Raw genomic sequence first — 144,179 nt, forward strand, 5'->3', positions numbered from 1 at the left:
GTTTGTGCACACACACGCGCCCTCTCTCCTCTCTCTCAGTCCCCGTGTTGTTGCTCTCTCCCAGCAGAGAAAGAGGAAACTCTCTCTCTCTCTCTCTGGCTCACACACAGACAAGCTCATGTTCGAGCTGCAGCACGATTGCCATTCTCGCATGAGCGGTCGAGCTGGTGCTCGAGCTCAAGACACGGACACCGACAACACAGACAACTCGAGAACGGTGCCGGGCACGCAAGAGTGCTCAAAAGACCAATGACTAAAATAAAAAACAATATTGTGCTCATGTGAGTACACGGGCTCGACTCTCTCTCAGTCCCCGTGTTGTTGCTCTCTCCCAGCAGAGAAAGAGGAAACTCTCTCTCTCTCTCTCTCTGTCTCGCACACAGACAAGCTTGTGTTCGAGCTGCAGCAGGATTGCTGTTCTCGCATGAGCGGTCGAGCTGGTGCTCGAGCTCAAGACACGGACACCGACAACACAGACAACTCGCGAATGGTGCCGGGCACGCAAGAGTGCTCGAAACCAATGACAAAAATAAAAAACAATATTGTACAACAATGATCAGAGTATGCTGTGTGAGCTGGTGCCGTTCTCGCACAACCGGTCGAGTTCGTGCGCAACATTCCTCTAGTGATGTCTACATCTGTGTGTAAGTGAGTTCATTCTACCTGTGATGAATAACAATAATAAACTAACATTGACAAAGTCAAAGTTGTGTTTTACTCTTTATTGCAAAATATATCAAAAGCACAATACAGCCGACCGGAGACAGCGAGCTCGGTGATACTGACAAACTCCTGTGCGCCTCAGTCCTCGAACACCACCCCAGGACCTCTCCCGAGATTGAGTTGGGTTTGTGCACACACACGCGCCCTCTCTCCTCTCTCTCAGTCCCCGTGTTGTTGCTCTCTCCCACCAGAGAAAGAGGACACTCTCTCTCTCTCTGTCTCGCACACAGACAAGCTCGTGTTCGAGCTGCAGCAGGATTGCTGTTCTCGCATGAGCGGTCGAGCTGGTGCTCGAGCTCAAGACACGGACACCGACAACACAGACAACTCGCGAATGGTGCCGGGCACGCAAGAGTGCTCGAAAGACCAATGACAAAAATAAAAAACAATATTGTACAAGAATGATCAGAGTATGCTGTGTGAGCTGGTGCCGTTCTCGCACAACCGGTCAAGTTCGTGCTCGAGCTGTGCGGTGGAGCCGCCGAGTTCGTCATCGAGATCTCATGCTCGAGCAGCTCGAGCACGAACACGACCGGTCGTGCGAGAACGGCACCAGCTCACACAGCATTCTCTGATCATTCTTGTACAATATTGTTTTTTAAATTTGTCATTGGTCTCTCGATCACTCTTGCGTGCCCGGCACCGTTCGCGATGTGTCGGTGTTGTCGGTGTCCGTGTCTCGAGCTCGAGCACCAGCTCGACCGCTCATGCGAGAACGACACTCGTGCTGCCGACCGGAGACAGCGAGCTCGGTGATACTGACAAACTCCTGTGCGCCTCAGTTCTCGAACACCACACCAGGACCACTCCCGAGCCCGAGATTGAGTTGGGTTTGTGCACACACACGCGCCCTCTCTCCTCTCTCTCAGTCCCCGTGTTGTTGCTCTCTCCCAGCAGAGAAAGAGGAAACTCTCTCTCTCTCTCTCTGGCTCACACACAGACAAGCTCATGTTCGAGCTGCAGCACGATTGCCATTCTCGCATGAGCGCTCGAGCTGGTGCTCGAGCTCAAGACACGGACACCGACAACACAGACAACTCGAGAACGGTGCCGGGCACGCAAGAGTGCTCAAAAGACCAATGACAAAAATAAAAAACAATATTGTACAAGAATGATCAGAGTATGCTGTGTGAGCTGGTGCCGTTCTCGCACGGCAAGCACGGTCGAGTTCGTGCTCTAGCTGTGCGGTGGAGCCGGCGGGTTCGTCGTCGAGTTCTCATGCTCGAGCAGCTCGAGCACGAACACGACCGGTCGTGCGAGAACGGCACCAGCTCACACAGCATTCTCTGATCATTCTTGTACAATATTGTTTTTTAATTTTGTCATTGGTCTCTCGAGCACTCTTGCGTGCCCGGCACCGTTCGCGATGTGTCTGTGTTGTTGGTGTCGGTGTCTCGAGCTCGAGCACCAGCTCGACCGCTCGTGCGAGAACGACACTCGTGCTGCCGACCGGAGACAGCGAGCTCGGTGATACTGACAAACTCCTGTGCGCCTCAGTCCTCGAACACCACCACAGGACCACTCCCGAGCCCGAGCTTGAGTTGGGTTTGTGCACACACACGCGCCCTCTCTCCTCTCTCTCAGTCCCCGTGTTGTTGCTCTCTCCCAGCAGAGAAAGAGGAAACCCTCTCTCTCTCTCTCTGTCTCGCACACAGACACGCTTGTGTTCGAGCTGCAGCACGATTGCCATTCTCGCATGAGCGGTCGAGCTGGTGCTCGAGCTCAAGACATGGACACCGACAACACAGACAACTCGAGAACGGTGCCGGGCACGCAAGAGTGCTCAAAAGACCAATGACAAAAATAAAAAATAATATTGTACAAGAATGATCAGAGTATGCTGTGTGAGCTGGTGCCGTTCTCGCACGGCAAGCACGGTCGAGTTCGTGCTTGAGCTGGGCGGTGGAGCCGCCAAGTTCGTCGTCGACTTCTCATGCTCGAGCAGCTCGAGCACGAACACGACCGGTCGTGCGACCGGTCGTGTGTGTTGTCGGTGTCTGTGTCTCGAGCTCGAGCACCAGCTCGACCGCTCATGTGAGAATGACACTCGTGCTGCAGCTCCAGCACGAGCTCGACGGCTCGGGCGAGAACACGAGCTCGACAGCTCATGCGAGAACAGCTCGAGGACGATCTCGACGGGTCGTGCGAGAACGGCATTGGCGCTGCAGCTCGAGCATGCGCTCGACTGCTCATGTGAGTACACATGCTCGACTCTCTCTCAGTCCCCGTGTTGTTGCTCTCTCTCAGCAGAGAAAGAGGAACCTCTCTCTCTCTCTCTGTCTCGCACACAGACAAGCTCGTGTTCGAGCTGCAGCAGGATTGCTGTTCTCGCATGAGCGGTCGAGCTGGTGCTCGAGCTCGAGCCATGGACACCGACAACACAGACAACTCGCGAATGGTGCTGGGCACGCAAGAGTGCTCGAAAGACCAATGACAAAAATAAAAAACAATATTGTACAAGAATGATCAGAGTATGCTGTGTGAGCTGGTGCCGTTCTCGCACGGCAAGCACGGTCGAGTTCGTGCGTGAGCTGGGCGGTGGAGCCGCCGAGTTCGTCGTCGACTTCTCATGCTCGAGCAGCTCGAGCACGAACACGACCGGTCGTGCGAGAACGGCACCAGCTCACACAGCATTCTCTGATCATTCTTGTACAATATTGTTTTTTAAATTTGTCATTGGTCTCTCGAGCACTCTTGCGTGCCCGGCACCGTTCGCGATGTGTCAGTGTTGTTGGTGTCGGTGTCTCGAGCTCGAGCACCAGCTCGACCACTCATGTGGGAATGCCACTCGTGCTGCAGCTCGAGCACCACCCCAGGACCACTCCCGAGCCCGAGATTGAGTTGGGTTTGTGCACACACACGCGCCCTCTCTCCTCTCTCTCAGTCCCCGTGTTGTTGCTCTCTCCCAGCAGAGAAAGAGGAAACTCTCTCTCTCTCTCTCTGGCTCACACACAGACAAGCTCATGTTCGAGCTGCAGCACGATTGCCATTCTCGCATGAGCGGTCGAGCTGGTGCTCGAGCTCAAGACACGGACACCGACAACACAGACAACTCGAGAACGGTGCCGGGCACGCAAGAGTGCTCAAAAGACCAATGACTAAAATAAAAAACAATATTGTGCTCATGTGAGTACACGGGCTCGACTCTCTCTCAGTCCCCGTGTTGTTGCTCTCTCCCAGCAGAGAAAGAGGAAACTCTCTCTCTCTCTCTCTCTGTCTCGCACACAGACAAGCTTGTGTTCGAGCTGCAGCAGGATTGCTGTTCTCGCATGAGCGGTCGAGCTGGTGCTCGAGCTCAAGACACGGACACCGACAACACAGACAACTCGCGAATGGTGCCGGGCACGCAAGAGTGCTCGAAACCAATGACAAAAATAAAAAACAATATTGTACAACAATGATCAGAGTATGCTGTGTGAGCTGGTGCCGTTCTCGCACAACCGGTCGAGTTTGTGCGCAACATTCCTCTAGTGATGTCTACATCTGTGTGTAAGTGAGTTCATTCTACCTGTGATGAATAACAATAATAAACTAACATTGACAAAGTCAAAGTTGTGTTTTACTCTTTATTGCAAAATATATCAAAAGCACAATACAGCCGACCGGAGACAGCGAGCTCGGTGATACTGACAAACTCCTGTGCGCCTCAGTCCTCGAACACCACCCCAGGACCTCTCCCGAGATTGAGTTGGGTTTGTGCACACACACGCGCCCTCTCTCCTCTCTCTCAGTCCCCGTGTTGTTGCTCTCTCCCACCAGAGAAAGAGGACACTCTCTCTCTCTCTGTCTCGCACACAGACAAGCTCGTGTTCGAGCTGCAGCAGGATTGCTGTTCTCGCATGAGCGGTCGAGCTGGTGCTCGAGCTCAAGACACGGACACCGACAACACAGACAACTCGCGAATGGTGCCGGGCACGCAAGAGTGCTCGAAAGACCAATGACAAAAATAAAAAACAATATTGTACAAGAATGATCAGAGTATGCTGTGTGAGCTGGTGCCGTTCTCGCACAACCGGTCAAGTTCGTGCTCGAGCTGTGCGGTGGAGCCGCCGAGTTCGTCATCGAGATCTCATGCTCGAGCAGCTCGAGCACGAACACGACCGGTCGTGCGAGAACGGCACCAGCTCACACAGCATTCTCTGATCATTCTTGTACAATATTGTTTTTTAAATTTGTCATTGGTCTCTCGATCACTCTTGCGTGCCCGGCACCGTTCGCGATGTGTCGGTGTTGTCGGTGTCCGTGTCTCGAGCTCGAGCACCAGCTCGACCGCTCATGCGAGAACGACACTCGTGCTGCCGACCGGAGACAGCGAGCTCGGTGATACTGACAAACTCCTGTGCGCCTCAGTTCTCGAACACCACACCAGGACCACTCCCGAGCCCGAGATTGAGTTGGGTTTGTGCACACACACGCGCCCTCTCTCCTCTCTCTCAGTCCCCGTGTTGTTGCTCTCTCCCAGCAGAGAAAGAGGAAACTCTCTCTCTCTCTCTCTGGCTCACACACAGACAAGCTCATGTTCGAGCTGCAGCACGATTGCCATTCTCGCATGAGCGCTCGAGCTGGTGCTCGAGCTCAAGACACGGACACCGACAACACAGACAACTCGAGAACGGTGCCGGGCACGCAAGAGTGCTCAAAAGACCAATGACAAAAATAAAAAACAATATTGTACAAGAATGATCAGAGTATGCTGTGTGAGCTGGTGCCGTTCTCGCACGGCAAGCACGGTCGAGTTCGTGCTCTAGCTGTGCGGTGGAGCCGGCGGGTTCGTCGTCGAGTTCTCATGCTCGAGCAGCTCGAGCACGAACACGACCGGTCGTGCGAGAACGGCACCAGCTCACACAGCATTCTCTGATCATTCTTGTACAATATTGTTTTTTAATTTTGTCATTGGTCTCTCGAGCACTCTTGCGTGCCCGGCACCGTTCGCGATGTGTCTGTGTTGTTGGTGTCGGTGTCTCGAGCTCGAGCACCAGCTCGACCGCTCGTGCGAGAACGACACTCGTGCTGCCGACCGGAGACAGCGAGCTCGGTGATACTGACAAACTCCTGTGCGCCTCAGTCCTCGAACACCACCACAGGACCACTCCCGAGCCCGAGCTTGAGTTGGGTTTGTGCACACACACGCGCCCTCTCTCCTCTCTCTCAGTCCCCGTGTTGTTGCTCTCTCCCAGCAGAGAAAGAGGAAACCCTCTCTCTCTCTCTCTGTCTCGCACACAGACACGCTTGTGTTCGAGCTGCAGCACGATTGCCATTCTCGCATGAGCGGTCGAGCTGGTGCTCGAGCTCAAGACATGGACACCGACAACACAGACAACTCGAGAACGGTGCCGGGCACGCAAGAGTGCTCAAAAGACCAATGACAAAAATAAAAAATAATATTGTACAAGAATGATCAGAGTATGCTGTGTGAGCTGGTGCCGTTCTCGCACGGCAAGCACGGTCGAGTTCGTGCTTGAGCTGGGCGGTGGAGCCGCCAAGTTCGTCGTCGACTTCTCATGCTCGAGCAGCTCGAGCACGAACACGACCGGTCGTGCGACCGGTCGTGTGTGTTGTCGGTGTCTGTGTCTCGAGCTCGAGCACCAGCTCGACCGCTCATGTGAGAATGACACTCGTGCTGCAGCTCCAGCACGAGCTCGACGGCTCGGGCGAGAACACGAGCTCGACAGCTCATGCGAGAACAGCTCGAGGACGATCTCGACGGGTCGTGCGAGAACGGCATTGGCGCTGCAGCTCGAGCATGCGCTCGACTGCTCATGTGAGTACACATGCTCGACTCTCTCTCAGTCCCCGTGTTGTTGCTCTCTCTCAGCAGAGAAAGAGGAACCTCTCTCTCTCTCTCTGTCTCGCACACAGACAAGCTCGTGTTCGAGCTGCAGCAGGATTGCTGTTCTCGCATGAGCGGTCGAGCTGGTGCTCGAGCTCGAGCCATGGACACCGACAACACAGACAACTCGCGAATGGTGCTGGGCACGCAAGAGTGCTCGAAAGACCAATGACAAAAATAAAAAACAATATTGTACAAGAATGATCAGAGTATGCTGTGTGAGCTGGTGCCGTTCTCGCACGGCAAGCACGGTCGAGTTCGTGCGTGAGCTGGGCGGTGGAGCCGCCGAGTTCGTCGTCGACTTCTCATGCTCGAGCAGCTCGAGCACGAACACGACCGGTCGTGCGAGAACGGCACCAGCTCACACAGCATTCTCTGATCATTCTTGTACAATATTGTTTTTTAAATTTGTCATTGGTCTCTCGAGCACTCTTGCGTGCCCGGCACCGTTCGCGATGTGTCAGTGTTGTTGGTGTCGGTGTCTCGAGCTCGAGCACCAGCTCGACCACTCATGTGGGAATGCCACTCGTGCTGCAGCTCGAGCACCACCCCAGGACCACTCCCGAGCCCGAGATTGAGTTGGGTTTGTGCACACACACGCGCCCTCTCTCCTCTCTCTCAGTCCCCGTGTTGTTGCTCTCTCCCAGCAGAGAAAGAGGAAACTCTCTCTCTCTCTCTCTGGCTCACACACAGACAAGCTCATGTTCGAGCTGCAGCACGATTGCCATTCTCGCATGAGCGGTCGAGCTGGTGCTCGAGCTCAAGACACGGACACCGACAACACAGACAACTCGAGAACGGTGCCGGGCACGCAAGAGTGCTCAAAAGACCAATGACTAAAATAAAAAACAATATTGTGCTCATGTGAGTACACGGGCTCGACTCTCTCTCAGTCCCCGTGTTGTTGCTCTCTCCCAGCAGAGAAAGAGGAAACTCTCTCTCTCTCTCTCTCTGTCTCGCACACAGACAAGCTTGTGTTCGAGCTGCAGCAGGATTGCTGTTCTCGCATGAGCGGTCGAGCTGGTGCTCGAGCTCAAGACACGGACACCGACAACACAGACAACTCGCGAATGGTGCCGGGCACGCAAGAGTGCTCGAAACCAATGACAAAAATAAAAAACAATATTGTACAACAATGATCAGAGTATGCTGTGTGAGCTGGTGCCGTTCTCGCACAACCGGTCGAGTTCGTGCGCAACATTCCTCTAGTGATGTCTACATCTGTGTGTAAGTGAGTTCATTCTACCTGTGATGAATAACAATAATAAACTAACATTGACAAAGTCAAAGTTGTGTTTTACTCTTTATTGCAAAATATATCAAAAGCACAATACAGCCGACCGGAGACAGCGAGCTCGGTGATACTGACAAACTCCTGTGCGCCTCAGTCCTCGAACACCACCCCAGGACCTCTCCCGAGATTGAGTTGGGTTTGTGCACACACACGCGCCCTCTCTCCTCTCTCTCAGTCCCCGTGTTGTTGCTCTCTCCCACCAGAGAAAGAGGACACTCTCTCTCTCTCTGTCTCGCACACAGACAAGCTCGTGTTCGAGCTGCAGCAGGATTGCTGTTCTCGCATGAGCGGTCGAGCTGGTGCTCGAGCTCAAGACACGGACACCGACAACACAGACAACTCGCGAATGGTGCCGGGCACGCAAGAGTGCTCGAAAGACCAATGACAAAAATAAAAAACAATATTGTACAAGAATGATCAGAGTATGCTGTGTGAGCTGGTGCCGTTCTCGCACAACCGGTCAAGTTCGTGCTCGAGCTGTGCGGTGGAGCCGCCGAGTTCGTCATCGAGATCTCATGCTCGAGCAGCTCGAGCACGAACACGACCGGTCGTGCGAGAACGGCACCAGCTCACACAGCATTCTCTGATCATTCTTGTACAATATTGTTTTTTAAATTTGTCATTGGTCTCTCGATCACTCTTGCGTGCCCGGCACCGTTCGCGATGTGTCGGTGTTGTCGGTGTCCGTGTCTCGAGCTCGAGCACCAGCTCGACCGCTCATGCGAGAACGACACTCGTGCTGCCGACCGGAGACAGCGAGCTCGGTGATACTGACAAACTCCTGTGCGCCTCAGTTCTCGAACACCACACCAGGACCACTCCCGAGCCCGAGATTGAGTTGGGTTTGTGCACACACACGCGCCCTCTCTCCTCTCTCTCAGTCCCCGTGTTGTTGCTCTCTCCCAGCAGAGAAAGAGGAAACTCTCTCTCTCTCTCTCTGGCTCACACACAGACAAGCTCATGTTCGAGCTGCAGCACGATTGCCATTCTCGCATGAGCGCTCGAGCTGGTGCTCGAGCTCAAGACACGGACACCGACAACACAGACAACTCGAGAACGGTGCCGGGCACGCAAGAGTGCTCAAAAGACCAATGACAAAAATAAAAAACAATATTGTACAAGAATGATCAGAGTATGCTGTGTGAGCTGGTGCCGTTCTCGCACGGCAAGCACGGTCGAGTTCGTGCTCTAGCTGTGCGGTGGAGCCGGCGGGTTCGTCGTCGAGTTCTCATGCTCGAGCAGCTCGAGCACGAACACGACCGGTCGTGCGAGAACGGCACCAGCTCACACAGCATTCTCTGATCATTCTTGTACAATATTGTTTTTTAATTTTGTCATTGGTCTCTCGAGCACTCTTGCGTGCCCGGCACCGTTCGCGATGTGTCTGTGTTGTTGGTGTCGGTGTCTCGAGCTCGAGCACCAGCTCGACCGCTCGTGCGAGAACGACACTCGTGCTGCCGACCGGAGACAGCGAGCTCGGTGATACTGACAAACTCCTGTGCGCCTCAGTCCTCGAACACCACCACAGGACCACTCCCGAGCCCGAGCTTGAGTTGGGTTTGTGCACACACACGCGCCCTCTCTCCTCTCTCTCAGTCCCCGTGTTGTTGCTCTCTCCCAGCAGAGAAAGAGGAAACCCTCTCTCTCTCTCTCTGTCTCGCACACAGACACGCTTGTGTTCGAGCTGCAGCACGATTGCCATTCTCGCATGAGCGGTCGAGCTGGTGCTCGAGCTCAAGACATGGACACCGACAACACAGACAACTCGAGAACGGTGCCGGGCACGCAAGAGTGCTCAAAAGACCAATGACAAAAATAAAAAATAATATTGTACAAGAATGATCAGAGTATGCTGTGTGAGCTGGTGCCGTTCTCGCACGGCAAGCACGGTCGAGTTCGTGCTTGAGCTGGGCGGTGGAGCCGCCAAGTTCGTCGTCGACTTCTCATGCTCGAGCAGCTCGAGCACGAACACGACCGGTCGTGCGACCGGTCGTGTGTGTTGTCGGTGTCTGTGTCTCGAGCTCGAGCACCAGCTCGACCGCTCATGTGAGAATGACACTCGTGCTGCAGCTCCAGCACGAGCTCGACGGCTCGGGCGAGAACACGAGCTCGACAGCTCATGCGAGAACAGCTCGAGGACGATCTCGACGGGTCGTGCGAGAACGGCATTGGCGCTGCAGCTCGAGCATGCGCTCGACTGCTCATGTGAGTACACATGCTCGACTCTCTCTCAGTCCCCGTGTTGTTGCTCTCTCTCAGCAGAGAAAGAGGAACCTCTCTCTCTCTCTCTGTCTCGCACACAGACAAGCTCGTGTTCGAGCTGCAGCAGGATTGCTGTTCTCGCATGAGCGGTCGAGCTGGTGCTCGAGCTCGAGCCATGGACACCGACAACACAGACAACTCGCGAATGGTGCTGGGCACGCAAGAGTGCTCGAAAGACCAATGACAAAAATAAAAAACAATATTGTACAAGAATGATCAGAGTATGCTGTGTGAGCTGGTGCCGTTCTCGCACGGCAAGCACGGTCGAGTTCGTGCGTGAGCTGGGCGGTGGAGCCGCCGAGTTCGTCGTCGACTTCTCATGCTCGAGCAGCTCGAGCACGAACACGACCGGTCGTGCGAGAACGGCACCAGCTCACACAGCATTCTCTGATCATTCTTGTACAATATTGTTTTTTAAATTTGTCATTGGTCTCTCGAGCACTCTTGCGTGCCCGGCACCGTTCGCGATGTGTCAGTGTTGTTGGTGTCGGTGTCTCGAGCTCGAGCACCAGCTCGACCACTCATGTGGGAATGCCACTCGTGCTGCAGCTCGAGCACCACCCCAGGACCACTCCCGAGCCCGAGATTGAGTTGGGTTTGTGCACACACACGCGCCCTCTCTCCTCTCTCTCAGTCCCCGTGTTGTTGCTCTCTCCCAGCAGAGAAAGAGGAAACTCTCTCTCTCTCTCTCTGGCTCACACACAGACAAGCTCATGTTCGAGCTGCAGCACGATTGCCATTCTCGCATGAGCGGTCGAGCTGGTGCTCGAGCTCAAGACACGGACACCGACAACACAGACAACTCGAGAACGGTGCCGGGCACGCAAGAGTGCTCAAAAGACCAATGACTAAAATAAAAAACAATATTGTGCTCATGTGAGTACACGGGCTCGACTCTCTCTCAGTCCCCGTGTTGTTGCTCTCTCCCAGCAGAGAAAGAGGAAACTCTCTCTCTCTCTCTCTCTGTCTCGCACACAGACAAGCTTGTGTTCGAGCTGCAGCAGGATTGCTGTTCTCGCATGAGCGGTCGAGCTGGTGCTCGAGCTCAAGACACGGACACCGACAACACAGACAACTCGCGAATGGTGCCGGGCACGCAAGAGTGCTCGAAACCAATGACAAAAATAAAAAACAATATTGTACAACAATGATCAGAGTATGCTGTGTGAGCTGGTGCCGTTCTCGCACAACCGGTCGAGTTTGTGCGCAACATTCCTCTAGTGATGTCTACATCTGTGTGTAAGTGAGTTCATTCTACCTGTGATGAATAACAATAATAAACTAACATTGACAAAGTCAAAGTTGTGTTTTACTCTTTATTGCAAAATATATCAAAAGCACAATACAGCCGACCGGAGACAGCGAGCTCGGTGATACTGACAAACTCCTGTGCGCCTCAGTCCTCGAACACCACCCCAGGACCTCTCCCGAGATTGAGTTGGGTTTGTGCACACACACGCGCCCTCTCTCCTCTCTCTCAGTCCCCGTGTTGTTGCTCTCTCCCACCAGAGAAAGAGGACACTCTCTCTCTCTCTGTCTCGCACACAGACAAGCTCGTGTTCGAGCTGCAGCAGGATTGCTGTTCTCGCATGAGCGGTCGAGCTGGTGCTCGAGCTCAAGACACGGACACCGACAACACAGACAACTCGCGAATGGTGCCGGGCACGCAAGAGTGCTCGAAAGACCAATGACAAAAATAAAAAACAATATTGTACAAGAATGATCAGAGTATGCTGTGTGAGCTGGTGCCGTTCTCGCACAACCGGTCAAGTTCGTGCTCGAGCTGTGCGGTGGAGCCGCCGAGTTCGTCATCGAGATCTCATGCTCGAGCAGCTCGAGCACGAACACGACCGGTCGTGCGAGAACGGCACCAGCTCACACAGCATTCTCTGATCATTCTTGTACAATATTGTTTTTTAAATTTGTCATTGGTCTCTCGATCACTCTTGCGTGCCCGGCACCGTTCGCGATGTGTCGGTGTTGTCGGTGTCCGTGTCTCGAGCTCGAGCACCAGCTCGACCGCTCATGCGAGAACGACACTCGTGCTGCCGACCGGAGACAGCGAGCTCGGTGATACTGACAAACTCCTGTGCGCCTCAGTTCTCGAACACCACACCAGGACCACTCCCGAGCCCGAGATTGAGTTGGGTTTGTGCACACACACGCGCCCTCTCTCCTCTCTCTCAGTCCCCGTGTTGTTGCTCTCTCCCAGCAGAGAAAGAGGAAACTCTCTCTCTCTCTCTCTGGCTCACACACAGACAAGCTCATGTTCGAGCTGCAGCACGATTGCCATTCTCGCATGAGCGCTCGAGCTGGTGCTCGAGCTCAAGACACGGACACCGACAACACAGACAACTCGAGAACGGTGCCGGGCACGCAAGAGTGCTCAAAAGACCAATGACAAAAATAAAAAACAATATTGTACAAGAATGATCAGAGTATGCTGTGTGAGCTGGTGCCGTTCTCGCACGGCAAGCACGGTCGAGTTCGTGCTCTAGCTGTGCGGTGGAGCCGGCGGGTTCGTCGTCGAGTTCTCATGCTCGAGCAGCTCGAGCACGAACACGACCGGTCGTGCGAGAACGGCACCAGCTCACACAGCATTCTCTGATCATTCTTGTACAATATTGTTTTTTAATTTTGTCATTGGTCTCTCGAGCACTCTTGCGTGCTCGGCACCGTTCGCGATGTGTCTGTGTTGTTGGTGTCGGTGTCTCGAGCTCGAGCACCAGCTCGACCGCTCGTGCGAGAACGACACTCGTGCTGCCGACCGGAGACAGCGAGCTCGGTGATACTGACAAACTCCTGTGCGCCTCAGTCCTCGAACACCACCACAGGACCACTCCCGAGCCCGAGCTTGAGTTGGGTTTGTGCACACACACGCGCCCTCTCTCCTCTCTCTCAGTCCCCGTGTTGTTGCTCTCTCCCAGCAGAGAAAGAGGAAACCCTCTCTCTCTCTCTCTGTCTCGCACACAGACACGCTTGTGTTCGAGCTGCAGCACGATTGCCATTCTCGCATGAGCGGTCGAGCTGGTGCTCGAGCTCAAGACATGGACACCGACAACACAGACAACTCGAGAACGGTGCCGGGCACGCAAGAGTGCTCAAAAGACCAATGACAAAAATAAAAAATAATATTGTACAAGAATGATCAGAGTATGCTGTGTGAGCTGGTGCCGTTCTCGCACGGCAAGCACGGTCGAGTTCGTGCTTGAGCTGGGCGGTGGAGCCGCCAAGTTCGTCGTCGACTTCTCATGCTCGAGCAGCTCGAGCACGAACACGACCGGTCGTGCGACCGGTCGTGTGTGTTGTCGGTGTCTGTGTCTCGAGCTCGAGCACCAGCTCGACCGCTCATGTGAGAATGACACTCGTGCTGCAGCTCCAGCACGAGCTCGACGGCTCGGGCGAGAACACGAGCTCGACAGCTCATGCGAGAACAGCTCGAGGACGATCTCGACGGGTCGTGCGAGAACGGCATTGGCGCTGCAGCTCGAGCATGCGCTCGACTGCTCATGTGAGTACACATGCTCGACTCTCTCTCAGTCCCCGTGTTGTTGCTCTCTCTCAGCAGAGAAAGAGGAACCTCTCTCTCTCTCTCTGTCTCGCACACAGACAAGCTCGTGTTCGAGCTGCAGCAGGATTGCTGTTCTCGCATGAGCGGTCGAGCTGGTGCTCGAGCTCGAGCCATGGACACCGACAACACAGACAACTCGCGAATGGTGCTGGGCACGCAAGAGTGCTCGAAAGACCAATGACAAAAATAAAAAACAATATTGTACAAGAATGATCAGAGTATGCTGTGTGAGCTGGTGCCGTTCTCGCACGGCAAGCACGGTCGAGTTCGTGCGTGAGCTGGGCGGTGGAGCCGCCGAGTTCGTCGTCGACTTCTCATGCTCGAGCAGCTCGAGCACGAACACGACCGGTCGTGCGAGAACGGCACCAGCTCACACAGCATTCTCTGATCATTCTTGTACAATATTGTTTTTTAAATTTGTCATTGGTCTCTCGAGCACTCTTGCGTGCCCGGCACCGTTCGCGATGTGTCAGTGTTGTTGGTGTCGGTGTCTCGAGCTCGAGCACCAGCTCGACCACTCATGTGGGAATGCCACTCGTGCTGCAGCTCGAGCACCACCCCAGGACCACTCCCGAGCCCGAGATTGAGTTGGGTTTGTGCACACACACGCGCCCTCTCTCCTCTCTCTCAGTCCCCGTGTTGTTGCTCTCTCCCAGCAGAGAAAGAGGAAACTCTCTCTCTCTCTCTCTGGCTCACACACAGACAAGCTCATGTTCGAGCTGCAGCACGATTGCCATTCTCGCATGAGCGGTCGAGCTGGTGCTCGAGCTCAAGACACGGACACCGACAACACAGACAACTCGAGAACGGTGCCGGGCACGCAAGAGTGCTCAAAAGACCAATGACTAAAATAAAAAACAATATTGTGCTCATGTGAGTACACGGGCTCGACTCTCTCTCAGTCCCCGTGTTGTTGCTCTCTCCCAGCAGAGAAAGAGGAAACTCTCTCTCTCTCTCTCTCTGTCTCGCACACAGACAAGCTTGTGTTCGAGCTGCAGCAGGATTGCTGTTCTCGCATGAGCGGTCGAGCTGGTGCTCGAGCTCAAGACACGGACACCGACAACACAGACAACTCGCGAATGGTGCCGGGCACGCAAGAGTGCTCGAAACCAATGACAAAAATAAAAAACAATATTGTACAACAATGATCAGAGTATGCTGTGTGAGCTGGTGCCGTTCTCGCACAACCGGTCGAGTTCGTGCGCAACATTCCTCTAGTGATGTCTACATCTGTGTGTAAGTGAGTTCATTCTACCTGTGATGAATAACAATAATAAACTAACATTGACAAAGTCAAAGTTGTGTTTTACTCTTTATTGCAAAATATATCAAAAGCACAATACAGCCGACCGGAGACAGCGAGCTCGGTGATACTGACAAACTCCTGTGCGCCTCAGTCCTCGAACACCACCCCAGGACCTCTCCCGAGATTGAGTTGGGTTTGTGCACACACACGCGCCCTCTCTCCTCTCTCTCAGTCCCCGTGTTGTTGCTCTCTCCCACCAGAGAAAGAGGACACTCTCTCTCTCTCTGTCTCGCACACAGACAAGCTCGTGTTCGAGCTGCAGCAGGATTGCTGTTCTCGCATGAGCGGTCGAGCTGGTGCTCGAGCTCAAGACACGGACACCGACAACACAGACAACTCGCGAATGGTGCCGGGCACGCAAGAGTGCTCGAAACCAATGACAAAAATAAAAAACAATATTGTACAACAATGATCAGAGTATGCTGTGTGAGCTGGTGCCGTTCTCGCACGGCAAGCACGGTCGAGTTCGTGCTCGAGCTGTGCGGTGGAGCCGTCGAGTTCGTCGTTGAGTTCTCATGCTCGAGCAGCTCGAGCACGAACACGACCGGTCGTGCGAGAACGGCACCAGCTCACACAGCATTCTCTGATCATTCTTGTACAATATTGTTTTTTAAATTTGTCATTGGTCTCTTGAGCACTCTTGCGTGCCCGGCACCGTTCGCGATGTGTCGGTGTTGTCGGTGTCCGTGTCTCGAGCTCGAGCACCAGCTCGACCGCTCATGTGAGAACGACACTCGTGCTGCAGCTCGAGCACGAGCTCAAAGGCTCGGGCGAGAACACGAGCTCGACAGCTCATGCGAGAACAGCTCGAGGACGATCTCGACGGGTCGTGCGAGAACGGTTGAGTTGGGTTTGTGCACACACACGCGCCCTCTCTCCTCTCTCTCAGTCCCCGTGTTGTTGCTCTCTCCCAGCAGAGAAAGAGGAAACTATCTCTCTCTCTCTGCCTCGCACACAGACAAGCTCGTGTTCGAGCTGCAGCACGATTGCCGTTCTCGCATGAGCGGTCGAGCTGGTGCTCGAGCTCAAGACACGGACACGGACACCACAGACAACTCGCGAATGGTGCCGGGCACGCAAGAGTGCTCGAAAGACCAATGACAAAAATAAAAAACAACATTGTACAAGAATGATCAGAGTATGCTGTGTGAGCTGGTGCCGTTCTCGCACAACCGGTCAAGTTCGTGCTCGAGCTGTGCGGTGGAGCCGTCAAGTTCGTCATCGAGTTCTCATGCGAGAGCAGCTCGAGCACGAACTTGACCGGTCGTGCGAGAACGGCACCAGCTCACACAGCATTCTCTGATCATTCTTGTACAATATTGTTTTTTATTTTTGTCATTGGTCTCTCAAGCACTCTTGCGTGCCCGGCACCGTTCGCGAGGTGTCGTGTTGTCCGTGTCCGTGTCTCGAGCTCGAGCACCAGCTCGACGGCTCGTGCGAGAACGACACTCGTGCTGCCGACCGGAGACAGCGAGCTCGGTGATACTGACAAACTCCTGTGCGCCGCAGTCCTCGAACACCACCCCAGGACCACTCCCGAGCCCGAGATTGAGTTGGGTGAGGTGTCGTGTTGTCCGTGTCCGTGTCTCGAGCTCGAGCACCAGCTCGACGGCTCGTGCGAGAACGACACTCGTGCTGCCGACCGGAGACAGCGAGCTCGGTGATACTGACAAACTCCTGTGCGCCGCAGTCCTCGAACACCACCCCAGGACCACTCCCGAGCCCGAGATTGAGTTGGGTTTGTGCACACACACGCGCCCTCTCTCCTCTCTCTCAGTCCCCGTGTTGTTGCTCTCTCCCAGCAGAGAAAGAGGAAACTCTCTCTCTCTCTCTCTCTCTGGCTCGCACACAGACAAGCTCATGTTCGAGCTGCAGCACGATTGCCATTCTCGCATGAGCGGTCGAGCTGGTGCTCGAGCTCAAGACGCAGACACCGACAACACAGACAACTCGAGAACGGTGCCGGACACGCAAGTGTGCTCAAAAGACCAATGACAAAAATAAAAAACAATATTGTACAAGAATGATCAGAGTATGCTGTGTGAGCTGGTGCCGTTCTCGCACGGCAAGCATGGTCTAGTTCGTGCTCGAGCTGTGCGGTGGAGCCGTCGAGTTTGTCGTCGAGATCTCATGCTCGAGCAGCTCGAGCACGAACACGACCGGCCGTGCGAGAATGGCACAAGCTCACACAGCATTCTCTGATCATTCTTGTACAATATTGTTTTTTAAATTTGTCATTGGTCTCTCGAGCACTCTTGCGTGCCCGGCACCGTTCGCGATGTGTCAGTGTTGTTGGTGTCCGTGTCTCGAGCTCAAGCACCAGCTCGACCGCTCATGTGAGTACGACACTCGTGCTGCAGCTTGAGCACCAGCTCGACGGCTCGGGCGAGAACACGAGCTCGACAGCTCATGCGAGAACAGCTCGAGGACGATCTCGACGGGTCGTGCGAGAACGGCATTGGCGCTGCAGCTCGAGCATGTGCTCGACTGCTCATGTGAGTACACGGGCTCGACTCTCTCTCAGTCCCCGTGTTGTTGCTATCTCCCAGCAGAGAAAGAGGAAACTCTCTCTCTCTCTCTCTGTCTCGCACACAGACAAGCTCATGTTCGAGCTGCAGCACGATTGCCTGCAACACGCACCCTCTCTCCTCTCTCTCAGTCCCCGTGTTGTTGCTCTCTCCCAGCAGAGAAAGAGGAAACTATCTCTCTCTCTCTCTGGCTCGCACACAGACAAGCTAATGTTCGAGCTGCAGCACGATTGCCTATTCTCGCATGAGCGGTCGAGCTGGTGCTCGAACTCAAGACACGGACACCGACAACACAGACAACTCGAGAACGGTGCCGGGCACGCAAGAGTGCTCAAAAGACCAATGACAAAAATAAAAAACAATATTGTACAAGAATGATCAGAGTATGCTGTGTGAGCTGGTGCCGTTCTCGCACGGCAAGCACGGTCGAGTTCGTGCTCGAGCTGTGCGGTGGAGCCGTCAAGTTTGTCGTCGAGTTCTCATGCTCGAGCAGCTCGAGCACGAACACGAGCGGTCGTGCGAGAACGGCACCAGCTCATACAGCATTCTCTGATCATTCTTGTACAATATTGTTTTTTAAATTTGTCATTGGTCTCTCGAGCACTCTTGCGTGCCTGGCACCGTTCGCGATGTGTCGGTGTTGTCCGTGTCCGTGTCTCGAGCTCGAGCACCAGCTCGACCACTCATGTGAGCACGACACTCGTGCTGCAGCTCGAGCACGAGCTTGACGGCTCGGGCGAGAACACAAGCTCGACAGCTCATGCGAGAACAGCTCGAGGACGATCTCGACGGGTCGTGCGAGAACGGCATTGGCGCTGCAGCTCGAGCATGCGCTCGACTGCTCATGTGAGTACACGGGCTCGACTCTCTCTCAGTCCCCGTGTTGTTGCTCTCTCCCACCAGAGAAAGAGGAAACTCTCTCTCTCTCTCTCTTTCTCGCACACAGACAAGCTCGTGTTCGAGCTGCAGCACGATTGCCGTTCTCGCATGAGCGGTCGAACTGGTGCTCGAGCTCAAAACACGGACACCGACAACACAGACAACTCGAGAACGGTGCCAGGCACGCAAGAGTGCTCAAAAGACCAATGACAAAAATAAAAAACAATATTGTACAAGAATGATCAGAGTATGCTGTGTGAGCTGGTGCCGTTCTCGCACGGCAAGCACGGTCGAGTTCGTGCTCGAGCTGTGCGGTGGAGCCGTCGAATTTGTCGTTGAGATCTCATGCTCCAGCAGCTCGAGCACGAACACGACCGGTCGTGCGAGAACGGCACCAGCTCACACAGCATTCTCTGATCATTCTTGTACAATATTGTTTTTTAAATTTGTCATTGGTCTCTCGAGCACTCTTGCGTGCCCGGCACCATTCGCGATGTGTCGGTGTTGTCGGTGTCCGTGTCTCGAGCTCGAGCACCAGCTCGAGCGCTCATGTGAGAACGACACTCGTGTGTCAACTGCTCATGTGAGTACACAGGCTCGACTCTCTCTCAGTCCCCGTGTTGTTGCTCTGTTCCAGCAGAGAAAGAGGAAACTCTCTCTCCCTCTCTCTGTCTCGCACACAGACAAGCTCGTGTTCGAGCTGCAGCGCGATTGCTGTTCTCGCATGAGCGGTCGAGCTGGTGCTCGAGCTCAAGACACGGACACCGACAACACAGACAACTCGCGAATGGTGCCGGGCACGCAAGAGTGCTCGAAAGACCAATGACAAAAATAAAAAACAATATTGTACAAGAATGATCAGAGTGTGCTGTGTGAGCTAGTGCCGTTCTCGCACAACCGGTCGAGTTTGTGCGCAAGATTCCTCTAGTGATCTCTACATCTGTGTGTAAGTGAGTTAATTCCACCTGTGATGAATAACAATAATAAACTAACATCGACAAAGTCAAAGTTGTGTTTTCGTCTTTATTGAAAAATATATCAAAAGCACAATACAGCGGACCGGAGACAGCGAGCTCGGTGATACTGACAAAGTCCTGTGCGCCTCAGTCCTCGAACACCACCCCAGGACCACTCCCGAGGCCGAGATTGAGTTGGGTTTGTGCACACACACGCGCCCTCTCTCCTCTGTCTCAGTCCCCGTGTTGTTGCTCTCTCCCAGCAGAGAAAGAGGAAACTCTCTCTCTCTCTCTCTGTCTCGCACACAGACAAGCTTGTGTTCGAGCTGCAGCAGGATTGCTGTTCTCGCATGAGCGGTCGAGCTGGTGCTCGAGCTCAAGACACGGACACCGACAACACAGACAACTTGCGAATGGTGCCGGGCACGCAAGAGTGCTCGAAAGACAAATGACAAAAATAAAAAACTATATTGTACAAGAATGATCAGAGTATGCTGTGTGAGCTGGTGCCGTTCTCGCACAACCGGTCGAGTTCGTGCTTGAGCTGTGCGGTGGAGCCGTCGAGTTCGTCGTCGAGTTCTCATGTGAGAGCAGCTCAAACAGGAACTCGACCGGTCGTGCGAGAACTGCACCAGCTCACACAGCATTATCTGATCATTCTTGTACAATATTGTTTTTTATTTTTGTCATTGGTCTGTCAAGCACTCTTGCGTGCCCGGCACCGTTCGCGAGGTGTCGGTGTTGTCGGTGTCCGTGTCTCGAGCTCGAGCACCAGCTCGACCGCTCATGCGAGAACGACACTCGTGCTGCCGACCGGAGACAGCGAGCTCGGTGATACTGACAAACTCCTGTGGGCCTCAGTCCTCGAACACCACCCCAGGACCACTCCCGAGCCCGAGATTGAGTTGGGTTTGTGCACACACACGTGCCCTTTCTCCTCTCTCTCAGTCCCCGTGTTGTTGCTCTCTCCCAGCAGAGAAAGAGGAAACTCTCTCTCTCTCTCTCTGGCTCGCACACAGACAAGCTCGTGTTCAAGCTGCAGCACGATTACCATTCTCGCATGAGCGGTCGAGCTGGTGCTCGAGCTCAAGACACGGAGACCGACAACACAGACAACTTGAGAACGGTGCCGGGCACGCAAGAGTGCTCAAAAGACCAATGACAAAAATAAAAAACAATATTGTACAAGAATGATCAGAATATGCTGTGTGAGCTGGTGCCGTTCTCGCACGGCAAGCACGGTCGAGTTTGTGCTCCAGCTGTGCGGTGGAGCCGTCGAGTTCGTCGTCGAGATCTCATGCTCGAGCAGCTCGAGCACGAACACGACCGGTCGTGCGAGAACGGCACCAGCTCACACAGCATTCTCTGATCATTCTTGTACAATACTGTTTTTTAAATTTGTCATTGGTCTCTCGAGCACTCTTGCGTGCCCGGCACCGTTCGCGATGTGTCGGTGTTGTCGGTGTCCGTGTCTCGAGCTCGAGCACCAGCTCGACCGCTCATGTGAGAACGACACTCGTGCTGCAGCTCGAGCACTAGCTCGACGGCTCGGGCGAGAACACGAGCTCGACAGCTCATGCGAGAACAGCTCGAGGACGATCTTGACGGGTCGTGCGACAACGTCATTGGCGCTGCAGCTCGAGCATGCGCTCGACTGCTCATGTGAGTACACAGGCTCGACTCTCTCTCAGTCCCCGTGTTGTTGCTCTCTTCCAGCAGAGAAAGAGGAAACTCTCTCTCTCTCTCTCTGTCTCACACACAGACAAGCTCGTGTTCGAGCTGCAGCGAGAATGGCACTCGAGCATGAGCTCCACCGCACATGCGAGAACAGCTCGAGCATGAACTCGACCGGTCGTGCGAGAACGGCACCAGCTCACACAGCATACTCTGATCATTCTTGTACAATACTGTTTTTTATTTTTGTCATTGGTCTCTCGAGCACTCTTGCCTGCCCGGCACCGTTCGCGAGTTGTCGGTGTTGTCGGTGTCGCGCCACACCTCCACGTACTGGATGTAAAGCATGATGTACGCCCGTACGACATAACCCAGGGCCTCGGAGTCGGAAAATTGAGAACTCAGAGCCTCTGCCACGGAGAGCATTGCCTCATCCTTGGCGGAGCCAGCACCGCATGCCCTGCCGGCTCGTCTCCGGGCCGCAATGGCCGCGATGTCACCGACGTAGTCGTTGCGGCCGAGCATCCCTGCTTCGAAGTGTGCCATAGTGGCTTCCGAGATCGCCATAGACACGGCCTGCCGAGGGGCTAATTGGGTACTCTGCGGCAGGGCTTTGCCTGCAAAGGGCCTGGCCCAATTACTGAAGCGGACGGGGACAGATTTTAACGACCTGGCCACCGTTCGAGAGCTGTTTTCCCACCAGTGCCCGGTCTGCAACATTGTCAACGTTGAGATACGAGAACGCCTGATGGACTTGACTTCCGACAGTTGCTTGATGTGTCAAGGACTGGCAAAGTAATGTGTGTACAGGACTCTGTGTGGGTCGAGATCAATTCAACACGACTTGTATATCAGATCAGTTGTACAGATGAATAAAAATAATAAACTACAATCGACAAAGTCAAAGTTGTGTTTTCCTCTTTATTGCATATATATATATATATATATATATATATATATATATATATATATATATATATATTGTCGCTGGCTATGATCTCCACCGCAGCCGCCAGCGCGTCGGGCTGGATGCGCCCGCGCATATTTCATATTGCCGATCTCGCAGACTACGGCATTGATCTCCTTGTCGTACTTGGTGAGTCCTGGCACGACGGGACACCTCGCACTGCTTGTCGAGCGCCGCTATGGACTTAGAGCCCATGCTCGTCGAGCGTGAGGCTGCCAACACAGTAGACAGCGTCTAGACAGCGTCTAGACAGCGTCTAGACAGCTAAAGCCGCCCCGAATCCTATCTCTTTGTTTCAGAATAAAGTATCCGATGACGGCCAACAGGACGTCATGCGGATCCTTCATTAGGTTGTCGCAGGCACCGTTGCCGAATCTAGCGGCCACCGGGTATGGCACGCCGTGCACGTGCCACGAAGTGAGTCTCTCATCTATCGTGTAGCCGCCAACAGAGTAGACAGCGTCATTTAGGAAAGCGGCAGCGCTGGAACATTGCTCAGGCCATGTTTTGGCCAACCAGGGCATCAAACAAAACCTCGTGTCGACTCCATCATGACCAGGTGGTCTCGGTCGACACGGCCTGCGAGACTGAAACGGCCCTCACGCTCCGAGTTACCAACTCCGGAGCCCGAATCCCGACACCGTCGTCGACCTAGTGTGCTACTACCTCATCCTCTGGCTGGCACGCACGCACGTGGCATGCTGCGAGGACGATGAGCTGGACCTGGTCAATTTCAGCAAGCTGGTGATCAGGAGAGCCTGGTCCCTCCTGCTCATGGCACAGCTGCACATGGGGGTCAGCCGCATCCCTGCTTCGAAGTGTGCCATAGTGGCTTCCGAGATCGCCATAGACACGGCCTGCCGAGGGGCTAATTGGGTACTCTTCGGCAGGGCTTTGCCTGCAAAGGGCCTGGCCGAATTACTGTGCATTTGCTTTGAAAAACTTTACATACATTACACTGCTAATAAGTCATTCCTCAGGAGTTTGAGTGTGTGTGTGTACTACGTGTATGTGTGCCGTGTGTGTGTGTGTGTGTGTGTGTACTGTCTGCTCTGTGTGTGTGTGTACTTTGACGTGTGTTGTGCATCTGAGAAAGGCAGAGAGAGAGACCATTGCTTTAATTGACTTCAGAATGTGTTCAGATATGAACACTCATCTATCATGTTACAGTAAGGTAGGTGTGTGTGTGTGTGTGTGTGTGTGTGTGTGTGTGTGTGTGTGTATGTGTGTGTGTGTGTGTGTGTGTGAGTGAAAGAGAGAGAGAGAGAGAGCACAGTTGAAATAATCTGCCCCCCCCCACCCCCCAGGATTAGACTCTCCATGACTCTCTCTCTCTCTCTCTCTCTCTCTCTCTCTGGGATTTACACTCAGATTGGTGAATGGATTTGTGAGCTGCTGCACGGACCTTTTCTGCCACCATGCGTATTTGGAGACACTGTGCATTATAATTAGGGCTGGGCAATATATCAATATTATAGCATATCGATATCGTGAGACTAGACATCGTCTTTGATTTTGGATATGGTGATACAGTATGGCACAAGTGTTGTCTTTTCCTCGTTTTAAAGGCTGCCTTACAGTAAAGTGATGTCATTTTCAGCCCTAACTCTTCGAGCTGTTCCATTATTTGCCCTTACCCACTTATATCCACATTACTGATGATTATGTATCTAAATCTAAATATTTTGTGAATACACCAACCAATAGTCATGCCTGCAATATTGTCACAATATCTAGGTATTTGGTCCAAATATTGTGATGCTTGAGCGCTACATCACATGTGGCTTTACAACTGAACATTTAGCCCACACTTTGTAGAAAATACAGAGATATCGTGTATCACCATTCAGCCTAAAAATACAGAGATATGATTTTTGGTCCATATCGCCCAGCCCTAAACCTAAAAGAATACAAAGAACATAGTGTCTGTTTTTCACTTAATTATTTTATTTTTTATTGTGGACGACATTTCACAGCCTTGTGTTAGTCAGCCTCGGAGTCACACTGGCAGTCAGATCCGGCACTGCTCGTTGACACATGCGCCGATCTGTCTCCTGGTCGAGTTTTTGTACACAAAGTTCTCCAGCTGCGAAGCCGTCACGCGCTGCCTGTGCAGCACCTGGAAGAATTCCGAGCAGCCAGTGCAGTGGTAGTCGGGGAGGAAGGGGGCTGGCTTCTTTGCTGCAGGCCTCTTACGGCCCGACGCATCCTCCCGAGGTCGACGCTCCTGCTCCTTCAGTCATCCCTTTTGTACGAACGCTCCGACCCACTCGGGGACGTCCTCTTTAGAGTAAGGCATGATGCGCAGGACCTCGCTGGGAAGGGCTATAGCGGGCCGTGGGAAGCTGTCTGGGTCGCACAACTGCTTTGTCAGGACGGCCTGGTACAGGGTGCCTGCCAGGTCGAGTAGCTCGCCCTCTTCAGACTTGCCTCCGTGCACCGATATCCAGGTGCCGGGCACGTCGATGCCTGCATCGTCCAGCAGCGGCCTTGGCACGCTCACCGACACGCATGCGTTTTTGGCGTGCTTGTCGTCAGTGAGCGTGACTGTGCGCTCACGGAGGGCCTTGGACAGTGAGCCCCCGAAGGCTCTGATTGCGCTGCGGTACACCTGTGCCGGGTTGAGTCCCATGTCGGTGACGATCGCTCTGGCTGCCAGGGCCCGATTCTGAGCGGACAGCTGCCACATGGCGATCCTGCGCGCGTCGATGGCCTCAAGCTCCTCGCGCCCACAGCTCGGCATCACGTGGAGAGGGCAGTTGTTCATCACGATCAGGAACGTGTCGTTCCCCAGTTTGAGTCTCTCCAAAACTACCTCAAACCTGTCGGCCAAGTGCTTGCGGCACACGGCCAGGCTCTCTTTGGCGGGTGTCGCGCTGTACATGCAGCGGGGCAGGCAGTAGTCCACCACGCAGTGTGCGATCATCTTGGTGTGGTGGTTGATCAGCGTGTAGTCAGCCTCGTGGGCCACCAGCACCCTGGAGCCCTTGTAGCACTTGCAGTTGGGCTGGTACGGGTGATGTATCAGCATCCTATCAGCCACCAGCTCGCGTCCCTCGCACCCCTGTGGGGTGGCCTCCCGACAGAGGCCTCCCTTGCACCCGTTCTCGTAGTTGACTAAATCCCAGTGTCCGTCTTCTTCTCCATCGTCGGAGATGATGAGGAGAGAGGACCGCCTGGGTCTCTTGCTGTCCCGAGGGTCCTCGGCGTCGACATTGGTCCCGACTCGGCGGGCCGCAGAGTTGGATAAGCGGGGCAGCGAGCAGGCCCCAAACATGGAAACGAGGCAGCCCTTCTTGGCATTGAGGTTGAGAGGGTACCTGTACAAAGCTGCCTCGCATGGCTTCACCTTGTTGTCGCCGGGCCTCATGGAGACCCTGGTAGACAGGCCCGTGATACGATTCAGACAGGTGTTCACCGTCTCGACGTACGTCGTCTTGACGCTCAAGCTCTCGACCCCGAGCCTGCTGAGCACCTCCGGCTTCATGTTGGTGTTCTTGGCAAACTTAAGCAGCTTGCTCCATGGGAAGAAGCCGACAGCCATCTGAGACGACACCAGCTCTGCAGCGCTGCATGCGATCAGGTCCCTGCGCACTGCCTCAGCTGAAGAAAAGAGGTGGTTCAGGCAGTACTTCTTGTCTTTGTACAGCGTTGTCACCTCTGTGCGCTTGGTCGAGTCATCATCGCTGAGCGTGACTGACACGCCCGAGAAACCCAGGTCAAAGTCCACTGCCTTGACCCGCTCGACAGTGTGGCAGCCGAGCGCTGTCTCGGCGTCGGCCAACCCCCGCCACAGGCCCGTGGCATGGTCTATCTCGACCTTGCGCCGATTGAACAAAATGCGGTCGCCGATGCTTAACTGGTGCCAGGGCAGGGTGGCGAAGCATCTGACGCTGTGGGGCTCGAGCTTGAGGCAGTCGCCTCGCATCACGCACGCCATAAAGACGTCGGCCATCGCCGTGTCACATGCGGAGCGCACACTCTTGACCGCGGAGAGGCCACGCACCTGCACTTCGACCTGGGTGAGCTCGCCCGTGTCCCGGTCGACCGCGTGACTCAGACTGACGTACGTCTTCATGGCCATGTGGCAAACGACCGACGAGCTGTGCTCGTACTCGAGCTTGATCCTAAGGTTATCGACGAAGGGGCGCGTGATATCAAGCTCAGCTCCGTCGGCCATCCGGACCAGGTACGTGGGATAGCCCAGCGTCTCGCCACCCTTGGGGTCCCTGAAGGCCTGCTGCGGCGAGTTGCCGGGCCCTATCAGGTACATCCGGCCGAGCACGTCATCGATTAGCCTCCTGTGCACAAACTCGAGGAAGGCGGGCACCTGCGCCTCGGCTCCAAACTTGCTCGCAATGGCCTTGCGGGCCCGCTCAACGAACGTCGCCCGCCTCTCGTCCTCGGCGCCCGGCCGAGCATTGTCCACCCTGTCTTCCAACTCGGGCTCGGGCTCGTCTTCGGGCCCGTAGCCGAACGACACCATTACGCTGTCGATGTCGCCGTAAACGATGGGGCACCTGGAGTCGAAGAATTGCGACACGCAGAGGTTGACCAGCAAGCTCTGCTGCCTGCCTGCGGCTGAGATGAGAGGTCCGCACGCACCGGCCGTGCCGTAGAACGAATTCATCAGGATCTTACACTCGAGCACCTGGAGCTCTGAGTAGGCGCGCTGCTTGTCACTGAGCACGGACGCCTTCAGCCGCTGCTTGCACTCGGCGCGCCGCTTGTAGTAGCGCTCCATGGACGAGTTCATGATGCCGTCGTCGCGGACGAAGCGGCGCGTCTCATCATCGTGCTTCATGATCAGCGAAGCGCATTTGAAGCCCTCGACCTCCCAGCTGTAACACAGCCAGCCCGACAGATTGTAATCGGACTCTGTTGGGGGCCAGGGGACAGTAGACTCGGATGAGATGTTGAGCGCGCTCATGATCGACGGGTACATGCTGGCGAAGTCAAAGGACAGCTCCAGGCCCATGCCCGGCCCCGAATAGTGAAGGCCTGTCAGGGGCGTGCACACAGAACCGCCCTTCCACGCTTCCTCCAACGTCGTTGAGCTTCATGCCGGGGCAGTCTAATGTGTTAGATCGGGTCTCTGCCATCCTGAACAGATCGATCACATTGGCACCGCAGCTGTTCATCTTGAAGTGGCCCAGCTTCATCTTGCCCTTGTTGAAACGGTTGATAGCCTCCCTGGTGAGCTTTTCACAGGTCTCGGTGCCCCGCGTGATCAGATCGCTCAGCTCCTTCAGCAGCGCGTCGTACAAGTTGATCAGGCTAGGCGTCTCAAACTGGAAGACGGGTTGCAGCCGGCTCTGCTAAGGCTGTGGAAGTCCCCATGCTCGTCGAGCGTGAGGCCGCCAACACAGTACCGTCTAGACAGCGTCTAGACAGCTAAAGCCGCCCCGAATCCTATCTCTTTGTTTCAGAATAAAGTCTCCGATGACGGCCAACAGGACGTCATGCGGATCCTTCATTAGGTTGTCGCAGGCACCGTTGCCGAATCTAACGGCCACCGGGTCTGGCACGCCGTGCACGTGCCACGAAGTGAGTCTCTCATCTATCGTGTAGCCGCCAACACAGTAGACAGCGTCATTTAGGAAAGCCGCAGCGCTGGAACATTGCTCAGGCCCAAGTTCACTATTTGAGAAATCAAACCAGAGGTCGGCACGGGGATCATATACACGAATCCCATCTCCTGTCGACAGCACTGTGGCCTGGTTCATGGACACACTCGTCAATTTGGGCAAAGGTTATAGCCGCAAGAGAACATTCAAGCTAAGCTTGTCAACTTCATGGACAGGAACTACCATTTTGTCAAGGCCGCCATAGAGTTGATCCTGAGCCGGCAGAACGAGATGTTCATCGCCGTCAAGGTTGCCTCGCTGCCCATGGCATTCAAGGACTACACCGGCATGCCGGTCCCTATGGAGAAATGTAATGAATTGATACAGTCGGCTATGTTTTGGCCAACCAGGGCATCGAACAAAACCTCGTGTCGACTCCATCATGACCAGGTGGTCTCGGTCGACACGGCCTGCGAGACTGAAACGGCCCTCACGCTCTGAGTTACCAACTCCGGAGCCCGAATCCCGACACCATCGTCGACCTAGTGTGCTACTACCTCATCCTCTGGCTGGCACGCACGCACGTGGCATGCTGCGAGGACGATGAGCTGGACCTGGTCAATTTCAGCAAGCTGGTGATCAGGAGAGCCTGGTCCCTCCTGCTCACGGCACAGCTGCACGTCAGCCGCATCCCTGCTTCGAAGTGTGCCATAGTGGCTTCCGAGATCGCCATAGACACGGCCTGCCGAGGGGCTAATTGGGTACTCTGCGGCAGGGCTTTGCCTGCAAAGGGCCTGGCCGAATTACTGAAGCGGACGGGGACAGATTTTAACGACCTGGCCACCGTGCGAGTGCTGTTTTCCCGCCAGTGCCCGGTCTGCAACATTGTCAACGTTGAGATACGAGAACGCCTGATGGACTTGACTTCCGACAGTTGCTTGATGTGTCAAGGACTGGCAAAGTAATGTGTGTACAGGACTCTGTGTGGGTCGAGATCAATTCAACACGACTTGTATATCAGATCAGTTGTACAGATGAATAAAAATAATAAACTACAATCGACAAAGTCAAAGTTGTGTTTTCCTCTTTATTGCATATATATATATATATATATATATATATATATATATATTGTCACTGGCTATGATCTCCACCGCAGCCGCCAGCGCGTCGGGCTGGATGCGCCCGTGCATATTTCATATTGCCGATCTCGCAGACTACGGCATCAATCTCCTTGTCGTACTTGGTGAGTCCTGGCACGACGGGACACCTCGCACTGCTTGTCGAGCGCCGCTATGGACTTAGAGGTCATGGAGATGGCGATGTCGAGCTCGGCTTTGCTCTTCTTCTCGTAGCGCAGTAGGGACTCGCGCGTACGGCGGTGGATAAATATGCTGGCGAAAAAGTTGGCGCTGCAGAACATGGCGAGAAACGCAAGCTCGGCCAGGCCCCGGGAGATCTTCTCGCCGGGTCCTTGGCGGCGCCAGCCGTGCATCTCAGTGGCAGTCTGACACCCAAGTGGGCACGCTCGCTGCTCATGCTGGCAATCTCCGTCCACCGGTCGGCGTCTGGGTCGTAGCACTCGGCCGTGTACAGGTAGTCTGTCTGTAGGCGACCATGCCCATGCTGGCGATATACTACACCACCGCAGATGTACACTTTGTTGTTCAGTACTGTGGCGTCGGCGCCCGTCCTCTTCCCGTTCATAGGTTGGAGCAGAGTCCACTTGTCGGTCTGAGGATCATAGCGTTCGACACTGTCGTGCGTGAAGCGTCTGTCGTACCCGTAGCCTCCCATGGCATAGATACTGCCATTCAGTACTGCCACACTGTGCCCATCGCGAGGATGATGCATGGCTGCCGCATCGTGCCAAGTAAGCGTACCACACTGCGCACAGAATGAACTGCAAGGTGGACCCTTATATGACACCCAGTAGCAAAAACACAGACAAACAAGGAGTCGGAACTGATTGGGTTGAGGTGTTCATTTTTATTTATTTTCTTTTTTGCAAACATAACCAATACAAAACAACACATGTTTTACACAAACACACTAAAACCACCAAGTATCGATCGATCAAATATTTTATTTATGTTACAGGTACATTTTAACTCATTGAGTGCCAATGACGTCGATCGGCGTCAAAGTAAATACTAACGTTGAGTGCCAATGACGTGGATCGGCGTCAAATGCGTTTTTTGACGGTGGGACGTGGATCAAAGCCTCATGCATCTCCTGTACAAATATTGTAGCTATTGAAGGTGTATAACCTATTTTACGGACCCATTAGGTGGCGACAGTGCTCTCCAGATTAGAGAAAGGTCAGGAAAACAGCAGGAAAAAGCCGTGATGAAAGCCGTGATGAAAGAGAAACCAATACTAACGTTAGCTGCGAACAGCAGTCAATCCGCTCCCACAACTCAGCCCCTCTGTCTCTGCTGCATAGTTTCTCCACACGATTAGCCGCCAGAAAAGCAGCACCCGACGCCGAAGGGCCAAACCATTCTCAGCAGTCCGGTTTGGCTTTTCGGTGTCGCGCTGGGAGCCGGCGCACAAAAACGGAGCACTCCGAAAATAGACGCTGGGTGCGTGAGGCTGTGTGTATGTGGGGAGGAGTTTGCAGCTGAGGAGGGGGAGAGGGGGGTGGGGCACGCAGGGCACCACACAACTACACCACGTCACTACATCAGAAAATATTAGATTCAGAGTCAGTGAATGTGCTTGAAATGCTTCATTTCACAAAAGGCTGAATATCTCAGCTTCTAATTTGAAACGCCTGTTTTTGCTGAAAACAACCTATCTTCTCCGGCTCATAACTAAAGAACGGAAAATGGTATCAATAAACTTTTTTTTGCTCATGATACAATAGAGTCTCCTCGTTCTTTGTGCGTGTTCGGTGTTTACATAGTAATATCACACAATATTCTGTGGGCCTCGAGAAATCACTGAAAACGCTCTGAAACTCTGGGACTGGGAGCGTCCGTTCTCCAAAAGTGGCTGGCACTCAATGAGTTAAGATGCTCTGGTACAATGGGTTAAAAACACAAAACATTGAATTCAAATTGTCAAATTTCAATTGATTGATGATAACACTTTTTTTTTTAATAATAGTCTTATAAAAACAGCATAAGTATAAAAAAAAATGATACACTTTAATGTCATGTTGATACAAACACACTTGTTTTTTTTATTGTACAAAGCACCAAGTACAGTCACCAATATTGGGACCTGCGTCCAATATCATAGAATTTCTGACTATAACAGTGGTAGACAGTAATAGAGTAATTGATGCTCTAATCAGACGAACTGTACTTGGGCAGTGTTTACGTTGCACAAGGCAGGTCCGAAGCAATCGTTCACCATCAAAGTGTCTGCTGGTTGGCGGCGGATTAGTTATTGGTTGAGATCGATGTCGCTCGCAGCCGCCTGAGTAGGACGTTTAAAAAGCGTTTCGATGTAGTGCTTCTTGGTAACATTAAATGCAGACCGATATGCAGGATACAAGGGTGGCATTTGTGCGCCCTCCGGCAGCTCAAGAAGCTGGCAAATCTTGACTAGGAAGCCCACCAAGCTGCTCTGTTCGACAGCTTTGCAGCCTAAGACAACCTCAACGTTTCTACTGTACTGGGACTTGAGCCACAGGTTCAAAGCGTAGGTCATGTTGTTGAAGTTGGCCAGGTTGTATTCAGCTTGATCTAGCCCCAGGATCCGGTCGTTCTGCGTGAACCACATCGCCAAAATCACTGCTGTCTCCAGCACAAAGGCACACCAGTGAAATGCCAGCCCCGCGGGTAGGGACACATGGAAGAGTCGGGGGAGGTTGTCGTCTTTAGCCACCATCTGGGCCGGTGAGGGCCTGTTTAGGCCGACTGCGACGTGGTTCCAGAAATCCGGCAGGTGGGGGATGCACGTGTAGCGCAAGCTCAAATCCAGCGGCACTTTCTCCAGGCACTTGAAACTCATACTGTCCCTGGCGTCCAGCAGCTTACTGTAGGCTGGCAATAGAGAAGAGAGGAGAAAATCAGTTACGTTTACACAGACACACAGACACACAAACTATGAAACTGACTCAAATTCGAAAGGGACACTTACCTGTAAGCAACACCTGCCCGGTGATATCCGGCTGGTTCTCTATCATGCTGTGGACATAACGTTCCTGAGCTTCGAGGGTTTTGAACTCATCAGCGGGCACCAGGGTAATGTTCCATTTGTGCTTGTGCACAAACAGAGCTTTCAGGACTATCATGTCTATAGCTGGGCACGACGAGATGGCATTCTTCGATTTAAGATGGTGCTCTTTGCATCCCCCGTTCGTCTTGTAGCACTTGAAGCAGCAGATGCACTGGCAGGCCATCCTCACGGCCCTGTTGAGTTGGATGTAGTAGCTGTCGGCGTACAGCTGTGTGTTGAACACAACCTGGCAGAGGCCGCAGGTCGTCATTTCGAGAAGCTGCATAATACAGTCCAGCATGTATGCCTTACTGTTATAGCAGGACAGGCTGAGGTGATCGCTGGTCTGGATCCTGTTCCTCAATGCCCCCTGCAATCTTTCAAACTTTCTTTTTGGGCCCTCGGGCTGCACTCTTCTCTCTGCCTGCAAACCGGCTGTGTTCCTCTGATTCAGGGAGATCTGGGCAGGTCGCTTCCTGGGAGCGTTGGAGGGATTCTGAGGACGAGAAGAAGAGGCCGACGCCTGGGCGGGGTTCCTCTGATTCAGGGAGATCTGGGCAGGTCGCTTCCTGGGAGCGTTGGAGGAATTCTGAGGACGGCAAGAAGAGACCGACGCCTGGGCGGGGTTCCTCTGATTCAGGGAGATCTGGGCAGGTTGCTTCCTGGGAGCGTTGGAGGAATTCTGAGGACGGGAAGAAGAGACCGACGCCTGGGCGGGGTTCTGGACTGGCTGTGCCCCTAGCATTTGGGTCAGATTCTCTATCTCTGCTGTAATATCCATGAGCGAGGGCGTCTCTGAGTTGTCGAAGAATGTTTCCTCCAGCTCCTCAAAGTCCCTGAGTGCGTCAGAGTGCTGTGTTGTTACAAACAAGGCGTCAGAGCAAGCGTTATTGATCACGTCCAGCTCGTCGTCGACGGGCATTAGCGCCGAGCCGTCACCATCGCCGTCGCCGTCGCCGCCGCCGTCATCGCTGCTGCTTCCCCTGCTGCTGCTGCTGCTGCTGCTGCTGCTGCTGCTGTCGTCGCTGTCTTGTTCACTGTTGTTCTCGGTCCAAGGTTTTCTGTTCCTTAGGTTGCGTGCAGCAGCAGACTCCTGAGAAACAGACACAAATGTGCTAGGATTATACATTCTGTCACGCCATGGCCAAAAATTGTCATTATAGCGCTGTTTGCTGATAGACTGCCAAACTCCTTACATTTCCATGCTGGGGCTGCTGGTGCTCCGATTCCTCCTCCATCTCTTCAGTCTCGATCTGTTGCGTGTTCAGAGTCGCCACGTCTGTGCTAGCCGGGGTGATAGAGGCGACAGCTCTCTCTAAGGCCTCCATGCGGGATGTCTCTTCCTCAGAGAGTAGATCACCGTCGACCTCCAGGACGCGCTCACGTTGGCCTCCAAAGCCTTTCGAAGCTGGCTGTCTTTGTGCGGATTCGCACGAGGCGCCCTCATGGAGGGGGCTCGCGGAGCTCCCGGCATTTCTCTCTCTCTGGCTCCCCTCAGATTCGCTCTGCTTCAAACTCCTCTTGCTGTGGACGGTGTTCACGGAGCTCCCGGCATTTCTCTCTCTCTGACTCCCCCCAGGTTTGCTCTGCTTCGAACTCCTCTTGCTGTTAAAGTCGAAAATCGTGCTGGGGTCCACGTAGCGGTGGCTGCGTCTTCTGTCTGTCAGCGGTGACATGCTGCCCCTTCCAGGCGGTCTGCTCTCCCTACCCTCCGATGACCTGCTGAGTTTATAGGGTGTTGGAGCTCTGTCCTCCGAGCTGTGCCGTTTGCCCCCCATCCATGGCCTGGCTTCATCCCATCCAGGCATCCCATCTGTAGGCCGCCTGTGAGGTGCGTGCCACAGGCGATCATTCAGATTAGGTCCCTCCAGCCTGTTAGAGCCCGAAGACGAGTGCGGCGAGTCTCCACACCTATGGTCAAACTGCTCTCGCTGCCTAGGCGGAATAGAAACCTGACTCTTAAGTCTGCTGTTCAGCTTGTATAGCATCCTATACTGGAGCTCTCTCTCTGGAGAGTTCTCTCTCTGCTTCGAGTTACACTCATATATACGAAAAAGAAAACAACGTCCCTGGATAGGAGGTCCATCCTCCAGTTACAGAGAACACCTTCTCTCACAAATACGTCAAATGCCCCTCCTACAAAGACGAACTTGACGACGAACTCGTCGACAAACTCGACGACAAACTCGACGACGAACTCGACGACGAACTCGACGACGAACACGACGACGAACTCGACGACGAACTCGACGACGAACTCGACGATGAACTCGACGGCTGCACCGCACATGCGAGAACAGCAGTCAAGCTCCATTCGTGCTCGAGCTGTGCGGTGGAGCCGTCGAGTCCATCGTTGGCACCAGAGAAAGAGGAAACTCTCTCTCTCTCTCTCTGGCTCGCACACAGACATCACAGCATTCTCTGATTATTCTTGTACAATATTGTTTTTTATTTTTGTCATTGGTCTCTCAAGCACTCTTGCGTTCCCGGCACCGTTCGCGAGTTGTCGGTGTTGTCGGTGTCCGTGTCTCGAGCTCGCGCACCAGCTCGACCGCTCATGCGAGAACGACACTTGTGCTGCCGACCGGAGACAGCGAGCTCGGTGATACTGACAAACTCCTGTGCGCCTCAGTTCTCGAACACCACCCCAGGACCACTCCCGAGCCCGAGATTGAGTTGGGTTTGTGCACACACACGCGCCCTCTCTCCTCTCTCTCAGTCCCCTTGTTGTTGCTCTCTCCCAGCAGAGAAAGAGGAAACTCTCTCTCTCTCTCTCTCTGTCTCGCACACAGACAAGCTCGTGTTCGAGCTGCAGCACGATTGCTGTTCTCGCATGAGCGGTCGAGCTGGTGCTCGAGCTCAAGACACGGACACCGACAACACAGACAACTCGAGAACGGTGCCGGGCACGCAAGAGTGCTCAAAAGACCAATGACAAATATAAAAAACAATATTGTACAAGAATGATTAGAGTATGCTGTGTGAGCTGGTGCCGTTCTCGCACAGCAAGCACGGACGAGTTCGTGCTCGAGCTGTGCGGTGAAGCTGTCAAGTTCGTCGTCGAGTTCTCATGGTCGAGCAGCTCGAGCACGAACACGACCGGTCGTGCGAGAACGGCACCAGCTCACATAGCATTCTCTGATCATTCTTGTACAATATTGTTTTTTAAATTTGTCATTGGTCTCTCGAGCACTCTTGCGTGCCCGGCACCGTTCGCGATGTGTCGGTGTTGTCGGTGTCCGTGTCTCGAGCTCGAGCACAAGCTCGACCGCTCATGTGAGAACGACACTCGTGCTGCAGCTCGAGCACGAGCTCGACCGATCGGGCGAGAACACGAGCTCGACAGCTCATGCGAGAACAGCTCGAGGACGATCTCGACGGGTCGTGCGATAACGGCATTGGCGCTGCAGCTCGAGCATGCGCTCGACTGCTCATGTGAGTACATGGGCTCGACTGTCTCTCAGTCCCCGTGTTGTTGCTCTCTCCCAGCAGAGAAAGAGGAAACTCTCTCTCTCTCTCTCTCTCTGTCTCGCACACAGACAAGCTCGTGTTCGAGCTGCAGCACGATTGCCGTTCTCGCATGAGCGGTCGAGCTGGTGCTCGAGCTCAAGACACGGCACCAGCTCACACAGCATTCTCTGATCATTCTTGTACAATATTGTTTTTTAAATTTGTCATTGGTCTCTCGAGCACTCTTGCGTGCCCGGCACCGTTCGCGATGTGTCGGTGTTGTCGGTGTCCGTGTCTCGAGCTCGAGCACCAGCTAGACCGCACATGCGAGAACGACACTCGTTCTGCCGACCGGAGACAGCGAGCTCGGTGATACTGACAAACTCCTGTGCGCCTCAGTCCTCGAACACCACCCCAGGACCACTCCTGAGCCCGAGATTGAGTTGGGTTTGTGCACACACACGCGCCCTCTCTCCTCTCTCTCAGTCCCCGTGTTGTTGCTCTCTCCCAGCAGAGAAAGAGGAAACTCTCTCTCTCTCTCTCTGGCTCTCACACAGACAAGCTCATGTTCGAGCTGCAGCACGATTGCCATTCTCGCATGAGCGGTCGAGCTGGTGCTCGAGCTCAAGACACGGACACCGACAACACAGACAACTCGAGAACGGTGCTGGGCACGCAAGACCAATGACTAAAATAAAAAACAATATTGTACAAGAATGATCAGAGTATGCTGTGTGAGCTGTGCGGTGCGGTGCGGTGGAGCCGCCGAGTTCGTCGTCGAGATCTCATGCTCGAGCAGCTCGAGCACGAACACGACCGGACGTGCGAGAACGGCACCAGCTCACACAGCATTCTCTGATCATTCTTGCACAATATTGTTTTTTAAATTTGTCATTGGTCTCTCGAGCACTCTTGCGTGCTCCCGGCACTGTTCGCGATGTGTCGGTGTTGTCGGTGTCCGTGTCTCGAGCTCGAGCACAAGCTCGACCGCTCATGTGAGAACGACACTCGTGCTGCAGCTCGAGCACCAGCTCGACGGCTCTGGCGAGAACAGCTCGAGGACGATCTCGACGGGTCGTGCGAGAACGGTATTGGCGCTGCAGCTCGAGCATGCGCTCGACTGCTCATGTGAGTACACGGGCTCGACTCTCTCTCAGTCCCCGTGTTGTTGCTCTCTCCCAGCAGAGAAAGAGGAAACTCTCTCTCTCTCTCTCTCTGTCTCGCACACAGACAAGCTTGTGTTCGAGCTGCAGCAGAATTGCTGTTCTCGCACGAGCGGTCGAGCTGGTGCTCGAGCTCAAGACACGGACACCGACAACACAGACAACTCGCGAATGGTGCCGGGCACGCAAGAGTGCTCGAAACCAATGACAAAAATAAAAAACAATATTGTACAACAATGATCAGAGTATGCTGTGTGAGCTGGTGCCGTTCTCGCACAACCGGTCGAGTTCGTGCGCAACATTCCTCTAGTGATGTCTACATCTGTGTGTAAGTGAGTTCATTCTACCTGTGATGAATAACAATAATAAACTAACATCGACAAAGTCAAAGTTGTGTTTTACTCTTTATTGCAAAATATATCAAAAGCACAATACAGCCGACCGGAGACAGTCGTACAGTATGCTGTGTGAGCTGGTGCCGTTCTCGCACGGCAAGCACGGTCGAGTTCGTGCTCGAGCTGTGCGGTGGAGCCGTCGAGTTCGTCGTTGAGTTCTCATGCTCGAGCAGCTCGACCGCTCATGTGAGAACGACACTCGTGCTGCAGCTCGAGCACGAGCTCAAAGGCTCGGGCGAGAACACGAGCTCGACAGCTCATGCGAGAGCAGCTCGAGGACGATCTCGACGGGTCGTGCGAGAACGGTTGAGTTGGGTTTGTGGACACACACGCGCCCTCTCTCCTCTCTCTCAGTCCCCGTGTTGTTGCTCTCTCCCAGCAGAGAAAGAGGAAACTATCTCTCTCTCTCTGCCTCGCACACAGACAAGCTCGTGTTCGAGCTGCAGCACGATTGCCGTTCTCGCATGAGCGGTCGAGCTAGTGCTCGAGCTCAAGACACGGACACCGACAACACAGACAACTTGCGAATGGTGCCGGGCACGCAAGAGTGCTCGAAAGACCAATGACAAAAATAAAAAACAACATTGTACAAGAATGATCAGAGTATGCCGTGTGAGCTGGTGCCGTTCTCGCACGGCAAGCACAGTCTAGTTCGTGCTCGAGCTGTGCAGTGGAGCCGTCGAGTTTGTCGTCGAGATCTCATGCTCGAGCAGCTCGAGCACGAACACGACCGGTCGTGCGAGAACGGCACAAGCTCACACAGCATTCTCTGATCATTCTTGTACAATATTGTTTTTTAAATTTGTCATTGGTCTCTCGAGCACTCTTGCGTGCCCGGCACCGTTCGCGATGTGTCAGTGTTGTCGGTGTCCGTGTCTCGAGCTCGAGCACCAGCTCGACGGCTCGGGCGAGAACACGAGCTCGACAGCTCATGCGAGAACAGCTCGAGGACGATCTCGACGGGTTGTGCGAGAACGGCATTGGCGCTGCAGCTCGAGCATGTGCTCGACTGCTCATGTGAGTACACGGGCTCGACTCTCTCTCGGTCCCCGTGTTGTTGCTCTCTCCCAGCAGAGAAAGAGGAAACTCTCTCTCTCTCTCTCTGTCTCGCACACAGACAAGCTCATGTTCGAGCTGCAGCACGATTGCCTGCAACATGCACCCTCTCTCCTCTCTCTCAGTCCCTGTGTTGTTGCTCTCTCCCAGCAGAGAAAGAGGAAACTATCTCTCTCTCTCTGGCTCGCACACAGACAAGCTCATGTTCGAGCTGCAGCACGATTGCCTATTCTCGCATGAGCGGTCGAGCTGGTGCTCGAACTCAAGACACGGACACCGACAACACAGACAACTCGAGAACGGTGCCGGGCACGCAAGAGTGCTCAAAAGACCAATGACAAAACTAAAAAACAATATTGTACAAGACTGATCAGAGTATGCTGTGTGAGCTGGTGCCGTTCTCACACGGCAAGCACGGTCGAGTTCGTGCTCGAGCTGTGCGGTGGAGCCGTCGAGTTCGTCGTCGAGTTCTCATGCTCGAGCAGCTCGAGCACGAACACGACCGGTCGTGCGAGAACGGCACCAGCTCACACAGCATTCTCTGATCATTCTTGTACAATACTGTTTTTTAAATTTGTCATTGGTCTCTCGAGCACTCTTGCGTGCCCGGCACCGTTCGCGATGTGTCGGTGTTGTCGGTGTCCGTGTCTCGAGCTCGAGCACTAGCTCGACCGCTGATTTGAGAACGACAATCGTGCTGCAGCTCGAGCACCAGCTCGATGGCTCGGGCGAGAACACGAGCTCGACAGCTCATGCGAGAACAGCTCGAGGACGATCTCGACGGGTTGTGCGAGAACGGCATTGGCGCTGCAGCTCGAGCATGCGCTCGACTGCTCATGTGAGTACACGGGCTCGACTCTCTCTCAGTCCCTGTGTTGTTGCTCTCTTCCAGCAGAGAAAGAGGAAACTCTCTCTCTCTCTCTCTGTCTCGCACACAGACAAGCTTGTGTTCGAGCTGCAGCAGGATTGCTGTTCTCGCATGAGCGGTCGAGCTGGTGCTCGAGCTCAGGACACGGACACCGACAACACAGACAACTCGCGAACGGTGCCGGGCACGCAAGAGTGCTCGAAAGACCAATGACAAAAATAAAAAACAATATTGTACAAGAATGACCAGAGTATGCTGTGTGAGCTGGTGCCGTTCTCGGCAAAACCGGTCGAGTTCGTGAGCCACACAAGAAACCACGCAATAAACATATTCTCATGTCTTATTATTTTATTGTGATGTGTTCCCTTTCTCAGTAATGTTGACAACATTCAAACGAATACATTCAAGATTTTTAGAGCTCGTCGACCAGCTGAACTTCTCCTCCTTTCTCATCGGTGCCAGGCGCCGTTCTCGCATGCGACAAACACATGTGGGACTCGAGTGCTGTTGTCGCATGAGCAGTGGAGCTCGACTGGGGCTAGACTGCTCGAGTGCTGTTCTGGCATGAGCGGCCTCCCAAACTGCCCTTGGCTGCTATGCTTGAGTTGAGTTTGTGCAAACACGCGCGCTCTCCCCACTTTCTCAGTCCCCGTGTTGTCTCGCACACAGACGGCTGCTATGCTTGAGTTGAGTTATTGCACACGCGCCCTATCTCCTCTCTCCCAGTCCCCGTGGTCTTGCTCTCTCCCAGCAGAGAAAGAGGAAACTCTTGTTGCTCTCTCCCAGCAGAGAAAGAGGAAACTCTCTCTCTCTCTCTCTGTCTCACACACAGACAAAACTATGTGGGACTCGAGTGCTGTTGTCGCATGACCAGTGGAGCTCGACTGGGGCTAGACTGCTCGAGTGCTCTTCTCGCATCAGCGGTTTGCCAAACTGCCCTTGGCTGCTATGAACTCGACCGCTCATGCGAGAATGGCACTCGAGCACGAGCTCGACCGCACATGCGAGAACAGCTCGAGCATGAACTCGACCGGTCGTGCGAGAATGGCACCAGCTCACACAGCATACTCTGATCATTCTTGTACAATACTGTTTTTTATTTTTGTCATTGGTCTCTCGAGCACTCTTGCCTGCCCGGCACCGTTCGCGAGTTGTCGGTGTTGTCGGTGTCTGTCTCTCGAGCTCGAGCACCAGCTCGACCGCTCATGCGAGAACGGGACCTGCACTCGAGCACAAGCTCCACCGCTCGTGAGCGGTCAAGTTTGTGGTCGAGCTTCAGCTCTAGTGCTGTTCTCGCACGAGCGGTCGAGTTGAGGTCGAGGTGATCGAGCTGCAGCTCGACTGCCGTTCTCGCATGAGCGGTCGAGTTCGTGCTGCAGCTCGAGTGCCGTACTCGCATGAGCGGTCGAGCTTGTGTTCTCGCCCGAGCCGTCGAGCTCGTGTTCTCACATGAGCGGTCGAGTTCGTGCTCGAGCGCTGTTCTTGCATGAGCCGTCGAGCTGGTGCTGGAGCTGGAACTCGAGTGCCAGTCTCGCATGAGCATGAGCCACACAAGAAACCATGCAATAAACATATTCTCATGTCTTATTATTTTATTGTGATGTGTTCCCTTTCTCAGTAATGTTGACAACATTCAAACGAATACATTCAAGATTTTAGAGCACGTCGACCAGCTGAACTTCTCCTCCTTTCTCATCGGTGCCGGGCACGCAAGAGTGTGCTGGTGCCGTCCGAGTTCGTGCACCTGGCCAGTTGGCTGCTCGGTAACCCCAGCGAGCTGCACCACCAGCTCATACTCGACCACGAGGCATACTTGCGGGCGGAGAGCAAGCTCCAGGCCAGGACCGAGCTTATCATCAACGTTTGGCATCATGTCGAGCAGCACGGCGTCCAACCCCCCGACGGCTTCCCCTCCGTGTCTTCTATACGTTTCCAAGATCTCGGATATAGCGAACAGGCACTACGGGAATATGTTGGCTGTGGCGGGTCTCTCGTCGACTAGTGTCAAGGCTCGCGCCGCCAGGCACGCTCACCGTATAGGCCTCAGGGACCTGGTGACAATGAGTGAGAAGATGCTGCTAGAGGTGGAGGAATGCGTCCAGGCGCTCGAGAGCATGAACCTGACTGAGGGCTCACGCGGCGCGGCGGAGGCATCTGCCTCGGAGCTGGACGGCGAGGGGACGTTCCTCTACCTGGAGACGGGGCCTCTATTTGGCTACATGCATCTGCCGGCGACGGGAGATGACGGGGCCACAGCGACCTTCGGTCTCCCGAGGATCGTCCTGCCGGAGGCCAGGTCGATCCTCCGCAAGGCCGACTCCGATCGAAGGCCGCCCGTGGGGCTCCTCAGTGAAGCAAAATGCCCGGCGTGCGGCAAGTCGTTCTGTCTCCAGGACTTTTGGTTTCACGCGCTCAACGAGATCGTCTGCCGCGGTGTCCGTGTGCCGGCTCACAGGACGGCCGTATCGGACGGCTCCCACAAATGGGTCCTGCCGAGCTCTTCGGGGCTGGACCGTTCCTATTTACAAAGGCCGGTGCCTCAATCGCACCGAGGAGCTCGCGGGCTCTTTGCGCTTGCTCCACGTCGATGACCACATAGAGACGCACCAGCGCTTCTGCGACCATCTCGACGAACTGTGCCTAACGCTGAGAAGGATAATTGACAACTACCTATGGCTCAGCGTCACACGCAACAGCAGCAACGACCTCAGCCACCTCAGGAGTTGACAACCCAGCAGCGGCTGGGCAACAGCCCCGTCACGTTCCAGCACCTAGTAGGTGTGGTGGTGAATGACGAGAATGCAGAGTTTGTGAGATACGCCGCCTCGCCGGATCACAAGAAGTTCTTTGCCAACAATATGGACCCGATCGAGCGGATCAACAACTTTCTGATCACCCTGGCTCGGGAGCACCTCTCGTTCGAGCTAGCGCTACACCTCCTGGCGCCCTTTCAGACACTCTCGGTGTGGCTCAGGGTGTCGCTCTACCAAGTGAGCGAGCTCAGCCTGGAGCCCCTCTGGAGCCTGCCGGGCCGTGCGACTTTGGAGCCAAAAGGATTCCTGGCTCTGATGTTCGACAACGTCTCCATGTCCGACGTGACAATCGACGGCAATCGACTGCTGAGCCGCTGCCACCCCGACGTCGACCCGATGAGCCGCTACGCAGCCCTGGCCGTTGACGCCTTGGGCCTGGGGCGACCTCCGGAAGCTGAGCCTGAGACCGAGAAACTTGAGCTAGCTTCCCCTAAAGTGAAAAAAATACACAGAGCACACAGGGCACGTGGGTTTGCCAACAACAGCTTTACTCGAGCTTCAGGACAGACCAACAACACTAGGCTAGGGTCAAAGACAGTTGGAATAATCTATCGACCCCCTGACTCAAATCTGGTCGATTTCAGGGATAAACTAGAAGAAACATTATACTCTATAAATAAGAAAAATAATAACTGCATTTTTATTGGAGATTTTAACATCGATATCTCCAAGGAAGATGCAATTAAAAATGATTTCATAAATACATTACATTCTTTTTCGTTTTTTCCAACGATAAACACCTATACAAGAGTAACATCTTCGTCCAAGTCCATCATAGATAATATTGTCACTAACATTCGTAACACCACATTGGAATCTGGAGTGGTTCTGACAGACATAACTGATCACTTTCCTATTGTACTGTTTCTTAATCTCACTTGTGTACTAGCTCCCCCTCTCTATAAGAAACCAACAAAAGTGTTAAATAACAGAACTCTGAGCCAGCTTTGTGACAACCTGAAGACAAAGTCATGGAATAATGTTTTCATTGCTCCTGATCCAGACACTGCTTATGACAGCCTGATCAGCGAATTATCTGATTCTATTTGTAACTCAATCCCTGAAAAGACTGTCGTATGCAGAGCTGAAGATCAAAACCCTTGGCTCTCTAAGGGGATATTAACCTCCATAAAACAGAAAAACAAACTTTATAAACGGTATATAAAAAATCCGAGCCTTATTAATAAAAATAAATATAATGTCTTCAGGAATAAGCTCACCCATATAATAAGGAAAAGCAAATGTGTCCATTTTGCTGAACAGCTAAGGACAGCACAGGGTGACACCAAGAGGACATGGTCTGTCCTGAATAAGGTCCTGAATAGGGACAAAAAACCACCAGTTCTCCCAGGTCATGTCAACTTGTCCGAACTTTCCAATCAATTTAACTCTTATTTTGTCTCTGTAGGCGAAGACCTGGCCAATAAAATCTCTCCTGTTCAAGGTATCTCTTACAACCAGTATCTTACAGGAGACTATCCTAACTCATTTTTTATGGAACCTACTGACTGCGATGAAGTATATGAAGCCATCATGAATCTGAACAACTCTCGTACAGCTGGTGTGGACGGAATCTGCAGTAAAATCTTGATTGCCGTAGCTGCTATTATAGCAAAACCACTTGCATACTGCATAAATTTATCTTTACTTTCTGGTGTTGTGCCTAGGATGACCAAAATTGCAAGAGTAATACCAATTTTCAAATCTGGGGATAAAAATAGTATTAGCAATTATCGCCCAATATCAGTCTTGCCTGTTATTTCTAAAATTTATGAGAGAGTTGTGTTTAAAAGACTGAGCAAATATTTTGATAAGCTTAATATTCTTACATCCTCTCAGTATGGTTTCAGGAAAAAGAATACAACTTGTATGGCAATATTAGACCTTATAGAAAAAATAAATGATGCTGTTGATCGGGGGAACTGTGGGGTGGGTGTATTTCTGGACCTCTCAAAGGCTTTCGACACCATTGATTTTGACATTTTGTTGGGGAAGTTGCACCATTATGGGATTAGAGGACTGACTCTTGAATGGTTTCGTGATTATTTGCATTGTAGATACCAGTATGTTGACATACATGATTTCCATTCTCAAAAAATGAATGTTAAATATGGGGTCCCCCAAGGTTCACTTTTGGGGCCTTTGCTCTTTATTCTTTACATCAATGATTTTGTCAACTCCTCTAAATTATTGCATAAAGTGATATTTGCTGATGACACAAACTTATTCCTGTCCCATCATGATTCACATGAGCTTCAAGATCTACTCAATGTTGAACTCAAACAAGTGGATACTTGGTTCAAATGTAATAAATTGTCGTTGAATATCAGCAAAACCAATTTCATTATATTCCACTCTAACAAAAAATCAGTGGATCATATCCACCTCAATATAGATGGAAGGGAGTTGACAAGAGTAGGATCAACAAAATTCTTGGGGGTCCTCATTGACGAGTCAATCAACTTCAAATGTCATATTGATCATCTGTTAACAAAACTGTCTAAATATGTTGGTCTATTTTTCAAACTCCGTCATTTTCTTCCTTTATCTACTCTCCTGATCTTGTACAAAACCCTGTTTGAGCCACACATTAATTACTGTAACATCATATGGTGTAACACATTCCCCAGCTATCTGAAGAAACTAGAAAGCTTACAAAAGAAAATAATACGTGCCGTATCCTGGTCAGATTTCAACGCACCCACATGTTCCCTCTTCCATAGCTATAATCTTTTGAGGCTTGCTGAGTTTAATATTCACCAAAACGCAATCATAATGTACCAAGTTGTCCATAACCTAAATCCAAGACTCTCCAAGCTCATCCCAGTCAACCGCCCCGCTCATTCCTTTAACACCAGAAATACACATCTTATTTATGGTAAGAAAAGACGACTGAAATGCACCAGTTTAAGTATAACCAATAGAGGGCCGCGAATCTGGAATGGGCTTGATGAGAGCTTGAAAACAACTCCATCCATCTCTGTTTTCAAGAAAAAAATGAAAGAACAACTGCTTGTATGTATAGTAATATAGTATATTATAATACATAGTATATATAATATATAATGTATATGATATATAGCATGGTATATGGTATTGATATGTATTATAAGTATACTTATACTTATCCATTGATCTGGGATTGTTTTGTTTTGTTTGTTTTGTTTGTTACCTGTCCTGCTGTGTAATTGTTGTTTTGTTATACTGTACGCAGTAACTTGTATTTAAGTTGTGCTTTAAGTCATTGCTCAGGCTCCTGCCATAAGCTTTAAGTAGCTTCTTTGGAGACCTGGCACTCCACACATTTGTATCTTGATGTTTATCTACATGTCAATTGTTTGTGTGTGTGGGGGGCGAAATAAATCTGAATCTGAATCTGAATCTGAAAAGAGCCTGCAAGGCAGCAAGAGTCTACAGAGTCTTCGTAGGAAACCCTCCTCCTCGGCTCCCGGCCGGCAGTTCAGCCGTCGGCTACCCTTGGCCATCTCAGCGACACAGGCTACCTCTCCCGCACCGGCCCCAGTCGTCGAATCTCAGCAGAGTTCTGCGCGGTGTATCCCAGCCCTCGGAAGCCGGCTGTCTCGCGCGAGGGCGCGCCCCTCGACTCCTCCGTGTCTTGCTGGAGGTCCCGACCGAGAACCTTGTACCGTCGCCGGTGGCAACCCCCCAGCCCATCCCGAGGCCCCTGCCGTTGCCAGCGACGTGGCCGGTATGCACAGGGCTCCCCATATCCCCGACGTTGCAGCGCTCGATCCCCGTCTATCTCCTCCTGCCGCAGCCGGCCTGTGCCAGCCCGCCCATCCTCGGAGATCGACATGTGCGCTAATGTGACGACAGGGTGCTCATCGTCATCGTCGCCGCTGTCGTATGGGTTCCTGTGCTTTATGTCAGACAGGCTGAGCCCCAGCTTGTTGGCTAGCAGCAAGCCGTAAGCCGAGGGGCTCAGGCTGTCACGGGCCAGCATGATCTCGTTGACGGGCAGAGAGCCGTCGGGTCTCCTGCCCGCCAGGCTGTCGGCAAAGCTGCGTCCCGAGGTGTTGAGCAGCTCGACAAGGACATTGTGGAACACGTGGCTGGGCGATCCCGAGTACAGCTCACGGGCCTGGTTCCTGCTGGTGTACTGGATGGCGTTGTGCCTTCGGTTGAACTGGCTGAAGCCCGACAGCGTGCTCCGCCAGAAGTTGGTCCACATGCTGAGGATCTCCTCGAGCTGGGCGATGTTCACCGCCGACGGGTAGTGGCACAGCAGTCTGACGTCGGGGCCCAGGTCCGTGACGGGCTCCCGGACAGACTCGACGGCATCTGCGGCTGTCATCCGCTTCACGGCCGCCTCGGCAGCACCTATCAGCCTGCCATCCTTGAAGGTGTCACAATGAGCCTTAAGCCCACGCAGCGCCCGGTCAGGGTCGTGGGACACGACCCTCAGGAACTCCTTGAGCACGACCGAGTCTTTGCTGTCCTCGACCATGGAGCTAAGCATGGCGCTGAGGTTGTGCGACAGGGAAGCCGACCTGTGCGCCGAGGGGTCGGCCCCGGGCCTGAAGAGCACATTGTGCAGCGTCTCTGACATCAGGCCGAATGGGTCGGACCTGTTGTCGTTGAGCAGGAGGTGTGTTACTGCGTCGACGGGCGCCCTGGCCGAGTGCCCGCCGGTGCCGTCGCGCCTCGCCGACAGCACAACGTCGGCGAGCCGGCCGACGGCCGAAGACTGCAACGCTGGCACCGAAGACGTGTAGATGCGCCTGCTGGAAGACGTGCGCAAGCCCCGGGCGGTGTCTTCAAAGAGCGTCGACCAGCCCTTGACCGTGGCGTACGCCCCCCTGGCCAGGGTGAACAGCGGCCCGCCGGACGCGTCGCCCCGCCACACCGACGCGTGCACGTACATGGCCCCGTCCACTGAAGCCGTGACCTGTTCCGTCACCGGGTCGTAGAAAGCCAGACATCCCGAAGGCCTGCACTCAGGCACCACGGGGCACCGGCCGTGCTCCAGCGTCTTTATCACCTCCCACAGGGACACGACGGAGATCTTGATGGCGGTGTCAGTCGTGAAGTTGTTGCGCTCCCAGTCCTCCCGAATCCAATCGCAGATGAGCTAACACACCACAGCCGTGAGATCGCTGGGCAAGCTGCGCGCCATCAACTTCTTCAGCTGATCTGTCACCATGCCGACGGGCACGTCGAGCAGCAGCCCGAGCACAGTCCTGTGAGCCTCTTGCTCCTGAGCGGCCTCGGCCGCCGCGTCCCTCGGGCTCACCCCCGCCGAGGCCATGCCTCCCACGCCTGAGCCCAAGCCTCTCCCGGAGCACCGGATGACATTGACGAGGGCCGTCCTGCCGTACAGGCCCATGCGCAGGTTTCGGACCTGCCTCCAGGGCACGAAGGAGCAGGGCACAAAGCCCTGAAGGACGATCCAGCGCACCAGGTTCCTCAGAGTATCCCTGATGTGGTCACACACCTGGTTGGACGAGTAGTGCGTGACCAGGAAGCGCACCAGGGCCGACGCGCTCTCGCAGTTGCTGCCCAGCACATTGTACAGCAGCAGTTCCAGTGACAGGTGCGGGCTGAACGAGTTGATGATCTCGTCGATGACAATGTTGAGTTGCGGATCGTCGCCCACCCGGGCCTGCTCTTCGGCGTTCCTGTGCGGCGCCCTGTGCACCGCGATCAGCTCCGGCTGCTGTGCTCCACGCCGCCCTCCCGACCTCCCCCAGCTTCCTCGAAAGGGCTCTTGCTGCCGGTTGGCTAGGGCTATCGCCGCCAGTTTAGCCTCTTCCTTGTCCATAAGCTCACTCTCTCGTTACACCTGTGTCTGTCAGTTATTTTTTTCGAAAGTTTTTTTATTTTGTCGAAAGTGCTGTCTCAGTATGTTGTGTCTGATTTTATTGTGTTTGATAGTCTCGTGCAGGGCTAACCCGAGGTGGGTTAATTAACATTACTAACAGCTATCAGCGGGGCCGGTATGACGATCCATGACGTCCTAGCCCACGAGCATGCCGTGTTTCTTGGTCAGACTCTTATGCTGCCTGTACAGCTCGAGCAGCTACCTCCAGGGAGGCCTGGACGAAGAAGACGATGAGGATGAGGACGAAAGCGATCGAGAACTCCTGGGACGCGCCGACAAGGCTCGTAAAGACAGGGAGACTGAGAAGTTGCACGGAGCCGTGGCGAAGACCATAACCTCGGTCTATTTTTCCAGGCGGGCCCGCGAGTCTCCGTTTGATCAAAGCTTACTAACAAAGGCAGAGCGAGCCGAGAAGACAATGGCCGCATCTTTGACTGCCATCGAGGATAGAGTCTGTGGTCTGTTGCCCGTAAAGCGTGTCAAGAAGCGCCCCGCTACCCCCCCCAGACTCTCAAACGTCGCCCTTAGGATTGTCTGACGCAGGGAGCGACGCCCGAGCCTTGAGCACAACCTCCCCCCTCCCTCCGCCGAGATGAGCACTACAGTACAGGCTAACTCATTCGGCTTTAGGCCCGCCGTCGCCATCAGAGAGGCGCCGGTGGTCCCGGCAATCCTCGAGTCAGCAGCGTTCGCCGAGGCTATGATCAAGCACATGTTCGGGCCCGGGGCGGGGAACTCAACACGGATCACGTTGCCAAGGTTGGCGCATCGGCCATGGGAGCGTCGTTGTTCAAGCACCAGGAGGAGATGTTAGTCCAGCTCGCCGGCCTGGTCTTCAAGACGGTGGTGCCCATGTGCCCCAGGCGACCGCGTTCGTCAGAAAGTTCCTCGTGACAGACCAGCGCGAAGCCCAGGAGGGTGCCTATGACTCCACCGGAAACGGCGCTCAGACCAGGGAGTACAAGCAGGTGTTTACCATGATCACCCGTTTCGTGACGCTCACGTTCGGCAATAAGCTGATGATGATCAACCGCAAAGAGGCCGTGGAAAAATTCCAGCTCCAGTTCACCACGGCCAAAACGTCGTGGGAGCTCATGACGATGATGGCCGTGCTGCGATGCTGCTCGGCGCAGCCAACGCTGGTCGAGATGCTGCTGCGCCGCAACAAGCTGCAAAGTCGCACCGACCGGCTGTACTGGGTCCTCGTGCTCACCGAGCTCATGTGCGGCATAGTCAACATCTGCCCCAGCGCCGCCAACGGCGTTTTCGAGAACGTCCGCCGGATCCTCAACAGTGACAGGGACGAAGTGCTGGTCATGGGCGACAGTATGTACCGGGCTATCCGCAAGACGCTGGAAAAGAACCTCACCCCCGAGTACATGTCGTACAACCTGACACAGGAGACGCTGACCGCGGACCGCAGCTGCAAGGCAGTCCTGCCCCCCCCCGATGTCGGGCAGCGCCGCGCCAGATGACCTGGCCTTCATGGACACCTCGGCGCAGCAGCGGGAGTCCAGAGTCACCATGCCGGTCATGTCGATCGGCGGCGGCAGGTCGTCCAACGTGCCCATCATCCGCCACGACCCAGTTGGAACAGGGCTCCGCCGAGGACACGTCGATGGAGAACAAAGCCTTCTCCAACGCCGAGGGGCACAAGTGGGAGTACTGCACAGTGGGCTGCCTGGCGCCGGCCGTGACCAGGATTAGGCCCGGCCAGATCCTCGGCGAGACGACGAGTACCGGCGAGATCAACTCCAGCCTGGTCGCGTGTCGATAGCCCAATGTCTCCTACGTCACGCAGTACGACGGCAAGATCGTCGAAGTCTCGCTTAGAGATATCCACGAACAGGCGAACCCGCCCGAGCTGTTTAGCGCCGAGCGCGTCCAGTCCCTGCAGCGGGCTATCGTCACCACCTTCGGCGGCCAGCCCGGTGTGCGGGTGGCCCAGCTGGCTCGCCTGGGCCACGAAGACACCTGGGTGACGAAGACAGCCAACGCCGCCTGCGTGCTGGAGTTCTGCCCGCGGTACATGTCGATGCCCGTGAACAACGCAGGCGCCGTCGCAGAGCCCACGCACTGGGCCATCAGGCCACGCATGGCCCTGTACAACTCGTCACTGATGAACAACGTCCATGGCGAGTTTGTACAGATCGGTAGCGAGCTTGTCAGCATGCTGGGCAAGTCGCCCGAGGCCCTTGGCATCAAATCTTACCTCAAGTTCATCCGGGAGGGCCTGAACCACTCAGGCGGCGCCAAAGCGGTGATAGACATCAAGCGGAAAGCCTACGATGATACCTGCTTTGACGAGGAAACCTTAGAGAGGTTGTTGGTGGCCGGCGCCGGTCGCCAGCTGTCCGCCGTCCTTGCCGACTCCATCGCTGCAGTGGCCATGGCTCACTTTTTGAACAGACCTGGGGCCACAGTCACCGGGGCAATAGTGCTGCAGAAGTTCGACGACTTCCAGCGCTCAATCCTCAAGCTCTTCGAGCGCGTGGTCGGCAACCGCCGCAAGAACACTGTGGTGGCTTCACTGCCTTTGTTCTGCCAACCGCCTGTCGGAGCCCCACCCAGCGCATACGACGTATACGGCTACCCGGCTTACTTCACCCTGGACGACGTCGACTACTGCAACTTCATGTACTGGGTCGTCCTGTCCGTCCTCGGCGCCAGGCCCCACACTTACACCGAAGACGGGTCCGCTTTGCAGGGCCCAACCCAGCACCGGCTGGTGTACCGCGACGCCGACGCCGACCTAGGCAATGAGCTCGGCACACAGCAGGGCCTGCAGCTCACGGTCGGCCGACTGGAGGGCTTCGATCAAATCTTCGCCGAGGTGCAGCCCAAGGGCTGCGTGGACCGCTCTGGACACTTCGAGCCGACGGCCACCGAGCCGAAACAATTCAGCGACCTGGGCCTCAGCAGCACCTCGGTCATCGCCTACCCCTGAGCGTTGAGGGTAAAGATGTTGCGCGACCTGCCGCTGGACCTGCCCAAAGTGCTGCTGGCCGCGCACTACACCACCCTGCTGACCCGGCGCGTGATCTTGGAGCACTTCGACCGGCGCTACTACTCGGGTCTGTCCTACCTACTGTTCCGGGGCGTCCGCTTCACAGGCGTAGGCGCCACGCTCATCGAGCAGAAGTCGCTGCACTTCACCCTGGGAACCAAGATCATGTGCCAACCGACAGATTGCAACAACCACCGGGAGACCACCATCACGCAGTCGTGCGAGTCGCTGGTGAAAAAGCTCGACTCGCCCGGCATCCATGTGCCCAACATGTACATGAAGGAGATAGTCGGCGGTGACGTGAGCCTCTCCAAGTCTGACCCATATGCCATGGTGGTGGCGGACGCCTACAATGGCTTCTGCCCCGAGTCTGACGGCTCTGCCGGTTACCGCAGGCCATACCTGTTCATCCGCGGTCGCTCCGAGGACCTGAACGAAGAGCTCCGGGTCGACCCCCTGGCCGGCACACATTCGTACAGCTGCATGCCTACGCTGTTATGGCCCTTCAGCTCCGTGTATCGCGTCTATGCCATGGGCGGCAAGACGCATAGATCTGGAACACTGCGCAGCGCGGAGGCCTACGACCCGCTAACCGACGCGTGGAGCGCCATGCCCAAGATGCGGGATTCACGCAGCGGCTTTGGCATAGGGGTGGTGGACGACCAGTTGTTCATATGCGGAGGAGAATGCCCCAACAGCTCCAAGGTGGAGCGCTACGACGGGAGCACCAAACAGTGGCACCAAGCCTGCGGGATGGGGGCCATAAGCATAGATATCAGCTTCTGTCTGTGTCCGGAGCATGCTCTAAGAAATGGACCCTTGTCTAAAGCTTCTCTCTCATACCAGCGCCGCTGCATTCCTAAATGGCGCGGTCTACTCTGTTGGCGGCTACACGATAGATGAGACAGGTTTGTCCCGCACTCTCAGCAGCGTGTGGAAGTTTGACCTTCTTTACACGTTCTTGGCACGATGCGGCAGCCATGCATCATCCTCGCGATGGGCACAGCGTGGCAGTACTGAATGGCAAAATCTATGCCATGGGAGGCTACTCACACAAAGAAATGAATCACGACAGTTTGGAATGCTATGATCCTCAGACCGACAAGTGGACTCTGCTCTCACCTATGAACGGGAACAGGTCGGACGCCAGCGCCACAGTACTGAACAACAAAGTGTACATCTGCGGTGGTGTAGGTTGGATACCTCCACTACATAATAGTACGCCGAAGCCTGAGCACCTGGCCACAGCCGAGTGCTACGACCCAGACACCGACCAGTGGACGAAGATCGCCAGCATGAGCAGCGAGTGTGCCGAATTGGGCATCATTGCCTACAGACAGCGCGTCTACGCCATGGGCGGCAAGACGCGCAGATCTGGGACACTGCGCAGCACCGTGGCCTACGACCCGTTAACCGACGCGTGGAGCGCCGTGCCCAAGATGCGGGATTCACGCAGCGGCTTCGGCATAGGGGTGGTGGACGACCAGTTGTTCGTAGATATCAGCTGCTGTGTGTGTCTGGAGCATGCTCTACGAATGGACCCTTGTCTAAAGCTTCTCTCTCATAACCATAGATTGTTATAGTCCATAGGTCCCGCACAGAATCGTGGAGTAACGAGGAAGAATGAAATAAAAACGCATACTTTCATCATTCTTATAGAACATTGTTTTTTCAATACTTTGAGGAGAAATATATATATATATCTAGATCTACATCTACACATATCCTTACAGTGCTATCTATCCCTTGCCCTCTGGTGCCCCCCGGTGGCCGGGATGCGTATACTCCCCCCCCCCCCCACCCCACCCACACACAGCCTTACATAACAGCCGGAATTCCCCTCCCTCTGCCGCCCCAGTATGAGGATCTAATGGTGTAGATTGTTATATGATGATATGTTATATATAATATCGCCACCGGGGGCGCCAGAGAGAGGAGGATGGATGGATAGATACATAGTACTATAAGGATCTTATGGTGTATATATATAATAGTGCAATTTGCAGGCAAAGCCCTGCCGCAGATTGTATATATATATATATATATATATATATATATATATATATATATATATATATATATATATATGGTATATAGTCCCTATGAGTATTTTTAAAACCAGGGTAAAAATATGGAGGAAGCTGAAATCCAGGTCTGCAAATGTTTTGATTTATAATGAACCCTGTTGTGTATTTTCTTACGTTTTAGATGTTTTTGTTTGTATTGGTTATGTTAAAATGTCTGCTTTCTTGGCCAGGTCTCTCTTGAAAAAGAGATTTTCAATCTCAATGAGACTAACCTGGTTAAATAAAGGTCAAATAAATAAAAATAAATAAACAAAAAAATATATATATATTCATCTGATGAACACGATTCATCTGAATGTGTGTGGGTCTGTGGGACAGTTGGAGCCCGGTTTGGTGAGATGGTTGATTGTGTGTTTTTTTTTACTTTTTTGGAATAAAGACAATACTCTCAGAATGAACTGCAAGGTGGACCCTTATATGACACCCAGTAGCAAAAACACAAACAAACAAGGAGTCGGAACTGATTGGGTTGAGGTGTTCATTTTTATTTATTTTCTTTTTTGCAAACATAACCAATACAAAACAACACATGTTTTACACAAACACCCTAAAACCACCAAGTATCGATCGATCGAATATTTTATTTATGTTTCAGAGATATATCAGTACAACAGGTACATTTTAAGATGCTCTGGTACAATGGGTTAAAAACACAAAACATTGAATTGTAGAGTTTTCAAATTGTCAAACTTCAATTGATTGATGATAACACTTTTTTTTAATAATAGTCTTATAAAAACAGCATAACGCTGCTGTCGTTCCAGGACCTTGTATCTCCAAAACAGACACTTTTCAGGAAGTAAAAAAAACCTGTTTGCTCTTAAACTACTGGACCAAATGTCGTCCAAGTTGGCACATGTCTTAATTATAGTTAGTTTCCCGCTGAATGTGTCATTACTTTATAAATATCTTACCTGGATAAGCTCAAATGATGTTGTTTATATTATCAGTCCGACTTGGAAGTGCTTTCTCACGGCCAGTCAAGCGGGAGGCAGCCGCATCCTCATGCACGAGCCCCCAAGCTCCAGGCCGCGGGGGCGCGCGTAGCAGCAGCAGCAGCCCTCCTCGCTCTCATGGCCGAATGGGGGCTTTCGCATGGGGTGAGAAATAGTCTGACATAACGTAACGTTAATGTTACTTTATTCTCATCAGAAAGCACTCCGATTTGCATGTTAAAACAAGTTTGCAGCCTAGGAATAACTGGAAAACATTTGATTGATATATTAACGTCAGAGGAAGCCAGGATTAGTCAAAACGATATGAGAAATACACAGCGCGTCTGCTGTGTGTCTTTTCCGGGTTTAGTGTCCTGCGTGGGGGGGTACACACGGAGGTAGGGGGGGAATTTCGAGGTTTGACTGACAGATTGAGGGCGAATGGCGTTACGAGATTTACTCCCAAGCTCGTTTTAATGCTTTTCCATTGGTTGCATTTGTTAAAAACCACACAGAGACGTGAAGGGTGACCAATGGCATTGATTCATGACAAAAAGTAAGAAAGTGAAAAAAGTGACATTCGAGGTCCTGGCCCGACACCGACGATAAGTATAAAAAAAATGATACACTTTAATGTCATGTTGATACAAACACACTTGTTTTTTTCATTGTACAAAGCACCAAGTACAGTCACCAATATCGAAAACTGCGTCCAATATCATAGAATTTCTGACTATAACAGTGGTAGACAGTAATAGAGTAATTGATGCTCTAATCAGATGAACTGTACTTGGGCAGTGTTTACATTGCACAAGGCAGGTCCGAAGCAATCGTTCACCATCAAAGTGTCTGCTGGTTGGCGGCGGATTAGTTCTTGGTTGAGATCGATGTCGCTCGCAGCCGCCTGAGTAGGACGTTTAAAAAGCGTTTCGATGTAGTCCTTCTTGGTAACATTAAACGCAGACTGATATGCAGGATACAAGGGTGGCGTTTGTGCGCCCTCCGGCAGCTCAAGAAGCTGGCAAATCTTGCCTAGGAAGCCCACCAAGCTGCTCTGTTCGACAGCTTTGCAGCCTAAGACAACCTCAACGTTTCTACTGTACTGGGACTTGAGCCACAGGTTCAAAGCGTAGGTCATGTTGTTGAAGTTGGCCAGGTTGTATTCAGCTTGATCTAGCCCCAGGATCCGGTCGTTCTGCGTGAACCACATCGCCAAAATCACTGCTGTGTCCAGCACAAAGGCACACCAGTGAAATGCCAGCCCCGCGGGTAGGGACACATGGAAGAGTCGGGGGAGGTTGTCGTCTTTAGCCACCATCTGGGCCGGTGAGGGCCTGTTTAGGCCGACTGCGATGTGGTTCCAGAAATCCGGCAGGTGGGGGATGCATGTGTAGCGCAAGCTCAAATCCAGCGGCACTTTCTCCAGGCACTTGAAACTCATACTGTCCCTGGCGTCCAGCAGCTTACTGTAGGCTGGCAATAGAGAAGAGAGGAGAAAATCAGTTACGTTTACACAGACACACAGACACACAAACTATGAAACTGACTCAAATTCGAAAGGGACACTTACCTGTAAGCAACACCTGCCCGGTGATATCCGGCTGGTTCTCTATCATGCTGTGGACATAACGTTCCTGAGCTTCAAGGGTTTTGAACTCATCAGCGGGCACCAGGGTAATGTTCCATTTGTGCTTGTGCACAAACAGAGCTTTCAGGACTATCATGTCTATAGCTGGGCACGACGAGATGGCATTGTTCGATTTAAGATGGTGCTCTTTGCATCCCCCGTTCGTCTTGTAGCACTTGAAGCAGCAGATGCACTGGCAGGCCATCCTCACGGCCCTGTTGAGTTGGATGTAGTAGCTGTCGGCGTACAGCTGTGTGTTGAACACAACCTGGCAGAGGCCGCAGGTCGTCATTTCGAGAAGCTGCATAATACAGTCCAGCATGTATGCCTTACTGTTATAGCAGGACAGGCTGAGGTGATCGCTGGTCTGGATCCTGTTCCTCAATGCCCCCTGCAATCTTTCAAACTTTCTTTTTGGACCCTCGGGCTGCACTCTTCTCTCTGCCTGCAAACCGGCTGTGTTCCTCTGATTCAGGGAGATCTGGGCAGGTCGCTTCCTGGGAGCGTTGGACGAATTCTGAGGACGGGAAGAAGAGACCGACGCCTTGGCGGGGTTCCTCTGATTCAGGGAGATCTGGGCAGGTCGCTTCCTGGGAGCGTTGGAGGGATTCTGAGGACGGGAAGAATAGGCCGACGCCTGGGTGTGGTTCCTCTGATTCAGGGAGATCTGGGCAGGTCGCTTCCTGGGAGCGTTGGAGGAATTCTGAGGACGGGAAGAAGAGGCCGAAACCTGGGCGGAGTTCCTCTGATTCAGGGAGATCTGGGCAGGTCGCTTCCTGGGAGCGTTGGAGGAATTCTGAGGACGGCAAGAAGAGACCGACGCCTGGGCGGGGTTCCGGACTGGCTGTGCCCCTAGCATTTGGGTCCGATTCTCTATCTCTGCTGTAATATCCATGTCGAAGAATGTTTCCATCCAGCTCCCCAAATCCCTGAGTGGGTCAGAGTGCTGTGTTGCTCCAACCAGAGCAAGCGTTATTGATCACGGCCAGCTCGTCGTCGACTGAAGGATAGAGAAGGTTCAGGTCGACCCTCTCTAACCTCACAACGGGCATTAGCACCGGCCCAAGCTCGCTTCTGCAGATTCCTCCTCCTCTCAAGCAACTTTCGATCAATCCTATGTGCGGCCTCTTGATGTAAGGCTCAGTCTCCTCTTCTCGCTGCAGTGGTGAGCCGAGAAGATGCACAGAGTCCAAATAACTACATCAGCCATAATGGGGAAGTGTCCAGTCTCCCGATAGCTCTGCCCGTGGATTGTGAAGCAGTCCTCTGCGCTTCTCCCGGTGTAAGGGCTTACCAGTCCAGCCCGATGCTGGGGTCCAGAGTGAGGTCCTCTTCTGTGTGGGATCCTCTTCGTTGTAGACTGGCCCAGATGTATTTAAGACAATCTCTTTTATAATGTTTGTGTGAGTCGATCCTCCCACCCAAAGTGGCCTGTTCAGAACGTGGGCCATTCAACATCGTCTCATTCCATATTTGGTTATCATGATGTCACAATGTCGCAATTAATGGAAATACCCATTTCCATTGTTCTCGCATGACCGGACAAGCTCGTGCTCGAGCTGTTCTCGCATGAGTGGTCGAGTTTGTGCTCGAGCTGCAGCTCTAGTGCCGTTCTCGCGTGAGCGGTCGAGTTCGTGATCGAGCTGCAGCTCGACTGCGTTCTCGCATGAGCGGTCGAGTTCGCGGCAAGCACGGTCGAGTTCGTGCTCGAGCTGTGCGGTGGAGCCGTCAAGTTCGTCGTCGAGATCCCATGCTCGAGCAGCTCGAGCACGAACACGACCGGTCGTGCAAGAACGGCACCATCCCACACAGCATTCTCTGATCATTCTTGTACAATATTGTTTTTTAAATTTGTCATTGGTCTCTCGAGCACACTTGCGTGCCCGGCACCGTTCGCAATGTGTCATGTTGTCGGTGTCCATGTCTCGAGCTCGAGCACCAGCTCGACCGCTCATGTGAGAATGACACTCGTGCTGCAGCTCGAGCACCAGCTCGACGGCTCGGGCGAGAACACGAGCTTGACAGCTCATGCGAGAACAGCTCGAGGACGATCTCGACGGGTCGTGCGAGAACGGCATTGGCGCTGCAGCTCGAGCATGCGCTCGATTACTCATGTGAGTACACGGGCTCGACTCTCTCTCAGTCCCCGTGTTGTTGCTCTCTCCCAGCAAAGAAAGAGGAAACTCTCTCTCTCTCTCTGTCTCGCACACAGACAAGCTCGTGTTCGAGCTGCAGCACGATTGCCGTTCTCGCATGAGCGGTAGAGCTGGTGCTCGAGCTCAAGACACGGACACGACAACACAGACAACTCGCGAATGGTGCCGGGCACGCAAGAGTGCTCGAAGGACCAATGACAAAAATAAAAAACAATATTGTACTAGAATGATCAGAGTATGCTGTGTGAGCTGGTGCCGTTCTCGCATGACCGGTCATGTTCATGCTCGAGCTGCTCGAGCATGAGAACTCGATGACGAACTCGACGGCTCCACCGCACAGCTCAAGCACGAACTCGACCGTGCAAGAACGGCACAAGCTCACACAGCATATTCTGATCATTCTTTCTTGTACAATATTGTTTTTTATTTTTGTCATTGGTCTTTTGAGCACTCTTGCGTGCCCGGCACCGTTCTCGAGTTGTCTGTGTTGTCGGTGTCCGTGTCTTGAGCTCGATCAACAGCTCGACCGCTCATGCGAGGACGGCAATCGTGCTGCAGCTCGAACACGAGCTTGTCTGTGTGCGAGACAAAGAGAGAGAGAGAGAGTTTCCTCTTTCTCTGCTGGGAGAGAGCAACAACACGGGGACTGAGAGAGAGGAGAGAGGGTGCGTGTGTGTGCACAAACCCAACTCAAGCTCGGGCTCGGGAGTGGTCCTGTGGTGGTGTTCGAGGACTGAGGCGCACAGGAGTTTGTCAGTATCACTAAGCTCGCTGTCTCCGGTCGGCAGCACGAGTGTCGTTCTCGCACGAGCGGTCGAGCTGGTGCTCGAGCTCGAGACACGGTCACCGACAACACGGACACCTCGCGGGACTGAGAGAGAGTCGAGCACGTGTACTCACATGAGCAGTCGAGCGCATGCTCGAGCTGCAGCGCCAATGCCGTTCTCGCACGACCCGTCGAGATCGTCCTAGAGCTGTTCTCGCATGAGCTGTCGAGCTCGTGTTCTCGCCCGAGCCGTCGAGCTCGTGCTGGAGCTGCAGCACGAGTGTCATTCTCACATGAGCGGTCAAGCTGGTGTTCGAGCTCGAGACACAGACACCGACAACACCGACACATTGCGAACGTTGCCGGGCACGCAAGAGTGCTCGAGAGACCAATGACAAATTTGAAAAACAATATTGTACAAGAATGATCAGAGAATGCTGTGTGAGCTGGTGCCGTTCTCGCACGACCGATGAACTCGGCGGCTCCACCGCACAGCTCGAGCATGAACTCGACCGTGCTTGCCGTGCGAGAACGGCACCAGCTCACACAGCATACTCTGATCATTCTTGTACAATATTTTTTTTTTTTTTTGTCATTGGTCTTTTGAGCCATTGGTCTTTTGCGTGCCCGGCACCGTTCTCGAGTTCATGCGAGAACAGCAATCCTGCTGCAGCTTGAACACAAGCTTGTCTGTGTGCGAGACAGAGAGAGAGAGAGAGAGTTTCCTCTTTATCTGCTCGGGAGAGAGCAACAACACGGGGACTGAGAGAGAGTGGAGCCCGTGTACTCACATGAGCAGTCGAGCGCATGCTCGAGCTGCAGCGCCAATGCCGTTCTCGCACGACCCGTCGAGATCGTCCTCGAGCTGTTCTCGCATGAGCTGTCGAGCTCGTGTTCTCGCCCGAGCCGTCGAGCTCGTGCTTGAGCTGCAGCACGAGTGTCATTCCCACATGAGCAGTCGAGCTGGTGCTCGAGCTCGAGACACCGACACCAACAACACAGACACATCGCGAACGGTGCCGGGCACGCAAGAGTGCTCGAGAGACCAATGACAAATTTAAAAAACAATATTGTACAAGAATGATCAGAGAATGCTGTGTGAGCTGGTGCCGTTCTCGCACGACCGGTCGTGTTCGTGCTCGAGCTGCTCGAGCATGATAACTCGACGACGAACTCGGCGGCTCCACCGCACAGCTCGAGCACGAACTTGACTGTGCTTGCCGTGCGAGAACGGCACCAGCTCACACAGCATACTCTGATCATTCTTGGACAATATTGTTTTTTTTTTTGTCATTGGTCTTTTGAGCACTCTTGCGTGCCCGGCACCGTTCTCGAGTTGTCTGTGTTGTCGGTGTCCGTGTCTTGAGCTCGAGCACCAGCTCGACCGTTCATGCGAGAATGGTAATCATGCTGCAGCTCGAACACAAGTTTGTCTGTGTGCGAGCCAGAGAGAGAGAGAGTTTCCTCTTTCTCTGCTGGGAGAGAGCAACAACACGGGGACTGAGAGAGAGGAGAGAGGGCGCGTGTGTGTGCACAAACCCAACTCAATCTCGGGCTCGGGAGAGGTCCTGCGGTGGTGTTCGAGGACTGAGGCGCACAGGAGTTTGTCAGTATCACCGAGCTCGCTGTCTCCGGTCGGCTGTATTGTGCTTTTGATATATTTTGCAATAAAGAGGAAAACACAACTTTGACTTTGTCGATGTTAGTTTATTATTGTTATTCATCACAGGTAGAATGAATTCACTTACACACAGATGTAGAGATCACTAGAGGAATGTTGCGCACAAACTCGACCGGTTGTGCGAGAACGGCACCAGCTCACACAGCATACTCTGATCATTCTTGTACAATATTGTTTTTTATTTTTGTCATTGGTCTTTCGAGCACTCTTGCGTGTCCGGCACCGTTCTCGAGTTGTCTGTGTTGTCTGCGTCTGCGTCTTGAGCTCGAGCACCAGCTCGACCGCTCATGCGAGAATGGCAATCGTGCTGCAGCTCGAACATGAGCTTGTCTGTGTGCGAGCCAAAGAGAGAGAGAGAGAGTTTCCTCTTTCTCTGCTGGTTGAGAGCAACAACACGGGGACTGAGAGAGAGGAGAGAGGGCGCGTGTGTGTGCACAAACCCAACTCAATCTCGGGCTCGGGAGTGGTCCTGGGGTGGTGTTCGAGGACTGCGGCGCACAGGAGTTTGTCAGTATCACCGAGCTCGCTGTCTCCGGTCGGCAGCACGAGTGTCGTTCTCGCACGAGCCGTCGAGCTGGTGCTCGAGCTCGAGACACGGACACGGACAACACGACACCTCGAGAACGGTGCCGGGCACGCAAGAGTGCTCGAGAGACCAATGACAAATTTAAAAAACAATATTGTACAAGAATGATCAGAGAATGCTGTATGAGCTGGTGCCGTTCTCGCACGACCGCTCGTGTTCGTGCTCGAGCTGCTCGAGCATGAGAACTCGACGACGAACTTGACGGCTCCACCGCACAGCTCGAGCACGAACTCGACCGTGCTTGCCGTGCGAGAACGGCACCAGCTCACACAGCATACTCGGATGATTCTTGTACAATATTGTTTTTTATTTTAGTCATTGGTCTTTTGAGCACTCTTGCGTGCCCGGCACCGTTCTCGAGTTGTCTGTGTTGTCGGTGTCCGTGTCTTGAGCTCGAGCACCAGCTCGACCGCTCATGCGAGAATGGCAATCGTGCTGCAGCTCGAACATGAGCTTGTCTGTGTGAGAGCCAGAGAGAGAGAGAGAGAGTTTCCTCTTTCTCTGCTGGGAGAGAGCAACAACACGGGGACTGAGAGAGAGGAGAGAGGGCGCGTGTGTGTGCACAAACCCAACTCAATCTCGGGCTCAGGAGTGGTCCTGGGGTGGTGTTCGAGGACTGAGGCGCACAGGAGTTTGTCAGTATCACCGAGCTCGCTGTCTCCGGTCGGCAGCACGAGTGTCGTTCTCGCATGTGCGGTCGAGCTGGTGCTCGAGCTCGAGACACGGACACCGACAACACCGACACATCGCGAACGGTGCCGGGCACGCAAGAGTGCTCGAGAGACCAATGACAAATTTAAAAAACAATATTGTACAAGAATGATCAGAGAATGCTGTGTGAGCTGGTGCCGTTCTCGCACGACCGGTCGTGTTCGTGCTCGAGCTGCTCGAGCATGAGATCTCGACGATGAACTCGGCGGCTCCACCGCACAGCTCGAGCACAAACTCGACCAGTTGTGCGAGAACGGCACCAGCTCACACAGCATACTCTGATCATTCTTGTACAATATTGTTTTTTATTTTTGTCATTGGTCTTTCGAGCACTCTTGCGTGCCCGGCACCATTCGCGAGTTGTCTGTGTTGTCCGTGTCCGTGTCTTGAGCTCGAGCACCAGCTCGACCGCTCATGCGAGAACAGCAATCCTGCTGCAGCTCGAACACGAGCTTGTCTGTGTGCGAGACCGAGAGAGAGAGTTTCCTCTTTCTCTGCTGGGAGAGAGCAACAACACGGGGACTGAGAGAGAGTCGAGCCCGTGTACTCACATGAGCAGTCGAGCGCATGTTCGAGCTGCAGCACCAATACCATTCTCGCACGACCCGTCGAGATCGTCCTCGAGCTGTTCTCGCATGAGCTGTCGAGCTCGTGTTCTCGCCAGAGCCGTCGAGCTGGTGCTCGAGCTGCAGCACGAGTGTCGTTCTCACATGAGCGGTCGAGCTTGTGCTCGAGCTCGAGACACGGACACGGACAACACTAACACATCGCAAACAGTGCCGGGAGCACGCAAGAGTGCTCGAGAGACCAATGACAAATTTAAAAAACAATATTGTGCAAGAATGATCAGAGAATGCCCTGTGAGCTGGTGCCGTTCTCGCACGTCCGGTCGTGTTCATGCTCGAGCTGCTCGAGCATGAGATCTCGACGACGAACTCGGCGGCTCCACCGCACAGCTCGAGCACGAACTCGACCGGTTGTGCAAGAACGGCACCAGCTCACACAGCATACTCTGATCATTCTTGTACAATATTGTTTTTTATTTTTGTCATTGGTCTTTCGAGCACTCTTGCGTGCCCGGCACCATTCGCGAGTTGTCTGTGTTGTCGGTGTCCGTGTATTGAGCTCAAGCACGAGCTCGACCGCTCATGCGAGAACAGCAATCCTGCTGCAGCTCGAACACAAGCTTGTCTGTGTGCCAGAGAGAGAGAGAGAGAGTTTCCTCTTTCTCTGGTGGGAGAGAGCAACAACACAGGGACTGAGAGAGAGTCGAGCCCGTGTACTCACATGAGCAGTCGAGCGCATGCTCGAGCTGCAGCGCCAATGCCGTTCTCGCACGACCCGTCGAGATCGTCCTCGAGCTGTTCTCGCATGAGCTGTCGAGCTCGTGTTCTCGCCCGAGCCGTCGAGCTCGTGCTCGAGCTGCAGCACGAGTGTCGTTCTCACATGAGCGGTTGAGCTGGTGCTCGAGCTCGAGACACGGACACGGACAACACCGACACATCGCGAACGGTGCCGGGCACGCAAGAGTGCTCGAGAGACCAATGACAAATTTAAAAAACAATATTGTACAAGAATGATCAGAGAATGCTGTGTGAGCTGGTGCCGTTCTCGCACAACCGGTCGTGTTCGTGCTCGAGCTGCTCGAGCATGAGAACTCGACGACGAACTTGACGGCTCCACCGCACAGCTCGAGCACGAACTCGACCGTGCTTGCCGTGCGAGAACGGCACCAGCTCACACAGCATACTCGGATCATTCTTGTACAATATTGTTTTTTATTTTAGTCATTGGTCTTTTGAGCACTCTTGCGTGCCCGGCACCGTTCTCGAGTTGTCTGTGTTGTCGGTGTCCGTGTCTTGAGCTCGAGCACCAGCTCGACCGCTCATGCGAGAATGGCAATCGTGCTGCAGCTCGAACATGAGCTTGTCTGTGTGAGAGCCAGAGAGAGAGAGAGAGAGTTTCCTCTTTCTCTGCTGGGAGAGAGCAACAACACGGGGACTGAGAGAGAGGAGAGAGGGCGCGTGTGTGTGCACAAACCCAACTCAATCTCGGGCTCAGGAGTGGTCCTGGGGTGGTGTTCGAGGACTGAGGCGCACAGGAGTTTGTCAGTATCACCGAGCTCGCTGTCTCCGGTCGGCAGCACGAGTGTCGTTCTCGCATGTGCGGTCGAGCTGGTGCTCGAGCTCGAGACACGGACACCGACAACACCGAAACATCGCGAACGGTGCCGGGCACGCAAGAGTGCTCGAGAGACCAATGACAAATTTAAAAAACAATATTGTACAAGAATGATCAGAGAATGCTGTGTGAGCTGGTGCCGTTCTCGCACGACCGGTCGTGTTCGTGCTCGAGCTGCTCGAGCATGAGATCTCGACGATGAACTCGGCGGCTCCACCGCACAGCTCGAGCACGAACTCGACCAGTTGTGCGAGAACGGCACCAGCTCACACAGCATACTCTGATCATTCTTGTACAATATTGTTTTTTATTTTTGTCATTGGTCTTTTGAGCACTCTTAGGGTTAGGGTTAGGGTTAGGGTTAGGGTTAGGGTTAGGGTTAGGTTTGGGGGGAAGGTTTTTGCAACCGAAGCTAAGGGGTTAGGGTTAGGGTTAGGGTTAGGGTTAGGGTTAGGTTTAGAGGGAGGGGTGTAGTCGAAGCTAAAGGCCTCGACCACGGTGTGGTCTGTTGCCAGACCACAATGCACTCTCAGCATGCATTGCACCGAGTGTCCCATCACCAGGGCCGCTCCTCTGCTACGTTTATCCCTTCAAGTGGCTGCCTATATGAGCATATGAGATGAACTAAAAGAATGGCTCCCCCGATTCCGTTCCCGATATGTATGTATCATTACCCTCTTTGAGGCCTGTGAGTGAGAGGTAGAGAGACAGAATAAGAGCATTTGTTTGGGCCTTTTTTGTTTGTGGATGTATATCCTTTTGGTAAGTGCATATGTGTCTTATTGGATATGTCTAAGCCAATGCTCTAACATTCTATGAGCTGTACCATGTGTCCAGTGGACATGGTCCCCATGTGTCTTGAATTGCTGGCCTGGCAGCTGGGGTATGGCTCTGAGTCTCTCTCTTATTATATGGTTAAGGTATTCCAGTGTCTCTGCAGATTGGCATGGCAGATGCTGTGAATACGTTACCAGGGGCACCCATACTTTTGCCAGGGGGAAACGATTTTGTAGGGCTTGTACCGCTTCAATCACCTGTCTGTACAATTTGGATCTGTCTATCCAGGTATGGCAATTAGTCCCCATAGCAAGGATGACCTTTGTGACCTCTGTACAGACAGTTGTATGAGTCATGAGGGCTGGGATATGGCCAAAATGGGCACCTGGGTAGCTATCAATCTGTAGCTGGGGGCATCTAAACTTGTCTATGTTCCGCAAGTTAGAATCCCCTAGAATCAACCACTGTGTGTTGGTGGTTAGAGTCCAATCCCTATGCTTAGTGGGTGTGGAGGCATGTTGAATGGGCTTTTGACTATGAGTCTGGTCTGTGCGCCACCTGACCGAGCAGGTGTGTTTGACCTCTGACCTGCTTTGTAAGTGCGAGGCCGAGTGCCGTGGTCCTACTTGCAGTCTGTGGCTGGTCACAGAGCTGTCAACTTCAGACGAGGGCGTGTCAAGGTCAGGGACTACTGTTGCTTGATCCCTGACACTAAGTGCAGTTTTGATCTGTGCTGTTTGTGGGGGTCTGTTGGCCTCCTCACTACTTGCAGCCTTAATCTTTACTGTCTGTTGTGGGGACCTTTTGTTGGCCTCCTCACTAAATGCAGCCTGCTGTGGGAGTATGCCAGTCTCCTGCACAGCTGTGCTGTTGACCTTAGCCTCAATCATGGCTTCTGCTGTTTTGAGTGTGTATGGTCGCAGAGAGGCCAATGCCTTGGTTGCCCAATTTGTTGCTGTCTCAAAAGGCCCATGCCACTGTTCAATTGTCATTTGAGGCATGGTATTAATCTCTGCCTGCATCCCAGTCATGTAATGACTCCTCATGCTCCTAATTGTTGCTTGTTCCCAGGTTCTAGCATGCGTCTGCAGCTCTTGTTTTAATTCTGGGGTTGGATTGAAGGGTTTAATGGCCTCTATCATGTGTCTCGTTATCTTACTGATCCCTGGTGGAGGAGTGTCCTGGGTTGTATAGGCTAAGTGGTGAGCTGCCTTAATAATTCTAAGCATGGCTTTTGCTCTATCCCCATGTTGTGGGTCTGACCACTCCTCCTTCTTATGATCCCCACTGACCTCTATGCTATCAGGTATATCATGCTGCTTAGGCACCTGATGCTGGTCTAAGTTGGGGAGATGACAGGGATCTGGCCGACTATCTCTTTGCCAGTCCCGAGGGCCTGTATATTGACCCTCCTCTGCTTGACTATGTCTCAGAGTGTCATAGACTGGATCCACAATATCTTGCTGTGGGGGCTGCCACGGGTAATATGTCTCATCACCCCAGTCTGGATTATCTGGTGGTGGCTCGTCTCTGACTATATCCCCTGTGTAGGGTGGTCTACACCATGTGCAAGTAACTGAATAACAGCCACTGCCATCACACGCAGCTACCAGTCTAGGTGCAGTGGGTGCCCTGCCTCTTCTAATCAGGTTTTGTTCTGAGTCTTGACCCGACAATGACTCGTCCCTGTGATATTCCAATGCATGGTAGGCCCTGTGTTGCTGTCGCCAGGGCTCTACCGCCTGTCTATCGCTGGGAGGCCTCTGCAGTGAATGTGGGACTGGGCGGATGTTTGGGCTAGAGGAGCGTACTCTGGGCGGGCGTGTAGCTGCCCTAGACCCCAGGTGTTTGTCTTCTCTCCTGCTAGACATGCCGTCCAGTAAATTTGATGCTTTGTTAGTGACTGCCTTTTTTAATTCGATTTTTTTGTTATTTTTTTATTTTTTTGTTTTTTTCTCGGACAGTCTGACGTCTTTGATGCAGACGTTGGCTTCAATTGTTTTTCAATAGTCCTAAGACTGTGTTTCAATTGAGCAGATTTTTTTAGAGAGAGCCTGCCTGCTAGCTACTCTATCACGAAATTCAACATGGCGTCTTCACCCAATCCGCTTGTTTTTTATGGACGACACGGTGTGAGCTCATGTATGAACGCAGCCCTACTCTACTAGGTCTACCCCCGAAGGGTTCTGGGTCTGCTTTTTCGTGGCCGCAAGTCTTCTTAGTCCTGAGAAGGACTGATCTTCTAGCCCTTAGAAGGGCTGGTGTTCTTCTTTAGCCCTGATAAGGGCTTTGTTGCTCTTTTTCTTGGCCTTGTCCGTGTGTCTTTCTTCCAACACGCGACAAGGAAATTAGGTCGTAGAAGTCGTCAGTTTACTAAGACACGACGCGTTTCGATCCCAGCGGATCTCTTCAGGTGTACCAAACTGACTGTGATCCAAAAATGTGACTTAAATGGTCTTTCTATGAAGTTTCCAGGTGAAAAGAGCTTTTGTAACGATGCGGTCTTGTTGAATTTCCCAAGCACAATGAGCCTGTCGCAGAGCGCGCAGCTTCACTTGTGCGGGGGGGGCGTGGCTAGCCTCCACTCTAGCGAGAAAGTATTTTCCTCTAACACCTTTGCACGGCTTTTGCATATATCCTCGACCTCTTATAAAATTTTTCGATTAGAAATTAAATTTCTTTGTAAAAAAGTAAATAAGACACAAAAAGAAATGGGTAAAATCCTCCATTCTTTCGCCAAGTTATGGCTGTTTCCAACTTGAGGGTGTCTTTTTTGTTGGTAGGTGTCTTTTTGCAAGGTCGGTCGCCCCTTACCGACTCTCTTAACCATACATTTTCATGCCAATCCCTGTGTGTTTTGATTGTGGACCTGTGCTATGCATCAGGTGAGCAATGAAAATCACACTTTCCCATTTTTTCATCCAGGCATTTTTGGCCTTTAGCATGTAATGCCTCCTTGAATCAGTGTTTGAACACCTTTGAATCACAGAATCCGTAAGTGTGTCACCCACAAGCACTCAGGTACACTTTCATGATATCAGGCCGGGTACATCGTGCCACTTCGGGGCAACAGGGTCTAAGCCCACATGTATTCCATCACTGCAACCATGAAGCCCCTATTAATGTTCATGAGTGACTCCTCGTATATCCCATGACCCCAGGGTCAAGACAGTGACACCAATATTAGGCCTCTAAATTGAGGCATGCTATTACACTTTATGATGCCTTCTTGGGTCAATGCCTGAACACCTATGGATCACAGGATATGTAAGTGTGTCACTCCCAAGCACCCAGGCACACCCCCATGGTCTCCAAACCACGAAGCCCCCCTAGATGCTCAGGAGAGACCCCTCGCACACCCCATGACCCCAGGGTCAAGACAGTGACACCAACATTGGGCCTTACTCCCTCAGTCTAATTGACTATATACGTCATTCAATGGTTCCAATTATTTAGGCTTAAGCCAGGGTGACAATTTTCTTAATAATGGGAGGGGTTAGGGTGTGTATTTAAGTTGGGATGGGGCCATGTTTACCAACTGGTACTTGATTAAATTTATAAATCTTGGTTAAATTTAGGCACTAATGGGCTTGGTTAGGCTATGGGTTAAGGGATGGGTAGTGGTTATGTCAGTATAAAGTGCTGGTTAGGCTTAGGCACTCTGTTTGACATGTAGACAGTGCTCGGAGGGACTTAGGTTTAGGTATGGTCTTCTAAGTCCTCCATTAAGTTGAGACACTGTTTATGACTCTCCAGCAGTGCTAGGAGGAACTTAGGCTTAGGTATGGTGCCTAGAGTCCTCCTTTAAGTTCAGGCACTGTCTTATGACACCCAAACAGTGTTGGGAGGGACTTAGGTTCAGGTATGGTACCCCAAGTTCTCCCTTAATCTTAGACACTGTTATGTCTCTCTTGTTTACATTCTATATTGGGATTAAAGTAAATCAGGAGGACAGGGTGTTGAGTCAAGTATGGTTTAAGAGGGCAAAATAAACTTAGGTCTTAAAGAGGTTTAGGGTTCCATCTAGTGGTTAAGAAAAGCCAAACAGGGCTTTGGTGTATGAGTGGAGGCCAGGCAGGGCTTTTGATTCTGCATGTCAGTCATGTCCAATGTTATGTGTCTTAAAAATAGGCATCATTTTTTAAGGTCCTAATTATGGTCTTACAGTGGTGTCAAAACATGACCTTTGCCAGACATGACTGTTTTATGCAGTTTGTTGGCATCCAAGGTCATGTTTTGACCTGTAATGAGGGTTTATTTAACGCTTGTCTATACGATTGTAGATACTAGCTACATTTCACTGCTGCCCAATCTCATCTTATTTCACCCCACAGAAGGAGTTAGAATTCAGCTTAAGCCTTGGGTATAGAGAGCAGCGAGGCTGGTCAGTCGATGCAATGCTAGGATCTGGCGGGTTAGGTTTAGAGGGAGGGGTGTAGTCGAAGCTAAAGGCCTCGACCACGGTGTGGTCTGTTGCCAGACCACAATGCACTCTCAGCATGCATTGCACCGAGTGTCCCATCACCAGGGCCGCTCCTCTGCTACGTTTATCCCTTCAAGTGGCTGCCTATATGAGCATATGAGATGAACTAAAAGAATGGCTCCCCCGATTCCGTTCCCGATATGTATGTATCATTACCCTCTTTGAGGCCTGTGAGTGAGAGGTAGAGAGACAGAATAAGAGCATTTGTTTGGGCCTTTTTTGTTTGTGGATGTATATCCTTTTGGTAAGTGCATATGTGTCTTATTGGATATGTCTAAGCCAATGCTCTAACATTCTATGAGCTGTACCATGTGTCCAGTGGACATGGTCCCCATGTGTCTTGAATTGCTGGCCTGGCAGCTGGGGTATGGCTCTGAGTCTCTCTCTTATTATATGGTTAAGGTATTCCAGTGTCTCTGCAGATTGGCATGGCAGATGCTGTGAATACGTTACCAGGGGCACCCATACTTTTGCCAGGGGGAAACGATTTTGTAGGGCTTGTACCGCTTCAATCACCTGTCTGTACAATTTGGATCTGTCTATCCAGGTATGGCAATTAGTCCCCATAGCAAGGATGACCTTTGTGACCTCTGTACAGACAGTTGTATGAGTCATGAGGGCTGGGATATGGCCAAAATGGGCACCTGGGTAGCTATCAATCTGTAGCTGGGGGCATCTAAACTTGTCTATGTTCCGCAAGTTAGAATCCCCTAGAATCAACCACTGTGTGTTGGTGGTTAGAGTCCAATCCCTATGCTTAGTGGGTGTGGAGGCATGTTGAATGGGCTTTTGACTATGAGTCTGGTCTGTGCGCCACCTGACCGAGCAGGTGTGTTTGACCTCTGACCTGCTTTGTAAGTGCGAGGCCGAGTGCCGTGGTCCTACTTGCAGTCTGTGGCTGGTCACAGAGCTGTCAACTTCAGACGAGGGCGTGTCAAGGTCAGGGACTACTGTTGCTTGATCCCTGACACTAAGTGCAGTTTTGATCTGTGCTGTTTGTGGGGGTCTGTTGGCCTCCTCACTACTTGCAGCCTTAATCTTTACTGTCTGTTGTGGGGACCTTTTGTTGGCCTCCTCACTAAATGCAGCCTGCTGTGGGAGTATGCCAGTCTCCTGCACAGCTGTGCTGTTGACCTTAGCCTCAATCATGGCTTCTGCTGTTTTGAGTGTGTATGGTCGCAGAGAGGCCAATGCCTTGGTTGCCCAATTTGTTGCTGTCTCAAAAGGCCCATGCCACTGTTCAATTGTCATTTGAGGGATGGTATTAATCTCTGCCTGCATCCCAGTCATGTAATGACTCCTCATGCTCCTAATTGTTGCTTGTTCCCAGGTTCTAGCATGCGTCTGCAGCTCTTGTTTTAATTCTGGGGTTGGATTGAAGGGTTTAATGGCCTCTATCATGTGTCTCGTTATCTTACTGATCCCTGGTGGAGGAGTGTCCTGGGTTGTATAGGCTAAGTGGTGAGCTGCCTTAATAATTCTAAGCATGGCTTTTGCTCTATCCCCATGTTGTGGGTCTGACCACTCCTCCTTCTTATGATCCCCACTGACCTCTATGCTATCAGGTATATCATGCTGCTTAGGCACCTGATGCTGGTCTAAGTTGGGGAGATGACAGGGATCTGGCCGACTATCTCTTTGCCAGTCCCGAGGGCCTGTATATTGACCCTCCTCTGCTTGACTATGTCTCAGAGTGTCATAGACTGGATCCACAATATCTTGCTGTGGGGGCTGCCACGGGTAATATGTCTCATCACCCCAGTCTGGATTATCTGGTGGTGGCTCGTCTCTGACTATATCCCCTGTGTAGGGTGGTCTACACCATGTGCAAGTAACTGAATAACAGCCACTGCCATCACACGCAGCTACCAGTCTAGGTGCAGTGGGTGCCCTGCCTCTTCTAATCAGGTTTTGTTCTGAGTCTTGACCCGACAATGACTCGTCCCTGTGATATTCCAATGCATGGTAGGCCCTGTGTTGCTGTCGCCAGGGCTCTACCGCCTGTCTATCGCTGGGAGGCCTCTGCAGTGAATGTGGGACTGGGCGGATGTTTGGGCTAGAGGAGCGTACTCTGGGCGGGCGTGTAGCTGCCCTAGACCCCAGGTGTTTGTCTTCTCTCCTGCTAGACATGCCGTCCAGTAAATTTGATGCTTTGTTAGTGACTGCCTTTTTTAATTCGATTTTTTTGTTATTTTTTTATTTTTTTGTTTTTTTCTCGGACAGTCTGACGTCTTTGATGCAGACGTTGGCTTCAATTGTTTTTCAATAGTCCTAAGACTGTGTTTCAATTGAGCAGATTTTTTTAGAGAGAGCCTGCCTGCTAGCTACTCTATCACGAAATTCAACATGGCGTCTTCACCCAATCCGCTTGTTTTTTATGGACGACACGGTGTGAGCTCATGTATGAACGCAGCCCTACTCTACTAGGTCTACCCCCGAAGGGTTCTGGGTCTGCTTTTTCGTGGCCGCAAGTCTTCTTAGTCCTGAGAAGGACTGATCTTCTAGCCCTTAGAAGGGCTGGTGTTCTTCTTTAGCCCTGATAAGGGCTTTGTTGCTCTTTTTCTTGGCCTTGTCCGTGTGTCTTTCTTCCAACACGCGACAAGGAAATTAGGTCGTAGAAGTCGTCAGTTTACTAAGACACGACGCGTTTCGATCCCAGCGGATCTCTTCAGGTGTACCAAACTGACTGTGATCCAAAAATGTGACTTAAATGGTCTTTCTATGAAGTTTCCAGGTGAAAAGAGCTTTTGTAACGATGCGGTCTTGTTGAATTTCCCAAGCACAATGAGCCTGTCGCAGAGCGCGCAGCTTCACTTGTGCGGGGGGGGCGTGGCTAGCCTCCACTCTAGCGAGAAAGTATTTTCCTCTAACACCTTTGCACGGCTTTTGCATATATCCTCGACCTCTTATAAAATTTTTCGATTAGAAATTAAATTTCTTTGTAAAAAAGTAAATAAGACACAAAAAGAAATGGGTAAAATCCTCCATTCTTTCGCCAAGTTATGGCTGTTTCCAACTTGAGGGTGTCTTTTTTGTTGGTAGGTGTCTTTTTGCAAGGTCGGTCGCCCCTTACCGACTCTCTTAACCATACATTTTCATGCCAATCCCTGTGTGTTTTGATTGTGGACCTGTGCTATGCATCAGGTGAGCAATGAAAATCACACTTTCCCATTTTTTCATCCAGGCATTTTTGGCCTTTAGCATGTAATGCCTCCTTGAATCAGTGTTTGAACACCTTTGAATCACAGAATCCGTAAGTGTGTCACCCACAAGCACTCAGGTACACTTTCATGATATCAGGCCGGGTACATCGTGCCACTTCGGGGCAACAGGGTCTAAGCCCACATGTATTCCATCACTGCAACCATGAAGCCCCTATTAATGTTCATGAGTGACTCCTCGTATATCCCATGACCCCAGGGTCAAGACAGTGACACCAATATTAGGCCTCTAAATTGAGGCATGCTATTACACTTTATGATGCCTTCTTGGGTCAATGCCTGAACACCTATGGATCACAGGATATGTAAGTGTGTCACTCCCAAGCACCCAGGCACACCCCCATGGTCTCCAAACCACGAAGCCCCCCTAGATGCTCAGGAGAGACCCCTCGCACACCCCATGACCCCAGGGTCAAGACAGTGACACCAACATTGGGCCTTACTCCCTCAGTCTAATTGACTATATACGTCATTCAATGGTTCCAATTATTTAGGCTTAAGCCAGGGTGACAATTTTCTTAATAATGGGAGGGGTTAGGGTGTGTATTTAAGTTGGGATGGGGCCATGTTTACCAACTGGTACTTGATTAAATTTATAAATCTTGGTTAAATTTAGGCACTAATGGGCTTGGTTAGGCTATGGGTTAAGGGATGGGTAGTGGTTATGTCAGTATAAAGTGCTGGTTAGGCTTAGGCACTCTGTTTGACATGTAGACAGTGCTCGGAGGGACTTAGGTTTAGGTATGGTCTTCTAAGTCCTCCATTAAGTTGAGACACTGTTTATGACTCTCCAGCAGTGCTAGGAGGAACTTAGGCTTAGGTATGGTGCCTAGAGTCCTCCTTTAAGTTCAGGCACTGTCTTATGACACCCAAACAGTGTTGGGAGGGACTTAGGTTCAGGTATGGTACCCCAAGTTCTCCCTTAATCTTAGACACTGTTATGTCTCTCTTGTTTACATTCTATATTGGGATTAAAGTAAATCAGGAGGACAGGGTGTTGAGTCAAGTATGGTTTAAGAGGGCAAAATAAACTTAGGTCTTAAAGAGGTTTAGGGTTCCATCTAGTGGTTAAGAAAAGCCAAACAGGGCTTTGGTGTATGAGTGGAGGCCAGGCAGGGCTTTTGATTCTGCATGTCAGTCATGTCCAATGTTATGTGTCTTAAAAATAGGCATCATTTTTTAAGGTCCTAATTATGGTCTTACAGTGGTGTCAAAACATGACCTTTGCCAGACATGACTGTTTTATGCAGTTTGTTGGCATCCAAGGTCATGTTTTGACCTGTAATGAGGGTTTATTTAACGCTTGTCTATACGATTGTAGATACTAGCTACATTTCACTGCTGCCCAATCTCATCTTATTTCACCCCACAGAAGGAGTTAGAATTCAGCTTAAGCCTTGGGTATAGAGAGCAGCGAGGCTGGTCAGTCGATGCAATGCTAGGATCTGGCGGGTTAGGTTTAGAGGGAGGGGTGTAGTCGAAGCTAAAGGCCTCGACCACGGTGTGGTCTGTTGCCAGACCACAATGCACTCTCAGCATGCATTGCACCGAGTGTCCCATCACCAGGGCCGCTCCTCTGCTACGTTTATCCCTTCAAGTGGCTGCCTATATGAGCATATGAGATGAACTAAAAGAATGGCTCCCCCGATTCCGTTCCCGATATGTATGTATCATTACCCTCTTTGAGGCCTGTGAGTGAGAGGTAGAGAGACAGAATAAGAGCATTTGTTTGGGCCTTTTTTGTTTGTGGATGTATATCCTTTTGGTAAGTGCATATGTGTCTTATTGGATATGTCTAAGCCAATGCTCTAACATTCTATGAGCTGTACCATGTGTCCAGTGGACATGGTCCCCATGTGTCTTGAATTGCTGGCCTGGCAGCTGGGGTATGGCTCTGAGTCTCTCTCTTATTATATGGTTAAGGTATTCCAGTGTCTCTGCAGATTGGCATGGCAGATGCTGTGAATACGTTACCAGGGGCACCCATACTTTTGCCAGGGGGAAACGATTTTGTAGGGCTTGTACCGCTTCAATCACCTGTCTGTACAATTTGGATCTGTCTATCCAGGTATGGCAATTAGTCCCCATAGCAAGGATGACCTTTGTGACCTCTGTACAGACAGTTGTATGAGTCATGAGGGCTGGGATATGGCCAAAATGGGCACCTGGGTAGCTATCAATCTGTAGCTGGGGGCATCTAAACTTGTCTATGTTCCGCAAGTTAGAATCCCCTAGAATCAACCACTGTGTGTTGGTGGTTAGAGTCCAATCCCTATGCTTAGTGGGTGTGGAGGCATGTTGAATGGGCTTTTGACTATGAGTCTGGTCTGTGCGCCACCTGACCGAGCAGGTGTGTTTGACCTCTGACCTGCTTTGTAAGTGCGAGGCCGAGTGCCGTGGTCCTACTTGCAGTCTGTGGCTGGTCACAGAGCTGTCAACTTCAGACGAGGGCGTGTCAAGGTCAGGGACTACTGTTGCTTGATCCCTGACACTAAGTGCAGTTTTGATCTGTGCTGTTTGTGGGGGTCTGTTGGCCTCCTCACTACTTGCAGCCTTAATCTTTACTGTCTGTTGTGGGGACCTTTTGTTGGCCTCCTCACTAAATGCAGCCTGCTGTGGGAGTATGCCAGTCTCCTGCACAGCTGTGCTGTTGACCTTAGCCTCAATCATGGCTTCTGCTGTTTTGAGTGTGTATGGTCGCAGAGAGGCCAATGCCTTGGTTGCCCAATTTGTTGCTGTCTCAAAAGGCCCATGCCACTGTTCAATTGTCATTTGAGGCATGGTATTAATCTCTGCCTGCATCCCAGTCATGTAATGACTCCTCATGCTCCTAATTGTTGCTTGTTCCCAGGTTCTAGCATGCGTCTGCAGCTCTTGTTTTAATTCTGGGGTTGGATTGAAGGGTTTAATGGCCTCTATCATGTGTCTCGTTATCTTACTGATCCCTGGTGGAGGAGTGTCCTGGGTTGTATAGGCTAAGTGGTGAGCTGCCTTAATAATTCTAAGCATGGCTTTTGCTCTATCCCCATGTTGTGGGTCTGACCACTCCTCCTTCTTATGATCCCCACTGACCTCTATGCTATCAGGTATATCATGCTGCTTAGGCACCTGATGCTGGTCTAAGTTGGGGAGATGACAGGGATCTGGCCGACTATCTCTTTGCCAGTCCCGAGGGCCTGTATATTGACCCTCCTCTGCTTGACTATGTCTCAGAGTGTCATAGACTGGATCCACAATATCTTGCTGTGGGGGCTGCCACGGGTAATATGTCTCATCACCCCAGTCTGGATTATCTGGTGGTGGCTCGTCTCTGACTATATCCCCTGTGTAGGGTGGTCTACACCATGTGCAAGTAACTGAATAACAGCCACTGCCATCACACGCAGCTACCAGTCTAGGTGCAGTGGGTGCCCTGCCTCTTCTAATCAGGTTTTGTTCTGAGTCTTGACCCGACAATGACTCGTCCCTGTGATATTCCAATGCATGGTAGGCCCTGTGTTGCTGTCGCCAGGGCTCTACCGCCTGTCTATCGCTGGGAGGCCTCTGCAGTGAATGTGGGACTGGGCGGATGTTTGGGCTAGAGGAGCGTACTCTGGGCGGGCGTGTAGCTGCCCTAGACCCCAGGTGTTTGTCTTCTCTCCTGCTAGACATGCCGTCCAGTAAATTTGATGCTTTGTTAGTGACTGCCTTTTTTAATTCGATTTTTTTGTTATTTTTTTATTTTTTTGTTTTTTTCTCGGACAGTCTGACGTCTTTGATGCAGACGTTGGCTTCAATTGTTTTTCAATAGTCCTAAGACTGTGTTTCAATTGAGCAGATTTTTTTAGAGAGAGCCTGCCTGCTAGCTACTCTATCACGAAATTCAACATGGCGTCTTCACCCAATCCGCTTGTTTTTTATGGACGACACGGTGTGAGCTCATGTATGAACGCAGCCCTACTCTACTAGGTCTACCCCCGAAGGGTTCTGGGTCTGCTTTTTCGTGGCCGCAAGTCTTCTTAGTCCTGAGAAGGACTGATCTTCTAGCCCTTAGAAGGGCTGGTGTTCTTCTTTAGCCCTGATAAGGGCTTTGTTGCTCTTTTTCTTGGCCTTGTCCGTGTGTCTTTCTTCCAACACGCGACAAGGAAATTAGGTCGTAGAAGTCGTCAGTTTACTAAGACACGACGCGTTTCGATCCCAGCGGATCTCTTCAGGTGTACCAAACTGACTGTGATCCAAAAATGTGACTTAAATGGTCTTTCTATGAAGTTTCCAGGTGAAAAGAGCTTTTGTAACGATGCGGTCTTGTTGAATTTCCCAAGCACAATGAGCCTGTCGCAGAGCGCGCAGCTTCACTTGTGCGGGGGGGGCGTGGCTAGCCTCCACTCTAGCGAGAAAGTATTTTCCTCTAACACCTTTGCACGGCTTTTGCATATATCCTCGACCTCTTATAAAATTTTTCGATTAGAAATTAAATTTCTTTGTAAAAAAGTAAATAAGACACAAAAAGAAATGGGTAAAATCCTCCATTCTTTCGCCAAGTTATGGCTGTTTCCAACTTGAGGGTGTCTTTTTTGTTGGTAGGTGTCTTTTTGCAAGGTCGGTCGCCCCTTACCGACTCTCTTAACCATACATTTTCATGCCAATCCCTGTGTGTTTTGATTGTGGACCTGTGCTATGCATCAGGTGAGCAATGAAAATCACACTTTCCCATTTTTTCATCCAGGCATTTTTGGCCTTTAGCATGTAATGCCTCCTTGAATCAGTGTTTGAACACCTTTGAATCACAGAATCCGTAAGTGTGTCACCCACAAGCACTCAGGTACACTTTCATGATATCAGGCCGGGTACATCGTGCCACTTCGGGGCAACAGGGTCTAAGCCCACATGTATTCCATCACTGCAACCATGAAGCCCCTATTAATGTTCATGAGTGACTCCTCGTATATCCCATGACCCCAGGGTCAAGACAGTGACACCAATATTAGGCCTCTAAATTGAGGCATGCTATTACACTTTATGATGCCTTCTTGGGTCAATGCCTGAACACCTATGGATCACAGGATATGTAAGTGTGTCACTCCCAAGCACCCAGGCACACCCCCATGGTCTCCAAACCACGAAGCCCCCCTAGATGCTCAGGAGAGACCCCTCGCACACCCCATGACCCCAGGGTCAAGACAGTGACACCAACATTGGGCCTTACTCCCTCAGTCTAATTGACTATATACGTCATTCAATGGTTCCAATTATTTAGGCTTAAGCCAGGGTGACAATTTTCTTAATAATGGGAGGGGTTAGGGTGTGTATTTAAGTTGGGATGGGGCCATGTTTACCAACTGGTACTTGATTAAATTTATAAATCTTGGTTAAATTTAGGCACTAATGGGCTTGGTTAGGCTATGGGTTAAGGGATGGGTAGTGGTTATGTCAGTATAAAGTGCTGGTTAGGCTTAGGCACTCTGTTTGACATGTAGACAGTGCTCGGAGGGACTTAGGTTTAGGTATGGTCTTCTAAGTCCTCCATTAAGTTGAGACACTGTTTATGACTCTCCAGCAGTGCTAGGAGGAACTTAGGCTTAGGTATGGTGCCTAGAGTCCTCCTTTAAGTTCAGGCACTGTCTTATGACACCCAAACAGTGTTGGGAGGGACTTAGGTTCAGGTATGGTACCCCAAGTTCTCCCTTAATCTTAGACACTGTTATGTCTCTCTTGTTTACATTCTATATTGGGATTAAAGTAAATCAGGAGGACAGGGTGTTGAGTCAAGTATGGTTTAAGAGGGCAAAATAAACTTAGGTCTTAAAGAGGTTTAGGGTTCCATCTAGTGGTTAAGAAAAGCCAAACAGGGCTTTGGTGTATGAGTGGAGGCCAGGCAGGGCTTTTGATTCTGCATGTCAGTCATGTCCAATGTTATGTGTCTTAAAAATAGGCATCATTTTTTAAGGTCCTAATTATGGTCTTACAGTGGTGTCAAAACATGACCTTTGCCAGACATGACTGTTTTATGCAGTTTGTTGGCATCCAAGGTCATGTTTTGACCTGTAATGAGGGTTTATTTAACGCTTGTCTATACGATTGTAGATACTAGCTACATTTCACTGCTGCCCAATCTCATCTTATTTCACCCCACAGAAGGAGTTAGAATTCAGCTTAAGCCTTGGGTATAGAGAGCAGCGAGGCTGGTCAGTCGATGCAATGCTAGGATCTGGCGGGTTAGGTTTAGAGGGAGGGGTGTAGTCGAAGCTAAAGGCCTCGACCACGGTGTGGTCTGTTGCCAGACCACAATGCACTCTCAGCATGCATTGCACCGAGTGTCCCATCACCAGGGCCGCTCCTCTGCTACGTTTATCCCTTCAAGTGGCTGCCTATATGAGCATATGAGATGAACTAAAAGAATGGCTCCCCCGATTCCGTTCCCGATATGTATGTATCATTACCCTCTTTGAGGCCTGTGAGTGAGAGGTAGAGAGACAGAATAAGAGCATTTGTTTGGGCCTTTTTTGTTTGTGGATGTATATCCTTTTGGTAAGTGCATATGTGTCTTATTGGATATGTCTAAGCCAATGCTCTAACATTCTATGAGCTGTACCATGTGTCCAGTGGACATGGTCCCCATGTGTCTTGAATTGCTGGCCTGGCAGCTGGGGTATGGCTCTGAGTCTCTCTCTTATTATATGGTTAAGGTATTCCAGTGTCTCTGCAGATTGGCATGGCAGATGCTGTGAATACGTTACCAGGGGCACCCATACTTTTGCCAGGGGGAAACGATTTTGTAGGGCTTGTACCGCTTCAATCACCTGTCTGTACAATTTGGATCTGTCTATCCAGGTATGGCAATTAGTCCCCATAGCAAGGATGACCTTTGTGACCTCTGTACAGACAGTTGTATGAGTCATGAGGGCTGGGATATGGCCAAAATGGGCACCTGGGTAGCTATCAATCTGTAGCTGGGGGCATCTAAACTTGTCTATGTTCCGCAAGTTAGAATCCCCTAGAATCAACCACTGTGTGTTGGTGGTTAGAGTCCAATCCCTATGCTTAGTGGGTGTGGAGGCATGTTGAATGGGCTTTTGACTATGAGTCTGGTCTGTGCGCCACCTGACCGAGCAGGTGTGTTTGACCTCTGACCTGCTTTGTAAGTGCGAGGCCGAGTGCCGTGGTCCTACTTGCAGTCTGTGGCTGGTCACAGAGCTGTCAACTTCAGACGAGGGCGTGTCAAGGTCAGGGACTACTGTTGCTTGATCCCTGACACTAAGTGCAGTTTTGATCTGTGCTGTTTGTGGGGGTCTGTTGGCCTCCTCACTACTTGCAGCCTTAATCTTTACTGTCTGTTGTGGGGACCTTTTGTTGGCCTCCTCACTAAATGCAGCCTGCTGTGGGAGTATGCCAGTCTCCTGCACAGCTGTGCTGTTGACCTTAGCCTCAATCATGGCTTCTGCTGTTTTGAGTGTGTATGGTCGCAGAGAGGCCAATGCCTTGGTTGCCCAATTTGTTGCTGTCTCAAAAGGCCCATGCCACTGTTCAATTGTCATTTGAGGCATGGTATTAATCTCTGCCTGCATCCCAGTCATGTAATGACTCCTCATGCTCCTAATTGTTGCTTGTTCCCAGGTTCTAGCATGCGTCTGCAGCTCTTGTTTTAATTCTGGGGTTGGATTGAAGGGTTTAATGGCCTCTATCATGTGTCTCGTTATCTTACTGATCCCTGGTGGAGGAGTGTCCTGGGTTGTATAGGCTAAGTGGTGAGCTGCCTTAATAATTCTAAGCATGGCTTTTGCTCTATCCCCATGTTGTGGGTCTGACCACTCCTCCTTCTTATGATCCCCACTGACCTCTATGCTATCAGGTATATCATGCTGCTTAGGCACCTGATGCTGGTCTAAGTTGGGGAGATGACAGGGATCTGGCCGACTATCTCTTTGCCAGTCCCGAGGGCCTGTATATTGACCCTCCTCTGCTTGACTATGTCTCAGAGTGTCATAGACTGGATCCACAATATCTTGCTGTGGGGGCTGCCACGGGTAATATGTCTCATCACCCCAGTCTGGATTATCTGGTGGTGGCTCGTCTCTGACTATATCCCCTGTGTAGGGTGGTCTACACCATGTGCAAGTAACTGAATAACAGCCACTGCCATCACACGCAGCTACCAGTCTAGGTGCAGTGGGTGCCCTGCCTCTTCTAATCAGGTTTTGTTCTGAGTCTTGACCCGACAATGACTCGTCCCTGTGATATTCCAATGCATGGTAGGCCCTGTGTTGCTGTCGCCAGGGCTCTACCGCCTGTCTATCGCTGGGAGGCCTCTGCAGTGAATGTGGGACTGGGCGGATGTTTGGGCTAGAGGAGCGTACTCTGGGCGGGCGTGTAGCTGCCCTAGACCCCAGGTGTTTGTCTTCTCTCCTGCTAGACATGCCGTCCAGTAAATTTGATGCTTTGTTAGTGACTGCCTTTTTTAATTCGATTTTTTTGTTATTTTTTTATTTTTTTGTTTTTTTCTCGGACAGTCTGACGTCTTTGATGCAGACGTTGGCTTCAATTGTTTTTCAATAGTCCTAAGACTGTGTTTCAATTGAGCAGATTTTTTTAGAGAGAGCCTGCCTGCTAGCTACTCTATCACGAAATTCAACATGGCGTCTTCACCCAATCCGCTTGTTTTTTATGGACGACACGGTGTGAGCTCATGTATGAACGCAGCCCTACTCTACTAGGTCTACCCCCGAAGGGTTCTGGGTCTGCTTTTTCGTGGCCGCAAGTCTTCTTAGTCCTGAGAAGGACTGATCTTCTAGCCCTTAGAAGGGCTGGTGTTCTTCTTTAGCCCTGATAAGGGCTTTGTTGCTCTTTTTCTTGGCCTTGTCCGTGTGTCTTTCTTCCAACACGCGACAAGGAAATTAGGTCGTAGAAGTCGTCAGTTTACTAAGACACGACGCGTTTCGATCCCAGCGGATCTCTTCAGGTGTACCAAACTGACTGTGATCCAAAAATGTGACTTAAATGGTCTTTCTATGAAGTTTCCAGGTGAAAAGAGCTTTTGTAACGATGCGGTCTTGTTGAATTTCCCAAGCACAATGAGCCTGTCGCAGAGCGCGCAGCTTCACTTGTGCGGGGGGGGCGTGGCTAGCCTCCACTCTAGCGAGAAAGTATTTTCCTCTAACACCTTTGCACGGCTTTTGCATATATCCTCGACCTCTTATAAAATTTTTCGATTAGAAATTAAATTTCTTTGTAAAAAAGTAAATAAGACACAAAAAGAAATGGGTAAAATCCTCCATTCTTTCGCCAAGTTATGGCTGTTTCCAACTTGAGGGTGTCTTTTTTGTTGGTAGGTGTCTTTTTGCAAGGTCGGTCGCCCCTTACCGACTCTCTTAACCATACATTTTCATGCCAATCCCTGTGTGTTTTGATTGTGGACCTGTGCTATGCATCAGGTGAGCAATGAAAATCACACTTTCCCATTTTTTCATCCAGGCATTTTTGGCCTTTAGCATGTAATGCCTCCTTGAATCAGTGTTTGAACACCTTTGAATCACAGAATCCGTAAGTGTGTCACCCACAAGCACTCAGGTACACTTTCATGATATCAGGCCGGGTACATCGTGCCACTTCGGGGCAACAGGGTCTAAGCCCACATGTATTCCATCACTGCAACCATGAAGCCCCTATTAATGTTCATGAGTGACTCCTCGTATATCCCATGACCCCAGGGTCAAGACAGTGACACCAATATTAGGCCTCTAAATTGAGGCATGCTATTACACTTTATGATGCCTTCTTGGGTCAATGCCTGAACACCTATGGATCACAGGATATGTAAGTGTGTCACTCCCAAGCACCCAGGCACACCCCCATGGTCTCCAAACCACGAAGCCCCCCTAGATGCTCAGGAGAGACCCCTCGCACACCCCATGACCCCAGGGTCAAGACAGTGACACCAACATTGGGCCTTACTCCCTCAGTCTAATTGACTATATACGTCATTCAATGGTTCCAATTATTTAGGCTTAAGCCAGGGTGACAATTTTCTTAATAATGGGAGGGGTTAGGGTGTGTATTTAAGTTGGGATGGGGCCATGTTTACCAACTGGTACTTGATTAAATTTATAAATCTTGGTTAAATTTAGGCACTAATGGGCTTGGTTAGGCTATGGGTTAAGGGATGGGTAGTGGTTATGTCAGTATAAAGTGCTGGTTAGGCTTAGGCACTCTGTTTGACATGTAGACAGTGCTCGGAGGGACTTAGGTTTAGGTATGGTCTTCTAAGTCCTCCATTAAGTTGAGACACTGTTTATGACTCTCCAGCAGTGCTAGGAGGAACTTAGGCTTAGGTATGGTGCCTAGAGTCCTCCTTTAAGTTCAGGCACTGTCTTATGACACCCAAACAGTGTTGGGAGGGACTTAGGTTCAGGTATGGTACCCCAAGTTCTCCCTTAATCTTAGACACTGTTATGTCTCTCTTGTTTACATTCTATATTGGGATTAAAGTAAATCAGGAGGACAGGGTGTTGAGTCAAGTATGGTTTAAGAGGGCAAAATAAACTTAGGTCTTAAAGAGGTTTAGGGTTCCATCTAGTGGTTAAGAAAAGCCAAACAGGGCTTTGGTGTATGAGTGGAGGCCAGGCAGGGCTTTTGATTCTGCATGTCAGTCATGTCCAATGTTATGTGTCTTAAAAATAGGCATCATTTTTTAAGGTCCTAATTATGGTCTTACAGTGGTGTCAAAACATGACCTTTGCCAGACATGACTGTTTTATGCAGTTTGTTGGCATCCAAGGTCATGTTTTGACCTGTAATGAGGGTTTATTTAACGCTTGTCTATACGATTGTAGATACTAGCTACATTTCACTGCTGCCCAATCTCATCTTATTTCACCCCACAGAAGGAGTTAGAATTCAGCTTAAGCCTTGGGTATAGAGAGCAGCGAGGCTGGTCAGTCGATGCAATGCTAGGATCTGGCGGGTTAGGTTTAGAGGGAGGGGTGTAGTCGAAGCTAAAGGCCTCGACCACGGTGTGGTCTGTTGCCAGACCACAATGCACTCTCAGCATGCATTGCACCGAGTGTCCCATCACCAGGGCCGCTCCTCTGCTACGTTTATCCCTTCAAGTGGCTGCCTATATGAGCATATGAGATGAACTAAAAGAATGGCTCCCCCGATTCCGTTCCCGATATGTATGTATCATTACCCTCTTTGAGGCCTGTGAGTGAGAGGTAGAGAGACAGAATAAGAGCATTTGTTTGGGCCTTTTTTGTTTGTGGATGTATATCCTTTTGGTAAGTGCATATGTGTCTTATTGGATATGTCTAAGCCAATGCTCTAACATTCTATGAGCTGTACCATGTGTCCAGTGGACATGGTCCCCATGTGTCTTGAATTGCTGGCCTGGCAGCTGGGGTATGGCTCTGAGTCTCTCTCTTATTATATGGTTAAGGTATTCCAGTGTCTCTGCAGATTGGCATGGCAGATGCTGTGAATACGTTACCAGGGGCACCCATACTTTTGCCAGGGGGAAACGATTTTGTAGGGCTTGTACCGCTTCAATCACCTGTCTGTACAATTTGGATCTGTCTATCCAGGTATGGCAATTAGTCCCCATAGCAAGGATGACCTTTGTGACCTCTGTACAGACAGTTGTATGAGTCATGAGGGCTGGGATATGGCCAAAATGGGCACCTGGGTAGCTATCAATCTGTAGCTGGGGGCATCTAAACTTGTCTATGTTCCGCAAGTTAGAATCCCCTAGAATCAACCACTGTGTGTTGGTGGTTAGAGTCCAATCCCTATGCTTAGTGGGTGTGGAGGCATGTTGAATGGGCTTTTGACTATGAGTCTGGTCTGTGCGCCACCTGACCGAGCAGGTGTGTTTGACCTCTGACCTGCTTTGTAAGTGCGAGGCCGAGTGCCGTGGTCCTACTTGCAGTCTGTGGCTGGTCACAGAGCTGTCAACTTCAGACGAGGGCGTGTCAAGGTCAGGGACTACTGTTGCTTGATCCCTGACACTAAGTGCAGTTTTGATCTGTGCTGTTTGTGGGGGTCTGTTGGCCTCCTCACTACTTGCAGCCTTAATCTTTACTGTCTGTTGTGGGGACCTTTTGTTGGCCTCCTCACTAAATGCAGCCTGCTGTGGGAGTATGCCAGTCTCCTGCACAGCTGTGCTGTTGACCTTAGCCTCAATCATGGCTTCTGCTGTTTTGAGTGTGTATGGTCGCAGAGAGGCCAATGCCTTGGTTGCCCAATTTGTTGCTGTCTCAAAAGGCCCATGCCACTGTTCAATTGTCATTTGAGGCATGGTATTAATCTCTGCCTGCATCCCAGTCATGTAATGACTCCTCATGCTCCTAATTGTTGCTTGTTCCCAGGTTCTAGCATGCGTCTGCAGCTCTTGTTTTAATTCTGGGGTTGGATTGAAGGGTTTAATGGCCTCTATCATGTGTCTCGTTATCTTACTGATCCCTGGTGGAGGAGTGTCCTGGGTTGTATAGGCTAAGTGGTGAGCTGCCTTAATAATTCTAAGCATGGCTTTTGCTCTATCCCCATGTTGTGGGTCTGACCACTCCTCCTTCTTATGATCCCCACTGACCTCTATGCTATCAGGTATATCATGCTGCTTAGGCACCTGATGCTGGTCTAAGTTGGGGAGATGACAGGGATCTGGCCGACTATCTCTTTGCCAGTCCCGAGGGCCTGTATATTGACCCTCCTCTGCTTGACTATGTCTCAGAGTGTCATAGACTGGATCCACAATATCTTGCTGTGGGGGCTGCCACGGGTAATATGTCTCATCACCCCAGTCTGGATTATCTGGTGGTGGCTCGTCTCTGACTATATCCCCTGTGTAGGGTGGTCTACACCATGTGCAAGTAACTGAATAACAGCCACTGCCATCACACGCAGCTACCAGTCTAGGTGCAGTGGGTGCCCTGCCTCTTCTAATCAGGTTTTGTTCTGAGTCTTGACCCGACAATGACTCGTCCCTGTGATATTCCAATGCATGGTAGGCCCTGTGTTGCTGTCGCCAGGGCTCTACCGCCTGTCTATCGCTGGGAGGCCTCTGCAGTGAATGTGGGACTGGGCGGATGTTTGGGCTAGAGGAGCGTACTCTGGGCGGGCGTGTAGCTGCCCTAGACCCCAGGTGTTTGTCTTCTCTCCTGCTAGACATGCCGTCCAGTAAATTTGATGCTTTGTTAGTGACTGCCTTTTTTAATTCGATTTTTTTGTTATTTTTTTATTTTTTTGTTTTTTTCTCGGACAGTCTGACGTCTTTGATGCAGACGTTGGCTTCAATTGTTTTTCAATAGTCCTAAGACTGTGTTTCAATTGAGCAGATTTTTTTAGAGAGAGCCTGCCTGCTAGCTACTCTATCACGAAATTCAACATGGCGTCTTCACCCAATCCGCTTGTTTTTTATGGACGACACGGTGTGAGCTCATGTATGAACGCAGCCCTACTCTACTAGGTCTACCCCCGAAGGGTTCTGGGTCTGCTTTTTCGTGGCCGCAAGTCTTCTTAGTCCTGAGAAGGACTGATCTTCTAGCCCTTAGAAGGGCTGGTGTTCTTCTTTAGCCCTGATAAGGGCTTTGTTGCTCTTTTTCTTGGCCTTGTCCGTGTGTCTTTCTTCCAACACGCGACAAGGAAATTAGGTCGTAGAAGTCGTCAGTTTACTAAGACACGACGCGTTTCGATCCCAGCGGATCTCTTCAGGTGTACCAAACTGACTGTGATCCAAAAATGTGACTTAAATGGTCTTTCTATGAAGTTTCCAGGTGAAAAGAGCTTTTGTAACGATGCGGTCTTGTTGAATTTCCCAAGCACAATGAGCCTGTCGCAGAGCGCGCAGCTTCACTTGTGCGGGGGGGGCGTGGCTAGCCTCCACTCTAGCGAGAAAGTATTTTCCTCTAACACCTTTGCACGGCTTTTGCATATATCCTCGACCTCTTATAAAATTTTTCGATTAGAAATTAAATTTCTTTGTAAAAAAGTAAATAAGACACAAAAAGAAATGGGTAAAATCCTCCATTCTTTCGCCAAGTTATGGCTGTTTCCAACTTGAGGGTGTCTTTTTTGTTGGTAGGTGTCTTTTTGCAAGGTCGGTCGCCCCTTACCGACTCTCTTAACCATACATTTTCATGCCAATCCCTGTGTGTTTTGATTGTGGACCTGTGCTATGCATCAGGTGAGCAATGAAAATCACACTTTCCCATTTTTTCATCCAGGCATTTTTGGCCTTTAGCATGTAATGCCTCCTTGAATCAGTGTTTGAACACCTTTGAATCACAGAATCCGTAAGTGTGTCACCCACAAGCACTCAGGTACACTTTCATGATATCAGGCCGGGTACATCGTGCCACTTCGGGGCAACAGGGTCTAAGCCCACATGTATTCCATCACTGCAACCATGAAGCCCCTATTAATGTTCATGAGTGACTCCTCGTATATCCCATGACCCCAGGGTCAAGACAGTGACACCAATATTAGGCCTCTAAATTGAGGCATGCTATTACACTTTATGATGCCTTCTTGGGTCAATGCCTGAACACCTATGGATCACAGGATATGTAAGTGTGTCACTCCCAAGCACCCAGGCACACCCCCATGGTCTCCAAACCACGAAGCCCCCCTAGATGCTCAGGAGAGACCCCTCGCACACCCCATGACCCCAGGGTCAAGACAGTGACACCAACATTGGGCCTTACTCCCTCAGTCTAATTGACTATATACGTCATTCAATGGTTCCAATTATTTAGGCTTAAGCCAGGGTGACAATTTTCTTAATAATGGGAGGGGTTAGGGTGTGTATTTAAGTTGGGATGGGGCCATGTTTACCAACTGGTACTTGATTAAATTTATAAATCTTGGTTAAATTTAGGCACTAATGGGCTTGGTTAGGCTATGGGTTAAGGGATGGGTAGTGGTTATGTCAGTATAAAGTGCTGGTTAGGCTTAGGCACTCTGTTTGACATGTAGACAGTGCTCGGAGGGACTTAGGTTTAGGTATGGTCTTCTAAGTCCTCCATTAAGTTGAGACACTGTTTATGACTCTCCAGCAGTGCTAGGAGGAACTTAGGCTTAGGTATGGTGCCTAGAGTCCTCCTTTAAGTTCAGGCACTGTCTTATGACACCCAAACAGTGTTGGGAGGGACTTAGGTTCAGGTATGGTACCCCAAGTTCTCCCTTAATCTTAGACACTGTTATGTCTCTCTTGTTTACATTCTATATTGGGATTAAAGTAAATCAGGAGGACAGGGTGTTGAGTCAAGTATGGTTTAAGAGGGCAAAATAAACTTAGGTCTTAAAGAGGTTTAGGGTTCCATCTAGTGGTTAAGAAAAGCCAAACAGGGCTTTGGTGTATGAGTGGAGGCCAGGCAGGGCTTTTGATTCTGCATGTCAGTCATGTCCAATGTTATGTGTCTTAAAAATAGGCATCATTTTTTAAGGTCCTAATTATGGTCTTACAGTGGTGTCAAAACATGACCTTTGCCAGACATGACTGTTTTATGCAGTTTGTTGGCATCCAAGGTCATGTTTTGACCTGTAATGAGGGTTTATTTAACGCTTGTCTATACGATTGTAGATACTAGCTACATTTCACTGCTGCCCAATCTCATCTTATTTCACCCCACAGAAGGAGTTAGAATTCAGCTTAAGCCTTGGGTATAGAGAGCAGCGAGGCTGGTCAGTCGATGCAATGCTAGGATCTGGCGGGTTAGGTTTAGAGGGAGGGGTGTAGTCGAAGCTAAAGGCCTCGACCACGGTGTGGTCTGTTGCCAGACCACAATGCACTCTCAGCATGCATTGCACCGAGTGTCCCATCACCAGGGCCGCTCCTCTGCTACGTTTATCCCTTCAAGTGGCTGCCTATATGAGCATATGAGATGAACTAAAAGAATGGCTCCCCCGATTCCGTTCCCGATATGTATGTATCATTACCCTCTTTGAGGCCTGTGAGTGAGAGGTAGAGAGACAGAATAAGAGCATTTGTTTGGGCCTTTTTTGTTTGTGGATGTATATCCTTTTGGTAAGTGCATATGTGTCTTATTGGATATGTCTAAGCCAATGCTCTAACATTCTATGAGCTGTACCATGTGTCCAGTGGACATGGTCCCCATGTGTCTTGAATTGCTGGCCTGGCAGCTGGGGTATGGCTCTGAGTCTCTCTCTTATTATATGGTTAAGGTATTCCAGTGTCTCTGCAGATTGGCATGGCAGATGCTGTGAATACGTTACCAGGGGCACCCATACTTTTGCCAGGGGGAAACGATTTTGTAGGGCTTGTACCGCTTCAATCACCTGTCTGTACAATTTGGATCTGTCTATCCAGGTATGGCAATTAGTCCCCATAGCAAGGATGACCTTTGTGACCTCTGTACAGACAGTTGTATGAGTCATGAGGGCTGGGATATGGCCAAAATGGGCACCTGGGTAGCTATCAATCTGTAGCTGGGGGCATCTAAACTTGTCTATGTTCCGCAAGTTAGAATCCCCTAGAATCAACCACTGTGTGTTGGTGGTTAGAGTCCAATCCCTATGCTTAGTGGGTGTGGAGGCATGTTGAATGGGCTTTTGACTATGAGTCTGGTCTGTGCGCCACCTGACCGAGCAGGTGTGTTTGACCTCTGACCTGCTTTGTAAGTGCGAGGCCGAGTGCCGTGGTCCTACTTGCAGTCTGTGGCTGGTCACAGAGCTGTCAACTTCAGACGAGGGCGTGTCAAGGTCAGGGACTACTGTTGCTTGATCCCTGACACTAAGTGCAGTTTTGATCTGTGCTGTTTGTGGGGGTCTGTTGGCCTCCTCACTACTTGCAGCCTTAATCTTTACTGTCTGTTGTGGGGACCTTTTGTTGGCCTCCTCACTAAATGCAGCCTGCTGTGGGAGTATGCCAGTCTCCTGCACAGCTGTGCTGTTGACCTTAGCCTCAATCATGGCTTCTGCTGTTTTGAGTGTGTATGGTCGCAGAGAGGCCAATGCCTTGGTTGCCCAATTTGTTGCTGTCTCAAAAGGCCCATGCCACTGTTCAATTGTCATTTGAGGCATGGTATTAATCTCTGCCTGCATCCCAGTCATGTAATGACTCCTCATGCTCCTAATTGTTGCTTGTTCCCAGGTTCTAGCATGCGTCTGCAGCTCTTGTTTTAATTCTGGGGTTGGATTGAAGGGTTTAATGGCCTCTATCATGTGTCTCGTTATCTTACTGATCCCTGGTGGAGGAGTGTCCTGGGTTGTATAGGCTAAGTGGTGAGCTGCCTTAATAATTCTAAGCATGGCTTTTGCTCTATCCCCATGTTGTGGGTCTGACCACTCCTCCTTCTTATGATCCCCACTGACCTCTATGCTATCAGGTATATCATGCTGCTTAGGCACCTGATGCTGGTCTAAGTTGGGGAGATGACAGGGATCTGGCCGACTATCTCTTTGCCAGTCCCGAGGGCCTGTATATTGACCCTCCTCTGCTTGACTATGTCTCAGAGTGTCATAGACTGGATCCACAATATCTTGCTGTGGGGGCTGCCACGGGTAATATGTCTCATCACCCCAGTCTGGATTATCTGGTGGTGGCTCGTCTCTGACTATATCCCCTGTGTAGGGTGGTCTACACCATGTGCAAGTAACTGAATAACAGCCACTGCCATCACACGCAGCTACCAGTCTAGGTGCAGTGGGTGCCCTGCCTCTTCTAATCAGGTTTTGTTCTGAGTCTTGACCCGACAATGACTCGTCCCTGTGATATTCCAATGCATGGTAGGCCCTGTGTTGCTGTCGCCAGGGCTCTACCGCCTGTCTATCGCTGGGAGGCCTCTGCAGTGAATGTGGGACTGGGCGGATGTTTGGGCTAGAGGAGCGTACTCTGGGCGGGCGTGTAGCTGCCCTAGACCCCAGGTGTTTGTCTTCTCTCCTGCTAGACATGCCGTCCAGTAAATTTGATGCTTTGTTAGTGACTGCCTTTTTTAATTCGATTTTTTTGTTATTTTTTTATTTTTTTGTTTTTTTCTCGGACAGTCTGACGTCTTTGATGCAGACGTTGGCTTCAATTGTTTTTCAATAGTCCTAAGACTGTGTTTCAATTGAGCAGATTTTTTTAGAGAGAGCCTGCCTGCTAGCTACTCTATCACGAAATTCAACATGGCGTCTTCACCCAATCCGCTTGTTTTTTATGGACGACACGGTGTGAGCTCATGTATGAACGCAGCCCTACTCTACTAGGTCTACCCCCGAAGGGTTCTGGGTCTGCTTTTTCGTGGCCGCAAGTCTTCTTAGTCCTGAGAAGGACTGATCTTCTAGCCCTTAGAAGGGCTGGTGTTCTTCTTTAGCCCTGATAAGGGCTTTGTTGCTCTTTTTCTTGGCCTTGTCCGTGTGTCTTTCTTCCAACACGCGACAAGGAAATTAGGTCGTAGAAGTCGTCAGTTTACTAAGACACGACGCGTTTCGATCCCAGCGGATCTCTTCAGGTGTACCAAACTGACTGTGATCCAAAAATGTGACTTAAATGGTCTTTCTATGAAGTTTCCAGGTGAAAAGAGCTTTTGTAACGATGCGGTCTTGTTGAATTTCCCAAGCACAATGAGCCTGTCGCAGAGCGCGCAGCTTCACTTGTGCGGGGGGGGCGTGGCTAGCCTCCACTCTAGCGAGAAAGTATTTTCCTCTAACACCTTTGCACGGCTTTTGCATATATCCTCGACCTCTTATAAAATTTTTCGATTAGAAATTAAATTTCTTTGTAAAAAAGTAAATAAGACACAAAAAGAAATGGGTAAAATCCTCCATTCTTTCGCCAAGTTATGGCTGTTTCCAACTTGAGGGTGTCTTTTTTGTTGGTAGGTGTCTTTTTGCAAGGTCGGTCGCCCCTTACCGACTCTCTTAACCATACATTTTCATGCCAATCCCTGTGTGTTTTGATTGTGGACCTGTGCTATGCATCAGGTGAGCAATGAAAATCACACTTTCCCATTTTTTCATCCAGGCATTTTTGGCCTTTAGCATGTAATGCCTCCTTGAATCAGTGTTTGAACACCTTTGAATCACAGAATCCGTAAGTGTGTCACCCACAAGCACTCAGGTACACTTTCATGATATCAGGCCGGGTACATCGTGCCACTTCGGGGCAACAGGGTCTAAGCCCACATGTATTCCATCACTGCAACCATGAAGCCCCTATTAATGTTCATGAGTGACTCCTCGTATATCCCATGACCCCAGGGTCAAGACAGTGACACCAATATTAGGCCTCTAAATTGAGGCATGCTATTACACTTTATGATGCCTTCTTGGGTCAATGCCTGAACACCTATGGATCACAGGATATGTAAGTGTGTCACTCCCAAGCACCCAGGCACACCCCCATGGTCTCCAAACCACGAAGCCCCCCTAGATGCTCAGGAGAGACCCCTCGCACACCCCATGACCCCAGGGTCAAGACAGTGACACCAACATTGGGCCTTACTCCCTCAGTCTAATTGACTATATACGTCATTCAATGGTTCCAATTATTTAGGCTTAAGCCAGGGTGACAATTTTCTTAATAATGGGAGGGGTTAGGGTGTGTATTTAAGTTGGGATGGGGCCATGTTTACCAACTGGTACTTGATTAAATTTATAAATCTTGGTTAAATTTAGGCACTAATGGGCTTGGTTAGGCTATGGGTTAAGGGATGGGTAGTGGTTATGTCAGTATAAAGTGCTGGTTAGGCTTAGGCACTCTGTTTGACATGTAGACAGTGCTCGGAGGGACTTAGGTTTAGGTATGGTCTTCTAAGTCCTCCATTAAGTTGAGACACTGTTTATGACTCTCCAGCAGTGCTAGGAGGAACTTAGGCTTAGGTATGGTGCCTAGAGTCCTCCTTTAAGTTCAGGCACTGTCTTATGACACCCAAACAGTGTTGGGAGGGACTTAGGTTCAGGTATGGTACCCCAAGTTCTCCCTTAATCTTAGACACTGTTATGTCTCTCTTGTTTACATTCTATATTGGGATTAAAGTAAATCAGGAGGACAGGGTGTTGAGTCAAGTATGGTTTAAGAGGGCAAAATAAACTTAGGTCTTAAAGAGGTTTAGGGTTCCATCTAGTGGTTAAGAAAAGCCAAACAGGGCTTTGGTGTATGAGTGGAGGCCAGGCAGGGCTTTTGATTCTGCATGTCAGTCATGTCCAATGTTATGTGTCTTAAAAATAGGCATCATTTTTTAAGGTCCTAATTATGGTCTTACAGTGGTGTCAAAACATGACCTTTGCCAGACATGACTGTTTTATGCAGTTTGTTGGCATCCAAGGTCATGTTTTGACCTGTAATGAGGGTTTATTTAACGCTTGTCTATACGATTGTAGATACTAGCTACATTTCACTGCTGCCCAATCTCATCTTATTTCACCCCACAGAAGGAGTTAGAATTCAGCTTAAGCCTTGGGTATAGAGAGCAGCGAGGCTGGTCAGTCGATGCAATGCTAGGATCTGGCGGGTTAGGTTTAGAGGGAGGGGTGTAGTCGAAGCTAAAGGCCTCGACCACGGTGTGGTCTGTTGCCAGACCACAATGCACTCTCAGCATGCATTGCACCGAGTGTCCCATCACCAGGGCCGCTCCTCTGCTACGTTTATCCCTTCAAGTGGCTGCCTATATGAGCATATGAGATGAACTAAAAGAATGGCTCCCCCGATTCCGTTCCCGATATGTATGTATCATTACCCTCTTTGAGGCCTGTGAGTGAGAGGTAGAGAGACAGAATAAGAGCATTTGTTTGGGCCTTTTTTGTTTGTGGATGTATATCCTTTTGGTAAGTGCATATGTGTCTTATTGGATATGTCTAAGCCAATGCTCTAACATTCTATGAGCTGTACCATGTGTCCAGTGGACATGGTCCCCATGTGTCTTGAATTGCTGGCCTGGCAGCTGGGGTATGGCTCTGAGTCTCTCTCTTATTATATGGTTAAGGTATTCCAGTGTCTCTGCAGATTGGCATGGCAGATGCTGTGAATACGTTACCAGGGGCACCCATACTTTTGCCAGGGGGAAACGATTTTGTAGGGCTTGTACCGCTTCAATCACCTGTCTGTACAATTTGGATCTGTCTATCCAGGTATGGCAATTAGTCCCCATAGCAAGGATGACCTTTGTGACCTCTGTACAGACAGTTGTATGAGTCATGAGGGCTGGGATATGGCCAAAATGGGCACCTGGGTAGCTATCAATCTGTAGCTGGGGGCATCTAAACTTGTCTATGTTCCGCAAGTTAGAATCCCCTAGAATCAACCACTGTGTGTTGGTGGTTAGAGTCCAATCCCTATGCTTAGTGGGTGTGGAGGCATGTTGAATGGGCTTTTGACTATGAGTCTGGTCTGTGCGCCACCTGACCGAGCAGGTGTGTTTGACCTCTGACCTGCTTTGTAAGTGCGAGGCCGAGTGCCGTGGTCCTACTTGCAGTCTGTGGCTGGTCACAGAGCTGTCAACTTCAGACGAGGGCGTGTCAAGGTCAGGGACTACTGTTGCTTGATCCCTGACACTAAGTGCAGTTTTGATCTGTGCTGTTTGTGGGGGTCTGTTGGCCTCCTCACTACTTGCAGCCTTAATCTTTACTGTCTGTTGTGGGGACCTTTTGTTGGCCTCCTCACTAAATGCAGCCTGCTGTGGGAGTATGCCAGTCTCCTGCACAGCTGTGCTGTTGACCTTAGCCTCAATCATGGCTTCTGCTGTTTTGAGTGTGTATGGTCGCAGAGAGGCCAATGCCTTGGTTGCCCAATTTGTTGCTGTCTCAAAAGGCCCATGCCACTGTTCAATTGTCATTTGAGGCATGGTATTAATCTCTGCCTGCATCCCAGTCATGTAATGACTCCTCATGCTCCTAATTGTTGCTTGTTCCCAGGTTCTAGCATGCGTCTGCAGCTCTTGTTTTAATTCTGGGGTTGGATTGAAGGGTTTAATGGCCTCTATCATGTGTCTCGTTATCTTACTGATCCCTGGTGGAGGAGTGTCCTGGGTTGTATAGGCTAAGTGGTGAGCTGCCTTAATAATTCTAAGCATGGCTTTTGCTCTATCCCCATGTTGTGGGTCTGACCACTCCTCCTTCTTATGATCCCCACTGACCTCTATGCTATCAGGTATATCATGCTGCTTAGGCACCTGATGCTGGTCTAAGTTGGGGAGATGACAGGGATCTGGCCGACTATCTCTTTGCCAGTCCCGAGGGCCTGTATATTGACCCTCCTCTGCTTGACTATGTCTCAGAGTGTCATAGACTGGATCCACAATATCTTGCTGTGGGGGCTGCCACGGGTAATATGTCTCATCACCCCAGTCTGGATTATCTGGTGGTGGCTCGTCTCTGACTATATCCCCTGTGTAGGGTGGTCTACACCATGTGCAAGTAACTGAATAACAGCCACTGCCATCACACGCAGCTACCAGTCTAGGTGCAGTGGGTGCCCTGCCTCTTCTAATCAGGTTTTGTTCTGAGTCTTGACCCGACAATGACTCGTCCCTGTGATATTCCAATGCATGGTAGGCCCTGTGTTGCTGTCGCCAGGGCTCTACCGCCTGTCTATCGCTGGGAGGCCTCTGCAGTGAATGTGGGACTGGGCGGATGTTTGGGCTAGAGGAGCGTACTCTGGGCGGGCGTGTAGCTGCCCTAGACCCCAGGTGTTTGTCTTCTCTCCTGCTAGACATGCCGTCCAGTAAATTTGATGCTTTGTTAGTGACTGCCTTTTTTAATTCGATTTTTTTGTTATTTTTTTATTTTTTTGTTTTTTTCTCGGACAGTCTGACGTCTTTGATGCAGACGTTGGCTTCAATTGTTTTTCAATAGTCCTAAGACTGTGTTTCAATTGAGCAGATTTTTTTAGAGAGAGCCTGCCTGCTAGCTACTCTATCACGAAATTCAACATGGCGTCTTCACCCAATCCGCTTGTTTTTTATGGACGACACGGTGTGAGCTCATGTATGAACGCAGCCCTACTCTACTAGGTCTACCCCCGAAGGGTTCTGGGTCTGCTTTTTCGTGGCCGCAAGTCTTCTTAGTCCTGAGAAGGACTGATCTTCTAGCCCTTAGAAGGGCTGGTGTTCTTCTTTAGCCCTGATAAGGGCTTTGTTGCTCTTTTTCTTGGCCTTGTCCGTGTGTCTTTCTTCCAACACGCGACAAGGAAATTAGGTCGTAGAAGTCGTCAGTTTACTAAGACACGACGCGTTTCGATCCCAGCGGATCTCTTCAGGTGTACCAAACTGACTGTGATCCAAAAATGTGACTTAAATGGTCTTTCTATGAAGTTTCCAGGTGAAAAGAGCTTTTGTAACGATGCGGTCTTGTTGAATTTCCCAAGCACAATGAGCCTGTCGCAGAGCGCGCAGCTTCACTTGTGCGGGGGGGGCGTGGCTAGCCTCCACTCTAGCGAGAAAGTATTTTCCTCTAACACCTTTGCACGGCTTTTGCATATATCCTCGACCTCTTATAAAATTTTTCGATTAGAAATTAAATTTCTTTGTAAAAAAGTAAATAAGACACAAAAAGAAATGGGTAAAATCCTCCATTCTTTCGCCAAGTTATGGCTGTTTCCAACTTGAGGGTGTCTTTTTTGTTGGTAGGTGTCTTTTTGCAAGGTCGGTCGCCCCTTACCGACTCTCTTAACCATACATTTTCATGCCAATCCCTGTGTGTTTTGATTGTGGACCTGTGCTATGCATCAGGTGAGCAATGAAAATCACACTTTCCCATTTTTTCATCCAGGCATTTTTGGCCTTTAGCATGTAATGCCTCCTTGAATCAGTGTTTGAACACCTTTGAATCACAGAATCCGTAAGTGTGTCACCCACAAGCACTCAGGTACACTTTCATGATATCAGGCCGGGTACATCGTGCCACTTCGGGGCAACAGGGTCTAAGCCCACATGTATTCCATCACTGCAACCATGAAGCCCCTATTAATGTTCATGAGTGACTCCTCGTATATCCCATGACCCCAGGGTCAAGACAGTGACACCAATATTAGGCCTCTAAATTGAGGCATGCTATTACACTTTATGATGCCTTCTTGGGTCAATGCCTGAACACCTATGGATCACAGGATATGTAAGTGTGTCACTCCCAAGCACCCAGGCACACCCCCATGGTCTCCAAACCACGAAGCCCCCCTAGATGCTCAGGAGAGACCCCTCGCACACCCCATGACCCCAGGGTCAAGACAGTGACACCAACATTGGGCCTTACTCCCTCAGTCTAATTGACTATATACGTCATTCAATGGTTCCAATTATTTAGGCTTAAGCCAGGGTGACAATTTTCTTAATAATGGGAGGGGTTAGGGTGTGTATTTAAGTTGGGATGGGGCCATGTTTACCAACTGGTACTTGATTAAATTTATAAATCTTGGTTAAATTTAGGCACTAATGGGCTTGGTTAGGCTATGGGTTAAGGGATGGGTAGTGGTTATGTCAGTATAAAGTGCTGGTTAGGCTTAGGCACTCTGTTTGACATGTAGACAGTGCTCGGAGGGACTTAGGTTTAGGTATGGTCTTCTAAGTCCTCCATTAAGTTGAGACACTGTTTATGACTCTCCAGCAGTGCTAGGAGGAACTTAGGCTTAGGTATGGTGCCTAGAGTCCTCCTTTAAGTTCAGGCACTGTCTTATGACACCCAAACAGTGTTGGGAGGGACTTAGGTTCAGGTATGGTACCCCAAGTTCTCCCTTAATCTTAGACACTGTTATGTCTCTCTTGTTTACATTCTATATTGGGATTAAAGTAAATCAGGAGGACAGGGTGTTGAGTCAAGTATGGTTTAAGAGGGCAAAATAAACTTAGGTCTTAAAGAGGTTTAGGGTTCCATCTAGTGGTTAAGAAAAGCCAAACAGGGCTTTGGTGTATGAGTGGAGGCCAGGCAGGGCTTTTGATTCTGCATGTCAGTCATGTCCAATGTTATGTGTCTTAAAAATAGGCATCATTTTTTAAGGTCCTAATTATGGTCTTACAGTGGTGTCAAAACATGACCTTTGCCAGACATGACTGTTTTATGCAGTTTGTTGGCATCCAAGGTCATGTTTTGACCTGTAATGAGGGTTTATTTAACGCTTGTCTATACGATTGTAGATACTAGCTACATTTCACTGCTGCCCAATCTCATCTTATTTCACCCCACAGAAGGAGTTAGAATTCAGCTTAAGCCTTGGGTATAGAGAGCAGCGAGGCTGGTCAGTCGATGCAATGCTAGGATCTGGCGGGTTAGGTTTAGAGGGAGGGGTGTAGTCGAAGCTAAAGGCCTCGACCACGGTGTGGTCTGTTGCCAGACCACAATGCACTCTCAGCATGCATTGCACCGAGTGTCCCATCACCAGGGCCGCTCCTCTGCTACGTTTATCCCTTCAAGTGGCTGCCTATATGAGCATATGAGATGAACTAAAAGAATGGCTCCCCCGATTCCGTTCCCGATATGTATGTATCATTACCCTCTTTGAGGCCTGTGAGTGAGAGGTAGAGAGACAGAATAAGAGCATTTGTTTGGGCCTTTTTTGTTTGTGGATGTATATCCTTTTGGTAAGTGCATATGTGTCTTATTGGATATGTCTAAGCCAATGCTCTAACATTCTATGAGCTGTACCATGTGTCCAGTGGACATGGTCCCCATGTGTCTTGAATTGCTGGCCTGGCAGCTGGGGTATGGCTCTGAGTCTCTCTCTTATTATATGGTTAAGGTATTCCAGTGTCTCTGCAGATTGGCATGGCAGATGCTGTGAATACGTTACCAGGGGCACCCATACTTTTGCCAGGGGGAAACGATTTTGTAGGGCTTGTACCGCTTCAATCACCTGTCTGTACAATTTGGATCTGTCTATCCAGGTATGGCAATTAGTCCCCATAGCAAGGATGACCTTTGTGACCTCTGTACAGACAGTTGTATGAGTCATGAGGGCTGGGATATGGCCAAAATGGGCACCTGGGTAGCTATCAATCTGTAGCTGGGGGCATCTAAACTTGTCTATGTTCCGCAAGTTAGAATCCCCTAGAATCAACCACTGTGTGTTGGTGGTTAGAGTCCAATCCCTATGCTTAGTGGGTGTGGAGGCATGTTGAATGGGCTTTTGACTATGAGTCTGGTCTGTGCGCCACCTGACCGAGCAGGTGTGTTTGACCTCTGACCTGCTTTGTAAGTGCGAGGCCGAGTGCCGTGGTCCTACTTGCAGTCTGTGGCTGGTCACAGAGCTGTCAACTTCAGACGAGGGCGTGTCAAGGTCAGGGACTACTGTTGCTTGATCCCTGACACTAAGTGCAGTTTTGATCTGTGCTGTTTGTGGGGGTCTGTTGGCCTCCTCACTACTTGCAGCCTTAATCTTTACTGTCTGTTGTGGGGACCTTTTGTTGGCCTCCTCACTAAATGCAGCCTGCTGTGGGAGTATGCCAGTCTCCTGCACAGCTGTGCTGTTGACCTTAGCCTCAATCATGGCTTCTGCTGTTTTGAGTGTGTATGGTCGCAGAGAGGCCAATGCCTTGGTTGCCCAATTTGTTGCTGTCTCAAAAGGCCCATGCCACTGTTCAATTGTCATTTGAGGCATGGTATTAATCTCTGCCTGCATCCCAGTCATGTAATGACTCCTCATGCTCCTAATTGTTGCTTGTTCCCAGGTTCTAGCATGCGTCTGCAGCTCTTGTTTTAATTCTGGGGTTGGATTGAAGGGTTTAATGGCCTCTATCATGTGTCTCGTTATCTTACTGATCCCTGGTGGAGGAGTGTCCTGGGTTGTATAGGCTAAGTGGTGAGCTGCCTTAATAATTCTAAGCATGGCTTTTGCTCTATCCCCATGTTGTGGGTCTGACCACTCCTCCTTCTTATGATCCCCACTGACCTCTATGCTATCAGGTATATCATGCTGCTTAGGCACCTGATGCTGGTCTAAGTTGGGGAGATGACAGGGATCTGGCCGACTATCTCTTTGCCAGTCCCGAGGGCCTGTATATTGACCCTCCTCTGCTTGACTATGTCTCAGAGTGTCATAGACTGGATCCACAATATCTTGCTGTGGGGGCTGCCACGGGTAATATGTCTCATCACCCCAGTCTGGATTATCTGGTGGTGGCTCGTCTCTGACTATATCCCCTGTGTAGGGTGGTCTACACCATGTGCAAGTAACTGAATAACAGCCACTGCCATCACACGCAGCTACCAGTCTAGGTGCAGTGGGTGCCCTGCCTCTTCTAATCAGGTTTTGTTCTGAGTCTTGACCCGACAATGACTCGTCCCTGTGATATTCCAATGCATGGTAGGCCCTGTGTTGCTGTCGCCAGGGCTCTACCGCCTGTCTATCGCTGGGAGGCCTCTGCAGTGAATGTGGGACTGGGCGGATGTTTGGGCTAGAGGAGCGTACTCTGGGCGGGCGTGTAGCTGCCCTAGACCCCAGGTGTTTGTCTTCTCTCCTGCTAGACATGCCGTCCAGTAAATTTGATGCTTTGTTAGTGACTGCCTTTTTTAATTCGATTTTTTTGTTATTTTTTTATTTTTTTGTTTTTTTCTCGGACAGTCTGACGTCTTTGATGCAGACGTTGGCTTCAATTGTTTTTCAATAGTCCTAAGACTGTGTTTCAATTGAGCAGATTTTTTTAGAGAGAGCCTGCCTGCTAGCTACTCTATCACGAAATTCAACATGGCGTCTTCACCCAATCCGCTTGTTTTTTATGGACGACACGGTGTGAGCTCATGTATGAACGCAGCCCTACTCTACTAGGTCTACCCCCGAAGGGTTCTGGGTCTGCTTTTTCGTGGCCGCAAGTCTTCTTAGTCCTGAGAAGGACTGATCTTCTAGCCCTTAGAAGGGCTGGTGTTCTTCTTTAGCCCTGATAAGGGCTTTGTTGCTCTTTTTCTTGGCCTTGTCCGTGTGTCTTTCTTCCAACACGCGACAAGGAAATTAGGTCGTAGAAGTCGTCAGTTTACTAAGACACGACGCGTTTCGATCCCAGCGGATCTCTTCAGGTGTACCAAACTGACTGTGATCCAAAAATGTGACTTAAATGGTCTTTCTATGAAGTTTCCAGGTGAAAAGAGCTTTTGTAACGATGCGGTCTTGTTGAATTTCCCAAGCACAATGAGCCTGTCGCAGAGCGCGCAGCTTCACTTGTGCGGGGGGGGCGTGGCTAGCCTCCACTCTAGCGAGAAAGTATTTTCCTCTAACACCTTTGCACGGCTTTTGCATATATCCTCGACCTCTTATAAAATTTTTCGATTAGAAATTAAATTTCTTTGTAAAAAAGTAAATAAGACACAAAAAGAAATGGGTAAAATCCTCCATTCTTTCGCCAAGTTATGGCTGTTTCCAACTTGAGGGTGTCTTTTTTGTTGGTAGGTGTCTTTTTGCAAGGTCGGTCGCCCCTTACCGACTCTCTTAACCATACATTTTCATGCCAATCCCTGTGTGTTTTGATTGTGGACCTGTGCTATGCATCAGGTGAGCAATGAAAATCACACTTTCCCATTTTTTCATCCAGGCATTTTTGGCCTTTAGCATGTAATGCCTCCTTGAATCAGTGTTTGAACACCTTTGAATCACAGAATCCGTAAGTGTGTCACCCACAAGCACTCAGGTACACTTTCATGATATCAGGCCGGGTACATCGTGCCACTTCGGGGCAACAGGGTCTAAGCCCACATGTATTCCATCACTGCAACCATGAAGCCCCTATTAATGTTCATGAGTGACTCCTCGTATATCCCATGACCCCAGGGTCAAGACAGTGACACCAATATTAGGCCTCTAAATTGAGGCATGCTATTACACTTTATGATGCCTTCTTGGGTCAATGCCTGAACACCTATGGATCACAGGATATGTAAGTGTGTCACTCCCAAGCACCCAGGCACACCCCCATGGTCTCCAAACCACGAAGCCCCCCTAGATGCTCAGGAGAGACCCCTCGCACACCCCATGACCCCAGGGTCAAGACAGTGACACCAACATTGGGCCTTACTCCCTCAGTCTAATTGACTATATACGTCATTCAATGGTTCCAATTATTTAGGCTTAAGCCAGGGTGACAATTTTCTTAATAATGGGAGGGGTTAGGGTGTGTATTTAAGTTGGGATGGGGCCATGTTTACCAACTGGTACTTGATTAAATTTATAAATCTTGGTTAAATTTAGGCACTAATGGGCTTGGTTAGGCTATGGGTTAAGGGATGGGTAGTGGTTATGTCAGTATAAAGTGCTGGTTAGGCTTAGGCACTCTGTTTGACATGTAGACAGTGCTCGGAGGGACTTAGGTTTAGGTATGGTCTTCTAAGTCCTCCATTAAGTTGAGACACTGTTTATGACTCTCCAGCAGTGCTAGGAGGAACTTAGGCTTAGGTATGGTGCCTAGAGTCCTCCTTTAAGTTCAGGCACTGTCTTATGACACCCAAACAGTGTTGGGAGGGACTTAGGTTCAGGTATGGTACCCCAAGTTCTCCCTTAATCTTAGACACTGTTATGTCTCTCTTGTTTACATTCTATATTGGGATTAAAGTAAATCAGGAGGACAGGGTGTTGAGTCAAGTATGGTTTAAGAGGGCAAAATAAACTTAGGTCTTAAAGAGGTTTAGGGTTCCATCTAGTGGTTAAGAAAAGCCAAACAGGGCTTTGGTGTATGAGTGGAGGCCAGGCAGGGCTTTTGATTCTGCATGTCAGTCATGTCCAATGTTATGTGTCTTAAAAATAGGCATCATTTTTTAAGGTCCTAATTATGGTCTTACAGTGGTGTCAAAACATGACCTTTGCCAGACATGACTGTTTTATGCAGTTTGTTGGCATCCAAGGTCATGTTTTGACCTGTAATGAGGGTTTATTTAACGCTTGTCTATACGATTGTAGATACTAGCTACATTTCACTGCTGCCCAATCTCATCTTATTTCACCCCACAGAAGGAGTTAGAATTCAGCTTAAGCCTTGGGTATAGAGAGCAGCGAGGCTGGTCAGTCGATGCAATGCTAGGATCTGGCGGGTTAGGTTTAGAGGGAGGGGTGTAGTCGAAGCTAAAGGCCTCGACCACGGTGTGGTCTGTTGCCAGACCACAATGCACTCTCAGCATGCATTGCACCGAGTGTCCCATCACCAGGGCCGCTCCTCTGCTACGTTTATCCCTTCAAGTGGCTGCCTATATGAGCATATGAGATGAACTAAAAGAATGGCTCCCCCGATTCCGTTCCCGATATGTATGTATCATTACCCTCTTTGAGGCCTGTGAGTGAGAGGTAGAGAGACAGAATAAGAGCATTTGTTTGGGCCTTTTTTGTTTGTGGATGTATATCCTTTTGGTAAGTGCATATGTGTCTTATTGGATATGTCTAAGCCAATGCTCTAACATTCTATGAGCTGTACCATGTGTCCAGTGGACATGGTCCCCATGTGTCTTGAATTGCTGGCCTGGCAGCTGGGGTATGGCTCTGAGTCTCTCTCTTATTATATGGTTAAGGTATTCCAGTGTCTCTGCAGATTGGCATGGCAGATGCTGTGAATACGTTACCAGGGGCACCCATACTTTTGCCAGGGGGAAACGATTTTGTAGGGCTTGTACCGCTTCAATCACCTGTCTGTACAATTTGGATCTGTCTATCCAGGTATGGCAATTAGTCCCCATAGCAAGGATGACCTTTGTGACCTCTGTACAGACAGTTGTATGAGTCATGAGGGCTGGGATATGGCCAAAATGGGCACCTGGGTAGCTATCAATCTGTAGCTGGGGGCATCTAAACTTGTCTATGTTCCGCAAGTTAGAATCCCCTAGAATCAACCACTGTGTGTTGGTGGTTAGAGTCCAATCCCTATGCTTAGTGGGTGTGGAGGCATGTTGAATGGGCTTTTGACTATGAGTCTGGTCTGTGCGCCACCTGACCGAGCAGGTGTGTTTGACCTCTGACCTGCTTTGTAAGTGCGAGGCCGAGTGCCGTGGTCCTACTTGCAGTCTGTGGCTGGTCACAGAGCTGTCAACTTCAGACGAGGGCGTGTCAAGGTCAGGGACTACTGTTGCTTGATCCCTGACACTAAGTGCAGTTTTGATCTGTGCTGTTTGTGGGGGTCTGTTGGCCTCCTCACTACTTGCAGCCTTAATCTTTACTGTCTGTTGTGGGGACCTTTTGTTGGCCTCCTCACTAAATGCAGCCTGCTGTGGGAGTATGCCAGTCTCCTGCACAGCTGTGCTGTTGACCTTAGCCTCAATCATGGCTTCTGCTGTTTTGAGTGTGTATGGTCGCAGAGAGGCCAATGCCTTGGTTGCCCAATTTGTTGCTGTCTCAAAAGGCCCATGCCACTGTTCAATTGTCATTTGAGGCATGGTATTAATCTCTGCCTGCATCCCAGTCATGTAATGACTCCTCATGCTCCTAATTGTTGCTTGTTCCCAGGTTCTAGCATGCGTCTGCAGCTCTTGTTTTAATTCTGGGGTTGGATTGAAGGGTTTAATGGCCTCTATCATGTGTCTCGTTATCTTACTGATCCCTGGTGGAGGAGTGTCCTGGGTTGTATAGGCTAAGTGGTGAGCTGCCTTAATAATTCTAAGCATGGCTTTTGCTCTATCCCCATGTTGTGGGTCTGACCACTCCTCCTTCTTATGATCCCCACTGACCTCTATGCTATCAGGTATATCATGCTGCTTAGGCACCTGATGCTGGTCTAAGTTGGGGAGATGACAGGGATCTGGCCGACTATCTCTTTGCCAGTCCCGAGGGCCTGTATATTGACCCTCCTCTGCTTGACTATGTCTCAGAGTGTCATAGACTGGATCCACAATATCTTGCTGTGGGGGCTGCCACGGGTAATATGTCTCATCACCCCAGTCTGGATTATCTGGTGGTGGCTCGTCTCTGACTATATCCCCTGTGTAGGGTGGTCTACACCATGTGCAAGTAACTGAATAACAGCCACTGCCATCACACGCAGCTACCAGTCTAGGTGCAGTGGGTGCCCTGCCTCTTCTAATCAGGTTTTGTTCTGAGTCTTGACCCGACAATGACTCGTCCCTGTGATATTCCAATGCATGGTAGGCCCTGTGTTGCTGTCGCCAGGGCTCTACCGCCTGTCTATCGCTGGGAGGCCTCTGCAGTGAATGTGGGACTGGGCGGATGTTTGGGCTAGAGGAGCGTACTCTGGGCGGGCGTGTAGCTGCCCTAGACCCCAGGTGTTTGTCTTCTCTCCTGCTAGACATGCCGTCCAGTAAATTTGATGCTTTGTTAGTGACTGCCTTTTTTAATTCGATTTTTTTGTTATTTTTTTATTTTTTTGTTTTTTTCTTGGACAGTCTGACGTCTTTGATGCAGACGTTGGCTTCAATTGTTTTTCAATAGTCCTAAGACTGTGTTTCAATTGAGCAGATTTTTTTAGAGAGAGCCTGCCTGCTAGCTACTCTATCACGAAATTCAACATGGCGTCTTCACCCAATCCGCTTGTTTTTTATGGACGACACGGTGTGAGCTCATGTATGAACGCAGCCCTACTCTACTAGGTCTACCCCCGAAGGGTTCTGGGTCTGCTTTTTCGTGGCCGCAAGTCTTCTTAGTCCTGAGAAGGACTGATCTTCTAGCCCTTAGAAGGGCTGGTGTTCTTCTTTAGCCCTGATAAGGGCTTTGTTGCTCTTTTTCTTGGCCTTGTCCGTGTGTCTTTCTTCCAACACGCGACAAGGAAATTAGGTCGTAGAAGTCGTCAGTTTACTAAGACACGACGCGTTTCGATCCCAGCGGATCTCTTCAGGTGTACCAAACTGACTGTGATCCAAAAATGTGACTTAAATGGTCTTTCTATGAAGTTTCCAGGTGAAAAGAGCTTTTGTAACGATGCGGTCTTGTTGAATTTCCCAAGCACAATGAGCCTGTCGCAGAGCGCGCAGCTTCACTTGTGCGGGGGGGGCGTGGCTAGCCTCCACTCTAGCGAGAAAGTATTTTCCTCTAACACCTTTGCACGGCTTTTGCATATATCCTCGACCTCTTATAAAATTTTTCGATTAGAAATTAAATTTCTTTGTAAAAAAGTAAATAAGACACAAAAAGAAATGGGTAAAATCCTCCATTCTTTCGCCAAGTTATGGCTGTTTCCAACTTGAGGGTGTCTTTTTTGTTGGTAGGTGTCTTTTTGCAAGGTCGGTCGCCCCTTACCGACTCTCTTAACCATACATTTTCATGCCAATCCCTGTGTGTTTTGATTGTGGACCTGTGCTATGCATCAGGTGAGCAATGAAAATCACACTTTCCCATTTTTTCATCCAGGCATTTTTGGCCTTTAGCATGTAATGCCTCCTTGAATCAGTGTTTGAACACCTTTGAATCACAGAATCCGTAAGTGTGTCACCCACAAGCACTCAGGTACACTTTCATGATATCAGGCCGGGTACATCGTGCCACTTCGGGGCAACAGGGTCTAAGCCCACATGTATTCCATCACTGCAACCATGAAGCCCCTATTAATGTTCATGAGTGACTCCTCGTATATCCCATGACCCCAGGGTCAAGACAGTGACACCAATATTAGGCCTCTAAATTGAGGCATGCTATTACACTTTATGATGCCTTCTTGGGTCAATGCCTGAACACCTATGGATCACAGGATATGTAAGTGTGTCACTCCCAAGCACCCAGGCACACCCCCATGGTCTCCAAACCACGAAGCCCCCCTAGATGCTCAGGAGAGACCCCTCGCACACCCCATGACCCCAGGGTCAAGACAGTGACACCAACATTGGGCCTTACTCCCTCAGTCTAATTGACTATATACGTCATTCAATGGTTCCAATTATTTAGGCTTAAGCCAGGGTGACAATTTTCTTAATAATGGGAGGGGTTAGGGTGTGTATTTAAGTTGGGATGGGGCCATGTTTACCAACTGGTACTTGATTAAATTTATAAATCTTGGTTAAATTTAGGCACTAATGGGCTTGGTTAGGCTATGGGTTAAGGGATGGGTAGTGGTTATGTCAGTATAAAGTGCTGGTTAGGCTTAGGCACTCTGTTTGACATGTAGACAGTGCTCGGAGGGACTTAGGTTTAGGTATGGTCTTCTAAGTCCTCCATTAAGTTGAGACACTGTTTATGACTCTCCAGCAGTGCTAGGAGGAACTTAGGCTTAGGTATGGTGCCTAGAGTCCTCCTTTAAGTTCAGGCACTGTCTTATGACACCCAAACAGTGTTGGGAGGGACTTAGGTTCAGGTATGGTACCCCAAGTTCTCCCTTAATCTTAGACACTGTTATGTCTCTCTTGTTTACATTCTATATTGGGATTAAAGTAAATCAGGAGGACAGGGTGTTGAGTCAAGTATGGTTTAAGAGGGCAAAATAAACTTAGGTCTTAAAGAGGTTTAGGGTTCCATCTAGTGGTTAAGAAAAGCCAAACAGGGCTTTGGTGTATGAGTGGAGGCCAGGCAGGGCTTTTGATTCTGCATGTCAGTCATGTCCAATGTTATGTGTCTTAAAAATAGGCATCATTTTTTAAGGTCCTAATTATGGTCTTACAGTGGTGTCAAAACATGACCTTTGCCAGACATGACTGTTTTATGCAGTTTGTTGGCATCCAAGGTCATGTTTTGACCTGTAATGAGGGTTTATTTAACGCTTGTCTATACGATTGTAGATACTAGCTACATTTCACTGCTGCCCAATCTCATCTTATTTCACCCCACAGAAGGAGTTAGAATTCAGCTTAAGCCTTGGGTATAGAGAGCAGCGAGGCTGGTCAGTCGATGCAATGCTAGGATCTGGCGGGTTAGGTTTAGAGGGAGGGGTGTAGTCGAAGCTAAAGGCCTCGACCACGGTGTGGTCTGTTGCCAGACCACAATGCACTCTCAGCATGCATTGCACCGAGTGTCCCATCACCAGGGCCGCTCCTCTGCTACGTTTATCCCTTCAAGTGGCTGCCTATATGAGCATATGAGATGAACTAAAAGAATGGCTCCCCCGATTCCGTTCCCGATATGTATGTATCATTACCCTCTTTGAGGCCTGTGAGTGAGAGGTAGAGAGACAGAATAAGAGCATTTGTTTGGGCCTTTTTTGTTTGTGGATGTATATCCTTTTGGTAAGTGCATATGTGTCTTATTGGATATGTCTAAGCCAATGCTCTAACATTCTATGAGCTGTACCATGTGTCCAGTGGACATGGTCCCCATGTGTCTTGAATTGCTGGCCTGGCAGCTGGGGTATGGCTCTGAGTCTCTCTCTTATTATATGGTTAAGGTATTCCAGTGTCTCTGCAGATTGGCATGGCAGATGCTGTGAATACGTTACCAGGGGCACCCATACTTTTGCCAGGGGGAAACGATTTTGTAGGGCTTGTACCGCTTCAATCACCTGTCTGTACAATTTGGATCTGTCTATCCAGGTATGGCAATTAGTCCCCATAGCAAGGATGACCTTTGTGACCTCTGTACAGACAGTTGTATGAGTCATGAGGGCTGGGATATGGCCAAAATGGGCACCTGGGTAGCTATCAATCTGTAGCTGGGGGCATCTAAACTTGTCTATGTTCCGCAAGTTAGAATCCCCTAGAATCAACCACTGTGTGTTGGTGGTTAGAGTCCAATCCCTATGCTTAGTGGGTGTGGAGGCATGTTGAATGGGCTTTTGACTATGAGTCTGGTCTGTGCGCCACCTGACCGAGCAGGTGTGTTTGACCTCTGACCTGCTTTGTAAGTGCGAGGCCGAGTGCCGTGGTCCTACTTGCAGTCTGTGGCTGGTCACAGAGCTGTCAACTTCAGACGAGGGCGTGTCAAGGTCAGGGACTACTGTTGCTTGATCCCTGACACTAAGTGCAGTTTTGATCTGTGCTGTTTGTGGGGGTCTGTTGGCCTCCTCACTACTTGCAGCCTTAATCTTTACTGTCTGTTGTGGGGACCTTTTGTTGGCCTCCTCACTAAATGCAGCCTGCTGTGGGAGTATGCCAGTCTCCTGCACAGCTGTGCTGTTGACCTTAGCCTCAATCATGGCTTCTGCTGTTTTGAGTGTGTATGGTCGCAGAGAGGCCAATGCCTTGGTTGCCCAATTTGTTGCTGTCTCAAAAGGCCCATGCCACTGTTCAATTGTCATTTGAGGCATGGTATTAATCTCTGCCTGCATCCCAGTCATGTAATGACTCCTCATGCTCCTAATTGTTGCTTGTTCCCAGGTTCTAGCATGCGTCTGCAGCTCTTGTTTTAATTCTGGGGTTGGATTGAAGGGTTTAATGGCCTCTATCATGTGTCTCGTTATCTTACTGATCCCTGGTGGAGGAGTGTCCTGGGTTGTATAGGCTAAGTGGTGAGCTGCCTTAATAATTCTAAGCATGGCTTTTGCTCTATCCCCATGTTGTGGGTCTGACCACTCCTCCTTCTTATGATCCCCACTGACCTCTATGCTATCAGGTATATCATGCTGCTTAGGCACCTGATGCTGGTCTAAGTTGGGGAGATGACAGGGATCTGGCCGACTATCTCTTTGCCAGTCCCGAGGGCCTGTATATTGACCCTCCTCTGCTTGACTATGTCTCAGAGTGTCATAGACTGGATCCACAATATCTTGCTGTGGGGGCTGCCACGGGTAATATGTCTCATCACCCCAGTCTGGATTATCTGGTGGTGGCTCGTCTCTGACTATATCCCCTGTGTAGGGTGGTCTACACCATGTGCAAGTAACTGAATAACAGCCACTGCCATCACACGCAGCTACCAGTCTAGGTGCAGTGGGTGCCCTGCCTCTTCTAATCAGGTTTTGTTCTGAGTCTTGACCCGACAATGACTCGTCCCTGTGATATTCCAATGCATGGTAGGCCCTGTGTTGCTGTCGCCAGGGCTCTACCGCCTGTCTATCGCTGGGAGGCCTCTGCAGTGAATGTGGGACTGGGCGGATGTTTGGGCTAGAGGAGCGTACTCTGGGCGGGCGTGTAGCTGCCCTAGACCCCAGGTGTTTGTCTTCTCTCCTGCTAGACATGCCGTCCAGTAAATTTGATGCTTTGTTAGTGACTGCCTTTTTTAATTCGATTTTTTTGTTATTTTTTTATTTTTTTGTTTTTTTCTCGGACAGTCTGACGTCTTTGATGCAGACGTTGGCTTCAATTGTTTTTCAATAGTCCTAAGACTGTGTTTCAATTGAGCAGATTTTTTTAGAGAGAGCCTGCCTGCTAGCTACTCTATCACGAAATTCAACATGGCGTCTTCACCCAATCCGCTTGTTTTTTATGGACGACACGGTGTGAGCTCATGTATGAACGCAGCCCTACTCTACTAGGTCTACCCCCGAAGGGTTCTGGGTCTGCTTTTTCGTGGCCGCAAGTCTTCTTAGTCCTGAGAAGGACTGATCTTCTAGCCCTTAGAAGGGCTGGTGTTCTTCTTTAGCCCTGATAAGGGCTTTGTTGCTCTTTTTCTTGGCCTTGTCCGTGTGTCTTTCTTCCAACACGCGACAAGGAAATTAGGTCGTAGAAGTCGTCAGTTTACTAAGACACGACGCGTTTCGATCCCAGCGGATCTCTTCAGGTGTACCAAACTGACTGTGATCCAAAAATGTGACTTAAATGGTCTTTCTATGAAGTTTCCAGGTGAAAAGAGCTTTTGTAACGATGCGGTCTTGTTGAATTTCCCAAGCACAATGAGCCTGTCGCAGAGCGCGCAGCTTCACTTGTGCGGGGGGGGCGTGGCTAGCCTCCACTCTAGCGAGAAAGTATTTTCCTCTAACACCTTTGCACGGCTTTTGCATATATCCTCGACCTCTTATAAAATTTTTCGATTAGAAATTAAATTTCTTTGTAAAAAAGTAAATAAGACACAAAAAGAAATGGGTAAAATCCTCCATTCTTTCGCCAAGTTATGGCTGTTTCCAACTTGAGGGTGTCTTTTTTGTTGGTAGGTGTCTTTTTGCAAGGTCGGTTAGGGTTAGGGTTAGGGTTAGGGTTAGGGTTAGGGTTAGGGTTAGGGTTAGGGTTAGGGTTAGGGTTAGGGTTAGGTTTAGAGGGAGGGGTGTAGTCGAAGCTAAAGGCCTCGACCACGGTGTGGTCTGTTGCCAGACCACAATGCACTCTCAGCATGCATTGCACCGAGTGTCCCATCACCAGGGTCGCTCCTCCACTACGTTTATCCCTTCAAGTGGCTGCCTATATGAGCTTATGAGATGAACTAAAAGAATGGCTCCCCCGATTCCGTTCCCGATATGTCTGTATCATTACCCTCTTTGAGGCCTGTGAGTGAGAGGTAGAGAGACAGAATAAGAGCATTTGTTTGGGCCTTTTTTGTTTGTGGATGTATATCCTTTTGGTAAGTGCATATGTGTCTTATTGGATATGTCTCAGCCAATGCTCTAACATTCTATGAGCTGTACCATGTGTCCAGTGGACATGGTCCCCATGTGTCTTGAATTGCTGGCCTGGCAGCTGGGGTATGGCTCTGAGTCTCTCTCTTATTATATGGTTAAGGTATTCCAGTGTCTCTGCAGATTGGCATGGCAGATGCTGTGAATACGTTAACAGGGGCACCCATATTTTTGCCAGGGGGAAACGATTTTGTAGGGCTTGTACCGCTTCAATCACCTGTCTGTACAATTTGGATCTGTCTATCCAGGTATGGCAATTAGTCCCCATAGCAAGGATGACCTTTGTGACCTCTGTACAGACAGTTGTATGAGTCATGAGGGCTGGGATATGGCCAAAATGGGCACCTGGGTAGCTATCAATCTGTAGCTGGGGGCATCTAAACTTGTCTATGTTCCGCAAGTTAGAATCCCCTAGAATCAACCACTGTGTGTTGGTGGTTAGAGTCCAATCCCTATGCTTAGTGGGTGTGGAGGCATGTTGAATGGGCTTCTGACTATGAGTCTGGTCTGTGCGCCACCTGACCGAGCAGGTGTGTTTGACCTCTGACCTGCTTTGTAAGTGCGAGGCCGAGTGCCGTGGTCCTACTTGCAGTCTGTGGCTGGTCACAGAGCTGTCAACTTCAGACGAGGGCGTGTCAAGGTCAGGGACTACTGTTGCTTGATCCCTGACACTAAGTGCAGTTTTGATCTGTGCTGTTTGTGGGGGTCTGTTGGCCTCCTCACTACTTGCAGCCTTAATCTTTACTGTCTGTTGTGGGGACCTTTTGTTGGCCTCCTCACTAAATGCAGCCTGCTGTGGGAGCATGCCAGTCTCCTGCACAGCTGTGCTGTTGACCTTAGCCTCTATCATGGCTTCTGCTGTTTTGAGTGTGTATGGTCGCAGAGAGGCCAATGCCTTGGTTGCCCAATTGGTTGCTGTCTCAAAAGGCCCATGCCACTGTTCAATTGTCATTTGAGGCATGGTATTAATCTCTGCCTGCATCCCAGTCATGTAATGACTCCTCATGCTCCTAATTGTTGCTTGTTCCCAGGTTCTAGCATGCGTCTGCAGCTCTTGTTTTAATTCTGGGGTTGGATTGAAGGGTTTAATGGCCTCTATCATGTGTCTCGTTATCTTACTGATCCCTGGTGGAGGAGTGTCTTGGGTTGTATAGGCTAAATGGTGAGCTGCCTTAATAATTCTAAGCATGGCTTTTGCTCTATCCCCATGCTGTGGGTCTGACCACTCCTCCTTCTTATGATCCCCACTGACCTCTATGCTATCAGGTATATCATGCTGCTTAGGCACCTGATGCTGGTCTAAGTTGGGGAGATGACAGGGATCTGGCTGACTGTTTCTTTGCCAGTCCCGAGGGCCTGTATATTGACCCTCCTCTGCTTGACTATGTCTCAGAGTGTCATAGACTGGATCCACAATGTCTTGCTGTGGGGGCTGCCACGGGTAATATGTCTCATCACCCCAGTCTGGATTATCTGGTGGTGGCTCGTCTCTGACTATATCCCCTGTGTAGGGTGGTCTACACCATGTGCAAGTAACTGAATAACAGCCACTGCCATCACACGCAGCTACCAGTCTAGGTGCAGTGGGTGCCCTGCCTCTTCTAATCAGGTTTTGTTCTGAGTCTTGACCCGACAATGACTCGTCCCTGTGATATTCCAATGCATGGTAGGCCCTGTGTTGCTGTCGCCAGGGCTCTACCGCCTGTCTATCGCTGGGAGGCCTCTGCAGTGAATGTGGGACTGGGCGGATGTTTGGGCTAGAGGAGCGTACTCTGGGCGGGCGTGTAGCTGCCCTAGACCCCAGGTGTTTGTCTTCTCTCCTGCTAGACATGCCGCCCAGTAAATTTGATGCTTTGTTAGTGACTGCCTTTTTTAATTCGATTTTTTTGTTGTTTTTTTTATTTTTTGTTTTTTTCTCGGACAGTCTGACGTCTTTGATGCAGACGTTGGCTTCAATTGTTTTTCAATAGTCCTAAGACTGTGTTTCAATTGAGCAGATTTTTTTCAGAGAGAGCCTGCCTGCTAGCTACTCTATCACGAAATTCAACATGGCGTCTTCACCCAATCCGCTTGTTTTTTATGGACGACACGGTGTGAGCTCATGTATGAACGCAGCCCTACTCTACTAGGTCTGAAGGGTTCTGGGTCTGCTTTTTCGTGGCCGCAAGTCTTCTTAGTCCTGAGAAGGACTGATCTTCTTTAGCCCTTAGAAGGGCTGGTGTTCTTCTTTAGCCCTGATAAGGGCTTTGTTGCTCTTTTTCTTGGCCTTGTCCGTGTGTCTTTCTTCCAACACGCGACAAGGAAATTAGGTCGTAGAAGTCGTCAACTTAACTAAGACACGACGCGTTTCGATCCCAGCGGATCTCTTCAGGTGTACCAAGTTGACTGTGGTAAAAAATTGTGGCTTAAATGGTCTTTCTATGAAGTTTCCAGGTGAAAAGAGCTTTTGTAACGATGCGGTCTTGTTGAATTTCCCAAGCACAATGAGCCTGTCGCAGAGCGCGCAGCTTCACTTGTGCGGGGGGGGCGTGGCTAGCCTCCACTCTAGCGAGAAAGTATTTTCCTCTAACACCGTTGCACAGCTTTTGCATATATCCTCGACCTCTTATAAAATTTTTCGATTAGAAATTAAATTACTTTGTAAAAAAGTAAATAAGACACAAAAAGAAATGGGTAAAATCCTCCATTCTTTCGCCAAGTTATGGCTGTTTCCAACTTGAGGGTGTCTTTTTTGTTGGTAGGTGTCTTTTTGCAAGGTCGGTCGCCCCTTACCGACTCTCTTAACCATACATTTTCATGCCAATCCCTGTGTGTTTTGATTGTGGACCTGTGCTGTGCATCAGGTGAACAATGAAAATCACACTTTCCCATTTTTTCATCCTGGCATTTTTTGGCCTTTAGCATGTAATGCCTCCTTGAATCAGTGTTTGAACACCTTTGAATCACAGAATCCGTAAGTGTGTCACCCACAAGCACTCAGGTACACTTTCATGATATCAGGCCGGGTACATCGTGCCACTTCGGGGCAACAGGGTCTAAGCCCACATGTATTCCATCACTGCAACCATGAAGCCCCTATTAATGCTCATGAGTGACTCCTCGTATATCCCATGACCCCAGGGTCAAGACAGTGACACCAATATTAGGCCTCTAAATTGAGGCATGCTATTACACTTTATGATGCCTCCTTGGGTCAATGCCTGAACACCTATGGATCACAGGATATGTAAGTGTGCCACTCCCAAGCACCCAGGCACACCCCCATGGTCTCCAAACCATGAAGCCCCCCTAGATGCTCAGGAGAGACTCCTCGCACACCCCATGACCCCAGGGTCAAGACAGTGACACCAATATTGGGCCTTTCTCCCTCAGTCTAATTGACTATATACGTCATTCAATGGTTCCAATTATTTAGGCTTAAGCCAGGGTGACAATTTTCTTAATAATGGGAGGGGTTAGGGTGTGTATTTAAGTTGGGATGGGGCCATGTTTACCAACTGGTACTTGATTAAATTTATAAATCTTGGTTAAATTTAGGCACTAATGGGCTTGGTTAGGCTATGGGTTAAGGGATGGGTAGTGGTTATGTCAGTATAAAGTGCTGGTTAGGCTTAGGCACTCTGTCTGACATGTAGACAGTGCTCGGAGGGACTTAGGTTTAGGTATGGTCTTCTAAGTCCTCCATTAAGTTGAGACACTGTTTATGACTCTCCAGCAGTGCTAGGAGGAACTTAGGCTTAGGTATGGTGCCTAGAGTCCTCCTTTAAGTTCAGGCACTGTCTTATGACACCCAAACAGTGTTGGGAGGGACTTAGGTTCAGGTATGGTACCCCAAGTTCTCCCTTAATCTTAGACACTGTTATGCCTCTCTTGTTTACATTCTATATTGGGATTAAAGTAAATCAGGAGGACAGGGTGTTGAGTCAAGTATGGTTTAAGAGGGCAAAATAAACTTAGGTCTTAAAGAGGTTTAGGGTTCCATCTAGTGGTTAAGAAAAGCCTAACAGGGCTTTGGTGTATGAGTGGAGGCCAGGCAGGGCTTTTGATTCTGCATGTCAGTCATGTCCAATGTTATGTGTTTTAAAAATAGGCATCATTTTTTGAGGTCCTGATTATGGTCTTACAGTGGTGTCAAAACATGACCTTTGCCAGACATGACTGTGTTATGCAGTTTGTTGGCATCCAAGGTCATGTTTTGACCTGTAATGAGGGTTTATTTAACGCTTGTCTATACGATTGTAGATACTAGCTACATTTCACTGCTGCCCAATCTCATCTTATTTCACCCCACAGAAGGAGTTAGAATTCAGCTTAAGCCTTGGGTATAGAGAGCAACGAGGCTGGTCAGTCGATGCAATGCTAGGATCTGGCGGGTTAGGTTTAGAGGGAGGGGTGTAGTCGAAGCTAAAGGCCTCGACCACGGTGTGGTCTGTTGCCAGACCACAATGCACTCTCAGCATGCATTGCACCGAGTGTCCCATCACCAGGGTCGCTCCTCCACTACGTTTATCCCTTCAAGTGGCTGCCTATATGAGCTTATGAGATGAACTAAAAGAATGGCTCCCCCGATTCCGTTCCCGATATGTCTGTATCATTACCCTCTTTGAGGCCTGTGAGTGAGAGGTAGAGAGACAGAATAAGAGCATTTGTTTGGGCCTTTTTTGTTTGTGGATGTATATCCTTTTGGTAAGTGCATATGTGTCTTATTGGATATGTCTCAGCCAATGCTCTAACATTCTATGAGCTGTACCATGTGTCCAGTGGACATGGTCCCCATGTGTCTTGAATTGCTGGCCTGGCAGCTGGGGTATGGCTCTGAGTCTCTCTCTTATTATATGGTTAAGGTATTCCAGTGTCTCTGCAGATTGGCATGGCAGATGCTGTGAATACGTTAACAGGGGCACCCATATTTTTGCCAGGGGGAAACGATTTTGTAGGGCTTGTACCGCTTCAATCACCTGTCTGTACAATTTGGATCTGTCTATCCAGGTATGGCAATTAGTCCCCATAGCAAGGATGACCTTTGTGACCTCTGTACAGACAGTTGTATGAGTCATGAGGGCTGGGATATGGCCAAAATGGGCACCTGGGTAGCTATCAATCTGTAGCTGGGGGCATCTAAACTTGTCTATGTTCCGCAAGTTAGAATCCCCTAGAATCAACCACTGTGTGTTGGTGGTTAGAGTCCAATCCCTATGCTTAGTGGGTGTGGAGGCATGTTGAATGGGCTTCTGACTATGAGTCTGGTCTGTGCGCCACCTGACCGAGCAGGTGTGTTTGACCTCTGACCTGCTTTGTAAGTGCGAGGCCGAGTGCCGTGGTCCTACTTGCAGTCTGTGGCTGGTCACAGAGCTGTCAACTTCAGACGAGGGCGTGTCAAGGTCAGGGACTACTGTTGCTTGATCCCTGACACTAAGTGCAGTTTTGATCTGTGCTGTTTGTGGGGGTCTGTTGGCCTCCTCACTACTTGCAGCCTTAATCTTTACTGTCTGTTGTGGGGACCTTTTGTTGGCCTCCTCACTAAATGCAGCCTGCTGTGGGAGCATGCCAGTCTCCTGCACAGCTGTGCTGTTGACCTTAGCCTCTATCATGGCTTCTGCTGTTTTGAGTGTGTATGGTCGCAGAGAGGCCAATGCCTTGGTTGCCCAATTGGTTGCTGTCTCAAAAGGCCCATGCCACTGTTCAATTGTCATTTGAGGCATGGTATTAATCTCTGCCTGCATCCCAGTCATGTAATGACTCCTCATGCTCCTAATTGTTGCTTGTTCCCAGGTTCTAGCATGCGTCTGCAGCTCTTGTTTTAATTCTGGGGTTGGATTGAAGGGTTTAATGGCCTCTATCATGTGTCTCGTTATCTTACTGATCCCTGGTGGAGGAGTGTCTTGGGTTGTATAGGCTAAATGGTGAGCTGCCTTAATAATTCTAAGCATGGCTTTTGCTCTATCCCCATGCTGTGGGTCTGACCACTCCTCCTTCTTATGATCCCCACTGACCTCTATGCTATCAGGTATATCATGCTGCTTAGGCACCTGATGCTGGTCTAAGTTGGGGAGATGACAGGGATCTGGCTGACTGTTTCTTTGCCAGTCCCGAGGGCCTGTATATTGACCCTCCTCTGCTTGACTATGTCTCAGAGTGTCATAGACTGGATCCACAATGTCTTGCTGTGGGGGCTGCCACGGGTAATATGTCTCATCACCCCAGTCTGGATTATCTGGTGGTGGCTCGTCTCTGACTATATCCCCTGTGTAGGGTGGTCTACACCATGTGCAAGTAACTGAATAACAGCCACTGCCATCACACGCAGCTACCAGTCTAGGTGCAGTGGGTGCCCTGCCTCTTCTAATCAGGTTTTGTTCTGAGTCTTGACCCGACAATGACTCGTCCCTGTGATATTCCAATGCATGGTAGGCCCTGTGTTGCTGTCGCCAGGGCTCTACCGCCTGTCTATCGCTGGGAGGCCTCTGCAGTGAATGTGGGACTGGGCGGATGTTTGGGCTAGAGGAGCGTACTCTGGGCGGGCGTGTAGCTGCCCTAGACCCCAGGTGTTTGTCTTCTCTCCTGCTAGACATGCCGCCCAGTAAATTTGATGCTTTGTTAGTGACTGCCTTTTTTAATTCGATTTTTTTGTTGTTTTTTTTATTTTTTGTTTTTTTCTCGGACAGTCTGACGTCTTTGATGCAGACGTTGGCTTCAATTGTTTTTCAATAGTCCTAAGACTGTGTTTCAATTGAGCAGATTTTTTTCAGAGAGAGCCTGCCTGCTAGCTACTCTATCACGAAATTCAACATGGCGTCTTCACCCAATCCGCTTGTTTTTTATGGACGACACGGTGTGAGCTCATGTATGAACGCAGCCCTACTCTACTAGGTCTGAAGGGTTCTGGGTCTGCTTTTTCGTGGCCGCAAGTCTTCTTAGTCCTGAGAAGGACTGATCTTCTTTAGCCCTTAGAAGGGCTGGTGTTCTTCTTTAGCCCTGATAAGGGCTTTGTTGCTCTTTTTCTTGGCCTTGTCCGTGTGTCTTTCTTCCAACACGCGACAAGGAAATTAGGTCGTAGAAGTCGTCAACTTAACTAAGACACGACGCGTTTCGATCCCAGCGGATCTCTTCAGGTGTACCAAGTTGACTGTGGTAAAAAATTGTGGCTTAAATGGTCTTTCTATGAAGTTTCCAGGTGAAAAGAGCTTTTGTAACGATGCGGTCTTGTTGAATTTCCCAAGCACAATGAGCCTGTCGCAGAGCGCGCAGCTTCACTTGTGCGGGGGGGGCGTGGCTAGCCTCCACTCTAGCGAGAAAGTATTTTCCTCTAACACCGTTGCACAGCTTTTGCATATATCCTCGACCTCTTATAAAATTTTTCGATTAGAAATTAAATTACTTTGTAAAAAAGTAAATAAGACACAAAAAGAAATGGGTAAAATCCTCCATTCTTTCGCCAAGTTATGGCTGTTTCCAACTTGAGGGTGTCTTTTTTGTTGGTAGGTGTCTTTTTGCAAGGTCGGTCGCCCCTTACCGACTCTCTTAACCATACATTTTCATGCCAATCCCTGTGTGTTTTGATTGTGGACCTGTGCTGTGCATCAGGTGAACAATGAAAATCACACTTTCCCATTTTTTCATCCTGGCATTTTTTGGCCTTTAGCATGTAATGCCTCCTTGAATCAGTGTTTGAACACCTTTGAATCACAGAATCCGTAAGTGTGTCACCCACAAGCACTCAGGTACACTTTCATGATATCAGGCCGGGTACATCGTGCCACTTCGGGGCAACAGGGTCTAAGCCCACATGTATTCCATCACTGCAACCATGAAGCCCCTATTAATGCTCATGAGTGACTCCTCGTATATCCCATGACCCCAGGGTCAAGACAGTGACACCAATATTAGGCCTCTAAATTGAGGCATGCTATTACACTTTATGATGCCTCCTTGGGTCAATGCCTGAACACCTATGGATCACAGGATATGTAAGTGTGCCACTCCCAAGCACCCAGGCACACCCCCATGGTCTCCAAACCATGAAGCCCCCCTAGATGCTCAGGAGAGACTCCTCGCACACCCCATGACCCCAGGGTCAAGACAGTGACACCAATATTGGGCCTTTCTCCCTCAGTCTAATTGACTATATACGTCATTCAATGGTTCCAATTATTTAGGCTTAAGCCAGGGTGACAATTTTCTTAATAATGGGAGGGGTTAGGGTGTGTATTTAAGTTGGGATGGGGCCATGTTTACCAACTGGTACTTGATTAAATTTATAAATCTTGGTTAAATTTAGGCACTAATGGGCTTGGTTAGGCTATGGGTTAAGGGATGGGTAGTGGTTATGTCAGTATAAAGTGCTGGTTAGGCTTAGGCACTCTGTCTGACATGTAGACAGTGCTCGGAGGGACTTAGGTTTAGGTATGGTCTTCTAAGTCCTCCATTAAGTTGAGACACTGTTTATGACTCTCCAGCAGTGCTAGGAGGAACTTAGGCTTAGGTATGGTGCCTAGAGTCCTCCTTTAAGTTCAGGCACTGTCTTATGACACCCAAACAGTGTTGGGAGGGACTTAGGTTCAGGTATGGTACCCCAAGTTCTCCCTTAATCTTAGACACTGTTATGCCTCTCTTGTTTACATTCTATATTGGGATTAAAGTAAATCAGGAGGACAGGGTGTTGAGTCAAGTATGGTTTAAGAGGGCAAAATAAACTTAGGTCTTAAAGAGGTTTAGGGTTCCATCTAGTGGTTAAGAAAAGCCTAACAGGGCTTTGGTGTATGAGTGGAGGCCAGGCAGGGCTTTTGATTCTGCATGTCAGTCATGTCCAATGTTATGTGTTTTAAAAATAGGCATCATTTTTTGAGGTCCTGATTATGGTCTTACAGTGGTGTCAAAACATGACCTTTGCCAGACATGACTGTGTTATGCAGTTTGTTGGCATCCAAGGTCATGTTTTGACCTGTAATGAGGGTTTATTTAACGCTTGTCTATACGATTGTAGATACTAGCTACATTTCACTGCTGCCCAATCTCATCTTATTTCACCCCACAGAAGGAGTTAGAATTCAGCTTAAGCCTTGGGTATAGAGAGCAACGAGGCTGGTCAGTCGATGCAATGCTAGGATCTGGCGGGTTAGGTTTAGAGGGAGGGGTGTAGTCGAAGCTAAAGGCCTCGACCACGGTGTGGTCTGTTGCCAGACCACAATGCACTCTCAGCATGCATTGCACCGAGTGTCCCATCACCAGGGTCGCTCCTCCACTACGTTTATCCCTTCAAGTGGCTGCCTATATGAGCTTATGAGATGAACTAAAAGAATGGCTCCCCCGATTCCGTTCCCGATATGTCTGTATCATTACCCTCTTTGAGGCCTGTGAGTGAGAGGTAGAGAGACAGAATAAGAGCATTTGTTTGGGCCTTTTTTGTTTGTGGATGTATATCCTTTTGGTAAGTGCATATGTGTCTTATTGGATATGTCTCAGCCAATGCTCTAACATTCTATGAGCTGTACCATGTGTCCAGTGGACATGGTCCCCATGTGTCTTGAATTGCTGGCCTGGCAGCTGGGGTATGGCTCTGAGTCTCTCTCTTATTATATGGTTAAGGTATTCCAGTGTCTCTGCAGATTGGCATGGCAGATGCTGTGAATACGTTAACAGGGGCACCCATATTTTTGCCAGGGGGAAACGATTTTGTAGGGCTTGTACCGCTTCAATCACCTGTCTGTACAATTTGGATCTGTCTATCCAGGTATGGCAATTAGTCCCCATAGCAAGGATGACCTTTGTGACCTCTGTACAGACAGTTGTATGAGTCATGAGGGCTGGGATATGGCCAAAATGGGCACCTGGGTAGCTATCAATCTGTAGCTGGGGGCATCTAAACTTGTCTATGTTCCGCAAGTTAGAATCCCCTAGAATCAACCACTGTGTGTTGGTGGTTAGAGTCCAATCCCTATGCTTAGTGGGTGTGGAGGCATGTTGAATGGGCTTCTGACTATGAGTCTGGTCTGTGCGCCACCTGACCGAGCAGGTGTGTTTGACCTCTGACCTGCTTTGTAAGTGCGAGGCCGAGTGCCGTGGTCCTACTTGCAGTCTGTGGCTGGTCACAGAGCTGTCAACTTCAGACGAGGGCGTGTCAAGGTCAGGGACTACTGTTGCTTGATCCCTGACACTAAGTGCAGTTTTGATCTGTGCTGTTTGTGGGGGTCTGTTGGCCTCCTCACTACTTGCAGCCTTAATCTTTACTGTCTGTTGTGGGGACCTTTTGTTGGCCTCCTCACTAAATGCAGCCTGCTGTGGGAGCATGCCAGTCTCCTGCACAGCTGTGCTGTTGACCTTAGCCTCTATCATGGCTTCTGCTGTTTTGAGTGTGTATGGTCGCAGAGAGGCCAATGCCTTGGTTGCCCAATTGGTTGCTGTCTCAAAAGGCCCATGCCACTGTTCAATTGTCATTTGAGGCATGGTATTAATCTCTGCCTGCATCCCAGTCATGTAATGACTCCTCATGCTCCTAATTGTTGCTTGTTCCCAGGTTCTAGCATGCGTCTGCAGCTCTTGTTTTAATTCTGGGGTTGGATTGAAGGGTTTAATGGCCTCTATCATGTGTCTCGTTATCTTACTGATCCCTGGTGGAGGAGTGTCTTGGGTTGTATAGGCTAAATGGTGAGCTGCCTTAATAATTCTAAGCATGGCTTTTGCTCTATCCCCATGCTGTGGGTCTGACCACTCCTCCTTCTTATGATCCCCACTGACCTCTATGCTATCAGGTATATCATGCTGCTTAGGCACCTGATGCTGGTCTAAGTTGGGGAGATGACAGGGATCTGGCTGACTGTTTCTTTGCCAGTCCCGAGGGCCTGTATATTGACCCTCCTCTGCTTGACTATGTCTCAGAGTGTCATAGACTGGATCCACAATGTCTTGCTGTGGGGGCTGCCACGGGTAATATGTCTCATCACCCCAGTCTGGATTATCTGGTGGTGGCTCGTCTCTGACTATATCCCCTGTGTAGGGTGGTCTACACCATGTGCAAGTAACTGAATAACAGCCACTGCCATCACACGCAGCTACCAGTCTAGGTGCAGTGGGTGCCCTGCCTCTTCTAATCAGGTTTTGTTCTGAGTCTTGACCCGACAATGACTCGTCCCTGTGATATTCCAATGCATGGTAGGCCCTGTGTTGCTGTCGCCAGGGCTCTACCGCCTGTCTATCGCTGGGAGGCCTCTGCAGTGAATGTGGGACTGGGCGGATGTTTGGGCTAGAGGAGCGTACTCTGGGCGGGCGTGTAGCTGCCCTAGACCCCAGGTGTTTGTCTTCTCTCCTGCTAGACATGCCGCCCAGTAAATTTGATGCTTTGTTAGTGACTGCCTTTTTTAATTCGATTTTTTTGTTGTTTTTTTTATTTTTTGTTTTTTTCTCGGACAGTCTGACGTCTTTGATGCAGACGTTGGCTTCAATTGTTTTTCAATAGTCCTAAGACTGTGTTTCAATTGAGCAGATTTTTTTCAGAGAGAGCCTGCCTGCTAGCTACTCTATCACGAAATTCAACATGGCGTCTTCACCCAATCCGCTTGTTTTTTATGGACGACACGGTGTGAGCTCATGTATGAACGCAGCCCTACTCTACTAGGTCTGAAGGGTTCTGGGTCTGCTTTTTCGTGGCCGCAAGTCTTCTTAGTCCTGAGAAGGACTGATCTTCTTTAGCCCTTAGAAGGGCTGGTGTTCTTCTTTAGCCCTGATAAGGGCTTTGTTGCTCTTTTTCTTGGCCTTGTCCGTGTGTCTTTCTTCCAACACGCGACAAGGAAATTAGGTCGTAGAAGTCGTCAACTTAACTAAGACACGACGCGTTTCGATCCCAGCGGATCTCTTCAGGTGTACCAAGTTGACTGTGGTAAAAAATTGTGGCTTAAATGGTCTTTCTATGAAGTTTCCAGGTGAAAAGAGCTTTTGTAACGATGCGGTCTTGTTGAATTTCCCAAGCACAATGAGCCTGTCGCAGAGCGCGCAGCTTCACTTGTGCGGGGGGGGCGTGGCTAGCCTCCACTCTAGCGAGAAAGTATTTTCCTCTAACACCGTTGCACAGCTTTTGCATATATCCTCGACCTCTTATAAAATTTTTCGATTAGAAATTAAATTACTTTGTAAAAAAGTAAATAAGACACAAAAAGAAATGGGTAAAATCCTCCATTCTTTCGCCAAGTTATGGCTGTTTCCAACTTGAGGGTGTCTTTTTTGTTGGTAGGTGTCTTTTTGCAAGGTCGGTCGCCCCTTACCGACTCTCTTAACCATACATTTTCATGCCAATCCCTGTGTGTTTTGATTGTGGACCTGTGCTGTGCATCAGGTGAACAATGAAAATCACACTTTCCCATTTTTTCATCCTGGCATTTTTTGGCCTTTAGCATGTAATGCCTCCTTGAATCAGTGTTTGAACACCTTTGAATCACAGAATCCGTAAGTGTGTCACCCACAAGCACTCAGGTACACTTTCATGATATCAGGCCGGGTACATCGTGCCACTTCGGGGCAACAGGGTCTAAGCCCACATGTATTCCATCACTGCAACCATGAAGCCCCTATTAATGCTCATGAGTGACTCCTCGTATATCCCATGACCCCAGGGTCAAGACAGTGACACCAATATTAGGCCTCTAAATTGAGGCATGCTATTACACTTTATGATGCCTCCTTGGGTCAATGCCTGAACACCTATGGATCACAGGATATGTAAGTGTGCCACTCCCAAGCACCCAGGCACACCCCCATGGTCTCCAAACCATGAAGCCCCCCTAGATGCTCAGGAGAGACTCCTCGCACACCCCATGACCCCAGGGTCAAGACAGTGACACCAATATTGGGCCTTTCTCCCTCAGTCTAATTGACTATATACGTCATTCAATGGTTCCAATTATTTAGGCTTAAGCCAGGGTGACAATTTTCTTAATAATGGGAGGGGTTAGGGTGTGTATTTAAGTTGGGATGGGGCCATGTTTACCAACTGGTACTTGATTAAATTTATAAATCTTGGTTAAATTTAGGCACTAATGGGCTTGGTTAGGCTATGGGTTAAGGGATGGGTAGTGGTTATGTCAGTATAAAGTGCTGGTTAGGCTTAGGCACTCTGTCTGACATGTAGACAGTGCTCGGAGGGACTTAGGTTTAGGTATGGTCTTCTAAGTCCTCCATTAAGTTGAGACACTGTTTATGACTCTCCAGCAGTGCTAGGAGGAACTTAGGCTTAGGTATGGTGCCTAGAGTCCTCCTTTAAGTTCAGGCACTGTCTTATGACACCCAAACAGTGTTGGGAGGGACTTAGGTTCAGGTATGGTACCCCAAGTTCTCCCTTAATCTTAGACACTGTTATGCCTCTCTTGTTTACATTCTATATTGGGATTAAAGTAAATCAGGAGGACAGGGTGTTGAGTCAAGTATGGTTTAAGAGGGCAAAATAAACTTAGGTCTTAAAGAGGTTTAGGGTTCCATCTAGTGGTTAAGAAAAGCCTAACAGGGCTTTGGTGTATGAGTGGAGGCCAGGCAGGGCTTTTGATTCTGCATGTCAGTCATGTCCAATGTTATGTGTTTTAAAAATAGGCATCATTTTTTGAGGTCCTGATTATGGTCTTACAGTGGTGTCAAAACATGACCTTTGCCAGACATGACTGTGTTATGCAGTTTGTTGGCATCCAAGGTCATGTTTTGACCTGTAATGAGGGTTTATTTAACGCTTGTCTATACGATTGTAGATACTAGCTACATTTCACTGCTGCCCAATCTCATCTTATTTCACCCCACAGAAGGAGTTAGAATTCAGCTTAAGCCTTGGGTATAGAGAGCAACGAGGCTGGTCAGTCGATGCAATGCTAGGATCTGGCGGGTTAGGTTTAGAGGGAGGGGTGTAGTCGAAGCTAAAGGCCTCGACCACGGTGTGGTCTGTTGCCAGACCACAATGCACTCTCAGCATGCATTGCACCGAGTGTCCCATCACCAGGGTCGCTCCTCCACTACGTTTATCCCTTCAAGTGGCTGCCTATATGAGCTTATGAGATGAACTAAAAGAATGGCTCCCCCGATTCCGTTCCCGATATGTCTGTATCATTACCCTCTTTGAGGCCTGTGAGTGAGAGGTAGAGAGACAGAATAAGAGCATTTGTTTGGGCCTTTTTTGTTTGTGGATGTATATCCTTTTGGTAAGTGCATATGTGTCTTATTGGATATGTCTCAGCCAATGCTCTAACATTCTATGAGCTGTACCATGTGTCCAGTGGACATGGTCCCCATGTGTCTTGAATTGCTGGCCTGGCAGCTGGGGTATGGCTCTGAGTCTCTCTCTTATTATATGGTTAAGGTATTCCAGTGTCTCTGCAGATTGGCATGGCAGATGCTGTGAATACGTTAACAGGGGCACCCATATTTTTGCCAGGGGGAAACGATTTTGTAGGGCTTGTACCGCTTCAATCACCTGTCTGTACAATTTGGATCTGTCTATCCAGGTATGGCAATTAGTCCCCATAGCAAGGATGACCTTTGTGACCTCTGTACAGACAGTTGTATGAGTCATGAGGGCTGGGATATGGCCAAAATGGGCACCTGGGTAGCTATCAATCTGTAGCTGGGGGCATCTAAACTTGTCTATGTTCCGCAAGTTAGAATCCCCTAGAATCAACCACTGTGTGTTGGTGGTTAGAGTCCAATCCCTATGCTTAGTGGGTGTGGAGGCATGTTGAATGGGCTTCTGACTATGAGTCTGGTCTGTGCGCCACCTGACCGAGCAGGTGTGTTTGACCTCTGACCTGCTTTGTAAGTGCGAGGCCGAGTGCCGTGGTCCTACTTGCAGTCTGTGGCTGGTCACAGAGCTGTCAACTTCAGACGAGGGCGTGTCAAGGTCAGGGACTACTGTTGCTTGATCCCTGACACTAAGTGCAGTTTTGATCTGTGCTGTTTGTGGGGGTCTGTTGGCCTCCTCACTACTTGCAGCCTTAATCTTTACTGTCTGTTGTGGGGACCTTTTGTTGGCCTCCTCACTAAATGCAGCCTGCTGTGGGAGCATGCCAGTCTCCTGCACAGCTGTGCTGTTGACCTTAGCCTCTATCATGGCTTCTGCTGTTTTGAGTGTGTATGGTCGCAGAGAGGCCAATGCCTTGGTTGCCCAATTGGTTGCTGTCTCAAAAGGCCCATGCCACTGTTCAATTGTCATTTGAGGCATGGTATTAATCTCTGCCTGCATCCCAGTCATGTAATGACTCCTCATGCTCCTAATTGTTGCTTGTTCCCAGGTTCTAGCATGCGTCTGCAGCTCTTGTTTTAATTCTGGGGTTGGATTGAAGGGTTTAATGGCCTCTATCATGTGTCTCGTTATCTTACTGATCCCTGGTGGAGGAGTGTCTTGGGTTGTATAGGCTAAATGGTGAGCTGCCTTAATAATTCTAAGCATGGCTTTTGCTCTATCCCCATGCTGTGGGTCTGACCACTCCTCCTTCTTATGATCCCCACTGACCTCTATGCTATCAGGTATATCATGCTGCTTAGGCACCTGATGCTGGTCTAAGTTGGGGAGATGACAGGGATCTGGCTGACTGTTTCTTTGCCAGTCCCGAGGGCCTGTATATTGACCCTCCTCTGCTTGACTATGTCTCAGAGTGTCATAGACTGGATCCACAATGTCTTGCTGTGGGGGCTGCCACGGGTAATATGTCTCATCACCCCAGTCTGGATTATCTGGTGGTGGCTCGTCTCTGACTATATCCCCTGTGTAGGGTGGTCTACACCATGTGCAAGTAACTGAATAACAGCCACTGCCATCACACGCAGCTACCAGTCTAGGTGCAGTGGGTGCCCTGCCTCTTCTAATCAGGTTTTGTTCTGAGTCTTGACCCGACAATGACTCGTCCCTGTGATATTCCAATGCATGGTAGGCCCTGTGTTGCTGTCGCCAGGGCTCTACCGCCTGTCTATCGCTGGGAGGCCTCTGCAGTGAATGTGGGACTGGGCGGATGTTTGGGCTAGAGGAGCGTACTCTGGGCGGGCGTGTAGCTGCCCTAGACCCCAGGTGTTTGTCTTCTCTCCTGCTAGACATGCCGCCCAGTAAATTTGATGCTTTGTTAGTGACTGCCTTTTTTAATTCGATTTTTTTGTTGTTTTTTTTATTTTTTGTTTTTTTCTCGGACAGTCTGACGTCTTTGATGCAGACGTTGGCTTCAATTGTTTTTCAATAGTCCTAAGACTGTGTTTCAATTGAGCAGATTTTTTTCAGAGAGAGCCTGCCTGCTAGCTACTCTATCACGAAATTCAACATGGCGTCTTCACCCAATCCGCTTGTTTTTTATGGACGACACGGTGTGAGCTCATGTATGAACGCAGCCCTACTCTACTAGGTCTGAAGGGTTCTGGGTCTGCTTTTTCGTGGCCGCAAGTCTTCTTAGTCCTGAGAAGGACTGATCTTCTTTAGCCCTTAGAAGGGCTGGTGTTCTTCTTTAGCCCTGATAAGGGCTTTGTTGCTCTTTTTCTTGGCCTTGTCCGTGTGTCTTTCTTCCAACACGCGACAAGGAAATTAGGTCGTAGAAGTCGTCAACTTAACTAAGACACGACGCGTTTCGATCCCAGCGGATCTCTTCAGGTGTACCAAGTTGACTGTGGTAAAAAATTGTGGCTTAAATGGTCTTTCTATGAAGTTTCCAGGTGAAAAGAGCTTTTGTAACGATGCGGTCTTGTTGAATTTCCCAAGCACAATGAGCCTGTCGCAGAGCGCGCAGCTTCACTTGTGCGGGGGGGGCGTGGCTAGCCTCCACTCTAGCGAGAAAGTATTTTCCTCTAACACCGTTGCACAGCTTTTGCATATATCCTCGACCTCTTATAAAATTTTTCGATTAGAAATTAAATTACTTTGTAAAAAAGTAAATAAGACACAAAAAGAAATGGGTAAAATCCTCCATTCTTTCGCCAAGTTATGGCTGTTTCCAACTTGAGGGTGTCTTTTTTGTTGGTAGGTGTCTTTTTGCAAGGTCGGTCGCCCCTTACCGACTCTCTTAACCATACATTTTCATGCCAATCCCTGTGTGTTTTGATTGTGGACCTGTGCTGTGCATCAGGTGAACAATGAAAATCACACTTTCCCATTTTTTCATCCTGGCATTTTTTGGCCTTTAGCATGTAATGCCTCCTTGAATCAGTGTTTGAACACCTTTGAATCACAGAATCCGTAAGTGTGTCACCCACAAGCACTCAGGTACACTTTCATGATATCAGGCCGGGTACATCGTGCCACTTCGGGGCAACAGGGTCTAAGCCCACATGTATTCCATCACTGCAACCATGAAGCCCCTATTAATGCTCATGAGTGACTCCTCGTATATCCCATGACCCCAGGGTCAAGACAGTGACACCAATATTAGGCCTCTAAATTGAGGCATGCTATTACACTTTATGATGCCTCCTTGGGTCAATGCCTGAACACCTATGGATCACAGGATATGTAAGTGTGCCACTCCCAAGCACCCAGGCACACCCCCATGGTCTCCAAACCATGAAGCCCCCCTAGATGCTCAGGAGAGACTCCTCGCACACCCCATGACCCCAGGGTCAAGACAGTGACACCAATATTGGGCCTTTCTCCCTCAGTCTAATTGACTATATACGTCATTCAATGGTTCCAATTATTTAGGCTTAAGCCAGGGTGACAATTTTCTTAATAATGGGAGGGGTTAGGGTGTGTATTTAAGTTGGGATGGGGCCATGTTTACCAACTGGTACTTGATTAAATTTATAAATCTTGGTTAAATTTAGGCACTAATGGGCTTGGTTAGGCTATGGGTTAAGGGATGGGTAGTGGTTATGTCAGTATAAAGTGCTGGTTAGGCTTAGGCACTCTGTCTGACATGTAGACAGTGCTCGGAGGGACTTAGGTTTAGGTATGGTCTTCTAAGTCCTCCATTAAGTTGAGACACTGTTTATGACTCTCCAGCAGTGCTAGGAGGAACTTAGGCTTAGGTATGGTGCCTAGAGTCCTCCTTTAAGTTCAGGCACTGTCTTATGACACCCAAACAGTGTTGGGAGGGACTTAGGTTCAGGTATGGTACCCCAAGTTCTCCCTTAATCTTAGACACTGTTATGCCTCTCTTGTTTACATTCTATATTGGGATTAAAGTAAATCAGGAGGACAGGGTGTTGAGTCAAGTATGGTTTAAGAGGGCAAAATAAACTTAGGTCTTAAAGAGGTTTAGGGTTCCATCTAGTGGTTAAGAAAAGCCTAACAGGGCTTTGGTGTATGAGTGGAGGCCAGGCAGGGCTTTTGATTCTGCATGTCAGTCATGTCCAATGTTATGTGTTTTAAAAATAGGCATCATTTTTTGAGGTCCTGATTATGGTCTTACAGTGGTGTCAAAACATGACCTTTGCCAGACATGACTGTGTTATGCAGTTTGTTGGCATCCAAGGTCATGTTTTGACCTGTAATGAGGGTTTATTTAACGCTTGTCTATACGATTGTAGATACTAGCTACATTTCACTGCTGCCCAATCTCATCTTATTTCACCCCACAGAAGGAGTTAGAATTCAGCTTAAGCCTTGGGTATAGAGAGCAACGAGGCTGGTCAGTCGATGCAATGCTAGGATCTGGCGGGTTAGGTTTAGAGGGAGGGGTGTAGTCGAAGCTAAAGGCCTCGACCACGGTGTGGTCTGTTGCCAGACCACAATGCACTCTCAGCATGCATTGCACCGAGTGTCCCATCACCAGGGTCGCTCCTCCACTACGTTTATCCCTTCAAGTGGCTGCCTATATGAGCTTATGAGATGAACTAAAAGAATGGCTCCCCCGATTCCGTTCCCGATATGTCTGTATCATTACCCTCTTTGAGGCCTGTGAGTGAGAGGTAGAGAGACAGAATAAGAGCATTTGTTTGGGCCTTTTTTGTTTGTGGATGTATATCCTTTTGGTAAGTGCATATGTGTCTTATTGGATATGTCTCAGCCAATGCTCTAACATTCTATGAGCTGTACCATGTGTCCAGTGGACATGGTCCCCATGTGTCTTGAATTGCTGGCCTGGCAGCTGGGGTATGGCTCTGAGTCTCTCTCTTATTATATGGTTAAGGTATTCCAGTGTCTCTGCAGATTGGCATGGCAGATGCTGTGAATACGTTAACAGGGGCACCCATATTTTTGCCAGGGGGAAACGATTTTGTAGGGCTTGTACCGCTTCAATCACCTGTCTGTACAATTTGGATCTGTCTATCCAGGTATGGCAATTAGTCCCCATAGCAAGGATGACCTTTGTGACCTCTGTACAGACAGTTGTATGAGTCATGAGGGCTGGGATATGGCCAAAATGGGCACCTGGGTAGCTATCAATCTGTAGCTGGGGGCATCTAAACTTGTCTATGTTCCGCAAGTTAGAATCCCCTAGAATCAACCACTGTGTGTTGGTGGTTAGAGTCCAATCCCTATGCTTAGTGGGTGTGGAGGCATGTTGAATGGGCTTCTGACTATGAGTCTGGTCTGTGCGCCACCTGACCGAGCAGGTGTGTTTGACCTCTGACCTGCTTTGTAAGTGCGAGGCCGAGTGCCGTGGTCCTACTTGCAGTCTGTGGCTGGTCACAGAGCTGTCAACTTCAGACGAGGGCGTGTCAAGGTCAGGGACTACTGTTGCTTGATCCCTGACACTAAGTGCAGTTTTGATCTGTGCTGTTTGTGGGGGTCTGTTGGCCTCCTCACTACTTGCAGCCTTAATCTTTACTGTCTGTTGTGGGGACCTTTTGTTGGCCTCCTCACTAAATGCAGCCTGCTGTGGGAGCATGCCAGTCTCCTGCACAGCTGTGCTGTTGACCTTAGCCTCTATCATGGCTTCTGCTGTTTTGAGTGTGTATGGTCGCAGAGAGGCCAATGCCTTGGTTGCCCAATTGGTTGCTGTCTCAAAAGGCCCATGCCACTGTTCAATTGTCATTTGAGGCATGGTATTAATCTCTGCCTGCATCCCAGTCATGTAATGACTCCTCATGCTCCTAATTGTTGCTTGTTCCCAGGTTCTAGCATGCGTCTGCAGCTCTTGTTTTAATTCTGGGGTTGGATTGAAGGGTTTAATGGCCTCTATCATGTGTCTCGTTATCTTACTGATCCCTGGTGGAGGAGTGTCTTGGGTTGTATAGGCTAAATGGTGAGCTGCCTTAATAATTCTAAGCATGGCTTTTGCTCTATCCCCATGCTGTGGGTCTGACCACTCCTCCTTCTTATGATCCCCACTGACCTCTATGCTATCAGGTATATCATGCTGCTTAGGCACCTGATGCTGGTCTAAGTTGGGGAGATGACAGGGATCTGGCTGACTGTTTCTTTGCCAGTCCCGAGGGCCTGTATATTGACCCTCCTCTGCTTGACTATGTCTCAGAGTGTCATAGACTGGATCCACAATGTCTTGCTGTGGGGGCTGCCACGGGTAATATGTCTCATCACCCCAGTCTGGATTATCTGGTGGTGGCTCGTCTCTGACTATATCCCCTGTGTAGGGTGGTCTACACCATGTGCAAGTAACTGAATAACAGCCACTGCCATCACACGCAGCTACCAGTCTAGGTGCAGTGGGTGCCCTGCCTCTTCTAATCAGGTTTTGTTCTGAGTCTTGACCCGACAATGACTCGTCCCTGTGATATTCCAATGCATGGTAGGCCCTGTGTTGCTGTCGCCAGGGCTCTACCGCCTGTCTATCGCTGGGAGGCCTCTGCAGTGAATGTGGGACTGGGCGGATGTTTGGGCTAGAGGAGCGTACTCTGGGCGGGCGTGTAGCTGCCCTAGACCCCAGGTGTTTGTCTTCTCTCCTGCTAGACATGCCGCCCAGTAAATTTGATGCTTTGTTAGTGACTGCCTTTTTTAATTCGATTTTTTTGTTGTTTTTTTTATTTTTTGTTTTTTTCTCGGACAGTCTGACGTCTTTGATGCAGACGTTGGCTTCAATTGTTTTTCAATAGTCCTAAGACTGTGTTTCAATTGAGCAGATTTTTTTCAGAGAGAGCCTGCCTGCTAGCTACTCTATCACGAAATTCAACATGGCGTCTTCACCCAATCCGCTTGTTTTTTATGGACGACACGGTGTGAGCTCATGTATGAACGCAGCCCTACTCTACTAGGTCTGAAGGGTTCTGGGTCTGCTTTTTCGTGGCCGCAAGTCTTCTTAGTCCTGAGAAGGACTGATCTTCTTTAGCCCTTAGAAGGGCTGGTGTTCTTCTTTAGCCCTGATAAGGGCTTTGTTGCTCTTTTTCTTGGCCTTGTCCGTGTGTCTTTCTTCCAACACGCGACAAGGAAATTAGGTCGTAGAAGTCGTCAACTTAACTAAGACACGACGCGTTTCGATCCCAGCGGATCTCTTCAGGTGTACCAAGTTGACTGTGGTAAAAAATTGTGGCTTAAATGGTCTTTCTATGAAGTTTCCAGGTGAAAAGAGCTTTTGTAACGATGCGGTCTTGTTGAATTTCCCAAGCACAATGAGCCTGTCGCAGAGCGCGCAGCTTCACTTGTGCGGGGGGGGCGTGGCTAGCCTCCACTCTAGCGAGAAAGTATTTTCCTCTAACACCGTTGCACAGCTTTTGCATATATCCTCGACCTCTTATAAAATTTTTCGATTAGAAATTAAATTACTTTGTAAAAAAGTAAATAAGACACAAAAAGAAATGGGTAAAATCCTCCATTCTTTCGCCAAGTTATGGCTGTTTCCAACTTGAGGGTGTCTTTTTTGTTGGTAGGTGTCTTTTTGCAAGGTCGGTCGCCCCTTACCGACTCTCTTAACCATACATTTTCATGCCAATCCCTGTGTGTTTTGATTGTGGACCTGTGCTGTGCATCAGGTGAACAATGAAAATCACACTTTCCCATTTTTTCATCCTGGCATTTTTTGGCCTTTAGCATGTAATGCCTCCTTGAATCAGTGTTTGAACACCTTTGAATCACAGAATCCGTAAGTGTGTCACCCACAAGCACTCAGGTACACTTTCATGATATCAGGCCGGGTACATCGTGCCACTTCGGGGCAACAGGGTCTAAGCCCACATGTATTCCATCACTGCAACCATGAAGCCCCTATTAATGCTCATGAGTGACTCCTCGTATATCCCATGACCCCAGGGTCAAGACAGTGACACCAATATTAGGCCTCTAAATTGAGGCATGCTATTACACTTTATGATGCCTCCTTGGGTCAATGCCTGAACACCTATGGATCACAGGATATGTAAGTGTGCCACTCCCAAGCACCCAGGCACACCCCCATGGTCTCCAAACCATGAAGCCCCCCTAGATGCTCAGGAGAGACTCCTCGCACACCCCATGACCCCAGGGTCAAGACAGTGACACCAATATTGGGCCTTTCTCCCTCAGTCTAATTGACTATATACGTCATTCAATGGTTCCAATTATTTAGGCTTAAGCCAGGGTGACAATTTTCTTAATAATGGGAGGGGTTAGGGTGTGTATTTAAGTTGGGATGGGGCCATGTTTACCAACTGGTACTTGATTAAATTTATAAATCTTGGTTAAATTTAGGCACTAATGGGCTTGGTTAGGCTATGGGTTAAGGGATGGGTAGTGGTTATGTCAGTATAAAGTGCTGGTTAGGCTTAGGCACTCTGTCTGACATGTAGACAGTGCTCGGAGGGACTTAGGTTTAGGTATGGTCTTCTAAGTCCTCCATTAAGTTGAGACACTGTTTATGACTCTCCAGCAGTGCTAGGAGGAACTTAGGCTTAGGTATGGTGCCTAGAGTCCTCCTTTAAGTTCAGGCACTGTCTTATGACACCCAAACAGTGTTGGGAGGGACTTAGGTTCAGGTATGGTACCCCAAGTTCTCCCTTAATCTTAGACACTGTTATGCCTCTCTTGTTTACATTCTATATTGGGATTAAAGTAAATCAGGAGGACAGGGTGTTGAGTCAAGTATGGTTTAAGAGGGCAAAATAAACTTAGGTCTTAAAGAGGTTTAGGGTTCCATCTAGTGGTTAAGAAAAGCCTAACAGGGCTTTGGTGTATGAGTGGAGGCCAGGCAGGGCTTTTGATTCTGCATGTCAGTCATGTCCAATGTTATGTGTTTTAAAAATAGGCATCATTTTTTGAGGTCCTGATTATGGTCTTACAGTGGTGTCAAAACATGACCTTTGCCAGACATGACTGTGTTATGCAGTTTGTTGGCATCCAAGGTCATGTTTTGACCTGTAATGAGGGTTTATTTAACGCTTGTCTATACGATTGTAGATACTAGCTACATTTCACTGCTGCCCAATCTCATCTTATTTCACCCCACAGAAGGAGTTAGAATTCAGCTTAAGCCTTGGGTATAGAGAGCAACGAGGCTGGTCAGTCGATGCAATGCTAGGATCTGGCGGGTTAGGTTTAGAGGGAGGGGTGTAGTCGAAGCTAAAGGCCTCGACCACGGTGTGGTCTGTTGCCAGACCACAATGCACTCTCAGCATGCATTGCACCGAGTGTCCCATCACCAGGGTCGCTCCTCCACTACGTTTATCCCTTCAAGTGGCTGCCTATATGAGCTTATGAGATGAACTAAAAGAATGGCTCCCCCGATTCCGTTCCCGATATGTCTGTATCATTACCCTCTTTGAGGCCTGTGAGTGAGAGGTAGAGAGACAGAATAAGAGCATTTGTTTGGGCCTTTTTTGTTTGTGGATGTATATCCTTTTGGTAAGTGCATATGTGTCTTATTGGATATGTCTCAGCCAATGCTCTAACATTCTATGAGCTGTACCATGTGTCCAGTGGACATGGTCCCCATGTGTCTTGAATTGCTGGCCTGGCAGCTGGGGTATGGCTCTGAGTCTCTCTCTTATTATATGGTTAAGGTATTCCAGTGTCTCTGCAGATTGGCATGGCAGATGCTGTGAATACGTTAACAGGGGCACCCATATTTTTGCCAGGGGGAAACGATTTTGTAGGGCTTGTACCGCTTCAATCACCTGTCTGTACAATTTGGATCTGTCTATCCAGGTATGGCAATTAGTCCCCATAGCAAGGATGACCTTTGTGACCTCTGTACAGACAGTTGTATGAGTCATGAGGGCTGGGATATGGCCAAAATGGGCACCTGGGTAGCTATCAATCTGTAGCTGGGGGCATCTAAACTTGTCTATGTTCCGCAAGTTAGAATCCCCTAGAATCAACCACTGTGTGTTGGTGGTTAGAGTCCAATCCCTATGCTTAGTGGGTGTGGAGGCATGTTGAATGGGCTTCTGACTATGAGTCTGGTCTGTGCGCCACCTGACCGAGCAGGTGTGTTTGACCTCTGACCTGCTTTGTAAGTGCGAGGCCGAGTGCCGTGGTCCTACTTGCAGTCTGTGGCTGGTCACAGAGCTGTCAACTTCAGACGAGGGCGTGTCAAGGTCAGGGACTACTGTTGCTTGATCCCTGACACTAAGTGCAGTTTTGATCTGTGCTGTTTGTGGGGGTCTGTTGGCCTCCTCACTACTTGCAGCCTTAATCTTTACTGTCTGTTGTGGGGACCTTTTGTTGGCCTCCTCACTAAATGCAGCCTGCTGTGGGAGCATGCCAGTCTCCTGCACAGCTGTGCTGTTGACCTTAGCCTCTATCATGGCTTCTGCTGTTTTGAGTGTGTATGGTCGCAGAGAGGCCAATGCCTTGGTTGCCCAATTGGTTGCTGTCTCAAAAGGCCCATGCCACTGTTCAATTGTCATTTGAGGCATGGTATTAATCTCTGCCTGCATCCCAGTCATGTAATGACTCCTCATGCTCCTAATTGTTGCTTGTTCCCAGGTTCTAGCATGCGTCTGCAGCTCTTGTTTTAATTCTGGGGTTGGATTGAAGGGTTTAATGGCCTCTATCATGTGTCTCGTTATCTTACTGATCCCTGGTGGAGGAGTGTCTTGGGTTGTATAGGCTAAATGGTGAGCTGCCTTAATAATTCTAAGCATGGCTTTTGCTCTATCCCCATGCTGTGGGTCTGACCACTCCTCCTTCTTATGATCCCCACTGACCTCTATGCTATCAGGTATATCATGCTGCTTAGGCACCTGATGCTGGTCTAAGTTGGGGAGATGACAGGGATCTGGCTGACTGTTTCTTTGCCAGTCCCGAGGGCCTGTATATTGACCCTCCTCTGCTTGACTATGTCTCAGAGTGTCATAGACTGGATCCACAATGTCTTGCTGTGGGGGCTGCCACGGGTAATATGTCTCATCACCCCAGTCTGGATTATCTGGTGGTGGCTCGTCTCTGACTATATCCCCTGTGTAGGGTGGTCTACACCATGTGCAAGTAACTGAATAACAGCCACTGCCATCACACGCAGCTACCAGTCTAGGTGCAGTGGGTGCCCTGCCTCTTCTAATCAGGTTTTGTTCTGAGTCTTGACCCGACAATGACTCGTCCCTGTGATATTCCAATGCATGGTAGGCCCTGTGTTGCTGTCGCCAGGGCTCTACCGCCTGTCTATCGCTGGGAGGCCTCTGCAGTGAATGTGGGACTGGGCGGATGTTTGGGCTAGAGGAGCGTACTCTGGGCGGGCGTGTAGCTGCCCTAGACCCCAGGTGTTTGTCTTCTCTCCTGCTAGACATGCCGCCCAGTAAATTTGATGCTTTGTTAGTGACTGCCTTTTTTAATTCGATTTTTTTGTTGTTTTTTTTATTTTTTGTTTTTTTCTCGGACAGTCTGACGTCTTTGATGCAGACGTTGGCTTCAATTGTTTTTCAATAGTCCTAAGACTGTGTTTCAATTGAGCAGATTTTTTTCAGAGAGAGCCTGCCTGCTAGCTACTCTATCACGAAATTCAACATGGCGTCTTCACCCAATCCGCTTGTTTTTTATGGACGACACGGTGTGAGCTCATGTATGAACGCAGCCCTACTCTACTAGGTCTGAAGGGTTCTGGGTCTGCTTTTTCGTGGCCGCAAGTCTTCTTAGTCCTGAGAAGGACTGATCTTCTTTAGCCCTTAGAAGGGCTGGTGTTCTTCTTTAGCCCTGATAAGGGCTTTGTTGCTCTTTTTCTTGGCCTTGTCCGTGTGTCTTTCTTCCAACACGCGACAAGGAAATTAGGTCGTAGAAGTCGTCAACTTAACTAAGACACGACGCGTTTCGATCCCAGCGGATCTCTTCAGGTGTACCAAGTTGACTGTGGTAAAAAATTGTGGCTTAAATGGTCTTTCTATGAAGTTTCCAGGTGAAAAGAGCTTTTGTAACGATGCGGTCTTGTTGAATTTCCCAAGCACAATGAGCCTGTCGCAGAGCGCGCAGCTTCACTTGTGCGGGGGGGGCGTGGCTAGCCTCCACTCTAGCGAGAAAGTATTTTCCTCTAACACCGTTGCACAGCTTTTGCATATATCCTCGACCTCTTATAAAATTTTTCGATTAGAAATTAAATTACTTTGTAAAAAAGTAAATAAGACACAAAAAGAAATGGGTAAAATCCTCCATTCTTTCGCCAAGTTATGGCTGTTTCCAACTTGAGGGTGTCTTTTTTGTTGGTAGGTGTCTTTTTGCAAGGTCGGTCGCCCCTTACCGACTCTCTTAACCATACATTTTCATGCCAATCCCTGTGTGTTTTGATTGTGGACCTGTGCTGTGCATCAGGTGAACAATGAAAATCACACTTTCCCATTTTTTCATCCTGGCATTTTTTGGCCTTTAGCATGTAATGCCTCCTTGAATCAGTGTTTGAACACCTTTGAATCACAGAATCCGTAAGTGTGTCACCCACAAGCACTCAGGTACACTTTCATGATATCAGGCCGGGTACATCGTGCCACTTCGGGGCAACAGGGTCTAAGCCCACATGTATTCCATCACTGCAACCATGAAGCCCCTATTAATGCTCATGAGTGACTCCTCGTATATCCCATGACCCCAGGGTCAAGACAGTGACACCAATATTAGGCCTCTAAATTGAGGCATGCTATTACACTTTATGATGCCTCCTTGGGTCAATGCCTGAACACCTATGGATCACAGGATATGTAAGTGTGCCACTCCCAAGCACCCAGGCACACCCCCATGGTCTCCAAACCATGAAGCCCCCCTAGATGCTCAGGAGAGACTCCTCGCACACCCCATGACCCCAGGGTCAAGACAGTGACACCAATATTGGGCCTTTCTCCCTCAGTCTAATTGACTATATACGTCATTCAATGGTTCCAATTATTTAGGCTTAAGCCAGGGTGACAATTTTCTTAATAATGGGAGGGGTTAGGGTGTGTATTTAAGTTGGGATGGGGCCATGTTTACCAACTGGTACTTGATTAAATTTATAAATCTTGGTTAAATTTAGGCACTAATGGGCTTGGTTAGGCTATGGGTTAAGGGATGGGTAGTGGTTATGTCAGTATAAAGTGCTGGTTAGGCTTAGGCACTCTGTCTGACATGTAGACAGTGCTCGGAGGGACTTAGGTTTAGGTATGGTCTTCTAAGTCCTCCATTAAGTTGAGACACTGTTTATGACTCTCCAGCAGTGCTAGGAGGAACTTAGGCTTAGGTATGGTGCCTAGAGTCCTCCTTTAAGTTCAGGCACTGTCTTATGACACCCAAACAGTGTTGGGAGGGACTTAGGTTCAGGTATGGTACCCCAAGTTCTCCCTTAATCTTAGACACTGTTATGCCTCTCTTGTTTACATTCTATATTGGGATTAAAGTAAATCAGGAGGACAGGGTGTTGAGTCAAGTATGGTTTAAGAGGGCAAAATAAACTTAGGTCTTAAAGAGGTTTAGGGTTCCATCTAGTGGTTAAGAAAAGCCTAACAGGGCTTTGGTGTATGAGTGGAGGCCAGGCAGGGCTTTTGATTCTGCATGTCAGTCATGTCCAATGTTATGTGTTTTAAAAATAGGCATCATTTTTTGAGGTCCTGATTATGGTCTTACAGTGGTGTCAAAACATGACCTTTGCCAGACATGACTGTGTTATGCAGTTTGTTGGCATCCAAGGTCATGTTTTGACCTGTAATGAGGGTTTATTTAACGCTTGTCTATACGATTGTAGATACTAGCTACATTTCACTGCTGCCCAATCTCATCTTATTTCACCCCACAGAAGGAGTTAGAATTCAGCTTAAGCCTTGGGTATAGAGAGCAACGAGGCTGGTCAGTCGATGCAATGCTAGGATCTGGCGGGTTAGGTTTAGAGGGAGGGGTGTAGTCGAAGCTAAAGGCCTCGACCACGGTGTGGTCTGTTGCCAGACCACAATGCACTCTCAGCATGCATTGCACCGAGTGTCCCATCACCAGGGTCGCTCCTCCACTACGTTTATCCCTTCAAGTGGCTGCCTATATGAGCTTATGAGATGAACTAAAAGAATGGCTCCCCCGATTCCGTTCCCGATATGTCTGTATCATTACCCTCTTTGAGGCCTGTGAGTGAGAGGTAGAGAGACAGAATAAGAGCATTTGTTTGGGCCTTTTTTGTTTGTGGATGTATATCCTTTTGGTAAGTGCATATGTGTCTTATTGGATATGTCTCAGCCAATGCTCTAACATTCTATGAGCTGTACCATGTGTCCAGTGGACATGGTCCCCATGTGTCTTGAATTGCTGGCCTGGCAGCTGGGGTATGGCTCTGAGTCTCTCTCTTATTATATGGTTAAGGTATTCCAGTGTCTCTGCAGATTGGCATGGCAGATGCTGTGAATACGTTAACAGGGGCACCCATATTTTTGCCAGGGGGAAACGATTTTGTAGGGCTTGTACCGCTTCAATCACCTGTCTGTACAATTTGGATCTGTCTATCCAGGTATGGCAATTAGTCCCCATAGCAAGGATGACCTTTGTGACCTCTGTACAGACAGTTGTATGAGTCATGAGGGCTGGGATATGGCCAAAATGGGCACCTGGGTAGCTATCAATCTGTAGCTGGGGGCATCTAAACTTGTCTATGTTCCGCAAGTTAGAATCCCCTAGAATCAACCACTGTGTGTTGGTGGTTAGAGTCCAATCCCTATGCTTAGTGGGTGTGGAGGCATGTTGAATGGGCTTCTGACTATGAGTCTGGTCTGTGCGCCACCTGACCGAGCAGGTGTGTTTGACCTCTGACCTGCTTTGTAAGTGCGAGGCCGAGTGCCGTGGTCCTACTTGCAGTCTGTGGCTGGTCACAGAGCTGTCAACTTCAGACGAGGGCGTGTCAAGGTCAGGGACTACTGTTGCTTGATCCCTGACACTAAGTGCAGTTTTGATCTGTGCTGTTTGTGGGGGTCTGTTGGCCTCCTCACTACTTGCAGCCTTAATCTTTACTGTCTGTTGTGGGGACCTTTTGTTGGCCTCCTCACTAAATGCAGCCTGCTGTGGGAGCATGCCAGTCTCCTGCACAGCTGTGCTGTTGACCTTAGCCTCTATCATGGCTTCTGCTGTTTTGAGTGTGTATGGTCGCAGAGAGGCCAATGCCTTGGTTGCCCAATTGGTTGCTGTCTCAAAAGGCCCATGCCACTGTTCAATTGTCATTTGAGGCATGGTATTAATCTCTGCCTGCATCCCAGTCATGTAATGACTCCTCATGCTCCTAATTGTTGCTTGTTCCCAGGTTCTAGCATGCGTCTGCAGCTCTTGTTTTAATTCTGGGGTTGGATTGAAGGGTTTAATGGCCTCTATCATGTGTCTCGTTATCTTACTGATCCCTGGTGGAGGAGTGTCTTGGGTTGTATAGGCTAAATGGTGAGCTGCCTTAATAATTCTAAGCATGGCTTTTGCTCTATCCCCATGCTGTGGGTCTGACCACTCCTCCTTCTTATGATCCCCACTGACCTCTATGCTATCAGGTATATCATGCTGCTTAGGCACCTGATGCTGGTCTAAGTTGGGGAGATGACAGGGATCTGGCTGACTGTTTCTTTGCCAGTCCCGAGGGCCTGTATATTGACCCTCCTCTGCTTGACTATGTCTCAGAGTGTCATAGACTGGATCCACAATGTCTTGCTGTGGGGGCTGCCACGGGTAATATGTCTCATCACCCCAGTCTGGATTATCTGGTGGTGGCTCGTCTCTGACTATATCCCCTGTGTAGGGTGGTCTACACCATGTGCAAGTAACTGAATAACAGCCACTGCCATCACACGCAGCTACCAGTCTAGGTGCAGTGGGTGCCCTGCCTCTTCTAATCAGGTTTTGTTCTGAGTCTTGACCCGACAATGACTCGTCCCTGTGATATTCCAATGCATGGTAGGCCCTGTGTTGCTGTCGCCAGGGCTCTACCGCCTGTCTATCGCTGGGAGGCCTCTGCAGTGAATGTGGGACTGGGCGGATGTTTGGGCTAGAGGAGCGTACTCTGGGCGGGCGTGTAGCTGCCCTAGACCCCAGGTGTTTGTCTTCTCTCCTGCTAGACATGCCGCCCAGTAAATTTGATGCTTTGTTAGTGACTGCCTTTTTTAATTCGATTTTTTTGTTGTTTTTTTTATTTTTTGTTTTTTTCTCGGACAGTCTGACGTCTTTGATGCAGACGTTGGCTTCAATTGTTTTTCAATAGTCCTAAGACTGTGTTTCAATTGAGCAGATTTTTTTCAGAGAGAGCCTGCCTGCTAGCTACTCTATCACGAAATTCAACATGGCGTCTTCACCCAATCCGCTTGTTTTTTATGGACGACACGGTGTGAGCTCATGTATGAACGCAGCCCTACTCTACTAGGTCTGAAGGGTTCTGGGTCTGCTTTTTCGTGGCCGCAAGTCTTCTTAGTCCTGAGAAGGACTGATCTTCTTTAGCCCTTAGAAGGGCTGGTGTTCTTCTTTAGCCCTGATAAGGGCTTTGTTGCTCTTTTTCTTGGCCTTGTCCGTGTGTCTTTCTTCCAACACGCGACAAGGAAATTAGGTCGTAGAAGTCGTCAACTTAACTAAGACACGACGCGTTTCGATCCCAGCGGATCTCTTCAGGTGTACCAAGTTGACTGTGGTAAAAAATTGTGGCTTAAATGGTCTTTCTATGAAGTTTCCAGGTGAAAAGAGCTTTTGTAACGATGCGGTCTTGTTGAATTTCCCAAGCACAATGAGCCTGTCGCAGAGCGCGCAGCTTCACTTGTGCGGGGGGGGCGTGGCTAGCCTCCACTCTAGCGAGAAAGTATTTTCCTCTAACACCGTTGCACAGCTTTTGCATATATCCTCGACCTCTTATAAAATTTTTCGATTAGAAATTAAATTACTTTGTAAAAAAGTAAATAAGACACAAAAAGAAATGGGTAAAATCCTCCATTCTTTCGCCAAGTTATGGCTGTTTCCAACTTGAGGGTGTCTTTTTTGTTGGTAGGTGTCTTTTTGCAAGGTCGGTCGCCCCTTACCGACTCTCTTAACCATACATTTTCATGCCAATCCCTGTGTGTTTTGATTGTGGACCTGTGCTGTGCATCAGGTGAACAATGAAAATCACACTTTCCCATTTTTTCATCCTGGCATTTTTTGGCCTTTAGCATGTAATGCCTCCTTGAATCAGTGTTTGAACACCTTTGAATCACAGAATCCGTAAGTGTGTCACCCACAAGCACTCAGGTACACTTTCATGATATCAGGCCGGGTACATCGTGCCACTTCGGGGCAACAGGGTCTAAGCCCACATGTATTCCATCACTGCAACCATGAAGCCCCTATTAATGCTCATGAGTGACTCCTCGTATATCCCATGACCCCAGGGTCAAGACAGTGACACCAATATTAGGCCTCTAAATTGAGGCATGCTATTACACTTTATGATGCCTCCTTGGGTCAATGCCTGAACACCTATGGATCACAGGATATGTAAGTGTGCCACTCCCAAGCACCCAGGCACACCCCCATGGTCTCCAAACCATGAAGCCCCCCTAGATGCTCAGGAGAGACTCCTCGCACACCCCATGACCCCAGGGTCAAGACAGTGACACCAATATTGGGCCTTTCTCCCTCAGTCTAATTGACTATATACGTCATTCAATGGTTCCAATTATTTAGGCTTAAGCCAGGGTGACAATTTTCTTAATAATGGGAGGGGTTAGGGTGTGTATTTAAGTTGGGATGGGGCCATGTTTACCAACTGGTACTTGATTAAATTTATAAATCTTGGTTAAATTTAGGCACTAATGGGCTTGGTTAGGCTATGGGTTAAGGGATGGGTAGTGGTTATGTCAGTATAAAGTGCTGGTTAGGCTTAGGCACTCTGTCTGACATGTAGACAGTGCTCGGAGGGACTTAGGTTTAGGTATGGTCTTCTAAGTCCTCCATTAAGTTGAGACACTGTTTATGACTCTCCAGCAGTGCTAGGAGGAACTTAGGCTTAGGTATGGTGCCTAGAGTCCTCCTTTAAGTTCAGGCACTGTCTTATGACACCCAAACAGTGTTGGGAGGGACTTAGGTTCAGGTATGGTACCCCAAGTTCTCCCTTAATCTTAGACACTGTTATGCCTCTCTTGTTTACATTCTATATTGGGATTAAAGTAAATCAGGAGGACAGGGTGTTGAGTCAAGTATGGTTTAAGAGGGCAAAATAAACTTAGGTCTTAAAGAGGTTTAGGGTTCCATCTAGTGGTTAAGAAAAGCCTAACAGGGCTTTGGTGTATGAGTGGAGGCCAGGCAGGGCTTTTGATTCTGCATGTCAGTCATGTCCAATGTTATGTGTTTTAAAAATAGGCATCATTTTTTGAGGTCCTGATTATGGTCTTACAGTGGTGTCAAAACATGACCTTTGCCAGACATGACTGTGTTATGCAGTTTGTTGGCATCCAAGGTCATGTTTTGACCTGTAATGAGGGTTTATTTAACGCTTGTCTATACGATTGTAGATACTAGCTACATTTCACTGCTGCCCAATCTCATCTTATTTCACCCCACAGAAGGAGTTAGAATTCAGCTTAAGCCTTGGGTATAGAGAGCAACGAGGCTGGTCAGTCGATGCAATGCTAGGATCTGGCGGGTTAGGTTTAGAGGGAGGGGTGTAGTCGAAGCTAAAGGCCTCGACCACGGTGTGGTCTGTTGCCAGACCACAATGCACTCTCAGCATGCATTGCACCGAGTGTCCCATCACCAGGGTCGCTCCTCCACTACGTTTATCCCTTCAAGTGGCTGCCTATATGAGCTTATGAGATGAACTAAAAGAATGGCTCCCCCGATTCCGTTCCCGATATGTCTGTATCATTACCCTCTTTGAGGCCTGTGAGTGAGAGGTAGAGAGACAGAATAAGAGCATTTGTTTGGGCCTTTTTTGTTTGTGGATGTATATCCTTTTGGTAAGTGCATATGTGTCTTATTGGATATGTCTCAGCCAATGCTCTAACATTCTATGAGCTGTACCATGTGTCCAGTGGACATGGTCCCCATGTGTCTTGAATTGCTGGCCTGGCAGCTGGGGTATGGCTCTGAGTCTCTCTCTTATTATATGGTTAAGGTATTCCAGTGTCTCTGCAGATTGGCATGGCAGATGCTGTGAATACGTTAACAGGGGCACCCATATTTTTGCCAGGGGGAAACGATTTTGTAGGGCTTGTACCGCTTCAATCACCTGTCTGTACAATTTGGATCTGTCTATCCAGGTATGGCAATTAGTCCCCATAGCAAGGATGACCTTTGTGACCTCTGTACAGACAGTTGTATGAGTCATGAGGGCTGGGATATGGCCAAAATGGGCACCTGGGTAGCTATCAATCTGTAGCTGGGGGCATCTAAACTTGTCTATGTTCCGCAAGTTAGAATCCCCTAGAATCAACCACTGTGTGTTGGTGGTTAGAGTCCAATCCCTATGCTTAGTGGGTGTGGAGGCATGTTGAATGGGCTTCTGACTATGAGTCTGGTCTGTGCGCCACCTGACCGAGCAGGTGTGTTTGACCTCTGACCTGCTTTGTAAGTGCGAGGCCGAGTGCCGTGGTCCTACTTGCAGTCTGTGGCTGGTCACAGAGCTGTCAACTTCAGACGAGGGCGTGTCAAGGTCAGGGACTACTGTTGCTTGATCCCTGACACTAAGTGCAGTTTTGATCTGTGCTGTTTGTGGGGGTCTGTTGGCCTCCTCACTACTTGCAGCCTTAATCTTTACTGTCTGTTGTGGGGACCTTTTGTTGGCCTCCTCACTAAATGCAGCCTGCTGTGGGAGCATGCCAGTCTCCTGCACAGCTGTGCTGTTGACCTTAGCCTCTATCATGGCTTCTGCTGTTTTGAGTGTGTATGGTCGCAGAGAGGCCAATGCCTTGGTTGCCCAATTGGTTGCTGTCTCAAAAGGCCCATGCCACTGTTCAATTGTCATTTGAGGCATGGTATTAATCTCTGCCTGCATCCCAGTCATGTAATGACTCCTCATGCTCCTAATTGTTGCTTGTTCCCAGGTTCTAGCATGCGTCTGCAGCTCTTGTTTTAATTCTGGGGTTGGATTGAAGGGTTTAATGGCCTCTATCATGTGTCTCGTTATCTTACTGATCCCTGGTGGAGGAGTGTCTTGGGTTGTATAGGCTAAATGGTGAGCTGCCTTAATAATTCTAAGCATGGCTTTTGCTCTATCCCCATGCTGTGGGTCTGACCACTCCTCCTTCTTATGATCC

This window comes from Poromitra crassiceps (genome assembly GCF_964638095.1).
Source record: "Poromitra crassiceps genome assembly, contig: HAP1_SCAFFOLD_141, whole genome shotgun sequence".
Lineage (NCBI taxonomy): Eukaryota > Metazoa > Chordata > Actinopteri > Beryciformes > Melamphaidae > Poromitra > Poromitra crassiceps.